The sequence below is a fragment of the Lethenteron reissneri genome, chromosome 68, assembly GCF_015708825.2.
Source record: "Lethenteron reissneri isolate LAM-NWPU_2019-01 chromosome 68, ASM1570882v1, whole genome shotgun sequence".
Taxonomy (NCBI): Eukaryota; Metazoa; Chordata; class Hyperoartia; order Petromyzontiformes; family Petromyzontidae; genus Lethenteron; species Lethenteron reissneri.
This window is the reverse complement of record NC_083846.1, coordinates 7,563,667-7,707,845: the sequence shown is the minus strand read 5'-3', so window position 1 is coordinate 7,707,845 and position 144,179 is coordinate 7,563,667. Positions and strand designations below refer to the sequence as shown.

At 50.0% G+C, this 144,179-nt stretch overlaps 2 protein-coding genes and 1 long non-coding RNA gene across 3 annotated transcripts; all 3 read left to right on the top strand.

The window, feature by feature from the left end:
* Positions 1-25,753: 25,753 nt before the first annotated feature.
* Positions 25,754-32,695, top strand: LOC133360407 (dual specificity tyrosine-phosphorylation-regulated kinase 2-like). The gene is made up of 7 exons (XM_061579111.1): positions 25,754-26,818; positions 27,164-27,299; positions 28,771-28,891; positions 29,744-29,882; positions 30,595-30,676; positions 31,723-31,840; positions 32,191-32,695. Exons 4-7 carry the CDS (start codon positions 29,793-29,795, stop codon positions 32,333-32,335), a joined length of 435 nt encoding a protein of 144 aa, XP_061435095.1. The 5' UTR covers positions 25,754-26,818; positions 27,164-27,299; positions 28,771-28,891; positions 29,744-29,792; the 3' UTR covers positions 32,336-32,695.
* A 54,153-nt stretch (positions 32,696-86,848) lies between these two features.
* LOC133360408 (gastrula zinc finger protein XlCGF7.1-like) lies at positions 86,849-96,287 on the top strand. The gene is made up of 2 exons (XM_061579112.1): positions 86,849-86,922; positions 92,899-96,287. Exon 2 carries the CDS (start codon positions 92,909-92,911, stop codon positions 93,602-93,604), a length of 696 nt encoding a protein of 231 aa, XP_061435096.1. The 5' UTR covers positions 86,849-86,922; positions 92,899-92,908; the 3' UTR covers positions 93,605-96,287.
* Positions 96,288-99,934: 3,647 nt separating this feature from the next.
* LOC133360409 (uncharacterized) lies at positions 99,935-143,383 on the top strand. The gene is made up of 3 exons (XR_009757253.1): positions 99,935-100,485; positions 127,778-127,903; positions 142,430-143,383. It is a non-coding gene; the product is annotated as an uncharacterized LOC133360409 (long non-coding RNA).
* Positions 143,384-144,179: the final 796 nt, after the last annotated feature.

Below are 144,179 nucleotides of genomic sequence, written 5' to 3'. Positions count from 1 at the left end.
GTATGTCGGTTTTGCCGCCGTGGTGGATCCAAGTCCCGGGCGAAGCCGGGTCATGTGTATGTGTGTATGTGTTTATGTGTATGTCTGTGTGTCTGTATGCATGTGTGTATGTATGTGTGTGCATGTGTTTGTGTGTATGTATGTGTGTGTGTATGTATGTGGGTTTTTTTGTATGTGTTTATGTGTATGTCTGCGTGCCTGTATGTATGTGTGTATGTACGTCTGTGGATGTGTTTGTGTGTATGTATGTGTGTGTCTATGTATGTGTGTGTATGTGTTTCTGTGTTTGTATGTGTGTGTATGTATGTGTGTTATGTGTCTGTCTGTGTGTCTGCATGTATGTGTGTGTGTATTGTGTATATGTTTGTGTGTGTTTGTGTGTTTACGCTCGCATTACACAAATGTATAATGCGGGTCTAAGGCGTTCCTTACACAGCATTGCCGCTTTATTATTTCAGTCGTTTACTGCCGTATGCACCCTGAAAGTCGTGTGTGTCTGCAGCAAGCGCGTGTATGTGTACCTATGGACGCGCGCGCGTGTGTTGTGTAGGGGGAACGGTAGTGTAGTGCTTAGCGTGCTGCCTGTGTCTGTGTGTGTGTGTCTGTGTGTGTGTGTCTGTGTGTGTGTCTGTGTGTGTGTCTGTGTGTGTACGTGTGTGGTGTGTGGGGAGCGGTAGTGTAGTGGTTAGCGTGCTGTCTGTGTGTGTGTTTCTGTCTGTGTGTGTCTGCGTGTGTCTGTGTGTGTGTCTGTGTGTGTGTCTGTGCGTGTGTGGTGTGTGAGGAGCGGTGGGTGTAGTGCTTAACGCTACGCTGCGCTACCAACCCGGCAAACCCAGTTCGATTCCCGCTCACGGCCACCACCGGTGACGATTATTTGAACCTCCCCTAGGTCGACTCTGCCTCAAACGAGTAACTTAACTACTGTAGCGTATTAACATCGCCACTGGGGAGACAAAGGCGGCCGGCCGTGGTAGATACAAGTCCCGGGCGAAGCCGGGTAGTACAGCTAGTAAATGTATATAATTGTGAATTGGAAAAAACGAAAATCTTATGCTGCTGGTTTTGTTTGTAACTTTATTTATATACATTTTAGCAACACCAAATATCTCTCACTGACACTTATACATGTACCTAAACACTTGAGACAGGTTTTGGTGCATTATATACTCAAGTGTGAATGTAGACCATGAAATATGGCACATTTGCAGAAAATATGCTTCAACTTCACGGATTGGCACTAAGCAAAATTAAACATAAACATTTTAAATTTAGCAAAACTGTGATGTTTTGTACATCAAAATTTTCAGTAGGTATTGTGTAATCACAGAAATATACAAATATAAGCACACTTTGGCCCAAGTTGGCTGAAATGACTCGAAATGCTACACCAGGGGTCCTCAAACTTTTTAAACAGGGGGCCAGTTCACTGTCCTTCAGACCGTTGGAGGGCCGGACTATAGTTAAAAAAAACTATGAACAAATTCCTATGCACACTGCATATATCTTATTTTGAAGTGAAGAAACAAAACGGGAACAAATACAATATTTAAAATGAAGAACAAGTAAAGTTAAATCAACAAACTTGCCAGTATTTCAATGGGAACTATGGGCCTGCTTTTGGCTAATGAGATGGTCAATGTCCGGTTCTATATGTGTCACTGCTAGTCCTGACAAGTGATGCAAGTGTGCATCTGTTAGTCTAGATCTAGTTGGAGATTTCAAATGTTTCATTCTGGAAAAAGTCTGTTCACAGACATAAGTGCTGCCAAAGATGGTTGCCATTTTGAGTGCATGGTTCTTGAGATGAGGATATGTCTCAGAGGGGAGAAATGCATAGAAATTATGAAGGCTGCTTGACTTGAATGCGTCTTTCAGAGAGTCACAATTCTGCAGTTCAGCCAGTTCCATTTGGTAAATTGTATCCACATTCTCAATGTCAATAGAAAATGGGTTACGGAAAAGCTGTATGTCCTGTTCATGGAGATGAAGCTCTTTAAATCTAAATTGGAACTCCTTTTGCAATTTTTCCAGTGAATCCACACATGTTTTGTTTGGGAATGCAACCAATGGTTTTTCCGCTAACAGATTTTGAGTTGTGGGGAGATGGCAGAAGTTTTCCTCCTTCACTTGTTTGATGAGGAGGCCTAATTTTACTTCAAATGCTTTGACATGTGATTGCATATCACAGATGAGCTTCCCCTTTCCTTGAAGTTGCACATTGAAACTGTTGAGTAGCTCTGTTACATCTGTCAGAAAGGCAAGGTGCCATTTCCATTCTGCATCATTGAGCTCTGGTACTTATTTGTTTTTTGAAAACAGAAAAGCTGTAATCTGTGGAAGTAAGTCATAGAAACGTTTCAAAACTCTCCCTCGACTCAGCCAACGGACTTCTATGTGGTACAGAACATCTTCATAGTCAACATTTAGCTCAGACAGAAATTCCTGAAATTGTCTGTGGTTTAGTGCATGAGCTCTAATGAAGTTAACAGAGTCCCACTTCAGTGATTTACTACACAGCGCTTGTTGGTGGATGAGGCGGTGTATGGCTATTGGATGAGAATGGTTATGTTTGTCCATCTCTTGGTTAATGCGAGCAATTACTCCTTTCTTAGACCCCACCATGCTAGGAGCACCATCAGTTGTCACACTGGCTAGTTTAGCCCAGTTCAGCTCCAAACCATTCACAGTTTGGCAAACCTTTTCATAGATATCCTCTCCTGTAGTTGTTCCTTTGATGCTTTGCAGTGCAGCAAGCTCTTCTGTGACTTCGAAATAGTCATTCGTCCCACGAATAAAAATTAGAAGTTGTGCAGAATCACGAACATCATTGCCTTCGTCGAGTGCCAAGGAAAAATAGGAAAGTTTTTTTGTGGAGTTTTGCAAATGCTAATGGAAATTGTCTCCCATTTCTTCAATCCTCTGTGTAATTGTAGGTCCTGAAAGACTCCAAAGTTTACACCGTCGCCAACATGTCAAAAGCGGGCGCACGGCGTAAGAACCCACCGGCACATGACTTGGAGGGTGCCGAAGGCGGAGAGGAGGCTCCAGCAGTGATCCCGGAGCCCGGGACCCCGGTGAGCAGGCCGGAGTGAGAGGAGTCGGCTGCGGGGAGTGCCAGCTCACCGCCACCGCCAGAGACGGAGAGCGTCCCCGCAGCTCTGCTGCAGCAGCTCCTGCAGGCGGTGGGGCAGCTGACTGTCAGGTTGGCCGAGGTGGAGGCGCGGACACGGCCAACCGGCCCGCACTCTGGACGGGAGCAACTGTCAACCACCAACGTTGAAACCGCCGCCGTTTTCCCAGCGACCGCTCCACCGGAAATGGCCGCCATGTTGGCTGCGACGCAATCCGCGGCAGCCATGTTGGCTCGGGAGCCGTATGCGGCCGCTGCTACGGCGACGCTGCCATGGCGACCGCGACGCCGCGTCTCTCCGACACTGTTGGCTCGGGAGCCGTATGCGGCCGCTGCTACGGCGACGCCGCAAGTCGGCGCCATGGCTGCCATGGCGACCGTGACGCCGCGTCTCTCCACCGACGCGACCGGGGTTTCTCGGCACGCCGCTCCTGCGGGACCAGCCGCCGGCGACGACGCGGCTTCACGTCAAGCTGCGCCCGCCGGGGGTCCCCGGGTAAGTACGCGCGTGCCGTCCTCGCCGGGCCGTCGGGGTGGGCAGCGGGTGCTGCCGCGGCTCCACCTGTCGCCGCGCTCACGGGGCCGGCCACCGGCGATGCCGCGGCTCTGCACCTCGCCGTGCCTGCGTCCCTGGTCATGGATGACGCCGCGGCTTCCGTGTTATGCCGCCGCGTCTTCGGCGTGGCCCATGGAGGCTGCAACGCCGTGGTGCCTCGCCGCGTCGCGAGAAGTTGCCGCGGCTGCGGCCGCTGTCCCGCACCTCGCTGCGCCGGCGGGGTGGGCCGCGGGGGCCGCCGCGGCTCCGTGTTATACCGCCGCGTCTTCGGCATGGCCCGGGGAAGCCGCAACGCCGTGGTGCCTCGCCGCGTCGCGAGAGGTTGCCGCGGCTACGGCCGCTGTCCCGCACCTCGCTGCGCCGGCGGGGTGGGCCGCGGGGGCCGCTGCAGGCCCGAATTATACCGCCGCGTCTTCGGCGTGGCCTGTTGAGGCTGCAACGCCGTGGTCCCTTGCCGCGTCGCGGGACGACGCCGTGGCTTCGTACGCCGCCGCTGACAGGTGGGTCGCGAAAGCGCAGGCGCCTTCACACCTCGCTGCATCTACGGCGTGGCCCATGGGGGCCGCAACTCAGCCGCACTTCACTGCGCCTACGGCGTGGCCCATGGGGGCCGCAACTCAGCCACACTTCGCTGCGCCTACGGCGTGGCCCATGGGGGCTGCAACTCAGCCACACTTCGCTGCGCCTACGGCGTGGCCCATGGGGGCCGCAGCACCACCGCACCTTTACACGTCTTCGGCGTGGCCCGCGGGAGCCGCAATGCTGCCACCGCCGCACCACGTCGCGTCCGCCGGGTGGCCCGCAGGTGCCGCTTGGCTTCCACACCTCGCGGCGCCGCTCGGCCATTGGCAGCGCCGGTTACCCGACGTTGCGCCGTTTGTCGCGCAAGGGGGCGACTGGTCGGCCTTCCAGGACCGGTTCGACGCGGCATACATGTCGGTCGGCTGGTCCATGGAGGAGGCCTTGCCGGCGCTTCCGACCTGCTTGGACGAAAGGGCTCTGCAGGCCTTCAAGTCCATCCATCCGGCCAATCGGGCTACACTCCCGGCGGCCTATATCCAAATGGCCAACGTTTTTGAGCCGCCATCCACCGCGCAGCTAAAGTTTTCATTGCGGCGGCGGGAGGAGGGGGAACTGCCGCTGGCCTTCCGCTGCTCGCTCCTGGCCCTGGCGCAGGCTGCATACCCTGACCTGTACGGCAGGGCACTTGATTCTATGGCCTTGGGGAAGCTGCTTGACCTGGCAAGGGAGCTAGGAATTGCTCTGTCGATCAACAATGATCGGCAGATCACATCCTTGGCGGTCGCAGAAAACATTCAGGCGCACCTCTCCCTCCGCCAACGGCCTCAGATGGCGACGTGTGTGGGGGTCCCGGCGCCGGACGGGGGGACCACCTCTCAGGGGGCGGACACCCTCGCGGCCCTGGCGATGCCCGATCGTCGAGGAAGGGGGGCGGGTGGTTGCCGTCCGGAGCAGCGGGGGCGGCCAGGACCTTCCCGTCCACAGGAGGCGGACACGGTGGCCTGCTTCCGCTGTGGTCAGCGGGGCCACATTGAGCGGGGCTGCCGGAATGCCCCGGGGGCCTTTGGAAAAGGGACTCCACCTTCTCCCAGACCCTCCTTGGCATCGGGTCCGGGGCCCCAGGCGAGTCGCGACGCATCATCTGCGCGGCCGCTCCCTTCACCTCATGCATCTAGCGGGGCTAGGGCCCATCGTCATGGGGTTGTCCTCGAAGGGTCGGGTGCACCATCGTCATCACCCCCTCAATGGCCCAGACAGACCCGCCACTGGGATGCGCTTGCGCATAGGATGGTGGCGGCAGCTGCCGGCTCCTCAGCGGTGGCAGGATATGTGCAAGGGGTGCACGTTCGCCTCCTGGTGGATACGGGGGCGTCGGCCACCATTATTTCTGAGGCCATTTTTGGGCTGCTACCCCGCAGCGTGGGTCCGTTAAGGCCGGTTCGCGGGGCTTGTGTCGCCGCGAACGGCGGCAGTTTGGGCATCTTGGGCCACGTTGTAGCGTCGGTTCGGGTTGACGAGATTGAGTTGGCCGGGCCGATTTTGGTCTCCAGGACCTTGACTCTTGGGGACCGACTTTTTGTCTCGGATGCCCATCCGAATTCTCGTTGACCAGGGCTGTGTGGAAATGCCGTCAGGGAGGCGGCTGCAATTCCTACAATCGCCTACCGTCCTGTCTCCCTTGGTCGCCGGTGTACGGGCCTTGAATAAAGTGCCGGTGACCGTACCACCGGCGTCACAAATCCTGATACCCCTTAGGTTGCGCAAACCGCTCGAAATGGGCTCCATGGAGACGGGTATCCTCCTGTCCCCGTCAAGCTACTTTTCAAGGACGAAGGGGTTGGTGGGCGCCTTGACAGCCATGTCGGGGGGCCAGGACCTTTTTTTGCAGGTCCTCAATTCGGGACCCTTGCCGGTCGTAGTCCCGGCCGGCGCCGTCCTGGCACACGCGACCCCGGCTCCTCCACCCGAGAGCGCTGCCCCGGATGGAGGGGTCGTGGCGGGCGTGATGCGCACGGGGGACCCCGACGCATCATGGATCGCCACATTGTGCGACGAGAATGCCTCGTTGTCCTCCGGGGAACGTCGGCAACTCCGCGACCTCATCGAGCGGTTCACCGATGTGTTCAGCCAAAGTAAGTTTGATCTGGGTCGCACTACTCTTTTGGACCACCACATAGACACGGGCGACGCGGCCCCTATTCGACTTAATTCCCACTGCTTTAGCCCAGCGGAAAAAGATCATGTCCGCTCGGCTGTCGAGGAAATGTTGGCGGCGGACATCATCTCCCCATCTACTAGCCCTTGGGGTGCCCCCATTGTGCTAGTTAAGAAACGGGACGGGAGTCTCCGGTTCTGCGTCGATTTTCGTAGATTGAACAAGATCTCGGTGGCTGATGCATATCCATTGCCTCGCATGGATGATTCCCTGGACGCCCTCTCGGGCGCGCGGTTCTTTTCGACTTTAGATTTGCTCTCCGGCTTCTGGCAATTGCCACTGGATGAGGCCTCTAGACCCAAAACAGAGTTCAATCGGCTTCCTATGGGTCTCCATTCGGCCCCGGCCACCTTCCAGCGTCTCATGGAGATGGTTTTGGCGGGGCTGCAGTGGGAGTCTTGTCTAATCTTCTTGGATGACGTTATTGTTTTTGGCCGTACGTTTGGCGAGCACTTGCAACGCCTTGAGGTGGTGTTCGTCAAAGTGCGTGCTGCTGGCTTGAAATTCAAACCCCAGAAATGCCACTTGCTACAACCATCGGTGAGGTATTTGGGACACATTGTTAGCACGTCAGGTGTCGCCACGGACCCGGATAAAACGGCTTGTGTCCGGACGTGGCTGATTCCCACATCTGTCGCGGAGGTGCGTAGCTTCGTTGGCTTCGCATCGTACTATCGCTGGTTTGTCCGCAATTTTGCGACAATTGCGAAGCCACTGCACGCCCTTTCCGCCAAAGGCCAAAGGTTTCACTGGGGAGCGGAGGAGGAGGCAACTTTTGCGGCGCTTCACACGGCCTTGGCGGATGCGCCGCCCTTGGAGTACCCGGATTTGACAAAAACCTTCCTGCTCGATACCGATGCCAGCGACACGGGAATTGGGGCTGTCCTGGCCCAGGTGGTCGACGGGGTTGAGAGGGTGGTAGCCTATGGCAGTCGTGTTCTGTCCTCGACGGAACAGCGATATTGTGTGACCCGGAGGGAGCTTTTGGCCATAGTTTATTTTGTTCAGTTGTATAGACCATATTTGTACGGTAGGCTGTTTACGGTCCGAACCGACCACGCGGCCCTGCAATATTCGCTGAAGATTAGTCAGCCCTCGGGTCAGCTGTCTCGCTGGCTCGAAGTGCTCCAGGATTACCCCTTTGATGTAATCCACAGGAAGGGGACACAGCATGGAAATGCGGACGGTTTATCCCGATTGCCGGCAGGCGGCGGGTGTGCTTGCGCCCTGGGCTCTAGCCGTTGCAAGGCCCCAGGGGACGCCGCGGCCCAGTTGGTCGCGTCGGACCGAGGCGGACACCCCTCCAGGTGCGGCGGCGCCCGCGGATTTCGGCCTTGGACTTCCCCGGAGGTATGGTCCGGCTTGCAGATGGAGGATTCCTCTCTGCTGAAGCTACGGCGCCGTGTCGGACATAAGGCCCGGAGCTCAGCTTCGTCGGCTGCCCCGGCGATCGCCGTGCATGACGGACTACTCATGCGTTGGGATGCCCAATTGGAACGCTATTGTGTGGTTGTGCCCACTAGCCTGCGTGGTAAATTAACCCGAGCCATTCACGAGAAGCTTATGCACCTTGGCTACCACAAGACCTTATTGACCCTTAAGCGCGACTATTACTGGCCGGGTGTTGAGAATGACGTGGCACTGATTTTGAAGGGTTGCCACGACTGCGCGCGGAGGAAGGCCCCAGTTGTCCGGGACCGGGCCCCGCTGCAGTCCATCCGGGTTTCTCGCGTTAATGAGCTCGTGGCGCTCGACATTTTGGGGCCATTCCCTGCATCCCAACGGGGCCACAAATACCTCTTGGTGGGCGTTGAGTACCTCACACGTTGGCCCATGGCATGGCCTTTGGTCGATCAGTCGGCCTCTTCTATCACCGAGGCCTTCGTCCAGGGGTATGTGTTTGACAAGGGCGCGCCGGAACAATTGTTGACTGACCAGGGGTGGAACTTCTTGTCTAGGTTGCTCAAGGAAGTGTGTGACCTCCTTGGCACCAAGAAAATCCGCACCTCGCCCTACCACCCCCAGTCAGACGGGATGGTAGAGCGCTTGAACCGCACCCTTACGTCCATGCTGTGCCACCAGGTGAACACGTCCCAGTCAGACTGGGACCTGTTCGTCCCGGGGGTCTTGGCGGCGTATCGGTTGGCCCCTCATGCCTCCACGGGATTTTCGCCTTTTTATTTGATCTACGGTAGGGAACCGGAGCCCCCGGTGCACGTCCAGATGGACGTTGGCTCCTCCAAGAAGGGGTCGGCGGTGCCGACCCCTTTGAAGGTCGCGCTTGACCGGCTGCGCGAGGCGCGACAGGCCGCTGCCGAGAATTCCGCAAGCCGGCAGGCGGCTAATGAGCGGCTGCCCAAACACCAGGCAGCTGGCCTCCCGTGGGTAGCGGGTCAAAAAGCGTGGCTGCATTGTCCCCAGGTCCCCGTTGGCACATCGGCCAAATTGCATCGCCCTTGGCAGGGACCCGTGGAGGTTGTGGAGGTCCGCCGGCCGCAATGCGTCCGGATTCGGTTCGGTCGCCGGCAGTGGATAGTGCACCCGTCCTGGCTCAAACGTTATGTTCCATCTACCCTGGAGGATCCACCCCCAATTCCGGAGCGGCCGGCTGATGATGTATCCGGCGTGCCTAACCGGCTGGGTCTCGTTGACGGAGGTGACGTCCGACCTGTGTGTGTGCCCCCAGGCCCCTCCCGAGTGAGGCCGACAGAGACCCCCCGGTCACCGGAGGCCACGGCGGTGGGCCTGTTGCCCGCTGACGGGCCACCTGCACGGGTGGCGGACACCGTACGGGGGAGCGGGCCAGCACCGCATACCCGCTCGAGGGGGATGCGGCTCCGGTGACGGCCCTGATGGCCGTTCAGCGGGCCCAGTCCCTGGCGCCTGTTCGGCGCTATCCGGCGGATGAGGCCTTCGGGCTCTATTTGTTTTGTTTTTTGTTGTTGTGGTTGTTGTTGCTGTTCTGCTTGAGGGGCCGTGCTGCCCTAAGGTTTAGTTTTCTAGCAGCCGGTTATACCTTCAGGCACACGAACTCGTGATTATTCGGTCCGGTGTGGGGCCCCGCTTGCGGGGTGATTGCAGCCGGGTCGGCTGTTTTTTTTCACGGGGGGGGGGGGTGATGTAGAGGAGTAGAGGAGAGTGGTGGCGTCGTGTGCGCTGTCCGGTGCGGTGACCTCACGGGACGTGGGGTCGCATGCGCTGGACAGCACACGTGACGTCACCCCTCCTAGGGTATTTAAGGGAGACCCCGTAACGTAAGCGTGGTCACTGGAGGAACGGGGATAGTGGAAAGGGTAAAGAGGGAACCAGGGTTAGTGATAAGTGTTAATAAACCCTGGCGGAAGCCCCTAACTCAACCTCCGTCTCCGAGTACCTCCGTCAACAACTCAACAAATGTACTAAATAAATCGTCCTTCTCTGGACACATCTCTTTGGCAACAGAAAGAAGGCATTCTTTAACAAATTCTCTCTCAACGAATGGTCTGCCAGTGCACACTATTAGCTTGGCAACTTGAAAACTTGCTCGCAGTGATGAAATATTTAGTTGCTTCTGCTTCACAAAAGTTTTTTGCTGAGTTAATGTATTTTTCAGTTTTAATATTTGATCTTTTCTTACTTCTCCGACCAAACAATCATATTTATCTTTATGTTGAGTTTCATAGTGTCGACGTAAATTGTATTCTTTGAACACAGACACTATATTCTGGCATATCAGACACACAGCTCTTTCCTTGTACTGCATGAAAAAGTAATCATAAGTCCACTGTTTTTTGAATATCCTACACTCCGAGTCAATTTTTCTCTTTCTTGACATCATTGTTTCCGAGGGAGTCAAAATTGCTATTAGTAAAATACCAATATATATAGCGCTACAAAAACAATATACCAGCAATAACTTTGCCCACACAGAGACATACAGACTGCACTGCCCATCAATGCAGTCTGATTGGGGGAACTCCGCTTTTACCCAGGCTCACACTGGTGCGGGTGCCATTAAAAAGTGAATTACACCTGCAGTTTTGTTCACAGATCACAGTGCGATCTGCGAACTCGCATAGGAATCTGATCGCATGGGGGAGAAGACCCATGCGATCCGATTCCACTGCAGGAAAAAAGAAGGCACATGTGCCTTTTTTCTAACACAGCACATATTTACTCATCGGTATCATCCCTATCACTATCAGAGCCATCATCCCATGTAGGTCTTTCTTCTGTTTCCTGTGAAACATTTGCACAATTTTGGCACCAACATAAATCAGTACAAGACAGTCTTGCAGACATACAGGAACATCTTCCAGTCTCACATTTGCTATGCTTGAAACTGCAGTGGACTGCCTGCAACACACTTTCAGGGGCAAGATTTCTAGTCATCCAGGTCACTGTTAACTCACCATCCTCGAGGTGCCATCCATTGCCGACGGGTGTAGGGGCACACATTATACCTTTCAGAGAATGTCTCATTATGGCTGCTTGGTAGTTTGCCCCTTTTGCAGTGTTGGTACAGGGCGTCACTTGTCGGGGGCATGGATAGTTCTGGAAAAGCCGACTGGCCATACAGGTGGCACACATATGTGCAAAGTAGCTCAAATGTAGACTGGTCTAGGTTAAAACTGCTACCCAGATTTGTAAAAGCAGTTAGATATTCCTCTTTCTCACAAGCAACAGAAAATGCCTTTCTTTTGCCTTTGCCATAAAAGGCACTTGTAGAGTCACAACCTGAGAAGGTATGGATCCCAATAAGTGCCAAACAGACACTTGTGCCAAGAGCTGACGACACCTTAGCTAAGTCAATGAGCCTTGTTTTGTTGCCAACCCCCGTGAAAAAATACAACCTACATGGTAAATCTGGCTGCAGACTTAAAGCAATCACTGCCACATCAGTATCAGGGCTTTTGATGACTACAGTTTGATGTTCCTGTGCAGAATGTTGTGCATGTAAAAACACCCTGGTGTCACATTCCTCATGATCACATGTCAGATCTTCAACAGCACTGAGAGTATGTAAACCCTCCATTACAGTCACGCAGTGACACAGGTCTCCATGTGCTATGTACAAGCTTAAGTCCTTTCCCCAGTGGTAAGATCAGCCTCTCGCCACACAACATAGAGGAATTCTTCCAGTGCTTCTTTGTTTGTTCCATCTGATAGAAACTTTTTCCATTGTGTTGGTGTCTTCTGATCCCGTCCATAAATTTTCATCAGTTGTGTACCACCACCAGCTCTACGTGACCGTTCTAGGTTTTTAATACTCATTTTTGGATACTGGTCAATCACAAAGTTTATCCGTGTACAGTTGTGTTTCAGAGCAAGTTTGACTGTGTGTAGTAAGTATTCAGGAGGCTTTGACGACAGGGACGGAGGCACACTTATTTATTAACACCAACTTGTGCACAGTAACGGGTACACACAGTACTTAAAGGGGTATCGTCCCCTTCACTCGTCTAACAGGGAGACACAACATCTAACCCCGCTAACCTACGCCCGAGTCCTCCACTACGGAGCTAGGGGAGGCTACCTATCCCAGCCCTGGTCAAGCTGGGATCCCGGCACCCTGAGTCTCCAGACCGGCTCTTATAAGAACGTCAGTCTGGGCTCTCGGGGACATGCCACTGGCTTGCCCTGGTCGGCCCTGACAAGGACAGCGAGCCAGGGGAGCTCCGGGGCCTATTCTAGCTGGTCTTCAGTCTTCGCTGGTTTAAGCTAATACTCGACCTTGAGCCCTCCGGCTCACCACCTTTTATAGTACTCGGCCCCCGGGAGGGGCCCGTGGGGGATGCAGGTGCGGACGTCGGTGTGAGCACCTCCTCTGTGTACGGCCCTAACCACGCCCCTTGTGTTTGTTAGCCATCCGCGCCCATACACAATTACACCTCTACATCACCCCCCCCTGTACAGCTCGCAGCCGTCCCTGGCTGCAACAAAATCAGAATAAAGGTGCATCCCTCCACAAAACCGTGTGTGCCTCACGTAATTTTAACAAGAACAATGACAACCATAACAACAACAACAGGAAACAGGAAGAAAAAAATAACCCGACGCACCCCCCCGAATAAATACCCCATTCCACAAAACCAACATATATACACGCGCTCCGGACGCCTCCCCCCACCGTCCGCAAGGGCCCCCCAACGGCCGACCTCACAAAAGTCTGTGCATTTTGGCACGCGTTCTCGCGGCGGGCCCGTCACAAGGGCCCGTCCCGGCACGCTCAGTGGCGGTTGTTGATGGTCCGGGTGCGAGAGAGTCTGGCTTCGCTGCCGAGTGACCCCCGACCCCCCCGGGAGGGGTTGGCGGTCGTGGACCCGTCACTCCTGTTGCACCTGGAGATGGAACAGTCGATGTCAGGTTAGGCGAAAGCAGCGAAGTCGGGGAGTCGGCGGACCCCTCACACGTTTGGCCATGCGTGTGTGTGTGCGAACCACGGGGCGGCGCAATGAACAGTTTCAACCTTGAGGGGTGCACGTACCACCGACGCCTCCCCCATTTGACGCGTACACATTGCGGCCGCAAGACCTGTACGACCTCCACGGGCCCCCGCCACGGCCGTACCAACTTTGACGAGGTCGCCAGCGGCACCTGGGGACAGTGCAACCATGCCCTGTCCCCCGGTTTCCATTTGAACACGTACCCGCCCCAGCCTAAGCCTCTCGTTCGCCTTCTGGCGGAGTTCAGAATTTTGCACGGCCGCTTCCCGCGCCTCAGATAATTTGCCGATGTTAATTTAACGTGTTCGGACAATGTAGACTTTGCCTGAGGCGCCGAGAGCTTCAGCTGGGTCGTCACAGGGGGGTTAGCCTCGCGGCCATACATTAAAAAGAAAGGGGAAAATCCGGTGGCCGCATGGGGAGCCATCCTGTAGGCTTGTAACACACCGGCAATGCGAAGGTCCCAATCTGTCTGGGATTCCGATACCTGCTGGGACAGCATGGACGTGATAGTCCGATGCAGCCGTTCCACCATCCCGTCAGTTTGTGGGTGATACGGGGAGGTCCGAATTTTCTCCGTACCCAAGAGGTCGCACACCTCGCGGAGGAGTTTCCCCGAAAAATTCTTACCCTGGTCAGTCAGCAGCCGTTCCGGAGCACCCTTGTCGAGGACATAGGCTTGGACAAAGGCCTCCGCGATGGCTGCTGCCGACTGGTTGGCCAGGGGCCAGACCATGGGCCATCTCGTGAAGTATTCGACCCCTGTCAATAAATACCTATTTCCCCTGGGTGTAGCGGGAAATGGCCCGAGAATATCCAGAGCAACGAGCTCGTTAACCCGGGAAACCTTTATGGACTGCAGCGGAGGGTTGGACCCCCTCGCTGGTGGCTTCCGCTGCGCGCATTGCGTGCACGACCCCAGGAGATCCCCCACGTCCTTTGCCATGCCCGGCCAGAAGAAATCGAGCTGGAGCATGGCAAAGGTCTTGTGAACCCCCAAGTGCAGGAGCCGCTCATGCGCAGCCCATACCACCTTACCCCTCAATGCTGCAGGCACCACGAGCCGTTGGCGGCGGGATTTTCCGTCCCAGTGCATTAAAAGCCCCTGGAACAACCCCCACGAGTCAACGTTCGCCACCCCCTGACCAACCCCCCCGGTGCGACGGCGCAGAGCGAGGAGGGAGGTGTCCTCCATTTGGAGGCGTCCCCACTCCGCAACCGACAACCCCAGCAACGAATCCCTCCCTTCATGCTCGATAGGACCCGAAGCCGAAGGCGCATCGGCGGCGGCCACGAGGATCGAATCGGTGGTCACGTTCGGGGGCCTACAATGCCCCGAACCCAAGAGGCAAGCGCACTCCGAAGTGGGTGGCAACCGCGACAGGGCGTCAGCGTTCGTGTGGCGGACGCCCTTACGATATGTGGTGACAAAGTCGTAGTCTTGGAGAATCTCCAACCATCGAGACAACTGCCCCGATGGTTGTTGAACCCGCAGGGCGTACTGCAGAGCCGCATGATCTGTACGGACAATGAAACGTCGACCGTACAGATACGGGCGGTACTGCTGAACGAAATAAACAATTGCCAATAATTCCCGACGGGTAGCGCAGTACCGTTGTTCCGCCGGAGACAGTACCCGACTACCGTAAGCCACCACATGCTCTACGCCACCAATGAGCTGGGACAGCACGCCCCCAATGCCCGTGTTACTTGCGTCTGTATCGAGCAAGAAGGGTTGTGAGAAATCGGGGTAATTCAACGGCGGAGCCCCCACCAGGGCATTCCGGAGGGCGCGAAAAGCAGCCTCCTCCTCCGGCCCCCAATGAAACCTGACTCCCTTGGACGTCAAGGCATGCAATGGTTTCGTGATCGTAGCGAAGTCAGCCACAAACCGTCGGTAGTACGACGCGAACCCAATGAAACTCCTGACCTCTCCCACCGAGGTGGGAGTCGGCCAGGAGCTGACGCATTCCGTTTTGGCGGGATCAGTGGATATCCCCGAGCGTCCAACAATATGACCCAAATACCGCACCGATTCGCGGAGCAAATGGCACTTCTGCGGTTTAAATTTCAAATTGGCAGCCCGCATTTTGAGAAAAACAGCACGCAACCTCTGGAGGTGTTCATCGAATGATTTGCTAAAGACGATGACATCGTCCAAGTAAATTAAACACGAATCCCATTGCAAGCCCGCCAAGACCAGTTCCATTAACCACTGAAAAGTTGCTGGCGCAGAATGTAAGCCCATCGGCAAGTGGTTAAATTGGAAGAGGCCTTGCGGTGTACGGAAAGCAGTCTTAGGTTTGGATTCGTCATCCAGCGGAAGCTGCCAGAATCCAGAAAGTAAATCCAGGGTGGAAAAGAATCGCGCCCCCGCCAAGGCATCGAGCGACTCATCCATTCGAGGAAGCGGGTACGCATCTGCCACAGAAATTTTGTTCAATCGCCGAAAATCGACACAAAACCGCAGTGAGCCGTCGTGTTTTTTCACCAAAACGATCGGCGCGCCCCACGGGCTGTTGGAAGGGGAAATAATATCGGCGGCTAGCATGTCATCAAAGGCCGATTTGACATGATCCTTTTCGGCGGGACTCAGCCGAAAGGGATTTTGGCGGATTGGCGCGCTGTCACCCGTGTCAATATGGTGTCGCAGCAATTTAGTACAACCAATATCAAATTTGTGTTGACTAAAAACGTCGGCAAATTTTTTCAGGAGAACTCGCAGCTGCGCACGCTGCGAGTCGGACAGGTCCACTGATCCCGCGCAAAGCGCATCCAGCCATCCGTCATCACAGTCCGAGTGCGGTCGCGACGGAGGATCGGTGGTTACCTGACCCACGAGTGGTTCCTCATAGGGTGCCGGCGTTGCGTGTGCAAGCACGGTCCCTTGAGGAACCACGGCCGTTCGCGATCCTACATTAAGGACTGCAATGAAGGGGTCCCCATCCCCTTTCACCATGGTCTGAGCCGCTAGCAAATCGGGTCCATTGACCCCGGCCCGAGATGGTCCCAACAAGACTTCCCGATCCGCAACCCCCTCAGCAAACGGCCGACGCAACCTAAGAGGGACGAGCATCTTAGCCCCCGGGGGTACACGCACAGTTTTTGCCACGAGCGCCTGCATGGTCGCAAACGCCCGACGCTCCGTGGCGGGGGAAGACAAAAACGTTACACGTCGGCCCGACGGGAGCTCGATGCACCCCTGGTCGATCAAGATACGAATGGGCATTTTGGCCAAGAAATCCGTCCCTAACAGGCACGGAACCGCCAGTGAGTAGGAAACCAAAACAGGGCCGGATAATTTAATGTCTCCAATGCAAATTTTGGCGCGGATTTGCCCAATGATGCCTAGCGAGCCCCCGTTAGCAGCATAGCATGGCACGTAAACGGGGAGCAAGGGACGACTTTGAACGGGAAGGATGTTATAAATCAAATCAGATATAATGGTCGCCGACGCTCCTGTGTCAATTAAAATTCGCACCTCTACCCCATCAATATGACCGACCACGACCGACGATCCCGCCGACGCTGCAACGACACGATGGGCGAGCTCCGACCACTGACCCGGTTGGAGCGCTCGCCGCATTTCAGAACAATCGGACGCAACAGCCGTCGATTTGCGAGCCCTGTTTGGTTCAGCGCGTGAGTGTGTGTCGGATGTGTGCATGGGCCAAACGTGTGAGGTGCCACGACTCGCCGTATTTCTCTGCTGGAGCTTGGGTGGAGACAGCGCGGTGTCCTGACGAGGTGTCGCCCCGCGCTGACGGGGAGCCCGGCATCCTGAAGCAACGTGGCCTTGAAGGCCACAGTTGTAGCAGCGTGTGAGCGCCCCAGATGGCCTGGGCTGCTCCTGGCGGCTCGGTCCGTTCCGAGCCTGTGGTGCCGCCGATCTCCATTCCCCCCGCCACTCCACCCCGCAGACCTCCTCCGATGGGAGGGTGGTGGCCACCATGGCATGGCCGGCCACCCTCTTGGCGGCCTTGCGACGCAGGGACCGCAAGCCCCCGTGGATGTGGCGCGCGACCAGCAAGGAAGACATCTCTGGATCGTCTTGAGCCAAGACGGCGACGTCCAGCTCGTCCGCGAGTAGCAGCAGCTTTTCAGCCACCATAGCGTCCACTCCCTCCTCGTCCATCCGCGGGAAAGCTGCCTTCGCCAGGGCCAGGAGTGCCGTCCGGAAGGCCAGAGGCGATTCGTTGGCGCCCCGATGACGATCGTGGAACAGCTGCCTGCAGTCCGAAGGCGGGCCGTAGACAGCTGACAGCAGCTGCAGCGCCAAGTGCAGCGTGGCGCGCTTTTCCTTAGGCGCCGAGGTGAGAGTAGCCAGGGCGTCGTTGTCCAGCATCGCCGGCAGTGCGCGTAGTGCTTCGGCGTCCGTCCAGTTCGCCATCTCCTGATGAGCGATGAGCCGCCCCAGTCCCCGTCCGCGCCCACGAATTCTTTGAGAGGCGGCAGTCGCTGCTGTAACGGGACGTCCGTGGCTGCGGATCGCGCTCCGTCGTTCCCAGCAGACGTTACAGTGTGGGCGGGCTGCAAGCATGGCATCGCCGGTCGCTCCGTTGTTGACGCGCTGGCCGGTGTTGATGATGTCATGGCTTGTGCTTGGCCCTCAGCAGTCACCTGACGCGGGCCGGCCCCGCCCTCTGCTCCCACTGTAGTGATGGTGGGAAATTTAACCGCGAGCCGCGTCGGGGTGGCGGGAATTGTCGCCGCGCGTCGGCTGCCGTCGTCGTCCCGTGCAGCCCCTCCAGCCCCCAGCCGCGTGATCTCCTCCAACGTGGCGGCCGCAGCGTAGAGCAGCTCCGCCAGGCGGGAGTGAGCCAGCCGAAGTCCCTCGGCCGACGCATCCCCCCCTTCCTGTCGTAGCAGCGCGGGTGTACTCGGCCCCGGCTGCTCCGATCCGACCTCGGCCATCTCTGGTGCCGATTCGGCCGAGGTGTCCTCCATCTCCGACTCCCTACGTGTCGTCCCTCGTGTGTCCATCGTTGAACGTTCACTTCTGACCCCAGATGTAGTAAGTATTCAGGAGGCTTTGACGACGGGGACGGAGGCACACTTATTTATTAACACCAACTTGTGCACAGTAACGGGTACACACAGTACTTAAAGGGGTATCGTCCCCTTCACTCGTCTAACAGGGAGACACAACATCTAACCCCGCTAACCTACGCCCGAGTCCTCCACTACGGAGCTAGGGGAGGCTACCTATCCCAGCCCTGGTCAAGCTGGGATCCCGGCACCCTGAGTCTCCAGACCGGCTCTTATAAGAACGTCAGTCTGGGCTCTCGGGGACATGCCACCGGCTTGCCCTGGTCGGCCCTGACAAGGACAGCGAGCCAGGGGAGCTCCGGGGCCTATTCTAGCTGGTCTTCAGTCTTCGCTGGTTTAAGCTAATACTCGACCTTGAGCCCTCCGGCTCACCACCTTTTATAGTACTCGGCCCCCGGGAGGGGCCCGTGGGGGATGCAGGTGCGGACGTCGGTGTGAGCACCTCCTCTGTGTACGGCCCTAACCACGCCCCTTGTGTTTGTTAGCCATCCGCGCCCATACACAATTACACCTCTACATCTGTACTGCAGTATGGTCTCTGCAAGCTTTCCAAAGGTACTTAGTATTGACCGAATGGCTTGAATGACTGCCATGCCATCAAAGAGAATAGCTCCATCTGTCTGAACTTTGTCAACTAAACAGTCTCCACCTTTGGTTTCTAATAAATCCATGATTTGTTTGTTTTAGCAAGTGAACCATCAGCACTGGCTAAAGGATATGACACAGTTCCCAAGGAGTAAGACAGAATTTCCCGCAGGTCAATTTTTCTACTTTGACTTATGACGAGTAATCTGGAGAATAGTTTCTTGTCGGCACGTAGAATCACTTCCTTGCCTGCTGCAGATTTCTTCTTTGTCTTTGCTTGGTCACTAAAGGTCTTCAGTTTTTGTATTTTGATGGGAGCAAATATGTCAACTGATGGTGATAACAGTCTTTGGTCCATAAACTCTTTGACAGCATTTTCTCCCTTTTCCGGAGCTGCGAGCAAATCCCACATGATTTATTCAGCTGCTACTGTCCCAGAGCTAAGACACACAATACCATCTTGGTGTGTGTCAAAAGGATTCAGCATGAAATCCAGGGTGGAAATTATTCTGGTCACAGCCCTTTCATCAGCATGAATTCGTGTGCTGTCAAGGTCTTTTCGTTTCCTTATATCGGGAGATTTACCTGCCATTGCCTAACGTTGTCTTGCTATGGCAGCCCGTTCATGTTGCGACAATATCCAGCGATATACTGCAGCCCGATTCTGTGTTAACCCTGTCCAACCACCCTTTGTCTTGGAATCTCTGTTGCATGTTTGCTCAATGGCCTGGTCACAAGCAATCGAGGCAAATCCATGGACACTTTGACGTTGGACAGTCCACTGGCCTTTAACACTGAGCTCACTGTGGCAAGAAGGATGTGTGAGGGGCAAATTGATCATTTCCAGCCAGTAAGAAGATAAATACCTAGCATAATTTACACGATCGTACGCAAAAAACCATGCCATCATCAAGCGCACTGTTGACAGGTGAAGCTGCCAATCCGATTCTCGTGTTGCTCTCACAAATAGAAGGAGTATCTGTACCATGTCGATGTATGAACTCCAGAAGGCAAACGGGTTTTCTGCACTTCTTCTTTTAACAAAGTCTTCATATTTCGAACACATTTTGTCAAATATCTCATTTGCACACAAAACAACCATTGTTCTGTCCGGGAATGCCCATTTGATCTCATTGATGACATCCAGACACTCATATCTCTCCTCTTGTGGCAGAGAATCTAATAATGTGAGAAGTCTCATGCGTTGCAGACTCTCATACAGAAGTTTGTGTTCCCTCATGCTGCGGTTGTAATGATGACCACTGATCACTCCATTGATGGATCCTGGGGCAACAACGTTGGACTCAATGAGTATGTCTTGCAGTCCTGCATCTCCAAACCTTTTTCCTAGAATGCTCAGGTAGGACATGCATGTGTGAAATTCACTGAGTCTAATCACTTTACGCTGAGTAAAGTCATCATCTTTCCAACGGATTTGCTGAGCTTTGGTATATATAGCTTTGTCAAAAACTAACACTATATGGTCCAGTTCTAGCTGATTATAAATGTGGACACTTCGCTTCAGAATTGTGTTTACTGTTGACATCTCTGTCGGTGAAGCCTCAATGACTGTAAGATAATACAGTGCTGACTTTTGCAGAGTGCCATCGCCTTGAAGTAATGTATGTAAACCTGTCCAGCTTGGTATTGTGCATCTTTCAGCATCTATGGACTTTACAAAAACATATGCCAGTTCAGTTTGTATAGCAGACACCGTGTTCAATTTGTATGTGTCCGCCTGTAATGGAACACTTTCCTGATGAAACAAGTTCTGTGGTCCTTGTCTATTAGACTGATGGTACTGTTCGACAGGGATGCTATGGGGTAGTTTCAATGAGGTTTTTCCCTTCTGTAGTGGTTGTCTGTTTGTTGTTGACACAGGTTCAACTACAGAACTTTGCAGCATAATCCCATTTGTGTGGTGGGTAGTTCCACGACCTGACAGTGTCTCCTTCCCAAAGTCAATATTGTCCCACACAAGTACTGTAGGAACCTTCTTTGAGCATCCCTTTGGTATTTTGTCTCTGCCCTCTACTAATTGAAGTTGGGCAAGGCTAGTGTCTAGACTGACAACTGTGTCCCATGCTGCACAATGTCCTGGTCTATTTAGAAGTGACACAATTTGTGATGAACCTGTTAAATGGCGAACAGTTAGACCAAGACACAATGATTTAGGGGTCTGCCTCCGACCCTTAGATGCAAGATACACTATCTTGACAGATAGATATCACTTTTAGGTTCAAATCATCTGGAATATCAACATAATGGGCCAGTGTTGGGTCCTCAGTTGCACCAATAATCCAGGAAATCATATTGTACAGTTCAACTGGAACGACAGATTTTGCCTCGCTCACATTTAGGTAATCTGATGTGGGTGGCCACGGGCATTTCATACCGGGAGAGTCACACAGATGCATCTTTAATATTAATGCCGCACTGTAAAGTGTCCTCGTGTCCTCTGCAGTATTGATGGAGGCCATTAAACTTGGTCTTTGTGGACCAGCTTTTGCACTAGCCCTGTTATCACAGTCACTTTCGCTAGTTACCTCAGTTGACTGTTGTTTCTGTACCTGATGGATGAGGTAGCCTGTCTATCAGCTTATCTGCAGACAATGTCTCAACGAAAACCATCTCACTTATGTTGCGCTTCTTGGGGGAGTGAAACACCAGCTGGGGGGAAATCACGGGCCAACCTCCTACTTTTGAAATGTGAAAATGTGAGGGAATTATTAATTAATATTTATTAATATAAAATATTGCTAACTCACTGTTCTTCTGAGGTCACAGTAACTGATGTACTAGACTTTGTCAAGAACCTGGTGTACTGTCTATAACAGGACTTGTGGTATCGCACCTCCAGAGACAAACAGTCTTTGTCTCGAATATGCACAAGAATGCTAGTGTCTTCCTTCATCTCAGCAGCTTTCAGCAAATTGCCTGTAAATAAAAAAAAAATTCAACTAATAAAAAACTGTGTTAAGAGTTAAACAATATTGAGTGTTCTGGCTGTAGCTGTTTGCAAAACAATGCAAATCTGTCTCTGACTGTAAAATAAACATTACATAAATTATGTAATTGTAATTGAAAGTTAGTCATGGTACCCAGCATAAGGGAATAAAAGTTCAAACGTGTGTTTGTGTGTGTGCTTTGTTTTTACCTACCTGCTGACAACGTTTCTGCCTGTGAAAGATGGTCCTTCTGGCATTTGCCTCCCACAGTAATGTACTTGTCCGTTTTCTTACAAATTATGCACAAGGCAGAAAGCACAGGACCAGCACAAGCTACAGGCAGGCCGGTCCTGGACCTAAGTTTTTTTGCGGGACAATCAACTGCAGCGATACTAACGTTACTACCCGATGGCACAGACTGGCCTTGATCTTGAGCTTCAGGACGCTGTGTGGCCCGTTTCTCGGCCGCATCCAAGAGCTTTTGTCAATGAAACGCCTGTAGCAAGTGGAGTGAAACCCAGCGTCTTCGGGAACATTGTCAAACTCGATTTCTAGACAATGTTTGTATGTTTCTGCTATTCTCCGATTCTCACCTTGCAAAAAAGCCACCGTTTGACGCAGTTTCTGAATGTATCCCACCGTGTGCGTGTAAAATCCTTTGTTTCTTCTTTCTTTATGGACGTGAGATGCATGTAGCATTGTTTAAAATACTTTTTACGGACTTTTGAAGGAGGTCTGGCCGTAATTTCCTCCTCTTCACTACTCGATATTGACAACAAGGGCGCAGACATCTTGGACTAATGTTTACCTCTCGTCCCAAAAAAGTGGCCACCTTATTGGTCTAGCGGGAAGCACGTGACGATTGTTCCGCGAAGCCTCATCACTGATGATCAAAATATGATTAGGCGAGGAAAGAAATATTGCCGACTTTAAACAGTAAAAAATTAACCCGTAAAAACAAAGTTTTTCACTCTAAATCCTTTATATGCGTGGCGGCTAGAGTCCTCTCGTCCTCTGGCTTGAGATGGCTGCCACCTATGGGTCAGATGATTGTCTGCAGTATTAAACAATTGGTAATTAAATATTTAATTTGTTTTCCCTAAACAGTGTAAAATTTTGGAAAAAAATGTTCACGAGCATTAATTGTCTCGCACAACGAGTCTGCGTGCAAAATGTCAGCTCGATTGGATCACGGGAAGTGGGTTAAAAAACGATCGAAAGGTTTGCACGGTCGTAAGCAAGCAAGCAAGCACGCAAGCAAGCAAGCGAACTTAATATAAAGGATTTAATAAAAAATAAACTGCAGGATTAGACATGGAGAACTTTTATTTTCACGCCCAAAACAATAGATCTTTTTATTAGAATGAAAATAATTTAGTACCCCATATATGGGAACGGGATTAAACGTAAAATGTCTTCACCTTACAGCCTATAGTGGGTTATTGGGTGGGTGAGTGGGTGAGTGTGAGTGGGTGAGTGTTACATGTTATGTTTCGGCTTGGGTCTATAATTGTCCACGCTCAACTGACGTTGGCTGTAAATTACCACGGCCCCTTACGTTATGGTAAGCATCGGGGCCACTTCCTGGAGTCGTGGTACATTTCATTTAATTAAAGCGTGTTTAAAAAAATAGTACTTTTAAATATTACTTATTCAGAAGCGACTTGCCACCAATAATAGCTCAACGAAGTGGCTCATCATCACGTGTAAATTATAGCAGCCAAATACTTTAAACGAATATTCATATTCTTGGTTCTTTCGATAAAGTCACGTAAATAGAAAACCAAAAAATTAAAAAATGAGTAATGAAAATAAATCGAACAAATTGTTTTTATTATTTTCAATTTATCTTATTTTTTTTACTTAAAAAAATAGATTTTTTTTCTATTTACGTAACTTTACCGAAAGAACCAAGGATATTAATTCCTACAGTCACGAAAGTTTTAAGTCAAAACTTTAAACGAATGTTTCTTAATGTGGAGAGAAAAACCGGAGGACCCGAAGAAAAATCCACGCGACCACGGGGAGAGACAGAGACACGCAAACTCCAAATATACAGCAGGCATCAGGGTCGGGATCGAACCTACAAACTCCTGTATACCAGGCGAGGTAGTTAGGGGGGAAAGCAGAGACAGCGAAAGGGAGAGGGAAGATAAGTAGTCAAATTCACACTCAGTATTACTCACCAACCATGATACACTCACCATCACACTCACCATGATACTCACCATCATACTCACGCATTCACCATCATACTCAGACACAAGCACACACATCAACAGTCGCCATTCACTACACGTGGCGGTAACGTCACCACAATAACCCAGGTGCCATGGATTGACGGCTGTGCCAGGCTAAGTGCAGGAGGAGGTCACGGGCCAGACTCAGGTGCCATGGGCCGACTGCTCTGCCTGGCTCGGTACAAGAGGAGGGCTAGACCCTGGTGCTATGGGTTAACTCGTGTGCCACCACCTGCACAACCACCACAGTAACAACCACACAATTATAATCACAACAATAACCACGACCAACAACTGTAACCACAACTATAATGTAACCACAACTATAATTCCCACCAGCCACGCGGCCGTCTGGGAGTGCCTCTCAGCAGCAGCAGCAGGGCCGAGCTCTGCTTGAAGCTGCGCCGTGATCTCAGCAGAACGTGACGGCTGTGGGCCAGGCGCCTCCTCTGTCTCCTCCCACCGCCGCCGCCACTGCTGATGTGGACACACCGCGCGAGGTTCTCACCTTCAGGCTGAGTCGACGTAGAGGAGGCCCAGCGAGCCGCCGCTTCAGAAGCTTTCGCTCGCCACTGACGGTGGCTATGAGCGGGAATCCCAATCAGCCGCTCGCCACCCACAATCCACAGCGCGCGCCGCCTCCACTCGGCCCCAGCGGAAGAAGCAGCGGGGGGAGGGGGGTGGGGCGGGGGGAGGGGGGTGGGGCATGGGGGGTGAGGGGCATGTGGGGAGGGGGGTGAGGCATGGGGGGTGAGGGGGAGGGTCGCTAGGGGGAGGGTCGCGAGGGCGAGGGTCGCGAGGGGGAGGGGGTTGCCAGGAAGGGGGGGAAAGGGGGGGGTGCGCGATGGTGGGTCAGGGGGTGGCCAAAGGGGGGGTCACGATGGTGGGGAGGGCGGGGGAGGCATGGGGGTTCACGAGGGAGGTCAGGGGGGTTGCAAGACGGGGGGTTGCGAGGGGTTAACGAGGGGGGGAGGGGACATGGAAGGTAGTCGCAAGGGGAGGCGGGGGGGAGGAGCTCATGGCTGTGACATCACGACATAGAATTGTAATCTATTACTTACTGTTAGTAGCTCAGCTTATTGGAGAGTATATTTAGTATACTGATGATACTATGTAGTTTATATTTTAGTTGTTTACGTGGTTGTTTAGTTACTGCAGCTACATACTATTAACATTCCTTCCCTTTATTAATACTACCCCTATCCCCTCCCTTTAATGCTGCTAATCCTGCATAATGCACAGGCATAATATGACTTTAAACCCCCCGCCCACCTCCTACGCATTTCACAAATAGTACTAATCACATACCTGCATTTTCCATAAATATGCTAAGTTCCTCTTGATATGCAAATTATTTTGTCAAGGCGCCCTTCCCCCCTTCCAACCCAGCTTAAATATACGCTCCAAGCGTGGTGGTATTTCATTCAGACGCTGTCTCCCCGACAGACCTGGTCTTCACCTGAGGACGGCTGCTTGCGTTGTGGCTGAAACGTCGTGAGAATAATTTTATTATGCTTTATTTTATTATTTTATTATTTCCCTTCTCCATGACTTTACCGAAAGAACCAAGAAGATGAATCCCTGCACTTACGAAAGCTTTAAATCGAGATGTAGAGGTGTTACGTACCGGGGTGTAGCAAGCCATTACGTTGCGGTGTCTACATCACGGTCTGTGCGTGGGGTGTCTACATTAACGTCCGCATACAGCCCCGCCCCTCGGGGGGCAGTTGGCTATATAAGGCGGTGCGTGTGAGAGCTCGAGGCAGTCGTTGGAGCAGAAGAGCCGTTGAAGACTGAAAACCAGCTAGCTAGCCCTGGGACTAACCTGAGTCGGTCTCCTGCAGGAGTGGAACCGAGCTGTGGGTGAGTGGTGGCTGTGTGAGTCTCTGTATGCGAGTCTCTCCGTGTGAGTCTGTTTGTGTGGAACGGTCATGGTGGGGGTATTGAGGGGGGGCATGGGGGGTCTCGGGTGGGGGGCAGAGGAGGCATGGGGGGAGGAGCTCATGGCTGTGACATCACGGGGGGGGGGGGCGCGTGGTTAACTTGTACCGCCCCCGCATCTCGTGCCACGTGCTTCCCACTGGCAGTTTGGCCGTTAGAGAGGCGCCGACAGACCCCAGAGCAGGTGAGGAGTTGAACCGAGCTGTGGGTGAGTGGTGGTGGTGGTGGTGTTAGTCTCTCTGTGTGAGTCTGTGTGTTAGTCTCTCTGTGTGAGTCTGTGTGTGAGTCTGTGTGTGTGTGAGTCTCTCTGTGTGAGTCTGTGTGTGAGACTATCTGTGTGAGTCTGTGTGTGTGTGAGACTATCTGTGTGAGTCTGTGTGTGTGGAACGGTCGTGTAGCTGACAGCGCGCCGTGCTATTAACTGCGAGACCCCGAGGTGGATTCTCAAGGCCAACAACAGTGACAATTATCTGAACCGGTGCTGGGCCTCCCCTAGGTCGACTCAACCTCGAATGAGTACCTGGTGCAGTGTGTAAAGATCACCACTAGGGAGACAAAGGCGGCCGGGCGTGGTGCTGGCAATCCAACCCCCTCGTGTGTAGTGCCAGCCTTCATACGTACTGCTGGCTAACAGCACTTTCCCCTACAGACTGTTAAGTCTCTATGGGGATCTTTGTTTTTATTTCGATTTAAAGCTTTCGTGACTGCAGGGATTCATCTTCAGTCATCTGGAATGCTCTTCCGACATTAGGAAGTCACTGGAGCGATGCTCTTTTAAATCTATAATTTTTGCGAACTTTTTAGTTTATTGTCCTTCCCCCTCACTTCTGATTAGCAGGGTTGCCGAAGCACGGTGCAAACTAAGTTCAACATACAGACATAACTGGTATTGGCCAAAATATCCAAGTCCCCTGCAAATTCCTCAAATTGGGATCACACAGCAGACGTAATGGCAGCAGCGTCACCCCCATTCTCTGTAAATCATCTGCAGGAACCTCCTGAAAAGGAATCAAAAAAATGATCACCGACAGCTGTTGTTGTTATTCTCTTGCCTGCAGCAATCCTGGCTTTCTTTGGCCCTCAAATGACTCAACGGGAGAAGCTGGAGCTTGCCGCCATACAGGAAGTATGGTACTTTGCGCTCCGCAACAGATCCCGGGGACTAAAGAACGATGGATACGACGATCACGAACATCATTACATTCCGGTGAGACTCGCCACAAAGTCCCCGCCGTGGGGGCGGTCACAGGTGCGGCGGTCGCGAGGTTCGTGGCTTCTTGTCATTGCACCTGAAGTACCAACCAACCAGAGACAGCACACATGCACTCTCCCACACACTTCACAATCAAGTTTATTTCACAAGTTAAGCCCATTGAGCTAATGAGCTTTTTTAAGGGTGTCTCAGCCAGCAGACATCAGAGCATTCCACAATTACAGATTTAAGAAAACCAAACACTTAATAAAACAATTATTTCGTAAAATAATGCTCACACTTCTTACATGTTGTGATTTTCAAAATATAGTCAGTCTAAATGATTGTAATTTGGTGCAGGTCCAGCATGAGCACCTCCACTACCGCTATGAGGTGCTGAAGAAGATTGGGGAAGGAGGTCAAGGCCAGGTGATCCGGTGCTTGACCACATGAGGAACACCCTGGTGGCCGTGAAGATCTTGGTATCACCATTGAGGTAAGAATTCAGAGCGGTGTTGTCACAAGGACGACGTTGTTGTTCAGTCCTTTGCTGTGGGCGGCGGTGTGATGAGGTGGTGACAACTCGTGCCTCACAGAGGGTCCCCGGTTCGACTCCTGACTCGGGTGCCCTCCTGTGTGGAGTTTGTATGTTCTCCCCCTGTTCTGGATCAGTTCACTCTTACATTACATTAATTCTTCATTTCACCTGGTAGATGCATTCCTGAAAAGTGCCGCGTTAAGGGAAAGCGCATTAAGCAAACATAATATCCCCATATATAATGTAACGATAAAGTTTTTCAAGCTATAATACACGCATACAGTGATATGAAGAGACCAATAATGGAGGGTATGCTGTCATGTCACGTTATCATTCCGCCTACTGTATCATACCGCTCAGCCGTGCAGTTTCATAGCGGGCACATTCCACGTTATAATGTGCGCTTTCCTGCATTACAACAGATGCATTCCGGATTATAATGGGTGCGGTCCGCGTTATAACGGGAGCCTTCCACGTTATAATGGGCACGTTCCACGCTATAAAAGGCACGTTCCACGCAATAAAAGGCACGTTCCACGCAATAAAAGGCACGTTCCACGCTTTAATGAGGTTGTCCCATGTCATAACGGGCACGTTCATGGGACCTCCTTTGCCAGTACCAAAGATATACTGGCAAAGGAGGTCCCATGATGTAGCTGCTCACCCCGAGCTCTCATTCCTCCGATAGTGCTCGTCTTTGTGCTGTACGCCTTTTGGCGTCCTCTGGTTTAACACCGTTTTGAGACTAGACTCAACAGAAAGCTGTCTGGTGTGGACCAATCAGTTTAAAAGACAATGCATATATTATCAGAGTATGTTTTTTGTTTGCATACTGACCACAAGTATTGTGGTTAATTCAGACATGATTCCTTGTAAAGGTTAAAGTTTTTTTTTTACATCTTAACACCTATTTTGTTGCCAGGAAAAAGGGGAAAATCTATTCTCATATTTTGGTATTGGCAAAGGAGGTCCCATGATGTTCCACGTTATAATGCCTTGCTCTGAGAGCCACATTCAGTCACGAATCAGCTATGGCTCAGTCTCTAAAACTCAGGCTCAGCTCCAGCTCAGCCGTGGTTTGGCTCAGGCTTGAGCCACTCAGCTGCTGATAAAGATACACGAGTGGCTCAGCCGTGGCTTGGCTCAGCTCCTGGAAATCCTGAGTGTGGCTGGGGCCATGCTCGGAGTCGGCTCAATTCACACATTAGGGAATCACTACGTTAAGGCAGCACCCCAAACCCCCTCTATCCCTTGCTTATTTTATCCTCTTCCCTATCCTTTCTGGAACCTTCCATGAGCGCGCTACTGGAACTTACAATGACATTACACTTGGGGAAGGTATAATTATTTAATTCTGAATATAATTTGTTTCTGGTCATTCCTTAAGCAAGTCTAAGTCATGATTCATTTGTGGATTTTCTCTGCACAGCTCCAAGCGTGATAAATTTCAGAGAATGGAGATCAAGATGGCTCTGGAACTTCAGGGCGAGGGCAGTGATGAGGACTACAACGTCGTCAAATTCCTGAACCATTGTCTTGGAGCTGTTGAAGTACGTACCATGTGTTCCCACCGCCCCCACCCCCCCCCCCCCCCTGGCGTGGTTAACTTCATTAGCTAAACAAAAACTATTTTATGTAGCAGGTAAAGCCCACTGTCCGATTAGTTATTTTTCACAAGCGGCCTGGCTACAAATGATAGCTCAAAAAAGTGGCTGATGTGGAAATTTGGCTGCCATACATTTCCACATCAGCCACTTTTTTGAGCTATCATTTGTAGCCACATGTTTCTAAATGTAGAGGGAAAAACCAGAGGACCCGGATAAAAATCCACGTGACCAGGAGGAGAACATGCAAACTCAGAATATACATGCGTCAGGGTCATGATCAAAGCCCCGATCTCTTCCACACCAGGGGGGGTGATAACATCACACCACCGGGGCTAGATGTTACTTCTGGGATTCCCGTGCCAACCTCGCATTGCGATACTGTGGAGCTGTCATGTGCCCCAGGTGCACTAGAGGCCACTCCTCTTTTCTCAATCAGCGCCGCCACTCGATCAGCAGGTTGGCTGCAGCACAGTGGTGACACTTGTGCCCCTCGGTGAAAATCCCTGAGTTTGATTCTCACACGGACGCCTTTCTGCGTGGAGTTTGTATCTCCTAATAGATAACTCCACCACCCGGAAACAGCAAATGAAAGCAAGTGGTCAGATGTGCTAGCTGCTTCGGTTTATCAGCAAACCAATGACCTAAACCCACACGGAGCTATGACTCATATTAGTCGTGAATGTGCAAATAGAATATTAATGTTGTCGTTATCATAATCCACGCAGTATTGCAGGGTATGGCACTGACACTGCGTCATTGTTGTAATTGTTGTTGTTGCTTCTGCCTCTTTCACAGGGAGAGCCTCCATGATGTTATTAAGGAAGCGGGGCTCCGGCAATTGCACATGGGGATGGTGAAAACTTACACCAGGGGCATCCTCAAGTTCCTTTGCCACACCAAGGCCAGGAGCATCATCCATGCGGACATCAAGCCAGTGAGTGGACACAGCATTCAGCGCGACTTTGTTCCGGAGTTGTGTCATTATTGGGGACTCGGACCATAGAGAAAACCGCCCACGTTGGTCACAGGGTCGATGTGTTAGCTCTGTCCGTCTATCTGGAAGGAGACAGGGTCATGTTACCTCTGGTGATGATCCGGTATGAATTAAACTGTCGTGTAGAGTCGTGTCGCTATTGGGGGACTCACCACAGAGAAAACCAGCAATGTAGATCACAGCGTTGCCACAAACTTTGGGAAACACAAACGGGAGCTGAAAAGAATGATTTTCAAAACGTGCCAAACACGCGTTTGAACTGACAGGTGCACATTGTCGGCTTCCATGTTGTGAATAGAAAAGTTCCCAAATCGTCACTAAATCCGTGCGCCCTCGAGTGTGGTTTTTGGTTCGTAACTCGTTAACGGGCAGCTGTGAGCAACTAGGATAAGTTGTCTATAGAGCCGCACCCTTTTACTTAGATGGTGCTTCAGAGAGCTTTACATGTGATGAGCCTCGACGAACATCGCTCGTCTTGACGCATTTGAAAGGGGCACCCCCAGTGGCAGCTGTCAGAAAACAGGGAATGTTGCACTTGATTAAAGGTTGACGACCGTTTAGTATGTACTGTGGTACGTGATTGATCCACTGATGGCTGAATGCTATTGGCGTAACCTTCGAGTGTGAATTTCTTCTGCCTCTCTTCCTTTAGGAAAATGTTCTAATCAAGGACACCGTGACCGGCACCATCAGGGTCACAGACTTTGGCACCAGCTTTTTTGTGAAAAGTCAACGTGAGTAACCTCACCTGGGTGTGAGTTTCTGCGTGTGGGTGTGTCTGTGTACCAGTGTGTGTGCAAGTCTCTTAGTGTCTGTACATGTGACAGTGTGTGACAAGGATGCTGTTCATGACATAGTGAGAACACACATACATATATATTTGTTGTTGTGGTTGTTGTGCAGCTCTTTATGTTGGTGGGACTCGGCCATTCCAATCTCCGGAGGTATTAGGGTTTCAGTCAGACAGCTGCGACGACCACCTCCCGTGCTGCATGGAGGTATTTCCAACTGGGCGTTCACCCACTCGTGATTCCCCCCTCCTTCCTTGAAGTTGTAGGCTCTGGGGGGGGGGGCGGTAGGAGAGGGGGGGGGGGTCGATTGGGTACTTGGTGACCTGGCGAATGGCAGCCATCGTATGTTGTATGTGTGTACACGTGTGTGTCTTGTACGTGTGGGGAAGCAGTGGTGCAGGGGTTAGCGTGCTCAGCTACAAACCCGGTAATGCGAGTTTGATTCCAAATCACGGCCAACATCAGTGAGGATTATCTGAACCGGTACTGGGCATCCCCGAGTTCGACTCAGCCTCAAATGAATACCTGGTGTGGTGTGTACCTGCTTCAATATGGCCAACCATCCCCTCTCTGTGTGTGCCACAGTCCTGGCCCTCAACAGGTGCCGCTGCTGTTGCTGCTGTTTCTACTCACTACTAAAAGCACTTGCCCCTACAGTTTGCTGCACCTACACGGGTGACCTTTGCCTTTATCTCCACCATGTGCAGATCCTCGGGTTGCCTCCAAGATGTATGATGGATGCAGCTCCTGATGGAATGCACTACTTTAGTGAGTTGAAGGGTGGGGCGAGCAACCGACCGGATTCAGTGTTAGGGTGTGGCCTGGAGCTGTTGGGGTGGCCACGGGGGGGGGCCTCTTTGTACTTTCAATTCCTTGGGTGTGGGTGGGTAAATGGGTGTGTGGGAGAGTGGGTTGGTGGGTAAGTGGGTAAGTAGGCAAAGTGGTGGTTGGTGACTGTGTGTCTCTCCTGCTGTGCATGTCTCCTGCAGATCGTGTGGGCATGATGTTCTGCCCAGTCAAGAGAAGGGTGCCAGGGAGCTTGTCACTTCACGGGGCACTCAATAGCCACGACCCGGAGTTTGTTGAATTCGTCAGCTCCTGCCTGCGGTAAGAATCATCCCCCACCCCCTCCCCATAAGGATTTCCTCCACCAAGGTGATCAACGATCGCTCTCCTCCGATCACCAGGAAGATGTGGAGCTGAGTGAACCTGCCGATGACCAGTACCACTGGTGTTAAGATCGCCCTCTTTGGAGGTTCATTAAAGATTCTACTCGGCAGTGCGAGGCTCAGGGCATTTTTAGAGTACTGCGTATTGAAGGATTTCCGCTGCTACCACGACTACCGCTGCTGCCGTGCGTTCCTGGACCTCGTGGGAGAAGAGAAGGAACGTCAATGCTCTCACCACGCCTCTCTCACCATGTGCGCCGCGTGTGACCCCCGTGTGTCTCTCAACAGATGGGATCCGGATTGTCGCATGACGCCAGCACAGGCGCTGGGTCACAGCTGGCTCCGGACCGCGGCCACCAGCACCACCAGAAATGCCACCACCACTGCTACTCCTGGCAGTGTACAGTGTTTTGGAGCTGCTGAGCGACGGTAAGCCACAACCCAAATACACCGAAATCCCTAACCCTCTAAACCCCTCAACCTCTAACACCCTCAACCCCGAAACATCATAACCCTTGAAACACCCAAAACCTCTAAACCACTTATCCCCTAAAAACCCCAAACCTCTAAACCCCTAAGCCCATAACCTTATAAACTCCTAACCCTCTAAACCACTAATCCTTTAACAATCAAACCCCATAAATCCTCTAAACACCTAATTATCTGAACCGAGAACCCTTTAAACCCATATCCTTCTAAACTGTAACCCTCTAAAACCCAACCCTCAAAACCCCTTTACCCTTAAAACCATAACGGTCTAAACCCATCACCCTCTAAAATCCTAACCCATAAACCCCCAAACCTCTAACCCACTGAACCTTTAACCTAAACCCTTACAGTGAGGGAAAAAAGTATTTTATCACCTGCTGATTTTGTACGTTTGCCCACTGACAAAGAAATGATCAGTCTATACTTTTAATGGTAGGTTTATTTGAACAGTGAAAGACAGAATAACAACAACAAAATCCAGAAAAACGCATGTAAAAAATGTTATAACTTGATTTGCATTTTAATGAGGGAAATAAGTATTTGACCCCTCTGCAAAACATGACAGTACTTGGTGGCAAAATCCTTGTTGGCAATCACAGAGGTCAGACGTTTCTTGTAGTTGGCCACCAGGTTTGCACACATCTCAGGAGGGATTTTGTCCCACTCCTCTTTGCAGATATTCTCCAAGTCTTCTTGGTTCTTTCGGTAAAGTCACGTAGAAGGGAAGTAATAAAATAATAAAAATAAAACATAATAAAACAATTCTCACGACGTTTCGGCTACAACGCAAGCAGCCGTCATCAGGTGAAAACCAGGTCTGGCGAGGCGACAGTGTCTGAATGAAACAGCACAGTGCTTGGAGCATATATATATAAGCTAGGTTGGAAGGGGGGAAAAGGGAGCCTTGACAAAAGAATACGCATATCAAGAGGAATTTAGCATATTTATGGGAAATGCAGGTATGTGATTAGTACTACTTATGCCCGTGCATTATGCAGGATTAGCAGCATCAAAGGGAATGGATATGGGAAATGCAGGTATGTGATTAGTACTACTTATGCCCGTGCATTATGCAGGATTAGCAGCATCAAAGGGAGGGGATATGGGAAATGCAGGTATGTGAATAGTACTACTTATGTCCGTGCATTATGCAGGATTAGCAGCATCAAAGGGAGAGGATTGGGGTAGCATTAATAAAGGGAAGGAGTGTTAATAGTATGTAGCTGCAGTAACTAAAACCACCACGTAAACAACTAAAGTATAGACTACATAGTATCATCAGTATAGTAAATATACTCTACAATAAGCTGAGTTACTAACAGTAAGTAATACATTACAATTCTACGTCGTAAAAAATATAATATGCTTCCATCTAAATGAAGTACCGGTGAGGACGCTTGACGCCGAGGTTGAGGCACACGTATGTTTATTCACAATATGACAGTGGGCATATACACACTCGAGGGGGTATCGGCCCCCTCACCCGTATAACTCGGGATACACCCCTAGCTAACTCTGTCCTAGCCCCGAATCCTCCACTAATGGGCTAGGGGAGGCTAACTGGCCCGACACTGGTAAGTCGGGCCCGGTACCCGGAGTTCCAGACCAGCTCTTACAAGAGCACCGGCTCTGGCTTTCGGGACCACGCCGCTGGCTCAATCCTGTCCGGCCCTGAAAAGGACATCGAACCAGGGGAGTCCAGGGCTCTATCTAAGACGTCTTCAATCTTCTTCCCTTAGCTTAAACATAACTGCCGAGCCCTTTGAAACATCCCCTTTTATACCCAACCCCTCCCTGAGGGGTGGGGCCCCGGGGGATCATAACGTTCGAACCAGCCCCCCCCAGGGTGTCTGGCTCGGACGTCGTAGAGGGCACTTGCTCGTGCACTTACGTAGCCCCGCCCACTGTGTTTGTTTTCCATAGGCTGCCATGCATAACGGGCCCTCTCTTTAACACCCCTACATCACCCCCCCCCCCCCCGCATAGCTTGCAGCCGTCCCGGCTGCCAACATACAAAAATGACAATAAAAGTGCATTTACACCTTGACCGCGCGTGTGCCTCACTATTTTTCAACAATAACAAGAACAGCAACAAGAACACAACAAAATGCAACAGCAAGAAGAGAAAACAACCCGACGCACCCCCCCTTGAATAAATACGAATTCCGTAAAAAAACAACCTATATACAATTTGCAGGGAACCCACCATACACACAACACCAGGTGAACCCAACGTATGTACATTTCAATGGGCAGGGAACACACCACCCACACAACACACAATGAACACAACGTATGTACATTTCAATGGGCAGGGAACACACCACCCACACAACACACGATGAACACAACCTATGTACACATCTTCCGGCCTCATAACAGTCTGCGCATTTTTGCGCGCGTCCTTGCAGCGGGCCCCTCACACGGGGTAACCCCGGGTGGCGGACCGTCAGGTGGCAATTGTCCGTCCCGGAGTGAGACCTCATCCGATGCCGCGCGACCGTCGGTATCCCCAGGAGGGGTGGTCGGGCGTGAGCCCGTCAGTCCTGATGCACCTGGAGGTGGCACGGCCGGCAAGGCATTAGGTGAGAACGACGGAGACGGACCCAGTGAGTCGGTCGACCCCCCACACGTTTGGCCATGCATGTGTGAAGTGGGTTTGTGTACCGCAACGAAGGGTTTTAACCTAGAGGGGTGCACGAACCATCGCCGCTTCCCCCATTTAATGCGCACGCACTGTGGTCGCAAAACTTCGACCACCTCCACAGGGCCCCGCCACGGCCGCGCCAGCTTAGGGGAGGTAGCCAGGGGCACTTGGGGACAGTGCAACCATGCCTTGTCCCCCGGCTTCCACTGTATTACGTGCGCCCGACCCAGCCTGAGGCGCTCATTCGCCTTTTGACGGAGGTCCGAGTTTAGCATAGCAGCATCCCGCGCCTCTGTTAATTTGGCCAGATTAAATTTGACGTGGTCAGCCAATTTAGTTTTCCCTTGCGGGTCGGGGATCTGCAGCTGGGCGCGAACAGGCGGGTCGGGTTCGCGACCGTACATGAGGTAAAAGGGGGAAAATCCCGTAGCTGCATGGGGTGCCATCCGGTATGCCGCCAAGACCCCTTGAATATGCAGGTCCCAGTCAGTCTGCGAGTCCGAGACCTGCTGTGACATCATTGACGTAATGGTGCGATGCAGGCGCTCGACCATTCCGTCAGTTTGCGGGTGATACGGGGAGGTACGAATTTTCTTCGTGCCTAAGAGGTCACAGACTTGTTTGAGTAATTTACCGGAAAAATTTCTGCCCTGGTCGGTCAGCAGCCGCTCCGGAGCACCTTTGTCCAGGACGTATCCCTGAACAAAGGCCTCCACGATGGCTGCTGCCGACTGGTTGGCAAGGGGCCAGGCCATAGGCCAGCGCGTAAAATACTCGACACCTGTCAACAAATACCTATTGCCCCTGGGGGTGGCGGGAAATGGGCCCAAAATGTCCAGCGCGACAAGCTCATTTATTCTGGATACTTTGATCGATTGCAAGGGCGGGTTAGACTCCTGCGCCGGCGGTTTCCGTTGCGCACACCGAGGGCATGATCCCAATAGATCTCCAACATCCCTCGTCATACCAGGCCAAAAAAAATCTAGTTGTAGCAGTGCAAGAGTCTTTTGGGTCCCCAGGTGTAATAGGCGCTCATGCGCGGCCCACACCACCTTGCCTCGCAACTCAGAAGGGACCACCAGCCGATGTCGCTGGGATTTGCCGTCCCAATGCATCAGCAGACCTTGCACCATTTCCCATGCATCCGAATCCCCCTTCACCCGCCCAGCACCCCCGACGCGACGACGCCACCTGAGGAGGGAGGTATCCTCCATTTGGAGGCGCCCCCATTCAGTGACGGGCAACCCCAACAGGGAATCTCTTCCCTGTTGTTCGATCGAATTAGTAACCAATGGTTCGTCGTCGTCGGTGGCTGCCAAGATCGGAACCGATGCGTCCCCTGAAGTCCTGCAACGTCCCGACCCCAGGAGGCATGCACATTCGGAGGTGGTTGGCATGCGCGACAGAGCGTCCGCATTCGTATGGCGAACGCCCTTACGGTAGGTGGTTTCAAAATCAAAGTCCTGGAGAACCTCCAACCATCGAGACAACTGTCCCGATGGTTGTTGAACTCGCAGGGCATACTGTAGTGCCGCATGATCTGTGCGGACGGTGAAATGCCGACCGTACAGATATGGGCGATACTGTTGGATGAAATAGACAATTGCCAACAGTTCCCTACGGGTGACACAATATCTTTGCTCCGCAGGAGACAACACCCGACTACCGTACGCGACCACCCGTTCCACGCCATCAACCACCTGGGAAAGCACACCCCCAATACCCGTGTTGCTCGCATCGGTGTCGAGCAAAAAGGGCTTAGAAAAATCTGGGTAAATCAAGGGAGGGGCTTTTACCAGGGCGTCCCGAAGGGAGCAGAAAGCAGCCTCCTCCTCTTGACCCCAGTGGAACCGAACCCCTTTAGATGTTAAAGCGTGCAGGGGTTTTGCAATTGTCGCAAAATCAGCGACGAACCGTCGGTAATACGACGCGAACCCAATGAAACTCCTGACCTCTCCCACCAAGGTGGGAGTCGGCCAGGAGCTGACACACTGCGTTTTGGCGGGATCGGTAGCAATACCTGAGCGTCCCACGATGTGCCCCAAATAACGCACCGAATCGCGCAACAAATGGCATTTTTGGGGCTTGAATTTCAAATTAGCAGCCCGCATCTTTAGGAAAACCGCCCGCAACCTCTGGAGATGTTCGTCAAAAGTTTTACTAAAGACGATAACGTCATCCAAATAAATGAGGCACGACTCCCATTGCAATCCAGCAAAAAACCAATTCCATCAAACGCTGGAAAGTTGCCGGCGCTGAGTGTAAGCCCATCGGCAACCGGTTGAATTGGAACAGGCCGTGCGGTGTACGGAAAGCAGTTTTAGGCTTTGAATCATCGTCCAGGGGAAGCTGCCAGAATCCCGAAAGTAAATCCAGTGTGGAAAAGAATCGCGCTCCCGCCAAGGCGTCCAGCGATTCATCCATCCGAGGGAGCGGGTATGCGTCGGCAACCGAAATTTTGTTAAGACGCCGGAAATCAATGCAAAACCGCAACGAACCGTCCTGCTTTTTAACCAGGACGATCGGCGCTCCCCAAGGGCTGGTGGAAGGAGAAATGATGTCGGCGGCCAACATGTCATCAACAGCCGATTTGACATGGTCCTTTTCGGCGGGACTCAACCGAAACGGATTTTGGCGAATTGGCGCGCTGTCACCCGTGTCAATATGGTGACGCAGCAGGTGAGTACAACCCAAATCGTATTTATTCCGACTAAAAACGTCGGAAAATTCCCGCAGTAGTGTTTTAAGTTGTTGACGCTCTGAATCTGACAGGTCCGTCGATCCCGCACAAAGCGCCTCGAGCCACCCTTCATCGCTGTCCGAATGCGGTCGCGGCACAGGGACAACGCTGACGTGATTTGCGACGGGTTCCTCACATGGCACCGGCGTTGCGTGAGCAAGCACAGTCCCCTGTGGGACCACCACCGTCTGCGAGCCCACATTGAGGACCGCGATGAAGGGTTCACCGTCCCCTCTTACTATGGTCTGGGCCGGAAGTAAATGAGGTCCACTAACCCCGGCCCTAGACGGCCCCAGCAGAACCCCTTGGGCCCCAACACCCTTAGCGAAGGGCCGCCGAAGTTTCAAGGGAATCAACATTTGCGCCCCCGGAGGGACGCGCACCGTTCTCTCTACGAATGCCGGCACCGTCGCGAACGCCGTCCGAGTCGTAACAGGCGATGGCAGAAACGCCATGCGTCTGCCCGACGGGAGCTCAATACATCCCTGGTCGATCAATATCCTAATCGGCATTTTGGCCAGGAAGTCCGTCCCCAGCAGGCACGGAACCGCCAGCGAGGAGGAAACAAAAATCGGCCCAGACAATTTAATTTCCCCAATACAAATTTGGGCACGAATTTGTCCGATGATGCCAAGTGAGCCCCCGTTAGCCGCATAGAATGGTACGTTAACAGGAATCAAAGGACGACTCCGGACAGGGAGAATATTGTAAATCAACTCCGAAATAATGGTCGCCGATGCTCCCGTATCGACCAGGATGCGCACTTCAACCCCGTCGATGTGCCCCACAACGGCCGACGACCCCGACGATGCGGCTACCACACGATCGGCCAGCACGGACCACTGGCCGGGTTCGATATGAGTACCCGGGGTGGTGCGTGATGGTGCGATGGTGCGCGATATCGGCCCCCCTCTCGTTGCGGTGTTTGAGTGCGTGACGGGTGTGTGCGTGGGCCAAACATGTGGGGTGCCGCGACTCGCCGGGTTATGATGGTGGAGCTTGTGATGAGGCCCGTCGTCCCGTTGAGGTGTCGTCCCGCGCTGTCGAGGAGCGCGGCACCCCGAGGCGACGTGGCCCCGGACGCCGCAGTTGAAACACCGCGGGAGCGCCGTCGGAGGAGACGGACGGTTGAAACGGCCCGGCCCGTCCCGGCCCGACCATGCTCCTGTCGCCTGTTGCGGTCGGCGGTCGACGGCGTAGAGCTCCTCCGTCGGAATGGTGGCTGCAGCCACCGCACGCCCCGCCGATGCCCTGCTGGCTTTCCGCCGCAGTGACAGGAGGTTGGCGTGGAGGAGCCGCGCCGCCTGAAGCGATGTCATCTCCTCGTCCTCCCGGGCGACGACCGCGATGTCAAGGTCGTCTGCCAGGAGGAGGATCTTCTCCGTGACCATCGCGTCCACGCCGTCGTCGTCCATACGAGGGAAGGCCGACTTAGCCATCGCCAGGAGGCTCGTCCGATATGCTAGGGGCGACTCCTTCTCACCCCGCTTGCGGTCGTAAAATTGCTGTCGGCATTCAGCCGATGGTCCATAGACCCCGCCCAGCAGCTGTAGTGCCATGGGTAACGTAGACCGCTTCTCTCTCGGCGCCGATGTGAGGGCGGCGAGCGCGTCGCCGTCGAGGAGCGCCGGCAGCGCGCAGAGAGCCTCCTCATCGGACCATTTCGCCATCTCCTGATGGGCGAGGAAACGTCGGCGAAAACCGGCCCAGTCCCCCTCCGCGCCGATGAACTCCTTCAGCGGGGGCAGTCTCTGATGAAGCGCAGCGGTCGTTGTGGACTCCCGCAGGCTGATGTCACCACCACTCGGCTGTGCGTCGGTGCGAACGGCCGATGGGATCGCCTGTCGCGCTTGTGATGACGTTGCAGCTTCAGCGACGGCGATGTTGGAGCGGATGTCTAGGCTGGCCACGCCCCGAACAGCTGTAGCGTCGATGGCGGGAATTTCAAATTCGGACTGCTCCGAAATGGCGGGAAGGCGCCCTGGTCGTTGGCTCGCCTCGCCCCGTGTTGGATCACCGGCCCCTAGTCGCGTGATGGTCTCCAGCGTGGCGGCAGCGGCATACAGCAGCTCCGCCAGCCTCCCGTGAGCCAGCCGTAACGCGTCTGGCTGCGGCCCCTCTTCATTTCGATGCCCCGGTAAGGAGGCGTCAGGCCCCGGCTGCACCTTGTCTTGTGGAGCCGTTTCGGGCTCGACGATCTCGGCAGTGTCTTCCTCCTGCGGTACTTTGGCCCGCGCTGTTTTCCGCGTGTCCATGTTCGAATTACTTCTGACACCAGTTGAAGTACCGGTGAGGACGCTTGACGCCGAGGTTGAGGCACACGTATGTTTATTCACAATATGACAGTGGGCATATACACACTCGAGGGGGTATCGGCCCCCTCACCCGTATAACTCGGGATACACCCCTAGCTAACTCTGTCCTAGCCCCGAATCCTCCACTAATGGGCTAGGGGAGGCTAACTGGCCCGACACTGGTAAGTCGGGCCCGGTACCCGGAGTTCCAGACCAGCTCTTACAAGAGCACCGGCTCTGGCTTTCGGGACCACGCCGCTGGCTCAATCCTGTCCGGCCCTGAAAAGGACATCGAACCAGGGGAGTCCAGGGCTCTATCTAAGACGTCTTCAATCTTCTTCCCTTAGCTTAAACATAACTGCCGAGCCCTTTGAAACATCCCCTTTTATACCCAACCCCTCCCTGAGGGGTGGGGCCCCGGGGGATCATAACGTTCGAACCAGCCCCCCCCAGGGTGTCTGGCTCGGACGTCGTAGAGGGCAATTGCTCGTGCACTTACGTAGCCCCGCCCACTGTGTTTGTTTTCCATAGGCTGCCATGCATAACGGGCCCTCTCTTTAACACCCCTACATAAACTGTATTCTCTTACATCACACGAGTCTACACCGTACTATATACTGCCATAGACAAACCCAACATTAAATTATATACTGTATTGCTATAAACCACCTTATACATTGTAATATTATACTATGTATTATTCTACCCACCCTAATGTGTATCACACTGCTGTATATTGACTATACAATTACGATACTATATATTACTTTGTACATTGTATTAAGCATATAAATGTTATACTATTTGTTATTATATACTGTACCATTGAACGTCGTGTGAAAGATACTAAGAGGAAGCAACGAAATATGTCAATGGGTGAGTAGTGAGAGGAAACTTGCAGCGGAGCAAAGAATCCATTCCCTGCGGAGAATACAATGCCAGTGAGTGGAACGCGGTCTGAAAGTCACCGTAAACGTGAACACAATCAGTTAAGATCCGAAATGGTTTATTACGTCCTTCCAATGATTGCTAAGCCAGAATCCATCTTCTCGGTTGAAATTGTCTCTGTTTGTATATGTGGATCGCCTCATGAACGAATCTCTCATGGTAGCCAGATGGCTTGCAGAGAACCTCTGTATTGGAGAAGTCAATATCATGTGAGCCCACTGAATTGTAACAGTGATCTGCCACAGCTGAGGTGTTTGTCCTACCGTGTTTCAAGTCTGCTTCATGTTCACGGATGCGGTCCGAGACATGTCGTTTGGTTTCTCCAATGTAACTGCTACCACAGAGGCAACTTAGTTTTAGATTTGAAGCTTTCGTGACTGCAAGGATTCATATTCTTAGGTGTTTTCGGTAAAGTCACGTAGGTAAAACATTAAAATTAATAAAAATAAAATAAAAATAAAAATCACGACGTTTCGGAGGCAACACAAGTCTCCGTCATCAGGAGGAACCGTCACAGCCAGATTTGCTGCATCAAGTGAGGCAGTGATTCAAGATGTAATCCCTTAAAAGCAAATTGAGGGGGGAGGAGAGGGGGGGGGGAGCTCATCAGAATGTGGTAGCCAATGAATGGAACGTTCCATTTTAAGGGATTACATCTTGAATCATTGCCTCACTTGATGCAGCAAATCTGGCTGTGACGGTTCCACCTGATGACGGAGACTTGTGTTGCCTCCGAAACGTCGTGATTTTTATTTTATTTTACTTTTATTAATTTTAATGTTTTACCTACGTGACTTTACTGAAAACACCTAAGAATATGCAACTTAGTTTGTAGACGCCAGGGTACTGTATGTCTGGAACCACATCTTTTACAGACGGGACCAGATCACGGATTTTATGTACTGTGTTGAATCGGACCTGGATCTTGTGTTTTATCAGGATTTTGGAGATCTTTTTTGTGACCCCAGCAATGTAGGGTAAGGTGATGGTCTTGAAAGGCTCCTCAACAGGATCCTTCTTGATGGTTTGAGTGATGGCTTTGCGGATTGTGTAGTCGGAGTAACCATTAGCCTTAAGAGCTTGGCGTACGTGTTGGAGTTCACTGGAAATATGTTCCTGGTCGGATATGCATTGGGCTCTATGGTATAGAGTCTTGATGAGGGAATTTTTCTGGGATGGATGGTGGTGGGAATCCGGTTTTAGGTAAGCATCCGTATGGGTGACTTTCCTGTAGACATAGTGGCTCATTGAACCATCAGGTCTCCTTTTAATTAGGACATCCAAAAAGGGTAGCTTGCCATCTTTTTCGACTTCCATGGTGAATCTGATGGCTGGGTGTATGGAATTGATGTGGTGGAGAAATTGGTCTAGAGCAGGCCGGCCATGTGGCCAGATGACAAGTGTCATCTACGTATCTCTTCCATAAGGTCGGGCGTAGAGTGGCAGTCTGGATGGCGTCAGTCTCAAATTTCTCCATGAACACGTTGGCTACAACCGGAGATAGGGGGGAGCCCATTGGGGTGCCCTCAGTTTGCTTGTAGAAAGTTCCATTCCAGGTGAAGTATGTATTGGTTAAGCAGTGTCTCACCAGGGGGGGTACCCCAGCGTTCAGTCCTTGATGAACCAAGTCTTAAATGATTGCGATGGTGTCAGGTACAGGAACTTTGGTGAATAAGGAAACCACATCAAAACTGACAAGCAGGTCGTCTGGGGACAGGGAAATCCCCTTGATTGTCGATACCAGGTCAGTAGAGTTTAGTACCGCAGAGGTGGTTTTTCCAGTGAAAGGCCGTAGGATTTCAGACAAAAAACGAGCCAGTTTGTAGGTGGGGGAGTTGATAGTAGAGACAATGGGACGAAGAGGTGTATCTTCTTTATGTATCTTTGGCAAGCCGTATAATCTTGGTGGCCTGGATGCAGAAGGTTTCAACGAGAACTGTTTGGTCTGATCAATTAATGCGGTTGAAGCAGAAATTATTTTGTTGGTTTTAGAAACGAGGCTGTTGGTGGGGTCTCTTTTTATTTTTGTATAGCTGCCATCATTGAGTAGTTCTTGAATTTTGTTGTTGTATTCTATTTTGTCCATGATGACAGTGGCATTGCCTTTGTCGGCTGAGAGGATGACAATGTCATCCCTCTTTTTTAATTGAGCTAATTAAAAACGCTCATCTTTGCTGATGTTGCTAGCTGGCATCTTAGCGTTTTTGAGGGTTGCAGAGATTTCAGATCTTGCTACGTCTGCAGCGATGTGATTCAGGCCCTTGAGAGCTACATCTACTCTAGCAATTATAATGCTAAACGAATTCTGTCTAGAACTAGCTTAGCTCTTATCTCAGAGAAAATCAGACTTACGCGCACCGATCTAGATCAGTTAGACAAGACACTCTACAAATCACACTTATCTTTGAGTGCAACAATGCCCATATCAGATTGGGAACATGTAGACAAAATGACTACCTCTTCAGCTGCCGCTATGTCGACCAAATGTAAGGACAACTTGATTTCCAAATTCAACCGCCTCAAACAAGAGATCGGACCCACACATTGAAAAGCTAGACGTTAACAAAGTCGTAATTAAGGTCTGAAATCCGTTTTAGCTAAAGGACTAAACTTTGCAGTCACACCTAGACACATACCAGTTGATGCTGCTAATCCTGCATAATGCACGGACATAAGTAGTACTATTCACATACCTGTGTAATAAAAGGACTCGGACACTTCCTTCTGTCTTCGTGTCTTTTATTGGGTTCTCGTCCTCACCCACACGGCACTCTGTTATAACTCTGTATTTGTAGCCCCCGGCTATTCACTGCTATTATAGCTCCTTCTTCCCTCTGACTCTCTGCTTCATCTACTGTAACCTCCTCCCTGCAGACTCGCTGCTACCTCTATGCAGACTCCCGCTGCTACCCCTATGTGCAGACCCTCTGGCTGCTACCGTATGCAGACCCGCTGCTGACTCTCTGTGCAGCCCCGCTGCTGACTGCAGCCTCCTCGCTGCTTCGGGTCGGTCACCGCTGGCCAACGGTGCCGATCCTCGCTCCCCCGTGTTCGTGGCGATCTCGCCACCCTCCGCTTCGCCCTTCGTGGCCTCTCTCTGTTCCTGGTTCCCCGTCACTCCCTATCCTCTTCCGGTTCCCCTCCTTCTATACTCAACCCCTCTCCCCCTCACGTGACCTAACTCCTCCCCTCATGACGGCACCTCCGGAGGGCCGTTTACACCCGCATTACATCACCCTCCCCCATAAAGAAAATCCAGCCGACCTCGGCTGAATTGCAACCTGAAAAGCAATGCGGGTGTAAAGGGCCAACACGTAAAAAGACACGAAGCATGCAAGAACAATATAACAATGAACACAACACAACACAATCTAACGAAACGTGAGGGATTTCGAGCGAGTACGGGTAGCCGGGCCGTCCCGGACGGTCGGCAGCCCACCCGCCGAGCGGGAACGTGGAAGGGTTTTAGGGGCGACGGGCGCAAGTTCTTCCGTCGCCATTGGAGGCCCGCCACTGTCCCGCTCGCGTCCAGAGACATCCCGTACTCGCGTCCGCGGAGGGATAGGAAGAGCTGCAGGTCCCGTGGGTTCCGCGGCACCGGTCGGCATCCCACGAGCGGAACGTCCTCCTCCCTGCGCTGTCACGGCCGGCTTGTCTGTGAAGGGTACGACAGGCGCTTTCACAAGGTCAGCAGACACAGGCAAGGGCGAGTCGGCAGCAACAGACCCCGGCAAGGCAACTTCGGGAGATGACGCATCCGGCCGCGGGGCAATGTATGGCTTCAACCGGGATGTATGCACGAACCAGCGCCGTGAACCAACCTGAACACGCGCCGACTGTGGGTTGGGAACCTCAATGAGGCGGACCGGACCTTGCCACGGTTTGTGTAATTTAGGAGAGGTACCTGGCCGCACCTGTGGGCAATGAAGCCAGGCCAGATCCCCCTTCTTCCAGGGGCACTCCCCCTTCGAACGTCGGGCACACCGCTCATTCCTGGCCTGAGCTTTGGCTGTAGCCATGCGGGCTCTTTCCCTCGCCTCAGTGACACGGCGAACGTTGTCCTGAATATACTCAGGAAGAGGCTTAACAGGCCCCCTCGCACCGGTTCCCAACTGCTCATTAATCGGCGGCACATTCTCACGGCCGTACATAAGGAAGAACGGCGAGTATCCAGTAGCCGCGTGCGGCGTCATGCGATACGCCGAAAGCACCCCAGGGATATGCAAATCCCAATCAGATTGATTTTCCCCGACTGTATGGCACAGCATGGCGGACAGAGTCCGATTCAACCGTTCCACCATCCCATCCGTTTGTGGGTGGTAGGGGGACGTCCGTATCTTTTTAGTTCCCAAAGCCGCACACACCTCCCCCAACAATTTGGACGAAAAGTTACGCCCCTGATTTGTAAGGAGCCTCTCCGGCGCCCCCTTGTCCATTACATACCCAAATAGAAAGGCGTCAGTGATAGACGCCGCTGACTGGTCAGGCAAAGGCCAGGCCATCGGCCAGCGAGAGAGGTACTCCACCCCCACCAGTAAATACTTATTTCCCTTAGCGGATGGCGGAAAGGGTCCCAAAATATCTAACGCCACCAGCTCATTAACCCGAGATACTTGAATCGATTGTATCGGCGGAACATATGGATGTTTAGGTGGTTTACGGCGGGCACAATCGGGACACGCGCGAACGTGACCGACGACATCCGTCGTCATGCCGTGCCAATAATAGTCTCGTTGCAGCGTCAATAGGGTTTTCTGCACCCCCAGGTGTAAAAGTGTGTCACAGTGCAAAGATCTAATCAACTCGTACCGCAATGACGCAGGCACAACGAGACGCCAGTGTTCCTGTATCCCTTCCCTCCACATCAGTAACCCATCTCGGAGAGCAGTTTCCGAAATACCACCCGCACCGAGTTCCTTACCCGCCTTCTCCGTTCGTTTTCGTAACGACACCAAAGAATCGTCCAACATTTGCTCCCGAATCCACACAGACCTCGGAAGACGCAAAATCCCGTCAGCCGGTCCCCCATCAACCGGTCCCGGTGTAAGCGGAGTTTCGAGAACATCCACCACCAGCGCGACAGGCTGAGGGGGGGGCTGAGTCGGTCCACACCTATGCGTCCCCGACGCACACGCACAAGGGGATCGTTGCGGCAACCTGGACAGTGCGTCCGCGTTAGCGTGACGCACACCCTTCCGATGGTGAATTTGGAAGGAGAATTCTTGCAACGTGTCCAGCCATCTCGCCAATTGTCCGGATGGCTGGTCCATCTTAAGAGCGTACTGTAAGGCCGCATGGTCCGTGCGGACAATAAACGACCGACCGTACAGATACGGTCGAAATTGGCGGAGAAAAAACACAATAGCCAAAAGTTCCCTGCGAGTGACGCAGTAACGGGTTTCCGCGGGAGACAAAACTCGACTCCCATACGCCACCACACGCTCAACACCACCTTTTGACTGGGACAACACCGCCCCAATACCAGTGTCACTCGCATCAGTATCCAGAATGAAGGGATGTTCAAAATCCGGATAATCCAACGTCGGCGCAGTAGCCAGTAAATCGCGCAGGCTCCGAAACGCCGCCTCCTCCGGCGGTCCCCACACAAATTTATGCCCCTTCCCAGTAAGGAGATGCAAAGGCCTGGCGATAGTAGCGAAATTCGGAACAAACCTCCGATAATATGAGGCGAACCCCAAAAACCGACGCACATCACCCACCGTGGCCGGGGTTGCCCAATCCCGGACACAAGCAGTTTTCTCTGGATCCGTGGCCACCCCGTCCGCACTAACAATATGTCCCAAGTATCGAACGGAGCGTTGCAGTAAATGACATTTCTTAGGCTTGAATTTCAATTTAGCAGAACGCATTCTGGCGAATACAGCCTCCAACCGCAGTAAATGCTCATCAAATGTGCGGCTGAAGACTATAATATCATCTAAATAAATGAGACATGTCTCCCACTGCAACCCCGTCAACACCAACTCCATCAACCTCTGAAAAGTGGCAGGGGCAGCATTCAACCCCATCGGAAGACAGTTAAATTGGAATAACCCCTGCGGCGTACGGAAAGCTGTCTTTTCTCGCGAGGGCTCGTCAAGGGGGAGCTGCCAGAAGCCCGAAGAGAGATCTAGCGTTGAAAAAAACTTAGCCCCTGACAAGGCGTCGAGAGAATCGTCCATACGCGGCAGGGGATACGCATCTGCCACCGACACTTTATTCAGCTTCCGAAAATCCACACAAAATCGCAATTTACCATCCTTCTTTTTAACCAACACAACAGGCGCGCCCCATGGGCTATTAGACGGAGATATAATATCCGCTTTCAACATGTCTTCCACTGCCCCTCGAACATGCTCACGCTCAGCCGGACTCATCCGACGCGAGTTCAACCGGATAGGGGCAGCGTCCCCCGTGTCGATATGATGAGAGAGAAGCGAGGTGCGTCCCAAGTCCAAATCGTCCGAGCTAAACACATCGGAATAGCTCGATAATAATTTATGAATCGCACAACGCTGCTCGGTGGAAAGGGCCGAATTTTCCCCACATAATTCGGCGATCCAACGATCATCAACCCCTCCATCGTGTGAAACACCACCCACAAGCCCCCCGTCCGGCAGGTCACTCTGGGCCGTAAACGCCGTAGTGGCATGTGCCACAACGGTACCAGCTGGCACACACACGCTTTCAGCACTCGCATTTAACACCTGTAAAAACGGGCGCTGATCTGGACGGACAATAGTTTGCGCCCCTACCAGCGCTAAGCCGCCCGTAACCGCGGCGGACGGCGACAGCAAAATCCCAAAAGCACCCTGCCGACCCGGAACCGGCTTCCGGTATCGTAAGGGAATGAGCATCTGAGAGCCAGGTGGAATATCAACCGAAACTTCCGATAGCGCCTGCACCTGGGCGACAGGAGCCGGTCGCCCCCAGGCGGACTGTAAAAATTCCAATTTCCGGCCCCCCGGTAGTTCTATGCAATTTTCATTGATTCTAATTAGAATGGGCATCTTAGCCAAAAAATCCGTACCCAACAGGCAAGGAACCGCCAGGGACCTCGAAATCAAAACAACGCCCGAGGCCGAGACACCCCCGATAGAAATGTTAGCGTCCACCTGTCCCACGATGCCCATACTACCCCCGTTCGCAGCGATGCAGGAAGCGTAAGCCGGCCTCACGGCCCCCGGTGGGATGTTCAAAAGATGGAATATCACATCCGAAATAATGGTCGCGGACGCACCGGAATCCACCAAAATACGTACGTCCACCCCTTGGATGGACCCAGGTACAGTGGACGAACCGGTAGCGGCCGCGACAACCCGCCGAGCCAGCTTACGCCACTGCGTTATCGAGCGACAAGGCTCAGATACTGGCCTCCCGTATTTTACAACATCCGCGTCGCATAACAACGGCGATGAGTGAGGTGTCAGGCCTTGCCGGGTGTCTGGTGCGCACCGACTTGCCTGTGCCGGAGGGTCTTTCTTTGGGGCGTCCGCTGTCGAGGCCTCCTGCTGGGGCGGCCCCGGAACCCGGGCCCAGCAGTCCCTGGCATAGTGGCCCCGACGGCCGCAGCGGAAGCAGTCGACGTCGGGGCGGCGTGCAGCGGGCACCCCGTCTCGACGCGGCCGCGCCGGCGGCGGAGCCCGCGGCCCTGGCCCGCTTCGAGCCGGCCACGGAGTGGAGGCGGCCGACAACTCCTTTGGGCCGGTCGCATCCGGCACGTACACGGCCTTCGTAGGGTCCCACCCTACGGCCCCCCCATCGACGACAGGACCGCCCGTCCACGCCGTCACCTGTTTCCAGCGGCGGAGATTGAACTGGGCGTCCAAACACTTGGCCGCGGTCCGGGACGTGAGTTTTTCGTGACCGCACGCCTGCATGGGAATGCCGAGATCTCGGGACAACTCCAACATCTTCTCCAAGATGAGTGGTTCCAGCAGGTCAGGCTCCGTCTCCGGGTAAGCGGCCATAGCGAGTTCCAACACGGCGCCCCTGTACGCTACAGGTGACTCCTCAGGTGCGCGTTGCCGCTGCACGAATCGGCGATGGGCGTCATCCGGTGGCTCGTACGCGTCCGCCATTTCCTCGAACACCCCTCGCAGAGTTTTCTTCTTCGCAGCTTTTATAGAGCGAAAAAAACGAACGGACTCATCATCAAGAAGAGTCGGGAGCACCTCCAGTGCCTCAGCGTCCGTCCACCTTGCCGTACGTACCGCCGCCAAAAATCTGCAGGCGAACGCACTCCAATCGCCCCCGATGGAGAACTCTTTGACGGTTGTAAGGTGACGACTGCGACTCCTTGGCTTGCTTCCGTCCGTCGCTGACTCTTCCGGCGGTAAGTTCAGCAAGGCGTCGCAACGCTGTGTCGCCAAAATGGCGGACGATCCTCGCGGCGGCCCCAAAATGGCGGCTTCCCGCCTTCCGTGGTGCGCCACGCCCAAGATGGCGTCTTCACGCCGCGTGGCCGATGGCGGCGCCATCGAAGACGACCCGGGCTCCTGCCGATCACCACCATCACCTTCCAACGCCGCCCTTGGCGTGACAAGGTCACACAACTCTGTGATGACGGTTTTTAGGGTTGCCAGTTGCTCCGCCATCCGGATCCATCTTAAATCTTCGTCCTTCAACGCAGATGGGTCGGACGAAGGGGCCACCTCCTCGACGCCCGGGCCCTCACGGATCTCTCCCTCCGCCGAAGTGAAGCCGACCTCAGGAGGAAGATCGTCGTCGTCCGAAGATGAAGCCGACGCCGGGGATGGAATATTCTTTTTCCTCAGTTGTTTCGCCATGCCGTTTCACTTCTGACTCCAGTGTAATAAAAGGACTCGGACACTTCCTTCTGTCTTCGTGTCTTTTATTGGGTTCTCGTCCTCACCCACACGGCACTCTGTTATAACTCTGTATTTGTAGCCCCCGGCTATTCACTGCTATTATAGCTCCTTCTTCCCTCTGACTCTCTGCTTCATCTACTGTAACCTCCTCCCTGCAGACTCGCTGCTACCTCTATGCAGACTCCTGCTGCTACCCCTATGTGCAGACCCTCTGGCTGCTACCGTATGCAGACCCGCTGCTGACTCTCTGTGCAGCCCCGCTGCTGACTGCAGCCTCCTCGCTGCTTCGGGTCGGTCACCGCTGGCCAACGGTGCCGATCCTCGCTCCCCCGTGTTCGTGGCGATCTCGCCACCCTCCGCTTCGCCCTTCGTGGCCTCTCTCTGTTCCTGGTTCCCCGTCACTCCCTATCCTCTTCCGGTTCCCCTCCTTCTATACTCAACCCCTCTCCCCCTCACGTGACCTAACTCCTCCCCTCATGACGGCACCTCCGGAGGGCCGTTTACACCCGCATTACACCTGCATTTCCCATATCCCCTCCCTTTGATGCTGCTAATCCTGCATAATGCACGGGCATAAGTAGTACTAATCACATACTTGCATTTCCCATATCCCTTCCCTTTGATGCTGCTAATCCTGCATAATGCACGGGCATAACTAGTACTAATCACATACTTGCATTTCCCATATCCCTTCCCTTTGATGCTGCTAATCCTGCATAATGCACGGTCATAAGTAGTACTAATCACATACCTGCATTTCCCATAAATATGCTAAATTCCTATTGATATGCATATTATTTTGTCAAGGTGCCCTTTTCCCCCCTTCCAACCCAGCTTATATATATGCTCCAAGCACGTGTGCTGTTTCATTCAGACGCTATCGCCTCGACAGACCTGGTTTTCACCTGAGGACGGCTGCTTGCGTTGTGGCGGAAACGTCGTGAGAATTGTTTTATTATGTTTTATTTTTATTATTTTATTACTTCCCTTCTACGTGACTTTACCGAAAGAACCAATAAGATGAATCCCTTCAGTCACGAAAGCTTTAAATCGAAAAATTCTACAAGTCATTAAGGTTTCGAGGCTGACGTTTGGCAACTCAAACCTTCAGCTCCCTCCACAGATTTTCTATGGGTTTAAGGTCTGGAGACTGGCTAGGCCAGTCCAGGACCTTAATGTGCTTCTTCTTGAGCCACTCCTTTGTTGCCTTGGCCGTGTGTTTTGGGTCATTGTCATGCTGGAATACCCATCCACGACCCATTTTCAATTCCCTGGCTGAGGGAAGGAGGTTCTCACCCAAGATTTGATGGTACATGGCCCCGTCTATCGTCCCTTTGATGCGGTGAAGTTGTCCTGTCCCCTTAGCAGAAAAACGCTCCCAAAGAATAATGTTTCCACCTCCATGTTTGACGGTGGGGATGGTGTTCTTGGGGTCATAGGCAGCATTCCTCCTCCTCCAAACACGGTGCATTGAGTTGATGCCGAAGAGCTCCGTTTTGGTCTCATCTGACCACAACACTTTCACCCAGTTGTCCTCTGAATCATTCAGATGTTCATTGGCAAACTTCAGACGGGCATGTATATGTGCTTTCTTGAGCAGGGGGACCTTGCGGGCGCTGCAGGATTTCAGTCCTTCACGGCATAGTGTGTTACCAACTGTTTTCTTGATGACTATGGTCCCAGCTGCCTTGAGATCATTGACAAGATCCTCCTGTGTAGTTCTGGGCTGATTCGTCACCGTTCTCATGATCATTGCAACTCCACGAGGTGAGATCTTGCATGGAGCCCCAGGCCGAGGGAGATTGACAGTTATTTTGTGTTTCTTCCATTTGTGAATAATCGCACCAACTGTTGTCACCTTATCGCCAAGCTGCTTGGCGATGGTCTTGTAGCCCATTCAAGCCTTGTGTAGATCTACAATCTTGTCCCTGACATCCTTGGAGAGCTGTTTAATCTTGGCCTTGGTGGAGAGTTTGGAATCTGATTGATTGCTTTTCTGAACAGGTGTCTTTTATACAGGTAACAAGCTGAGATTAGGAGCACACTTAAAGGGAGTGCTCCTAATCTCAGCTCGTTACCTGTATTAAAGACACATGGGAGCCAGAAATCTTTCTGATTGAGAGGGGGTCAAATACTTATTTCCCTCATTAAATGCAAATCAAATTATAACATTTTTGACATGCCTTTTTCTGGATTTTGTTGTTGTTATTCACTGTTCAAATAAACCTACCATTAAAATTATAGACTGATCATTTTTTTGTCAGTGGGCAAACGTACAAAATCAGCAGGGGATCAAATATTTTTTCCCTCACTAAGGGTTTAGGTTAAGGGTTCAGTGGGTTAGAGGTTTGGGGGTTTATGGGTTAGGCTTTTAGAGGGTGATGGGTTTAGACCGTTATGGTTATAAGGGTAAAGGGGTTTTGAGGGTTGGGTTTTAGAGGGTTACAGTTTAGAAGGATATGGGTTTAAAGGGTTCTCGGTTTAGAGAATTAGGTGTTGAGGATTTATGGGGTTTGATTGTTAAAGGGTTAGTGGTTTAGAGGGTTAGGAGTTTATAAGGTTACTAGCTGTACTACCCGGCTTCGCCCGGGACTTGTATCTACCACGGCCGGCCGCCTTTGTCTCCCCAGTGGCGATGTTAATACGCTACAGTAGTTAAGTTACTCGTTTGAGGCAGAGTCGACCTAGGGGAGGTTCAAATAATCGTCACCGGTGGTGGCCGTGAGCGGGAATCGAACTGGGTTTGCCGGGTTGGTAGCGCAGCGTAGCGTTAAGCACTACACCCACCGCTCCTCACACACCACACACGCACAGACACACACACAGACACACACACAGACAGACGCAGACACACACAGACAGAAACACACACACAGACAGCACGCTAACCACTACACTACCGCTCCCCACACACCACACACGCACACACACAGACACACACACAGACACACACACAGACACACACACACAGACACACACACACAGACACAGGCAGCACGCTAAGCACTACACTACCGTTCCCCCTACACAACACACGCGCGCGCGTCCATAGGTACACATACACGCGCTTGCTGCAGACACACACGACTTTCAGGGTGCATACGGCAGTAAACGACTGAAATAATAAAGCGGCAATGCTGTGTAAGGAACGCCTTAGACCCGCATTATACATTTGTGTAATGCGAGCGTAAACACACAAACACACACAAACACATACACAATACACACACACATACATGCAGACACACAGACAGACACATAACACACATACATACACACACATACAAACACAGAAACACATACACACACATACATAGACACACACATACATACACACAAACACATCCACAGACGTACATACACACATACATACAGGCACGCAGACATACACATAAACACATACAAAAAAACCCACATACACACACACATACATACACACAAACACATGCACACACATACATACACACATGCATACAGACACACAGACATACACATAAACACATACACACATACACATGACCCGGCTTCGCCCAGGACTTGGATCCACCACGGCGGCAAAACCGACATACATACACACACAGACACACACAAACACATACACACACATACATACACACATGCATACAGACACACAGACATACACATAAACACATACACATGACCCGGCTTCGCCCGGGACTTGGATCCACCACGGCGGCAAAACCGACATACATACACACACAGACATACACACAAACACATACACACACATACATACACACATGCATACAGACACACAGACATACACATAAACACATACACATGACCCGGCTTCGCCCGGGACTTGGATCTACCACGCCCAGCCGCCTTTGTCTCCCAAGTGGCGATGTTAATACGCCACACCAGTTACTCGTTTGAGGCTGAGTGGACCTAGGGGAGGTTCAAATAATCGTCACCGGTGGTGGCCGTGAGCGGGAATGGAACTGGGTTCGCCGGGTTGGTAGCGCAGCGTAGCGTTAAGCACTACACCCACCGCTCCTCACACACCACACACGCACAGACACACACACAGACACACGCAGACACACACAGACAGACACAGACAGACACACACACACACAGACACACAGACAGCACGCTAAGCACTACACTACCGCTCCCCACACACCACACACGCACACACACAGACACACACACAGACACACGCAGACACACACAGACAGACACAGACAGACACACACAGACACAGACAGCACGCTAAGCACTACACTACCGTTCCCCCTATACAACACACGCGCGCGCGTCCATAGGTACACATACACGCACTTGCTGCAGACACACACGACTTTCAGGGTGCGTAAGGCAGTAAACGACTGAAATAATAAAGCGGCAATGCTGTGCGAGGAACGCCTTAGACCAGCAACACATTTGTGTAATGCGAGCGTAAACACACAAACACATACAAACACATACACACACATACATACACACACATACACACAAACACATACACACAGACATACACATACACACAAACACACACATACATGCACACAAACACATACACAATACACACACACATACATGCAGACACAGACAGACACATAACACACATACATACACACACATACACACATACATAGACACACACATACATAGACACACACATACACACAAACACATGCACACACGTACATACACACATACATAGAGACACGCAGACATACACATAAAGACATAAAAAAAAACCCACATACATACACACACACATACGCACAAACACATACATACACATACATACACACATACATAGAGACACACAGACATACACATAAACACAAACACACATACACATGACCCGGCTTCGCCCGGGACTTGGATCCACGATGCCCCGCCGCCTTTGTCTCCCCAGTGACGATGTTCACACACGACAGCAGTTACGCTTTTGAGGCTGAGTGGACCTAGGGGAGGGCCAGGTCCGTTTCAAATAATCGTCAGCGGTGGTGGGCGTGAGTTGGAATCGAACTGGGGTCGCTCAAGCAGCTTAATGACTGTTTGTACAAAGAACATATAAAGAATCGATTATAATAACCAGGCAAGAGTCCACATTATAGACTGCCAGTACACGCACTCAGCTTCATAAGCAGGCTAGAGTGTACATGATAGAGTGGCAGTACGCTCACCGAGCTTAATAAGCAGGCTACAGTGTACATGATAGACTGGCAGTACGCTCACCCAGCTTAATGAGTATTTGTACAGTGAACATTAAAGTAATCGATTGTTGGCGCGTTGGGTTTAAAAGTAATATTAATAGCACACATTGTGGTGGGGGTGTAGTGAAGAGTAGGAAAAACTTTGATGAATTTACCTCAGAGTGGCGTGGTGGGTGTCGAGGCCTAGTAGCGTGCAAAGCCTGCGGCCTCGCCTAAAATTGTCGGCTTGGAAGAGGCAGGGTACGGGTGGCGTTCCTTCCCCCCCCCCCTAGCGCTCCAACAATACTGTGTAATGGCTATTATTTAATTAAATACGGAGCTTATGAAAGTGGCGAAGGCGTGGCTAGCCGTTGGCAGGGGCAACCGCCGTCCAATGAAACTGCAGCCCTTGGCGAAGGCGTGGCTAGCCGTTGCCAGGTCCAATGAAAGCGGCGAAGGCGTGGCTAGCCGTTGCCAGGGGCAACCGCCGTCCAATGAAAGTGCGTATGGGCCAAAGTCCACACACACACACACACAGACAGACAGACATGAACGATTTTATATATATAGATGGGCTTAGGGGTTTAGAGGTTTTGGGTGTTTGAAGGGTTATGATGTTTCGGGGTTGAGTGTGTTAGAGGTTGAGGGGTTTAGAGGATTAGGGATTTCGGTGTATTTGGGTTAGGATTTAAAAGGGTGAGTTTAGACGGATAGGGTTTTAAGGGTAAAGGGGTTGAGTTGAGAAGGTTATGGGTTTAGAGGGTTCGGGGTTTAGAGAGTTGGGTGTTTAGAGGTTTAGAGGGTTCATGGGTTTTGATTGCTCGGTGCATTGGTTTACAAGGTTAGGAGTTTTAGAAGGTTATGGGTTTAGAGGTTTTGATGTTTAGGGAATTAGGGATTTATAAGGTGAGGGGTTTAGTGGGTTACGGTTTTACAGGTTTAGGGGTTTCGACGGTTTGGGGTTTATAAGGTTAAGGGTTTAGGCAGTTAAGAGTGTTGGGGGTTTATGGGTTGCGATTTTATAGGGTGAGGTGTTTAGACGGTTGGGGTCTTAAGGGGAAAGTCCTTCAGAGGATTTGGTGTTTAGAGGGTTAGAGTTTAGAACGTTTTGAGTTTAGAGGGTTTAGAGAGTTACATGTTTAGAGGTTTATGGGTTTTAGAGGGTTAGGGGTTTAGAGAGTTATGTGTTTAGAGGCAGTGGCGGCTCCTGCAAAATCTCTCAGGGGGGGCAAATGTCTGGATGATTGATAAGGATAAGGTCCACCCATGCAATGGATAAATTAACAGCTTAAGCATGTAAAGGCAACTTCACTACTTTAATATTAATGAAAAATAAGTGACTCTTACAATACATCTCCTTGTTTGTTTCTATACTCACTATTATTACAATCCACTCAGTTTTTTTTAATTAAAGATTCCACTAGGTGGCGACAAATATTGTTGACTGAAACGTGCTTACGTATGATGACGTAAGCACGTTAGTGCGAGCCCTCTCGGAAGCCATAGAGAATGCATTGCAGCGCCTGCCGTTCGAAAAAAACATCTTTGAATGTAAGTCTATGGGAACACTCTGGGTGATTCTCAGCCAGAGTGAAATCGCCCAAAAAGAGGCGGTACTCCACAGAACGTGACATGACGCTGATTGGACTATATCCAGAGGCACAGTAACGGCTAGCGTAACTCTGGTTGAATGAGATTTTGAATGTGATTGAAAAAGTCCCTTTCACACTTTGGTGGTGCGTTGCCCAATCGCCCTAATGAAGAAACCGCCTCTGTTTAGAGGTTTATGGGTTTCAATTTTTGGATGGTTTATGGTTTAGATGGTTAGAAGTTGAGAAGGTTATAAGGGTATGTGTTTAGGGGTTTAGAGGTATCGAGGTTTCAAGGGTTAGGGATTTACAGTGATACCTCGGTTCACGAACTTAATTCGTGAACTGACTCTGGTCGCGAACCGAATTGGTCATGAACCGAGGCACATTTTCCCATAGGGTTCAATGTAAATCCGGTTAATCCGTTGTGACCTTTTTTTTTGGTTTTTGAAGCACAAAAATATGAAACAAATTATAATACACATTAGTACTGTACAGTATAGTAATGTATAAAGAGAGAACACTAACCTTGCTTGAGATGACTTCAGTAAGCACTCAAACGGGTGAACTGTACAATACAGTAAGTACAGTATTGTACAGTACAGTAGTACAGTACAGTACTGTATGTGCTAAAAAGCACACCAAAAAGCAAAAAGTCACTGAAAGTGTCTTCACAGTACTCACAGTACTTCTTTCTGCGTCTCTTCTTCTCTCCACGATCTTCCTACAGGAAGTCACGACCATGTGACAGCCTGGAAATAGCATTAAAATGGCCGCGGCTCCTGTTCGTGAACCGAAGCGGAGTTCGTGAACCGGAGCATATTTTTATGAACTTTTCTGTTCGTGAACCGAGTTGTTCGTGAACAGAAGCGTTCGTGAACCGAGGTATCACTGTACAGTGTTAGGGGTTTAGTGGTTTGAGAGTTGAGGGTTTAACACCTAGACTTTCACAACAAATATTGTCCATAATAAAGTGTTTTTTTTTCGTTAGTCTCCAACACTTAATGGCACTTTTTGTTGATGTGACAAATTTTACTAATTGGCTGTTTCAGGTGGTGGTTGGTTTAATGACACCTTTATATTTACATAATCTAACAAAAAAATCTTTATGGGTTTAGAGGGTTACAGGTTTAGTGGATTATGTGTTTAGAGGGTTAGCATTTTAGGGGCATAGGTGTTTTAAGGGTTATGCGTATAGAGGGTTTGTTCTTTAGAGGGTTGGGGTTTAAATGTGCTGGGATTAGGTTACGGATTTAGGGTTTTAGAACGTTTGGGTTTTGAGGGTTAGGTTTTTAGAGGTTGAGGATTTAAGAGGTTATGAGTTCAGAGGGTTAGGGGTCTAGAGGGTTAGTTCTTTAGAGGGTTGTGGTTTAGATTGGTTGGTATTTAGAATGTTAGGGATTTAGGGTTTTAGAAGGTTAGGGTTTCAAGGTTTAGAGGGTTAGGGATTCAGAGGGTTTGGTTTTTAATGGCTTAGACGGTTAGGGTTAAAAGAATAAGGGGTTTAGAGAGTGAGGGTTTTGGTGGGTTAGGGTTTTAAGGGTAAAGGGGTTGAGGGTTAGGGGTATAGGAATTTAGAGGGTGAGGGGTTGAGATGGTTAGGGTTTTGGGGGTTTAGAAGTTAAGCTTTTAGAGGGCGAGGAGTTTAAAGATTAGGGTTGTAAGAGTAAAGGGGTTGAGAGGGTTAGTGGTTTAGATGGTTATGGATTTAGATAGTTAGGGGTTTAGAGGGTTTTAATTGTTCGAGGTTTAGTGGTTAAGGTCTCTGTGCGAGTCCAACATGTTTGTATGAGTCTATGGTAAGATAAAAAGAGTTCAGTTTAATTTGTATATTTCGAAACAATTTGTTTACCTTTCTTGTGATGTTTTTGTCTTGTATTTTTGTTGTTATTTTCTGACCCACCCGATTGGACGTCTGTGAAAACAGATCGTTATAGCTTATCAGATTCATCCAGTATAAATAAATATTCAAATTCAAATTCTATTGACCTTTGTGCGAATCTAGGGATTTCTGTGTGAGTTTTTGGGCCTGAATGTATGGATCTCTGTGTGAGGCTATGGGTCTCTGTGCATGTCTATCGGTCTCTGTGAGTATGGGGTCGCTGTGTGAGTCTGAGTGTCTGTAGGAATGTATGGGTCTCTGTTGGAGTCTATGGGTTTCTGGGTATGGTTGTTTGTGCGAGTCTTACATGCACAAATTTAACTTAAAATGGCCATTGAGGGTTGTGGAATCCAAGTTGAATATTAAGTTCCCTGCAGTGCAAGCCAGCTCTCTCGTCGTGTCATCAAACAGCCCCTTTATTCTTTATAATAATAAAATAGACTTAGTCCAGGAAATCCACAATGAGTCACAGTCGGGTCCTGAATTGTTTTTTTTACATTTTCGACGAATGAATGATGAGTTCTTACACAAGTGGGGGAAACCGGAGCACCTGGAGAAACCCCACGCATACGAGGGGCAGCACTTTAAACCGTACAGGCAAAGATGGCGATTATCCCACTTTCTGTACTGCCTTCTCCTGGCCAGCCAGCCAGGAGAAGGCACCTCAATGCCCACGGGAAGGGGGTTTCACAACATTCACTGTGTGATCCACTCACCCTTGCTGCCTTCCACTGCTGGATTACAGGCTTGCAACACCACCGCCTGGCGAATAATAGTAATAATTAAAAGTTTTATAGCGCGCACAAGAACGACTCAGAGGCATGAGGAACCACAGCCGTGCAGGAAGGAAGCCACGTGGTGAGCCAGTACCAACAATTGTCCAAGCTCTGCGGTCCTCTATGGAGGCATTATGCGCTAATTAATGACGAGTGTTTATACCAGTGGGGGAAACTGGAGTACCCGGAGAAAACCCATGCGTGCGAGGGTGAAACACTCTATCCCTGTACAGGTGAAGATGGCGATTAGTCCACTTGCTCTACTGCCTTTTCCTGGCGAGTCAGGTTATGGCACCTCGACGCCCACAGGAAGGTGATTTGCCAACATCATTGTGCGGTGATTCACCAACCCTCGCTACCTTCCAGAGTGCTGGATTAGAGACGTGCACTACCAACACCAGGCGAATGAAAACAATAATACTTTCTACTTCTAACTTGATAACAATAGGCGAAAAATAACAACAGGCAAATGATAACGACAGGCGAATGAGAACAGTAATTATTATTTCCACTTAAAACTTGATAACAATAATTATTTCTACTTTTAACGAAACAACAATTATTTCTACTTATAACGTGATTACAACAATAATAACTATTTCTACTTTTAACTTGATAACAGGCGAATGATAACAGGCAAATGATAAAAACAGGCACCACATCTACGCCTCTACATAAGAAACGAAACAGGTGAATGTCTCCACAAATCTGGCTGTTGCCTGATGAAGCTAGTTGTAATTACTGGCGAAACGTCGTACTCAGATTGTAAATGTTGTGGCTTGACTCTCCAACACACCGTGCGCTGTACTAGTTACAAATTGGCATGTTCTGCATACGTGACAACCCTTACTAGTTGGCTGTGTCGGATGGTGGTGGGTTTTAACGACACATTTATATATTTACGCGATCTAATCCAAAAACGAAACCTCTATTATGGATGATATTGGTCGCGAAAGTCTACGTGTTAAACAAACCCGAAGGAATCAGAGGAAAATCGACGTGACCACGAGAGAAGATGCAAACTCCAAATATACAGGCATCAGGGTTGGGGTCAAACCTACGAATTCCAATATACCAGTTTAACACGTCGGCTTTCGCGAGGGGGTTTGCATCTCGCCACTGTGGTGCCTCATTATCCGACTCACCCACCCACTAAACTACTAAAGCCACCCACACACTCACTCACCCACTCACTCTGCCACCCACTCACCTTGCCACCCACTCAACCGCTAACTCACTCGTTCAAGCACACACTCAGCCACTCAAGAACTTACCTGTGCACCCACCTACACACCCACTCATTAACTCAACGACCCACCCACCAAGCAACTCAGTCACTTACTGACTCACTCACTCTAGACTCCACTCACCCACCCGCTCACCCAGTCACTTACCGACTCACCCACCCACCCAACCACCCACGCACTCAATCATCCACCTACCCACTCAATAAACGAAAACGTAACTATTTCTCATTGTACCAGCTCAGTCTCACAGACCTATATAGATATTTTTCAAAAGCGACCTTGTTACAAATGACAGGTAAACAAAGTGGCTTATCACATATACATTTATTGCAGCCAAATCCTCTGAATGCAAGTTTATTCTCAATGCAGAGGTAAAACCCCGAGGACCCCGAGAAAAATCCACGTGACCATGGGGAGAACAAGCACACTCCAAATATACAGATGACAGGGTCGGGATCTAATCACAACCACCTGTATACTAGGCGAGGTAGTTAACATCCCACCACCGTGGCGACCTACTCTGACTCCCCTACCCACTCATTACCTACTAACTTACCCACTCAACCTCTCACATTAACTCACTCACTCACCCACTCAACCAACCACCCACTCACTCAATCAACCACCCACCCATTCATCGATTCACTCACAGAACTTACCCAAATACCCACTCAATCTCTAACTCATCCCACTCACTCACCGACTCACCCACCCGTTAATTTGCACCCCCATCTTCTCAACCACTCACGCAGCCACCCAGTCAAGCACCCACCCAGTAACACTCACCCACTCACCCACCCAATAACCCACTAACCCATCCAGCACTCACTCACCGAGCTAATCAACCTCTAACCCATCAACTCACTCTGCCACTGACTTTTTCAACCACAACTCACTCACGCACCCGCCCACTCACTCACGCAATCACTAACCCACTCACTCAATTTCTAACCCACCCACTACCCACCTAACCTCCTACCCACACACTCACTCACCCACCCACTCACACACACTCACTCACTCATCCATCCACTTGCATACTCACCTAGCCACTCACCTACTCACCCAGTCACATACACATCCACTTACCATGCCACCTACTCCATTTTTAACCCACACACACACCCAACCACTCCCTCACTCAACCATCCAATAATTCAACCACCCAATAATTCAAGCACCCAATAATTCAAGCACCCATTAACTCAACCATCCACTACTACCCACGAGCCTCTCACAAGTACCCACCCACACACTCACCAACACACTACACTGAATCTAAATTATGTTTATTTTACCAGGTAAGGCTGACAGAGCTATATAAAATATTTTTCAGAAGTGACCTGGTTACAAATGATCGGTCAACGAAGTGGCTTATCACGTAATCATTTATTGCACTCACTAATCTACCCACCTACACACTCACCCACTCATCCACACACTAAACTAATATAAAACAATTTTTTTTTATTTTACCAGGTAAGGCCCTCAGCTATATAGATCTTTTTCGGAAGCCACCTCAGCACAAATGACAGCTAAATGAAGTAACTGTTCACAAATAAAGTTACAGCAACCAGATTCTATAAATGCATTTTCAAATGTGGAGGGACAACCCGGAGAACCCGGAGAAAATTCCACGCGACCACGGGGAGAATATGCAAACTCCATATATACAGACGGAAGGGCTGGGATAAAATACACAACGTCCTGTATACTAGGCGAGGTCGTGAACATCTCACCACCTTGGCGCCTTACTCTTTGACTCACCCATTCACTCACCCACTCGCTTACCCCACCCAGTCAACAACTCACCCACTTAATTAACCACTTGGTCACTCACCCTACGACCCCTCACCAAGCTACACACTCACCCACCAACACTCCCATTCACTGACTAACTCACCCACCCACAAATTCACAAACAAAAAAAACATACCCACTCAACCCATCGCTCACCCAACCCCTCACTCACCCACTTTTTTAATCACCCACCACCCACGCACTCACCGACCCAACTCACTTCACCCACCCAACACTCACTTACTGAGCCACTCAATCTCTAACCCACCCACTCACCCAACCACCCACTCAATCTCTAAACCACACACCAATCCTGCTACCGACTCAATCTCTTAACCAAAACTCACAAACCCACCCACTCACTCACCTAGTGACTAACCGACTCACTCCATGTATAACCCACCCACTCACTCACTACCCACCTAAGCTCCTACCCACACACACTCACCCACCCACACATCCATGCATCCACACACTCACCCACCCACTCACTCATCCATCCATCTACTCACTAACTCACCCAGACGTGCACCTCCTACTCACCCACTTTAAGATCCACTCACCCTGCCACCTACTCGATTTATAACCCACCTACTCACCCACCCAACCACCCGCCGACTCCCTCAGCCACTTAGCCACTCACCCACTACCCACGTAATTATTGACCCACCCACTAATTTAATCACCTACTAACATAACCACCCACTAACTCAACCACTGAGTCACTCGAACTTACCCACTCACCAAGCCACCAACTAAATCTCACTCACCTACCCGCCCACTTACTCACCAACACCCTTATCTAAATCTAAATTATGTTTTTTTCCCCAGGTAAGGCACACTGACCTATATAGATTGTTTTGAGAAGCAGGGATTGGATCGAACCTACGAACTTAAAAATACCAGGCAAGGTAGTTAACAATTTGCCAACATGGCACTCCACTCTCTGACTCTCCCACCCACGATAGCACACACTCAAACACCCACCCACTAACTCAACCATCCATTCATTCAACCACCGAGCCAAGCACACACTCACCCACTCACCAAGCCACCCACTCAATCTCTAGCCCACACTCACTCACCCAGCCACTGACCTACTACCCATCAAACGTCGCACTCACTCATCCACTCTCCCACTCGGCCACTCATCTGCACACTAAATGAAAATTACGCTTTTTTATTTTACCAGGTAAGGCCCTCAGCTATATAGATATTTTTCAGAAACCACCTGACCACAAATAACAGCTCAATTAAGTAGCTTTTCACGTATAAAGTTATAGCAGCCAAATTCTATAATTGCATGTTTTAAAATGTGGAGGGAGAACCCGGAGCACCTGGAGAAAATTCCACGTGAACATGGGGAGAACATGCAAATATACAGGTGTCAGGGTCGGGATCGACCTCACGACCTCCTGTATAAAAGGCGAGGTAGTTAACAGCTCGCCACCACGGCACTCCACCCACTCACCCATTCAAACACCCACCAACCCACTCACAAACCCACTCACCCTGCCACTCACTCAATCTTTAATCCACTCACTCAACAATTTACTCACCTACTCAACTATTCACACCCCCACTCACACACCCACCCATTCACCCACTCAACCTCTAACCTACCCACCAATGCACTCCACAACCCACCTACCCACTCACCCACCCAATAAACTAAACAATCTTTTTTATTTTACCAGAAAAGGCTCAGAACTATATTAATATTTTTCAGAAGTGACCTGGTTACCTGATTATCACGGAGACATTTATTGCAGCCAAATCCTCTAAATGCATGTTGATCTTAAATCTGGACAGAAAACCTGGAGGACCCGGAGAAAAATCCACACAACCACGGGGAGAACATGCCAACTCCAAATATACAGGTGGAAAGGATGGGATCGAATTCACAAACTCCTGTATACTAGGTGAGGTAGTTAACATCTCGCCACCGTGGTGCCCCATTCTTTGACTCACCCACCCACCCAATCACACACTAACAACTCACCTGCTCAACCTTCGATATTCACTCACCCACCCACTAACTGACCCACCCAACAATCTACTCACCCACCCACTAACCTATTCACTCAACTCCTCACTCACCACTCCCCCACACAATCACGCACTGACCTACCCACTAACTCACTCAGTCACTCACTAATTCACCCCTCACTCAACCATCCACCCACTCATGCTACCATCCACTCACTTACTTATCCAGGCACTCACCTACTCACCCATTAAGCCACTCACCCACACAATCACCTAGTTACCCACCCACTCAATCTCTAACCCACCAATTTACTCATCCACTCACCAACCCACCTCTCAGCCACTCCCTCACCCACTCACTCACTTCAAACTATTCACTCACCCACCCACCCACTAATTCACACAATCACCCACCACCCACTCAATCTCTAACACACTCATTCACCTACTCCCTCAACCACTGACCGACCCACTCACCCACTGACTCACCCATTGACTCACCCACCAACTCACTCACAGACCCACCCAGTTAATCACCCACTCTATGTGTAGTCCTCACCTCTTCCAGTATTGAGATATTCTTCCTCCCAGCGGTATCTTCACGACAACGCCCTGGGGGGTGGGCAAGCCTCTCAACGAGTCCGGCGAGCGGGGCATCAGCCTGGTCATGTTGGGTTCATAGCGCAGTGCGGCATACGCATACACACAAGCAGACCCCACAAATATGAACACAATAACAACAGTGGGAGCCACTCACGCGATAGGGATGGACTGCATGGTCCACTCCAGCTCGATGTACGGCTTGCCCGGATACAATGTTAACTACCTCGTCTGGTATACAGGAGGTTGTCGGTTAGATCCCAACCCTGACACCTGTATATTTGGAGTTTGCATGTTCTCTCCGTGGTCAAGTGGATTTTTATTCTGGTCCACTGGATTTTCCCTATACATTAGAAACAGGCGTTTAGAGGAGTTGGCTGCTATAAATTTCCACATAAAGCACGTTGTTGACTTATCATTTATGGCCAGGTCACTTCTAAAAAAAGAGTTATGTTACTTCAGTGAGATGGTTTAGACACAGGTGATGAGCCTGTGTGTAAGGGGTTGAGTGAGTGAGTGGTTGAATTAATGATTGAGTAACTGATTGGTTGAGTGAGTGGCTGAATGAGTGAGTGAATGGTTGAGTGAGTGGCTGAATGAGTGGTTGGTGGAGCGATTGGTTCAGTGAGCGAGCGGGTAGTTGAGTGAGCGAGTGAGTGGTTCAGTGAGTGAGTGGTTGAGTGAATTAGTGAGTGGTTGAATGAGTATTTGAATGAGTGAGTGTTTGAACCAATGAGTGAGTGTTTGAGCGCATGAGTGTGTGGTTGAGTGAGTGGTTGAGTTAATGACTGAGTGAGTGATTGATTGAATGAGTAGTTGAGTGAGTGGTTTAAGTTAGTGGTTGAGTGAGTGGCTGTATGAGTGGCTGAGTGAGTGAGCGAGTGGGATGAGTGAGTGAGTGGCTGGCGCGCACCTTTGCTGCGTTGTCCAGAGTGTCCCGCTGGTGCCGCCCCACTGTGTTGCTGCACTCCGCCAGGGTGAGAGCGGCGGTGCCGCGCCCGCAGCTGCTCCAGCGACTATGCCATCTTGCCCAGCCCCTCCTGGCGAGCACGCAGCATACCCTGGAGCTCCCATCACATGGTGCTGGCAATCTGAGACACCCGCCTGTAGCACACACACAGAAGAAGAGATACGGGAATGGATTAGGGTGACCCGGGTGACGAGAAGTTCACTACTTCGCCCGGTATACAGGAGGTTGTAGGTTTGATCCAAACCCTGATGCTTACATATTCAATTCTGCTCGTCCAGGCGGGGAGAATCCAATCACATTTATTCGATGCGATGTTTCTCTTGGGATATAATAAGCGACAACATTTGGACCCCAAACCGAGAGGATTCTGGGATGTTTGTGGTTTTTTTGGCAATAACTCTGGAAGGAAATGTCGCAGACCCATCAAGGTGGGACTCGTCCAGCGACATAATGGTTGAGTGACTGGTTGAATGAATTCGGGAATGGTTGAATGAGTGAGTGGTTGAGTGAGTGGTTCAGTCAGTTAGTGGTTGAGGGAGTGAGTGGCTGAGTGAGCGAGTGGTTGAGTGATTGAGTTAGTGTGACTGAGCGGCTGAGCGGTTAAGTTAATGAGTCGTTGAGTGAGTGTGGCTGATTGAGTGAATGGTTAAGTAAGTGAAAGAGTGATGGTTGAGTGGTTGAGTAAGTGATTAAGTGAGTGAGTGGTTGAGTGAGTGGTTGAGTGAGTAAGTAGCTTCGTGAGTGCGCGGCTGAGTTGTTGAGTATGTGGCTGAGTGAGTGGCTAAATGAGTGAGTGGCTGAGTGAAAGGGTGAGTGGTTGAGTGAGTGGCTGAGTGAGTGAGAAAGTAATTGGTTGAGTGGTAGAGTAAATCATTAAGTGAGTGAGTGGTTAAGCTAGTGAGTGGTTAAGTGAATGGTTAAGTGAGTGGTTAAGTGAGTGGTTAAGTGAGTCGTTAAGTGAGTCGTTGAGTGAGTGGTTGGGTGAGGGGTTGAGTGAAAGGTTGAGTGAGTAAGTACTTGAGTGAGTGCTTGAATGAGTGGTTAAATGAGTCTTTGAGTGAGTGGTTGAGTGAGTGGTTGAATGAGCGAGCGAGTGGTTGAGTGAGTGAATGGTTGAGTGAGCGAGCGGTTGAATGAGCGAGTGGTTTAGTGAGCGAGTGGTTGAGCGATTGAGTGAGCGGCTGAGTGAGTGAATGGCTGAGTGGGTGAGTGGCTGAGTGAGTGGCTGAGTGAGTGAATGGTTGAGTGAGTGAGAGGGTGATGGTTGAGTGACTGAGTGAGTGGGTGGTTGAATGATTGGTTGAGTGAGTGGTTGAGTTAATTATTGAGTGAGTGAGTGAGTGGTTGAGTGAGTGAGTGAATATTTGAGTGAGTGAGCGGCTGAGTAGTTGAGTGAGTCGTTGAGTGAGTGTGTGGCTGAGTTTGTCGCTGAGTGAGTGAATGGTTGAATGAATCACAGCTATGATAAAAATGGACATCAGCATATAAGTGGTCTTGTTTTCACTCAGTAAATGAAGTTTAATATAAAATTGTACACTCACAGGATCGAGATAAAGATGACATTGCACATCGGAGTAAACCGAGTCGCGGCTATGATGAAATTTTGCATTAGCATAACATTGCTTTATTAGCATACAAAATGACTTTTGCAGAGCGATTTAACACAAAAGTGTGATAGACTACATTAATTTTTTTTGCTAAAAAGTACATACAAATCAGGCATCAATACCGTTGCTTTGTATGATCTGTGAAATGCAGAAAATGTCAGATAAAATCGGACATGTTGAGCTTGCTGCTGTATCGAATGAGTGGAATCAATACAATTAATATCGATTCACAATCAACAAAGACCATATATGGGAAAATCTCTGATCGGTGATTTTGATTGCATCGTATTGCAGCGCCCCTTTGATGATGTTATAAAGCACTTGCCCCAACAGTCTGTTAAAGGCTACACGGGGATCTTTGTGTGCGAGTAGCTCACAGATCCTTGAGAGATCTGAACACTGTCCGATCATCAGCGAGCTCCTCCGGCAGGCGAGGCTGCGTTGGCGGTTGTCTGTGCATTGAGAGGTGTTAACTATCCCACGCAGAGAAGTCTGCTTACAGAACATAAGAGATTCTTCACGTACCGTGCCCTGTGTCACCTGAATGTTAAATGGGGCTCCGGTAATTCAGTGTCCACCGCCGAATCATCTTTCACCATCACCACGCGTCCATTAAGGCCAATGTGACGAGGCCATAGATATGTAATGTAGTAACTCGGCAGGAGACGACTTCACGGGTAGCACACTCTTTATTTTCACCAACTTGTAGTTACACGGATGACTAACACCATACTCCGTTACACGGGTGACCAACACCCACTTAGCTACACGGGTGACGAACACCCACTCAGCTACACGGGTGACTAACACCCACTCAGCTACACGGGTGACTAACACCCACTCAGCTACACGGGTGACCAACACCCACTCAGCTATACGGTGACCAACACCCACTCAGCTACGCGGGTGACCAACACCCTCCTTAGCTACTCGGGTGACTAACACCCACTCAGCTATACTGACACGGGCTCTTACGCCCCGTAGCCTTCCGGGACACACCCAGCCGGAGTGCCCGTCTCGGCTCTGGGTACCACCATCCCGACCCACACGGGCGTCGGACTACGGTCCCCCAGTCTCGGCTCCGAGCCACACAGGGCCCCGGTCCTCACAAGGACGGCGGGACTAGGGGTCTCGGGCCACTACCTCCTCCACCCCGTCTTCGGTCTTCAACTGGTTAACACTGACCACGAGTGCTCTCGCGCGTCTCCCTTTATACCCCTCCTGCGGACGTCGCTGAGAGCACCCACTTATCTGACCAATCACTGCGCACTCGCTACGATCCTCTTTTCCCAGCTTGTGTGAGCGCGCCTTACCACCGGCGCGCGCGTCCATGCCACGCCCACATCGCGTGCCCAACCCCGCGCCCCGTGATCCATCACTGTCGGCGCACGTCAATACCACCACTACATCACCCCCTACCACATAGCTCGCAGCCGACCCGGCTGCTAATAAAATATACAACACCCCTTCACCCCTATGTGTGCCCCGTAACATAACAACAAAACCCTAACAACACAACATGAACACCGCAATCCGCAAAACCCAGCAACCGCCCCACCCACAACAAGAACAATATGCACAATCCGGCGAGTGGCAACGATACTGTGTATGCGGAAAGAATAACAATAAAAAAAATTTCTTTATTCATTTTCTCTTCTTTTCTCTCCGACTCATGCAGCGTCCCAATGTGTCCGAGCGTCCTTTGAACGGGACATTACCCCGGCAGAGGGGAAAGCCGGCAACGAGGTCGGGCTTTAACAAAAAAAGAATTTTTTTTTTTTTTTTCATGAAAAGTGTTGCGTCCTTGCCCGAGTCCGCCTTGCCGGACCGTCGTACGGCACAGGACGCAGTTGGCCATCCGGCGGCGCCGGCAGTTCAGGAAGGCATGGGCCAGGCATCGGGGCTCCGCGTGAGCCGCGGGGTTCCGGTTCCCGACGGTCAACAGCCGTCAGGTCCGAGACACCTGGGGGTGGGTCAGGTGGAGACACGTGAGGATCAGCCTGCGACACATCCCTCCCCGAGTCGACAATCACATCACACGCTCGGTCGTCACGGCACAACCCGGGGTCACGCGGCGCCGCGTAGGGTTTCAGTCGGGAGGGGTGCACGTACCAACGGCGTTTTCCCCATTTAATCTGTATACTCTGGGGTCGTGCAACCCGCACAATTTCCACCGGTCCCCTCCATGGTCTCAACAGTTTGGGGGACGTAGCCAACGGTGCGTGTGGACAATGCAGCCAGGCCTTATCGCCCGGTTCCCAATTGTGCGTATGCACCTTCCGTTCATGCAATCGCTCGTTCGCGATCTGCCGAGAGCGTGAATTCAATCTCGCAGCCTCACGCGCCTCAGCCAATTTGGCGATGTTAAACTTAATATGGTCTGCCAATTTAGATTTTGCACGTGGCTGTGAAATCCCCAGTTGGACGTCCATGGCCGGATCAGCCTCCCGCCCATACATCAGAAAAAATGGAGAAAACCCCGTCGCCGCATGGGGTGCCATCCAATAGGCCGCTAGTACCCCCGGTACCTGTAAGTCCCAATCCACCTGGTCGTCGCATACCTGTTGGCACAGCATAGACGTAATCGTCCTGTTCAGACGTTCAACCATACCGTCAGTCTGTGGGTGGTACCGGGAGGTACGTACTTTCTTTGTACCCAACAGGTCGCACACCTCGCGCAACAAAACACTCGAAAAGTTTTTCCCCTGATCCGTCAGCAAGCGTTCGGGGGCGCCTTTGTCCAAAACGTAACCTTGGACAAAGGCGTCCGCCACTACCGCAGCCGACTGGTTGGCGAGTGGCCACGCCATGGGCCAGCGGGTGAAGTACTCTACGCCAACCAGCAGGAACTTATTTCCCCGAGGTGTAGTGGGAAAGGGCCCCAAGATGTCTAGCGCGACCAATTCGTTCGTGCGCGAAACTTGAATGGATTTCAGCGGTGGATTAGCCGCTATTGGTGGCGGTTTTCTTTTAGCGCACCCTACACACCCCTTAAGAATGTTCGCCACGTCGTTGCCCATCCCCGGCCAATAGTAGTCTCGCTGAATGAGGGCGAGCGTTTTGTGAAACCCCAGATGCATGAGTCGTTCATGGGCAGCCAGGACGACCTTACCCCGTACAGCAACCGGCACCACAAGCATGTGACGCCGGGACATGGAGTCCCACTTCATCAAGAGGCCCTGTCTGCACACCCAGGAACCGACCCGTGTTTCCCCGCCCTCGGGAACGTCAACCTTCCGACGTAGCGCGAGTAGGGAACTGTCGGCCATTTGCAGACGGCCCCACTCGATGAGAGGCAATGCTAACAGCGAGTCCCTCCCCGTGGGGGCGTCGACCCCCGTAGTATCCGTGGCGGCTAGCACCACTTCCGCGGGGACAGCGACAGAGGGTTTACATCGCGCCGATCCTAACTGACATGCGCATTCCGTACGCGTCGGCAACCGTGACAATGCATCCGCGTTCGAGTGGCGCAACCCCTTGCGGTAAATCGTCGTGAATTGGTAGTCCTGAAGGACCTCCAACCATCGGGACAATTGGCCGGATGGCTGCGCCACCCGCATAGCGTATTGGAGAGCCGCATGGTCCGTGCGAACCGTAAAGTGACGGCCATACAGATACGGCCTGAATTGCTGTATAAAAAACACAATCGCCAGCAATTCACGCCGTGTCACGCAGTAGCGTTGTTCCGCGGGGGACAGAACCCTGCTACCGTAGGCGACCACCCGTTCGACCCCCCCGACCACCTGTGAGAGCACTCCCCCGATACCCGTGTTACTGGCATCCGTGTCGAGCACAAACGGTTGCGTGAAATCGGGGTAACACAAGGGGGGAGCCTGCACCAAGGCGTCACGAAGGGAGCAGAACGCAGCCTCCTCCTCCGGCCCCCAGTGAAACCGCACCCCTTTAGCCGTCAAAGCGTGCAGGGGCCTGGCTATGGTGGCAAACTGCTTGACAAAACGACGGTAATAGGAGGCAAATCCTATGAAGCTGCGGACTTCAGTAACAGAGGTCGGTGTTGGCCATGAGCCGACGCATTGCGTCTTAGCAGGGTCCGTCGAGATCCCCGAACGGCTAACGATATGGCCCAAATACCTGACCGATTCCCGAAGCAGAAAACATTTAGCCGGTTTAAACTTTAGCTTCGCGGAACGCATCCTGAGAAACACTGCTCTCAGTCGCTGGAGGTGCTCCTCAAAAGTTCGGCTGAAAACGATGATATCATCGAGGTAAATCAAACAGGTGTCCCATTGGAGGCCTGACAAAACCAATTCCATGAGCCTCTGGAACGTGGCAGGAGCGGAATGTAAACCCATGGGCAATCGGTTGAACTCAAATAGGCCTCCCGGTGTCCGGAAAGCGGTTTTTGGTTTTGATTCGTCATCGAGGGGCAATTGCCAAAATCCCGAAAGCAAATCGAGCGTCGAAAAAAACTGTGCTCCTGCCAAGGCATCCAGCGACTCATCCATCCTGGGGAGCGGATACGCATCGGCCATTGATATTTTGTTTAGGCGGCGGAAATCGACACAGAACCGCAGGGATCCATCCTGTTTTTTAACCAAGACGATAGGAGCACCCCACGGACTGGAAGAGGGCGCAATGATGTCGGCCGCCAACATGTCATTTACTGCCGACTGCACATGCTCCTTCTCGGCTGGACTGAGCCGGAAGGGATTCTGTCGAATAGGGGCCGCGTCCCCAGTCTCTATGTGGTGGCGCAACAGGTCTGTGCAGCCAATGTCGTACTTGTGCCTGCTAAACACGTCAGCGAACTCGAGCAGCAAGCCCCTCAATGCACCCAACTGCACACTGGACAAGGTACTGGACGCGGCACACAACGAGTCCAACCACTCCGTCCCCTCCTCACTTTGGGGATGCGTATCGACATTTGAATCGGCGTGAGCAACGAGCTGTTCCTCGACGGGTAACGGCGCGGCGTGAGCCAGCACCGTTCCCTGCGTAATCACGGCCGGCCGCGACCCCGTATTCAGGACCACAACGAACGGCTCACTGTCCCCCCTCACCATGGTCTGGGCCACCGCTAAGTCGAGGTCCCCTTTAGCCCTGTTAGACGGCCCCAATAGAACTCCCTGTGCCCCCGCATCCGCCCCAAGGGGTTTTCTCAACCGAAGGGGTACCAACATTTGCGATCCCGGGGGCACCCGTACAGTCCGGGTTGCCAGCGCCTGCACCGTCGCACAAGCCGTGCGTATCTTATTTGGACTCTTCAAAAACTCAACCCGCCGACCCGACGGAAGCTCAATGCAGGCCTGGTCTATGAGAATTTTGATGGGCATTTTAGACAGAAAGTCCGTGCCTAGTAAACAAGGAACGGCCAACGATGATGATACAAAAATAGGACCCGCCAATTTAATGTCGCCAATACAAATATTCGCCCGAATCTGGCCGATGATTCCCAAAGATCCCCCGTTCGCCGCGTAAAATGGTACGTCCACCGGCAGAAGGGGTCGACATTGGACGGGAAGAATATTATAAATAAGGTCCGAAATAATAGTGGCCGACGCACCCGTGTCCACGAGCACCCGGACCTCAACCCCGTCAATGTACCCCGTTACCACGGACGACCCGGCCGACGCAGCCACAATCCTGTGGGCCAATTCGGACCACTCGACTGCCTTCGGGCCGTACGCGGACCCCTCTCGCCGAACCGAACCCCCGGTGCCCATACACGGTCCCCCCACCGCTAAGCGGCGACCCGAACGTGCCATGCGTGTGGACCGAACGTGTGAGGTGCCGCGACTTGCCGGGTTCAGCTGGGATGTCTTGAGGCCTTGGTCGTCGTCCGGACGTGGTCCCGCGGTGCGTTGACGCGGGGCCCGGCACCCGGACGCGACGTGGCCCCGAAGGCCGCAGTTGTAGCAGACGACGAGGGACGTCGTAGGTTTCGGTTGCTCCAGCTTGCGGGAGGAGCGTGTGGGCGAACGACCTCCCGTTCTCCACTCCCCCAGCCTTGAACCAGCGAAGGCCTCCTCCCGAGGCCCAGCAGGCTGAGGTCCGATGATCGTGGCGGCCGGTGCCCCGTTCTCCACCGATGCGCAGACGACCGTCGGCTTCCGCTTTAGGACCTCGTAAGCGTGGATACTCGTGGCAATCCCCAGGGAGCAGATGTCCATTTCGTCCGCCGTATTAATGGGAACTCCCAATCCGTGAGCCAGCGCCAGCAGCTGCTCCGTCACCATGGCGTCCTTCCCCTCCTTGTCCATGCGGGGAAAAGCTGAGTCCGCCAGGGCGAGCAGCGCCGTGCGATAGGCGAGCGTTGTTTCCCCAACCACCTTCCGCCGATCGTAGAACTGGTGGCGACAGGTCGAGGGCGGCCCGAACACCTTGGCCATCAGGTGTAGCGCGGCCTGGAGCGTTGAGCGGGACGACCTCGGGGCAGACGTGAAGGCCGCAAGCGCGTCGTCGTCGAGCATCGCTGGCAGCGCGCGCAGGGCAGTGGTGTCGGACCACCCCGACATTTCTTGATGCGCGATGAACCGTCGCTGGAAGGCTCCCCAGTCGCCCCCGTCCGCCTTGAACACCGACAGCGCGGGCAATCGTTGCTGGAGAACTCGATCGTCGTCGTCGTCGTTGGAACGATTTTCCCGCGCGCCGCTGTGGTTGTAGAAAATGTCGGCTCCGTCTGCAGGCGCAAAATGGAGAGCTCCGGCGCTCGCCGATGACGCGGGCTGCGCTGTGTGGAGATCTCTGGCCACGTGGTGTCCCCCTTTCCCGCCAACCGGAGGCGGACCCTCAAAAATGGCGCCAACTCCAAAACTTTTGGCGCGAAACGCCTTATGGCGGGAACCCTCCAGCCGCGCCGCCTCCTCCAACCCCGCAGGCGTTCCACCGGCCGCTGGAACGGAGATCTCCGCCAAGATCGCAGCGGCGGCGAGCAGCAACTCCGCCAGGCGGGAGTGTGCGTCCTGCAGGCTGGTGTCGGAGGCGAGCGGAGCATCGGCCATTTCTGCGAAGTGCTGCATCGGCGGCAACTCCTCGTCCTCTCCTCCCGAGGGTGGTGTCACCGGTACGCCGTCGTCTCCCCGGTCTTGCACGTGGGAACGAGAAGTCTTCCTTGTGTCCATTCTCCTTGAAGACAGGTTTACTTCTGACGCCAGTTGTAATGTAGTAACTCGGCAGGAGACGACTTCACGGGTAGCACACTCTTTATTTTCACCAACTTGTAGTTACACGGATGACTAACACCATACTCCGTTACACGGGTGACCAACACCCACTTAGCTACACGGGTGACTAACACCCACTCAGCTACACGGGTGACTAACACCCACTCAGCTACACGGGTGACCAACACCCACTCAGCTATACGGTGACCAACACCCACTCAGCTACGCGGGTGACCAACACCCTCCTTAGCTACTCGGGTGACTAACACCCACTCAGCTATACTGACACGGGCTCTTACGCCCCGTAGCCTTCCGGGACACACCCAGCCGGGGTGCCCGTCTCGGCTCTGGGTACCACCGTCCCGACCCACACGGGCGTCGGACTACGGTCCCCCAGTCTCGGCTCCGAGCCACACAGGGCCCCGGTCCTCACAAGGACGGCGGGACTAGGGGTCTCGGGCCACTACCTCCTCCACCCCGTCTTCGGTCTTCAACTGGTTAACACTGACCACGAGTGCTCTCGCGCGTCTCCCTTTATACCCCTCCTGCGGACGTCGCTGAGAGCACCCACTTATCTGACCAATCACTGCGCACTCGCTACGATCCTCTTTTCCCAGCTTGTGTGAGCGCGCCTTACCACCGGCGCGCGCGTCCATGCCACGCCCACATCGCGTGCCCAACCCCGCGCCCCGTGATCCATCACTGTCGGCGCACGTCAATACCACCACTACATCGACGCCGCGTTATAACGGGGGGGGGGGGGGGGGGCAAGAAAAACGTCGTACTACGTGACATCACAACACCCTGCACACAGCCATAGTGGCTGATTAGGGTGCGCATCATTTACGAATATGTGGTTTAAGTGGTTGAGAGTAGATTTTGGTGTAAATTGATCACGATGCTTTGCGTAGCCTGCATTTAAAATTTCATGCGTGGGTGCGTGAGCAGATATGAGTGGGTGAGTGCGTGAGTAAGCCGGTAAGTGAGTATGTGGGTGGATGGAGGGAGCTGGGCAGGCATGGCATGGGCTGGAGTGGAGGTGGACTGATGCGGTACGGGAGGATGTGGAGCTGAGTGGGCTTTGCCGACGACTGGTACCAGTGGTGTCGAGATCGGCCTCTGCAGGGAGGCTCGTGAAGGATGCTTCTACTTGGCAGTTGGTGACACTCGCCCTCCAACAACAACGGAGGAGTGACGCTCACAACAACGAGCGGAACACCGGATGATAAATATGCAGCAATTTGGCACAGTATGGGGTACAGGTGGTGCTGCCAGTCATCTCAGTCAGCCAACCCATGGCACCTGGGTCTGTTCCAGGACCTCCGGTCAGCGAGCCTTCGACACTTCACGTGGCTTCAAAGTGCACCTGGCCTGGCACAGGCGCTGTGGTGACGTCACTGTCACTTATTGGCGAATGGTGACGGTTGATAATGCAGCGGTGGTTGTGAGAGATGCCATTTTGGGGGGGGGGGGCACCAACCCTGACCAGCTGTGAACCTCACGTCGCCCGCAGCCACCAGTGGCCACAAGGAGTTCTGGATGGGTGCGAGGGGCTGGTAACCCCCCTCCACCTTCAACTAAATTAACACACATTCACGTGCGAGCCCTTGGGTCTCTCTGTGAGTCGATGGATCTCTGTGTGGTGAGTCGATGGGTCTCTGTTTTGTGAGTCTATAGGGCTCTGTGCGAGTCTGTTTAAGTCGGTGGTTCTCTGTGTGATGTCTATGCGTTTTTGTATAACTCTATGGGTCTCTGTGGGGTGAGTCTATGGGTCTCTGTGGGGTGAGTCTATGCGTCTCTGTCTGATGAGTCTATGGGTCTCTGTGGTGAGTCCATGTGTTTGTGTGGTGAGTCTATGTTTCTCTGTGCAAGTGTGAGGGTCTGTGCGTAGTGAGTGTATAGGTCTACTAGCTGTACTACCCGGCTTCGCCCGGGACTTGTATCTACCACGGCCGGCCGCCTTTGTCTCCCCAGTGGCGATGTTAATACGCTACAGTAGTTAAGTTACTCGTTTGAGGCAGAGTCGACCTAGGGGAGGTTCAAATAATCGTCACCGGTGGTGGCCGTGAGCGGGAATCGAACTGGGTTTGCCGGGTTGGTAGCGCAGCGTAGCGTTAAGCACTACACCCACCGCTCCTCACACACCACACACGCACAGACACACACACAGACACACACACAGACACACGCAGACACACACAGACAGAAACACACACACAGACAGCACGCTAACCACTACACTACCGCTCCCCACACACCACACACGCACACACACAGACACACACACAGACACACACACAGACACACACACACAGACACACACACACAGACACAGGCAGCACGCTAAGCACTACACTACCGTTCCCCCTACACAACACACGCGCGCGCGTCCATAGGTACACATACACGCGCTTGCTGCAGACACACACGACTTTCAGGGTGCATACGGCAGTAAACGACTGAAATAATAAAGCGGCAATGCTGTGTAAGGAACGCCTTAGACCCGCATTATACATTTGTGTAATGCGAGCGTAAACACACAAACACACACAAACATATACACAATACACACACACATACATGCAGACACACAGACAGACACATAACACACATACATACACACACATACAAACACAGAAACACATACACACACATACATAGACACACACATACATACACACAAACACATCCACAGACGTACATACACACATACATACAGGCACGCAGACATACACATAAACACATACAAAAAAACCCACATACATACACACACACATACATACACACAAACACATGCACACACATACATACACACATGCATACAGACACACAGACATACACATAAACACATACACACATACACATGACCCGGCTTCGCCCGGGACTTGGATCCACCACGGCGGCAAAACCGACATACATACACACACAGACATACACACAAACACATACACACACATACATACACACATGCATACAGACACACAGACATACACATAAACACATACACATGACCCGGCTTCGCCCGGGACTTGGATCCACCACGGCGGCAAAACCGACATACATACACACACAGACATACACACAAACACATACACACACATACATACACACATGCATACAGACACACAGACATACACATAAACACATACACATGACCCGGCTTCGCCCGGGACTTGGATCTACCACGCCCAGCCGCCTTTGTCTCCCAAGTGGCGATGTTAATACGCCACACCAGTTACTCGTTTGAGGCTGAGTGGACCTAGGGGAGGTTCAAATAATCGTCACCGGTGGTGGCCGTGAGCGGGAATGGAACTGGGTTCGCCGGGTTGGTAGCGCAGCGTAGCGTTAAGCACTACACCCACCGCTCCTCACACACCACACACGCACAGACACACACACAGACACACGCAGACACACACAGACAGACACAGACAGACACACACACACACAGACACACAGACAGCACGCTAAGCACTACACTACCGCTCCCCACACACCACACACGCACACACACAGACACACACACAGACACACGCAGACACACACAGACAGACACAGACAGACACACACAGACACAGACAGCACGCTAAGCACTACACTACCGTTCCCCCTACACAACACACGCGCGCGCGTCCATAGGTACACATACACGCGCTTGCTGCAGACACACACGACTTTCAGGGTGCGTAAGGCAGTAAACGACTGAAATAATAAAGCGGCAATGCTGTGCGAGGAACGCCTTAGACCAGCAACACATTTGTGTAATGCGAGCGTAAACACACAAACACATACAAACACATACACACACATACACACACATACACACAAACACATACACACAGACATACACATACACACAAACACACACATACATGCACACAAACACATACACAATACACACACACATACATGCAGACACAGACAGACACATAACACACATACATACACACACATACACACACATACATAGACACACACATACATAGACACACACATACATACACACAAACACATGCACACACGTACATACACACATACATAGAGACACGCAGACATACACATAAAGACATAAAAAAAACCCACATACATACACACACACATACGCACAAACACATACATACACATACATACACACATACATAGAGACACACAGACATACACATAAACACAAACACACATACACATGACCCGGCTTCGCCCGGGACTTGGATCCACGATGCCCCGCCGCCTTTGTCTCCCCAGTGACGATGTTCACACACGACAGCAGTTACGCTTTTGAGGCTGAGTGGACCTAGGGGAGGGCCAGGTCCGTTTCAAATAATCGTCAGCGGTGGTGGGCGTGAGTTGGAATCGAACTGGGGTCGCTCAAGCAGCTTAATGACTGTTTGTACAAAGAACATATAAAGAATCGATTATAATAACCAGGCAAGAGTCCACATTATAGACTGCCAGTACACGCACTCAGCTTCATAAGCAGGCTAGAGTGTACATGATAGAGTGGCAGTACGCTCACCGAGCTTAATAAGCAGGCTACAGTGTACATGATAGACTGGCAGTACGCTCACCCAGCTTAATGAGTATTTGTACAGTGAACATTAAAGTAATCGATTGTTGGCGCGTTGGGTTTAAAAGTAATATTAATAGCACACATTGTGGTGGGGGTGTAGTGAAGAGTAGGAAAAACTTTGATGAATTTACCTCAGAGTGGCGTGGTGGGTGTCGAGGCCTAGTAGCGTGCAAAGCCTGCGGCCTCGCCTAAAATTGTCGGCTTGGAAGAGGCAGGGTACGGGTGGCGTTCCTTCCCCCCCCCCTAGCGCTCCAACAATACTGTGTAATGGCTATTATTTAATTAAATACGGAGCTTATGAAAGTGGCGAAGGCGTGGCTAGCCGTTGGCAGGGGCAACCGCCGTCCAATGAAACTGCAGCCCTTGGCGAAGGCGTGGCTAGCCGTTGCCAGGTCCAATGAAAGCGGCGAAGGCGTGGCTAGCCGTTGCCAGGGGCAACCGCCATCCAATGAAAGTGCGTATGGGCCAAAGTCCACACACACACACACAGACAGACAGACATGAACGATTTTATATATATAGATGTGTGATGACTCTATGGGTCTCTATGTGATGGATATCTGTGGTGTACATATCCTGGCACAAGCGCCGTGGTGTCGTCACCACTACTTAGTGGCAAATGGCGGTTGTTGTTGTTGAAGGTGTCCGCAGTAACCCGATTTTTGGTGAGTGTAGTGCGTCTGTGGTATGCTTCGACCGGTCCAGCTTGAAACAGGCGGGATATAAATACCATTGCCAGTGTCCCAATTTGACATGTACACATTGAGGCCTGCGAATCTCCACCACCTAAAATACAGGTATTTTGAGTTAGATCACTCTATAAATGTGTCGTTAAACCCGCCGCCACCCGACACAGCCAATTAGTAAGTTGTCATGTAAACAGAATGTGCCAATTCGTTACTATTGTAGTGACATAGAACGGTCACTACTGTGTCGGCCCGTACGAGGGCTGGGGGCCCCAAGGGGATGCCTGGCGGGTCACGTGGTGGAGGGATCCGGACCTTCCCAGAGGTGGGGGAAGGGAGGCGTGGCCTGGGAAGGGAGGCGTGGCCTGGACAGAGCCAGCCACGCCTGGGCGGAGCCGGCCACGCCAAAGGAGATATAAGCGTGGTGTGAACGCAGAGCAACGCTGTTGTACTGTACTCCGAAGTGAAGACATCATCGGTCGTCAAGTCCCGAGTCGTCCTGGGCCAGGCAGGCCGTTGCCTGCCTGGTCCAGTCTGTGTCGTGTTCCAGAGTGTTAGTGAGTTGAGGAAGGTGGTCACCACCTCATGTACAGTGTTATATTACTTACCGTTTAATAAATAGTGTTGCCTCCAAGCTGCGTGTGTGTGCACCTAATTCGAACTCACTACATTTGGCGTCAGAAGTTGTGGAAAAATAAATATTGCTAGGTGTTATCCTAGGGAAGTAAAATGGGCACACGAAAAACAAATATAAAACTCATCTGGAAGCCTTCGTACGACGGGGATGGTGTGATGACCATCCTTCGGACAGCCCCGGGGATGGCAGCCCCGGTGACAGAGAGAGAGAGATGGCGCTGCACGTGGAGCGGCGGGACTGGCATCGCACCGCTGCTTCGCCGCCATCGGGAACGGAGCGATGGAGCCGCGGGGAGAGGACACCGTCGTCTCTGCGGGGGCTGGCGGGGGAGGCCCGGGCATGCGGGCCACGCGGTGGGGCCGCCAACTCGGCGGCTGATCGTGGCGCTGTTCCAGCCAACTCGGCGGCTGGTCGGGGCGCGGTTCCCGCCAAAACGCCGCTCCCGCCAACTTGGCGGCTGGTCGGGTCGCGGTTCCCGCCAAAACGCCGCTCCTGCTGCCGAAATGCCGCTCCCGCCGACATCAACGCCTGCAGAGGGGGAGTTCCAGCCTTCTGCTCGAGCGCGAGAGGTGGATGGGTTCGCAAGAGCAGGCCGTGTTCACCATGAAAGATTCTTCGGGCCGTCTCAGTGCTCCACCTTGCCGCCCTCCGCAATTCACAGTTTGCCAGGCGAGTTGTGACATGACAAGCACCCGGCCCCAAGAAAAATAATAATATCTTCACCCATCTTACGTGCGCTGGGTTGCGATCGCGGGTGTTTTTTTTTAACTTGCTGGTTTGCGGAGCGTGTTCGTCCGGTTGTGTGCGTGATAAATTGACGCGGCTTCACAGCGGGTGTCTGCTTGTAACAGTGTTGTTGTTAATTACGGCGTCGAGATCGGTATCTTCTGGGTGAAGTTAATGATTAATTCGTTGTTTGGTGTCCCGAGCTCCGTTGATATCCTGTAGGTTGCCGTGTTAATGACTCGTGTTGTTACGTCGTTTTGTTGCGAAATCGCCATTGTTATTGTGTATACTGTATAGAGTTTCGCTCGTGATTGTCACGTGTAACTGTCAGAAACTTTGATCGTCATTGTTGCCAATGTATAGACCGTATGGAGCTTTGCTTGAAATTGTTAACAGTGTATGGACTGTTGGGTACTTGCTTGTGATTATTTACTATGTACGGATTGTCTGGAGTATTGATTGTGTGTTGCCATGTGGGGACTGGATGGAGCATTGCGCCAAATGATTGACTGTACGAACTTCGTATACTGCATATACTGTATTAATCAATTCGGTGATTCTTGGGGTTTGTGTCTAGTTTTTTTGCTCTCAAAATTCGAATGCCCTGAGTCCCATGGTTAATGTTGAAGGGGATTTTGAAATGACAGGTTCGGTTTGTTTCAAACTCACTGGTTGGTTCCTGTCCATTGTTGCACAGATGATGTCTTTTGTGCGGGAATGCCCCTTGTGTTCTACATGGATCGGGGGTGCGTTTCCGTTAATTGCCGTCAAATTGGGTTGCTCTCTCCACTCGGTCGGTACAGCTGCATGCTGCAATGCGAGTCTCGGAGATGATGTGTACGGATACGGGATGTGAGGTGTATTGTTGTGACCATTGAATATTCGGGATCGTCACAAATTGTGCGTGCCTGTTCGGCATTGGATCAGTTTTGTGGGGGATCATAATTCAAATTGTATGTGTTGTGATGGTGTTAAATTGCGATGGTGACATGCTGCCAGGGATTTGGAATTGTGGTGCTGGCTGTCACCTATCTTGGGGCGCAGATCCTGACCAGGATGGCCCAGTGAGTGTTGCGTGTCTAACACGAACATTGTGGTCCCGTCATGCTATGGCTGACGGTTTGACCTGACAGCCCGGAGATCGAGACACTCCGTGGCTTGTCTAGCCTAGTGGGCTGTGCGCTCACATGGCTCAGAGAGTGTGGTCCCATCATGCTGTGTCTGATGGCTTGACCTGACGGCCAGGAGAATGAGACACTCCGAGGCGCGTTGAAAAAGTGGGCTGGAGATTCGTAGTGTTCAGGTGGAGTTGTCCCGTTACGTTGGGACTGTATCCCTCAGTTGTTAGGGTGCATGTTGTGCAGTGAGTGAACGATGGGTCGTCTCAGCTCGGTCGGTACAGCTATATGCTGCGATGCGAGTCTTGGAGAGACACTGGGTCGTCTCAGCTTGGTCGGTACAGCTATATGCTACGATGCGAGTCTTGGAGAGACACTGGGTCATCTTAGCTCGGTCGGTACAGCTATATGCTGCGATGCGAGTCTTGGAGAGACACTGGGTCTCAGCTCAGTCGGTACAGCTATATTCTTGCGATGGGAGTCTTGGAGAGAGACTGGGTTAAAATTCCCCCGATACGGCTGACGCGTGCTACTGGTTGTGACGCGCGTCGGAAAGGCGGTGGGGTGGTTACATAGAATTCCCCCCCGATATGGCCGATGTGCACGGTTTTAAGGATGGAGACGCCACGTCGGAAAGGCGGGGGGGGGGGGGTGCTAACAGGTGACATGTAATGTCTGTGGTGCTCCTCAGTGAAGGCTGCTGGGCCACCATTTTGTACGCTTGTGGGAAACCGCGGCGATGTTCGCGCGTTGGCCCGCCATTTTGGGCGCGCGCGGGAAGCCGTGCAGACACGGGTCGCGCATGCGGCCGCTATTTTTTTACGTACACGGGTGGCCTCGGAGATGTGGGGGTTGCACGTGTGAACTATTTCTGGGCATGAGCAGGCATTTTTTTTGTCAGTGCCACGTTGATTAACATATTTTCATTAAAAAAAATGTAGATACTGGGGCAACCCTGAAGGTGAGACTTCTTTGCTCAGTACATGGGTCAACCTGGAAGCATGACTTCTTTGACCCGGGATGTTGTACAACATCCAACGTTGTACCTTGGGTGCAGCATACTGGATCAACCCTGAAGCGTGGCTTCCTTGAGCCAGTACATGGGTCGACCCTGAAGTGCGACTTCTCAACCTGGGACGTAGGGAGACGTCCGGAATGTTAAGTGCTGTGAGACCCTGCCATCTATGGGGTGGTTGGGTGATTTTGGTTTGATTACCGGTGTTGGTTGTGCATCCAACGCGTCGGAATCTATATATTTTCGTTTTTCTTTCTTCCGCCGGGGGGGAATACGATCATCTCCACTTCCCTGAGCCGGGTGGCTGTTGTGTCCGACAAGCTGAGGCGGGGGCTCGTGATGCTGTGCCTCAGGAGGTGGTTTCTTCTCGTCACAGGATTCCTGCACCTGCCGCCTTGGAGTCGCCGGTTGTGCTGACTGGATGTGGACTTGAAGGGGGGAGTGGAGTGCCCATACATCACTCTTGCTCATCCTGTTGCCCAACTCCTGGGGAGGGGCCCTGCCCTTTTTGGGGCCTTTTTCAAAGTTCCCCCAGGACCTCCAGGAAGAGCGTGCTTGCCTCCCCTGGGGGCTCGGCCACGTGAACTTGTTCGAAGATTGGCCGCTGTGCATAACTCTCACACCTTGTTGTTTGCCTACTCGGTGTACATGTGTTGTTGTTGGTTCCCCTCGTCCCATACGTTCTTCCCTCCCCCCCCCCTCTCGGTGTGTGTACATATGTTCTCGCGGTAATTATTATCGTCGCCAGTTATTTATTGATGTTGTTGTTGGAGGCACACTTTTTCTGTATTGTCAAAGCCAGGACGGCTGTTTTTTTACGTGGGGGAGGGTGATGTAGTGATTGTAGCATCACTACTGTGTGCACACGGGTGACGTCACCATGTGGGTGAGCGTTACTACCACGTGGGCCTACACACACATGACGTCATCCCGGCTGGAGGTCAGAATGACGTCAGGGCCGGTTCTGGACTCGGGAGGCGTGGCCGGGGTGGGGCCCATATAAGCGGCCTCCTCAGGAGGTTCGGGGCTGTTCCTGCGAAGAATGAAGACGCCTCGTAAAGATGGCAAGAATAGAAGGCCTACAGTGAGCGGACTGCCAGCAGCCACCTGGCAGGGTCACGCGGGAGTAGCTAAGAGACAAGTGTGTGTTAGCTAGGGTAGGTCGGTGGTCACCACCCTATGTGTAGAGTAAGAACAACTGTTGAGTAACTGTTGTGTTCATCAATAAATGAGTGTTGCCTCCCAAGAAGTGTGTGCGCCTAAATTGAACCCATTACACGAGGATGTGCCATCACTTGTAGAAACGTAACACACCCCATCAGAGAGATAAGAAGAGAACCAAGTTAGAAAGGCATAATAGCAGCCGACATGGCTATGAAGACCCTCGATGAGAATAGAATGATGCTGGGGATAAATCCAGGATAACCAAATAAGAAAGATATCCAATCAGTAGATAATAGATTATATGATACAAGAAGTAAGGCGGTTTAAGTTGAGTTTTTTTTCTTCCAAAAACCGAATTGCATCTGATCAGAGGTCATGTTGAATAATTATTAATTAGATTGTATATGACATTCCCTGATCTTCGATAAGAATGGGAGATTTAAAATAGGGTGGTAGTTTGCAGGTGTTTCAGAATTAAGCAACAGATTTTTGAGAACTGGGGTGACAGCAGCTACTTCAAGTGCATATTGAAATACCAGGGAGCAAAGTGGGTCATTAATAAATTTAGTAATACATCGAATTAAAACAGTAGAACATGGAATGCTTCAAAATTAAAACCTTGATTTAGACAAGAAGAATCCAATGAGCCATGAAGGTATTTTTTTTACACAAATGCCCACTATGGGCGAGTCAGCAAGTTACAACAGCAAACAATACAAACACGACAGGAGTGCAAAAAGAGAAAATGGAAAGCAAGTCGCTAAATATGTGTAGAGGAGTAATTTGGAGACGTGACGTCATACGCGCTGTGCGGTACGATGCGGTACGATGACCTCATGTCACCTCGGGGTACTTAAGGGGGGCCCCGTGACGAAAGCGGGGTTGTTGTGGGAGCCTGGGATGGAGAGCGGTTGAAGAGACAGTCAGGGGTAGAGCTGAGGAAGTCTGGAGAAAAGCCGGCGGTAGTTGTGGAAGGTGCTGCTCTCCTCGGTCGGTCGGTGTTGGCTGAACCCCCGATCCGACTCGAGAGAGAGAGCCCAAGAGATAGCCGAGCTAGGGACAGACAGGGCCGAGGGTCCACGTGGAGGACCAAGTGTAGGGCACCTACCTCTGGTGATAGATGTCACCAACCCTTGTTAATAAACCGGCGCAAGCCCTTACATGAAGACCTGCCTCAGCGTCGTCATTTAGCACACGACATATGAATACGTAATTATTTAAGTCTGACTTATACAGATTGGACAAGACAGCAAAAACAACAAAGCAGTCACAGAGCACACAAAGATAACACACAGCAGTAGTAGGCCCTCAATAAAATGGCACATTAACATTGAACTATCGATGAACAGGATATACTTAATGAATAAGGCAAAGCGCCAAGACTCACGATGTTTGTTTTAGTTCAATGTGAAAAGAGAGACTCGTCACCCCAATCTACCTGCTCCCTCTCCTCCCTGGGATACCTGCGGTACGGGGGAGGGCGCAGAGCCAGGCAGAGCTCAGCTCTCGGCGCCCAAACTGCTGGGGAACGGCGCCCACAGAATCAGAATATTTTTTGATATACTGTAAGAATCCGAAAAAATTTGAAGCTCTTTTTCACAGATGTCCAGTAGGAGGCACACAATCAGGACATTAGAACAACAAGCAATACAAGGATATGATCGGAATGCAAAGTATAGGAAAGGTAAACACATAACTTAAAAAAATACAAATGAAACTAAACTATTTATTTTATCTTACTAGGTAAAACCCACTGAGGTATTAGTTTATTTTTCAGAAACGACCTGGCCACAAATTATAGCTCAACGAAGTGGCTTATCGTGTGTAAATGTATCGTAACCAAACACAGTAATCTAAATACTTTGAACTTAAAACTTTCGTCACTGCAGGAATTCATATTCTTGGTTCTTTCGGTAGTCAGATAGAAAACAAATAAAAATAATTAAATTAAGAATAAACATAATAAATTGAAAATAATAAAAGCAAAAAACCCACAAGAATAGTTAAATAAATTTTAAAATAAATTCAATTTATTTATCATTTCATTTTATTTAACTATTTTTATTGTGGGTTTTTTTGCTATTATTACAGTATTTTCAATGTATTATTTTTACTAAAATAAATAAATAAAGTTTATTATTATTATTTTCACTTTTTATTGTGGGTTTTTTGCTTTTATTAATTTCATTTCATTATTTATATTTTAGTTTTCTATCTACGTGACTTTACCCAAAAAACCAAGAATATAATCTAAATACTGATCACGCGTGGTGATTCGAAACGATTGAGTGGGTGGAGTTCCCTGGTGACGTCACCGTGGGGGGAACTCCTTTGACCCGACTCCGAGCGCGTCTCGCGCTGATGACGTCACGCGAAGTCGCGAGCGCAGAAACCGCGAGCGGGGTGAGTACAGTCCAGTTGCTGTGTGTACTGTACTGTGTGAGTACTGTACTGTGTGTACTGTGTGAGTACTGTGTGTACTGTGCTGTGTGAGTACTGTGTGTACTGTGTGAGTATTGTGTGTACTGTACTGTGTGTACTGTGCTGTGTGTACTGTACTGTGTGTACTGTGTGAGTACTGTGTGTACTGTGCTGTGTGTACTGTACTGTGTGTACTGTGTGAGTACTGTGTGTACTGTGTGAGTACTGTGTGTACTGTGTGAGTACTGTGTGTACTGTACTGTGTGTACTGTGCTGTGTGTACTGTACTGTGTGTACTGTGTGAGTACTGTGTGTACTGTGTGAGTACTGTGTGTACTGTACTGTGTGTACTGTGCTGTGTGTACTGTACTGTGTGTACTGTGTGAGTACTGTGTGTACTGTGCTGTGTGTACTGTGTGAGTATTGTGTGTACTGTGCTGTGTGAGTACTGTGTGTGGGTGTTGTGTGTACTGTGTGAGTATTGTGTGCACTGTGTGAGTACTGTGTGTACTGTACTGTGTGAGTACTGTGTGTACTGTACTGTGTGAGTACTGTGTGTACTGTACTGTGTGAGTACTGTGTGTACTGTACTGTGTGAGTACTGTGTGTACTGTGCTGTGTGAGTATTGTGTGTACTGTGCTGTGTGAGTATTGTGTGTACTGTGCTGTGTGAGTACTGTGTGTGGGTGTTGTGTGTACTGTGTGAGTATTGTGTGTACTGTGCTGTGTGAGTACTGTGTGTGGGTGTTGTGTGTACTGTGTGAGTATTGTGTGTACTGTGCGAGTACTGTGTGTGGGTGTTGTGTGTGTGTACTGTGTGAGTATTGTGTGTGGGTGTTGTGTGTGTGTACTGTGTGAGTATTGTGTGAGTATTGTGTGTGTGTGTACTGTGTGAGTATTGTGTATTGTGTGAGTATTGTGTGTGGGTGTTGTGTGTGTGTACTGTGTGAGTATTGTGTGAGTATTGTGTTTGTGTGTACTGTGTGAGTATTGTGTGTGAGTACTGTGTGTGAGTGTTGTGTGTGTGTTGTGTGTGTACTGTGTGAGCATTGTGTTTGTGTGTATTGTGTGTGTACTGTACTATGTGGGTATTGTGTGTGGGTGTTGTGTGAGTATTGTGTGTTGTCTGTGTATACTGTGTGTGAGTATTGTGTTTGTGTATATTGTGTGTGTACTGCGTGAGTATTGTGTTTGTGTGTATTGTGTGTGTACTGTGTGAGTATTGTGTGTGAGTACTGTGTGAGTATTGTGTGTGAGTACTGTGTGTGTACTGTGTGGGTATATTGTGTGTGTGTACTGTGTGCGTATTGTGTTTACTGTGTGTGTGCTGTGTGAGTATTCCGTGTGTTTACTGTGTGATTCTTTGTGTATATTGTGTATGTACTGTGTGCATATTGTGTTTACAGTGTGTGTACTGTGTGGGTATATTGTGTGTGTGTATTGTGTGAGTACTGTGTGAGTATTGTGTGTGAGTACTGTGTATGAGTACTGTGTGTGTACTGTACTGTGTGAGTATTGTGTGTGTGTACTGTGGAGGTATTGTGTATATTGTGTGTACTGTGAGTATTGTGTGTGTACTGTGTGAGTACTGTTGTGTGTATATTGTGTATGTACTGTGTGAGTATTGTGTGTGTGTATTGTGCGTGTGTATTGTGCGTGTGTGCTGTGTGAGTATCGTGTATATTGTGTGTACTGTGAGTATTGTGTGTGTACTGTGCGAGTATTGTGTGTGTATTATGTATGTACTGTGTGAGTATTGTGTGTGTATTGTTTGGGTATATTGTGTGTGGGTGTTGTGTGAGTACTGTGTGGGTGTATTGTGTATTTACTGTGTGAGTATTGTGTGTGTGTACTGTGGAGGTATTGTATGAGCACTGTTTTTTGTGTCCTGTATTATGTGTTAACATTGTCGTTGTGTATATTGTGCGTTTGTATTGTGTGCATGCTGTGTGCGAGTAATGTAAGTATTGTGTGTGAGTGTTATGTACTGTATCTATTTAGTTGTTTTACTAGTGTGCGTTAATGATTGACGTATTTTTCGGCGGTTTGGTGCTTGTTTTTTTTCTATCCGCGTGCGTGTGAACCGACACGTTCGTCAGTACAGTATTTGTATTGTGTCTGTGTTATTTCTGTCTGTGTGATTGTGTATCTAGGTGCGTGTGTTCGTGTCTGTGTATGTTTGTGTGCATTGTTATGTTTTAATGTATTGTAATTATACAGTAGTGTGCAGTTCAGCATAGTGTGGCTTACTGTATAGTGTTTAGTAACGTGGAGCACTACAGTGTGTACAGTATGGTCCAGGCAGTGTGTGTATGGTACGGGTTGTGTGTGTGTGTAGGCTTTGATACTTGGCGGTACAGACTGTGTGTGTAAATGGTGCAGGCTGTGTGTGTGTGGACCGTGGTGATGTGAGTGTGGAGAGCAGTAGTGAAGTGGTGAGCGTGCTGCGTCAGGAACCCGGCGACCCCAGTTCGATTCCTGCTCACGGCCAACATCAGCGACAATTATCTGAACTGGTCGTGGGTCCTACCCTAGGTCGACTCGGCCTCAAATAAGTACCGAGTGCGGATGCCACTCTGTTAGGAGACGAACCAGTACCGCTTGGACCTCTGTGGAATACAGAAGGTTTGGTGGAGCGGTTCTGGTTCCAGTCATAATGAGGGGTGGACAGTTCTCTACTCGGGGCAGAAAACTGCCAAACAACACGAATTAAGGGGGTGTGAGAGCGTGGTGGTGAGGTTTGGGTAGCTGTAAGTCCCAGGCTGCTGTGGGCTCGCCTCCCCATCAACAAGAGGCGAGGAATGGTGGTGGTTGCTTACAGCATCACTGAAGATGAACATAATTGGAGGGATGCAGAAAAGGCTGATGTGTCAGGCGCCTTCTATAACCTCTTTTTCCAGCTGCAAGCTAAAGTGGCCCCTCGGGATAGAGTCATCCTGTTTGGTGACTTTAATTCCCGAGTGGGTCATGACGCAGACACCTTGGTTGGTCATGGGCCAGATTAACTCAATAATAATCTGTGCAGTTTGTAATTGCCAACACGCTGTTCCGGCAGCGGTGCATCAACAGGACATCAAGCAAGAACATCTGCTGGAATATATATTGTGACAGATGAGCAGATGTAGGCCCATGTCATTGACACCAGGACGTACCGTGGAGCTAATCTGACCATCGGCTTGTCATCTGTAAGCCGCACCTGTCATTTTTCCACTCCAGTGGTGGACGGCCATCTCGGACCCTATTCAAACCCACAGTAGCCTTGTCTCAGCTAACTGAGAATAGTTACAAGCAGGTATTTCAACTAGGGTTGGCATCGTATCCCCTCCGCCTGATGGTGAGGTTCAGGAATGTGGCTCAAGCAGCTACAATGGCTGCATTTGGTATGCAGAGACCCTGGCTGAAGGAGGAGGTGTACTGGCTGGTTGAGAGAAAATGACGGGCCTACTGTCATCTACAACAACTATCATCGGAGAAAGATGAGGCTTACTGCAGTCTTCGCTCAGAGGTTCGAAGAGCTGTACGGTGTTGCAACGATGAGTGGTGGGTGTGAGTTGCTGAGGAGGTAGAATCTGCCTTAGTTGCCCGCACAAATCACTCTTTAATTCCATCAAAAAAGTTACTTGCAGTGCCTCCACCTATCACCATCCTTAAGGGAAAGAATCGTTATCCGATCTCCAGCCCACAGGAACTACTGGTCTGTAGGTTTACAGAGAATTTCTATGAGGTCTTGGGGGAGGGGAATTACCTCAGCCCAGACAACATCATGGAGCAAGGTGTGGATGAACTTGCTGGGGCTGCTGTGCCTCAAATATTGCCAGAAGGTGCTACCCCCTTCTGAGCGGTTGACTGAGGTGCCATCTGTAGATGAAGTACAAGGGGCAATCCAGGGTCTGAGACCAGAAAAAGCGCCAGGCAGAGATAATTTTAAAAGCAAAATGCTAAGGGAGGGTGGATTCTGTGTAGATTTCCCTACGTGATATCACAAATAGCTGGACCACAGGACGGGTTCTGCAGGATTCGAAGAATGCCCTGGTGGTCTCCATTCTTTAAGAGGGACTGCACAGATTGAACAATTGTGGGGGCATCTCTCGCCTGAACATTGCCTTTCCAGGCAACCTGAGGAGAGGCTTGCGAAGCCCCTGTGTATATTTAGACCAGGGCAGTCGTTCACGGATGCCATTCTCTGTCTGTTACAGTAGAGGTGTAGGGAATTCTAACAACACCTACATTTCTGCTTTATTGACCTGGTCAAGTTCTATGATACCATCAACATGACAGGGCTCTGGGCTGTTTGTGCTTCCCGAGTCCCTTACTCTCTGCACACAATAATTAAGGGCCTTCCTGATGGTGGGCAGGCCCGGGTAAAGCTACTTTATCAGGAGTCACAGCCATTCCCTGTCCACCTGGGGGTGCGACAGGGAAGTTTTCTGGCTCCCACATTATTTAACATCATCTTTGACCACGTAGTTCTAGATGACTTCCATGGCTGTACCAGAGGCATCTCCATCTGGTACAGATACAATGGGTGGCTTCTTGATGCCCAGATGCAGTCAAGGGATGGCTCTCGATTGGTCAACAATGTTACGTATGCTGAAGATCTGATGATGGCTGTTCCCTCAGAAGAAGCGTTGGAGACACTGCTGCTGAACCTGAAGTATGCCACAAAGAGGTGGGATCAGCGCCATCAAACGCTCCACCCCCTCAACTCCCCATTGGTGATAGAGCAGTTGTGGAGAGAGTGGAGATTTTTCTACTCCTGGGCAGTGTGCTTATGACCAGCTCCGGTTTGACAGCAGAGGTCTCACTCCAAATCAGCCGAGCAGCATATCTTTTAATCGGCTGCATAATGCTGTGTGCAAGTTACCTGGTCTGCCGCTGTGAAACGTGGACCCTTCTAATGGGACATCTGCACTGCTTTGAAACATTCAGGCGAGCCTGCCTATGATCCATCCTAGGTTTGACCAGGTTGGATTGTGTGAGGAGCTTGCAAATCTTTGAAAGATCTGGACACATTCCCATCAGTGAACTCCTCTGGCAGCCAAGGCTACGTTGGCACAGTCACGTAGCCCGCATGCCCATTCACTGCATGCCCAAGTAGCTTCTGTTTAGCCGCACAAAGGGGGCTAAACAGGCATGGCACGGTACATCGGGACGTGGAGCTGAGTGGACTTGCCGATGACTGGTACCAGTGGTATCAAGATCAGCCTCTGTGGAGGAGGCTCATGAAGGATGCTACTGGGCAGTTGGAGGCAGTTGCCCTCCAACAACGAAGGGCGGAGGAGCGACGCTCACCACAATGAGCGGAGCGCCGGGTGGCTAAATCATAGCAAGTTGGCACAGTAAGGGCACACAGATGGTGCATCGGCCAGTCAACCCATAGCACCTGGGTCTGGCCCATGACTTCCTGTCAGCAACCCTTCGACACTTCTCGTGGCCTCAAAGTGCACCTGGCCTGGAACAGTTACCGTGGTGACATTTATTGCCACTTAGTGTCATATGACGGTTGTTGTTAGTGTCTGTGAGTAGTGTGTGTAAGTATTGTGTGTGTGAGTATTGTCTGTGTATTGTGTGAGTGAATATTGTGTGAGAGTACTGTGTGTTTGTGGGTATTGTGTGTGTGTGTGTCAGTAGTGTGTGTGAGTAGCGTTGTATGTGTGTAGTATCTAGTTAATTAGGCTACATTAACTCATTGACTGTATTTTGTGAGTATTGTCTGTGTGTGAGGATTGTGTGTAAATGGGAGTGGTAGTGTGCTATGAACCCGGGCGACCAGAGTTCGATTCCCGCTCATGGCCAACACAAGTGACGATTATCTGAACCAGTCATGGGCCTACCCTAGGTCGACTCAGCCTCAAATGAGTACCTGTAGAAACCAAGGCGGCCTGGCATGGCGCTGGCCACCCATCTTCTCATGAGCCATGCCAGCCTTCATAGGTGTTTTTGTACGTTTATCTGCAGAATCATTCACATGGAGAAGAAACCCTCGACACAGCCTGGTGCTAAAAGACACCAATGCGACCAGTGTTCGTACCGTACGGATCGCACTGGACACTTGAAGAAGCACCAGAGAACACACACGGGTGAGAAGCCCTTCAAGTGCTTTGTGTGTGGGAAGGCGTTTACTCAGTCAGGAACTCTTCAGATTCATCAGAGAACACACACAGGTGAGAAGCCCTTCAAGTGCACTGTGTGTGGAAAGGGGTTTACACAATCAGAATCCCTTCACAGACACCGGAAAACACACACAGGTGAAAAGCCCTTCAAGTGCACTGTGTGTGGGGAGGCATTTACACAATCAGCAACTCTTCACGTTCATCAAAGAACACACACTGGTGAAAAGCCATTCAAGTGCACTGTGTGTGGGAAGGGGTTTACAGTGTCAGGAAACCGAAAGAAGCATGAGAAGATCCACAAAGAGAAGAAGGTGAAATCGACTTCTGAATGTCCAAATGCTGCACTGAGCCCTTCTCTTATAAAACAAGAGCCAGAAGACAACCCCAGCTTTGAAACGTGGCCAGGAGTGAAGGTGGAATGTGAAGAAGTGAAGGTGAAATTTGAAGATGAAGATTCGAATGCAGGACACGACCTCCAGGTGGATGGAGGCAGCGTGAAGCAGGAGGAAAATTCAGAGTCTGTGGGAGAGCGGGTCGGGGAAGGTCTGTAACTCTCTATGTGAGCTGTACCCAATCTCAAAGATGTCGGAGTTCATGGCTCTCTATTTAGCTCTGTCTATGATTTCTATGGGATGGCCCTTTGTGTTTGACCAGAGAACAATGACAAGAGGCGACCAGTACAAGGAAAATGCAAATATCAAAGCATTAATAGCCCGGGTCGAGCAGTTATATATCTGGGTTGCTTTGTTGCTGGCATCACGATGATGAAAAAATTAACCCGTAAAAACAAAGTTTTTCACTATAAATCCTTTATATGCGTGGCATCGGTTTTATTTTATTATTCATTTCTGTTTTTCTTGAGTAAGAGTTTCATTTTTATCACATTGGTATTTTAAATTAAATATGAAATTTGTTTTTCCTAAAAAGTGGAAATTTTTTGAAAAAAATTTTCACGAAAATAAATTGTTACGCACAACGAGTATGTGTGCAAAATGTCAGCTCGATTGGATCACGGGAAGTGGGTAAATAAACGACCAAAAGATTTGCACGGTCGTAAGCGCGCAAGCAAGCAAGCGAACTTAATATAAAGGATAAAAAAAAAATAACCCGTAAAAACAAAGTTTTTCACTATAAATCCTTTATATGCGTGGCGGCTAGAGTCCTCTCGTCCTCTGGCTTGAGATGGCTGCCACCTATGGGTCAGATGATTGCCTGCCACCATTAAGCAATTGGTAATTACATATAAAAAAAATTCCTAAAAAGTGTAACATTTTGGAAAAAAAATTTCACGAAAATTAATTGTCACGCACAACGAGTCTGTGTGCAAAATGTCAGCTCGATTGGATCACGGGAAGTGGGTAAATAAACGACCAAAAGATTTGCACGGTCGTAAGCGCGCAAGCAAGCAAGTGAACTTAATATAAAGGATTTAAAAAAAATCGCGACGAAGGTGGGATTCGAACCCACGCGTGCAGAGCACAATGGATTAGCAGTTCATCGCCTTAACCACTCGGCCACCTCATCTCACGCACTCACACACGCAAGAACATACAACCAGAACCAGGATGAAGACTTGCACGCACATACATACAAACAGACCCCCCCCCCCCCCACACACACAGTCATACCATTATTTTTTCCTAAAAAGTGTAAAATTTTGGAAAAATGTTTTCACGAAAATAAATTGTCACGCACAACGAGTCTGTGTGGAAAATGTCAGCTCGATTGGATCACGGGAAGTGGGTTAAAAAACGACCGAAAGATTTGCACGGTCGTAAGCGCGCAAGCAAGCAAACTTAATATAAAGGATTTAAAAAAGAAAATATGCTTTACCTTTTCTGGCAATAACACTGGGTTTTAAGATGTTCAAACACCAAATCCCCCCATTATTGCGAGGCATCATCAAGACTGCAATAACCACACTTCATGCTTGTGGTAAAACATGCAAACAAGCATGCTTTGATAATAATGTATGCATTGTCCTTGAAACTAATTGGCCTACACAAGAGAGACAAACTCTTTTATGACATTGTCTCATCAGTGTTAGACTAACTGTAGAAGGTGAACAGTACAAGGACAATGCACATATTAAAGCATCAATAGGTCTGGTTGAGCAGTTATTTCTAGATAGAATGTTAATGGAAATCAGTCTGAACATTTGCTAAACTAAATTAAATAACCCTATGAACATGATTTGTAAAAATAAATATTATAACCTTATGTGTCTTGACTTTTCAACCAACCAGTATATTCTCCTTTTAAGGTCACAGTGTTATTTACAAATGTGTTTCAGTTACGGGAAGCCCTCAACTTATGAACGGGTTCTGTTCCTGGGCTCCATTCGTAAGTCGAACAGTTCGTCAGTCAGAACAATGAAAGCATACATATTATGGTTCAACAAAAAAGGGAAGCATTGTTAAACTTATAAATGAGATATTGTACAATTGCATGGAATACATATTTGATAGTAAATCAAACTTAAAATAAAGTAACAAATTGACGTATTCGTGGTACACTGGTGCAGCATGACGCACCGGTCCTCATAACATAGATCTAAAATTGAATCCACAAATTAGTTTATCAGTCTTTAATTGACCCTGTCATCAAGTTTGACGCAATTCAAAGGTTTATTCAGGCTACTAAGACTTGCTAAAATGGTCAATATTGACCGTTGATTTTTGTCCGTGGAATCGAGGAACCATCCGACCAAGTCTAGGGTATGAGTCAAATCTGCCTTTGGAACACGGAGCCAATCGTCATCAGGCTGGCCGCTATATGGCAACAGACTGAAGCTTCGTGTTCAGCTGCTAATAACATTCATCTTATGATTGCTTCAACATTATGAGAACTGATTTTGACGCATATCACAACATTGACTGGGATTGCGAATCGCAGGAAAATAAATAATTGTGAAAAATGTGCTATTTTATACCGTGCACCAGTGTACAGCCAATACATTGCTTGTCGGAAGGGATGCAATGAGACCCCACAATTGCACACACACACGGGGATACGTGCGCACACGCACAAAGACACACACCAACGACAGCGATCCCCATACAACCTTGACAGACTGTTGGGGCAAGTACAGTTAGTGAGCAGCGCCTATGAACGCTGGCACGGCACACGAGGGGGTGGGTGGCTGGCTAGAACCACGCCTTTGACTTCCCAGTCGGGATGTTTACACACAGCACCAGGTACTCATTTGAGGCTGATTTGACCTAATAGAGGCCCAGGACAATTCAGATAATAGTCACTGTTGTTGGTTGTGAGCAGGAATCTAACTCGGGTTGGGTTGGTAGAGCAGCGCGCTAATTGTTACAGTACCTAGATTTGAAGCTTTCGTGACTGCAAGGATTCATATTCTTAGGTTTTTTCGGTAAAGTCACGTAGGTAAAAACATCAAAATTCATGAAAATAAAATAAAATAAAACAAAAAATCACGACGTTTCGGAGGCAACACAAGTCTCCGTCATCAGGTGGGACCGTCACAGCCGAATTAGCTGTATCAAGTGAGGCAATGATTCAAGATGTAATCCCTTATAAGCAAGATTGAAGGGGGGGAGGAGAGGGGGGGGGAAGCTCATCAGAATGTGGTAGCCAATGAATGGAAACGTATCGGGAGGGAGGGGGGCGGGGCTCAAAGACAGCACGGAGTGCTCAACACATGGGGCAGAGAGGGGGAGGGGAGGCCTGATACACATGATAGACAAAATAACGAAAATGCCCCTGTTTATACCAATGCTGGCTGAACAATGAAGAGAGTACTGTTAAAAAATAACTGGGGATGTTAACACTCGGTAAAGTAAAGTAAAATAGTGCCTCCTGTCAGATAAGATGGTCCAAAAAAGTGTAATTAAGTCTTTTTTGCGTGGTTGATAACATCTTTCCAATGATTACTAAGTTTGTACCCATCATCACGGTTGAAATTATGTCTGTGTTTGTATATTTGTATGGCTTCGTGTACAAACCTTTGATGGTAGCCGGGAGGTTTGCAGAGAACCTTGGTCTCGGAAAAGACAATTTCATGAGAGCCCACAGAGTTGTAGCAATGATCGGCAACGGCAGAAGAATCAGTTCTGCCGTGTTTCAGATCTGACTTGTGCTCGCGGACACGATCAGAAACATGACGTTTCGTTTCTCCAATGTAGCAATCACCACAAATGCAACTCAATTTGTAGACTCCAGGATACTGTAAGTCAGGAACGACATCCTTCACAGATGGAATCAGATCACGGATTTTATGCACTGTACTGAATCGGACTTGGATCTTATGTTTGTTTAGAATTTTGGAGATCTTTTTGGTCACGCCTGCTATGTATGGTAACGTGATGGTTTTGGGCGGAGTTTCATGTGGCTGTTTCTGTGTGGTGGGAGAGACAGCTTGGCGGATAGTACGGTCAGAGTATCCGTTCATCCTGAGGGCCCGATGTACATGTCTTAATTCACCGGTCAGGTGGTGTTTGTCAGAAATGCTATGGGCTCTGTGGTATAGCGTTTTGATGAGATAATTATTTTGAGAAGGGTGGTGGTGGGAATCCGGTTTCAAGTAGGAATCTGTGTGGGTGGCTTTCCTGTATACAGAATGTCCCAAGGATCCGTCAGGCCTCCTCTCAAACAGAATATCCAAGAATGGTAGTTTACCGTCTTTCTCCACTTCCATGGTGAATCTGATGGATCAATTATAGACACCCATCCATCCGGAGCCAGTCATGAGCACACTGCCCAGGTATGGGAAACTCTCCACTGTCTCCACAACTACCCCATCACCAATTGGGAGTTGTGGGGGTGGAGTGTCCGATGGTGCTTAGTTTTGGTGGGGCTGATTGTAAGGCCCCACCTCTTAGTGGCACGCTCCAGGTTCAGCAGCAGCACCTCCAACTCCTCTTCTGAGTGAGCGGCAATTACCAGATCATCGGCATATATAACATGGTTGAGCAATAGGGAGCTATCCCTTGACCGTACTTTTTAATGTTTTTACCTACGTGACTTTACCGAAAAAACCTAAGGATATGAATCATTGCAGTCACGAAAGCTTCAAATCTAGAACCGCAGAGACCTATAAAGGTGTAGTGTCCTCCTTCACGGCGAGTGTGTGCGTGTGGTGTACGGCGCACACACTCATTCGGAGACGAAGTAGTTGCAGGAGGCACTGTCTCTAATGTCTCGTTCACACCACAAAGTGAGTGTGTGGGGAGCGATAGTGTCCGCGGTTTGTGCCCTCTGCAAGGACTTCGATTCCCGCTCAGCCAATACCAGTGACGATTATCTGAACCCGTCCCGGGCCTCCTCTAGGTAGACTCAGCCTTAAATGAGTACCTGGTGTGGTGTGTAAACATCAGCACTGGGGAGCCAAAGGCGGCTGGCCGTGGTCTTGGCCACCGACCCCCCCCGTGTGCCGTGTCGGCCTTCATAGGTGCTCATTAACAGCACTTGCTCCTAGTCTGTTAAAGCTGTATGCGGGATCTTTGTCATTGTTGGGTGTGTAAAAGTGAGAATGTATGCTTTTGTTCGGCAGGATAGAGGGGCTAAACGGGCGTGGCACGGGCTAGAGAAGAGATGGAGTGTTGTGGTACAGAAGGATGTGGAACTGAGTGGACTTGCTGATGACTGGTACCAGCGGTGTCAAGATCGGCCTCTGTGGAGAAGGCTCGTGAAGGACGCTATTGGACAGTTGGAGGTAGTCGCCCTCCAACATCAACGGAGGGCAGAGGAGCGACGCTCGCAACAACGAGCGGAGCGCCGGGTGGGAAAAGCACGACAAGTTGGCACAGTAGGGGGCACAGGTGGTGCATTGGCCATTCATCTCAGTCGACCCGTGGCTCCTGCTAGCGGGCGTTCGACACTTCACGTGGCCTCAACGTGCACATAGCCTGGCACAAGCGTCGTGGTGACGTCACCGCCACTTAGTGATAAATATCTGAATGCATCTTGGGCCTCCCCTAGGTTGCCTTGGCTTCAAATTATTACTTTATGCAGTGTGTAAACATCGCCACTGGGGAGACAAAGGCAGCAGTGCGTAGTGCTAGCCACTCACCTCCTAATGTGCCGTTTCGGCCTTCATCGGTGCTGCTCGCTAACAACACTTTTCGCAAAGACAGACACATACAAGCGTGCCCCATGATTGTGTCTGTCTTTGTGTGTGTGTGCAATTGTTGTTACTCATTGGGCCCTTTTCGACAAGCAAGCCAGCATCAGGACTCAAGGTAAATGAACGTAAAACAGATTATTATTTATTAATGCTACTTTATTTAACGTTTTATTCGCAATAGAGTATTGTTTTCCAATGTTACATGCAAATGTACAATTTCTTCTTATTTGTGAGTTAAAACGATGCTTCCATTTTTCTTGAAACGTAACACATTTCATAACACCGTATTGGCATTTAAATACAGTACATTGTTTTGTTTCAACTTACAAACAGTTCGACTTACAAACGGGTGTCAGGAACTAAGTGTTCATAAGTCGATGACTATATAATGCTTTTTGTCTCAACTGTAATTCTTAAATATGGTTATGTTAGTTTTAATCTTATGTTAGTCATATAATAAAAATCTGTATTCATACTGGAGGAAGCCGATGAGCAATGAAGCTCTTTTTCACAGATGTCCGGTAGGGGCACGGGTTTATAACGTTACAACAATACAAAAATACGATAGGAGTGCAAAGTATAGGAAAGGTAAAAACATAACAAGATTTTTACTAGGTAAAGCCCACTGATCTATCTTAACTTATTTTTCAGAAGCGACCTGATCACGAATGATAACGAAGTGGCTTATGTGGAAATGTATACCTTAAAAAAGTTAATAGCATTTTTGTTCTTTGGGAGATTAAAAAAAAGACAGTTCTGTCGGGAGAACTTTCAAGTTCCGTGCTATCCGGGTGCCTCGTTTTGAGTGTTGTGTTGAGTTTTATTCAAAAACAAAAACAGGTTTTTCTAGATTTAGTTTGTGTAATGAGGTGCTGAATACAGCCCAACCCTGCCTGGGAATGTACACTCCAGCTAAACACAGAGACACGGGGAGAGACATACACGGGGAGACAGGGAGATTAAGAGAGATGCAGACAAGAAGATATTAAGATTTGACACATATACACAACGAGACAGACTAAAACACACTCAGACTCACACTCACGTAAACATACACTGACGTAGACTCGCTCATTCAGACTCAAACACACAAACACACTCGCTCACACAAGTAAACATAGTCACACACACTCTCACATACTCACGCACGGTCACATAACACACTCACAAAAATATAGTCACACGCACTCACTCAGACTTACACACTCACTTAAACATACATTCTTAGTCTCACACACTCAGACTTACATACTCATTCAGACTCATACACACGAGCCCAGCTGATAGAGTGGGATGCTGGCGATCACCGCTGGTTGAAAACTGCAGCCTTCCAAGCTTCAGGTGAGACCGTTCCAATAATTTATGCCACAATGAAAGGCCATTGCCCGAAACGTTTATTATAGACAGTAATACTCCAATTTACGTCTCCTTTAACGTTTTGTAAATCCGTCGTCACTTGACTGACTAACGTCGCCTAAACCCACACCCACTCACATCATTGACTGCATCGTCCATCCTTTCTCATTCGTCACCTCGGCCTTCACCTACCTACCCACCCACCTACCAAACTACCTACCCACCTACATACACAACCACCTACATACAACACCCGCCACTAAGTGGCAGTGACGTCACCACGGCGCTTGTGCCAGGCAATGTGCACTATAAGGCCACATGAAGTGTTGAACGCCCACTGGCAGGTCACGGTACAGATCCAGGTCCCATGGGTCGACTGACTGAGATAACTGGCCTATGTGTTGCACACTCGAAATGAAGGACGTGGGCAAGTGCTCCAAATCGAGGGCAAGCACATTTATTGTGGTTAATAGCACCGTCACTCTGTAAAATGCAACAGCACGTGTTACAACAGCATTTCTTCCGAGTCGCCATTAACCATGTGGCTGTTTACACGTGCGGTTATTCATTAACAGTTTTCTCTTAAACCCAATTCTACTACTGATAAACCATCTTTGTCTTTGACAATCACATTTGCACAGCACTATTCGAATATTCCTTTAATCCTAAGCTGTATGTCTATCTATACCATCCACTTATATCAGTATCTTACACCCATTATATGTACTGTATGTGTACAGTATATGTACTGTATATCACCATTGTACAGCTTACTACTTTACATGTGTTCTATTCTCAATAGCATTGCAAGTAGTCATACTCTGGATACATGGGCATGGTTATAGAATAACAGTACTAGAGTTAGAGAATTACAATGACAGTAGGTAATTACAGTGCGTCATCCCTTTACAATGCACAGTGCTAAAACGCCTCTAATTGCATATCTCACAAACGAACAATTCAAAGCCAAGCTTAAAGTCTAGAACAAATCTAGAACATTTATATAACTATCAAAAACAACCTTTGGGTCCTTTACCTGTAAAATGCAACAGCATGTGTCACACAGCAATTCTTCCGAGTCGCCATTAACCAAGTGGCTGGTTTACACGTGCGGTTATTCATTAACCCTGCCAGCCACCTACAGGCCCAACTCAGTCATCACATGCTGCTGTCCACACATGCATTGATGCACTGCACAGCACATCAGGACTTTCACAGAACCACACTTTACTCCCTTGCTGCACAAGGATATAATTAAAAGAGTGATCCATTCCTAATGTGCCACATATGCGCCAGCTGTGTCCTCTTACAGTGCCAACTTGCTGTGTTTTAGCTGCCCGACGCTCCGCTCTTTGTTGTGAGCATCGCTTCTCTGCCCTCCATTGTTGCTGCCTCCAACTGCCCAGTAGCATCCTTCATGAGCCTCCTCCACAGAGTCTGATCTTGATACCACTGGTATCAGTCATCAGGAAGTACATTCAGCTCCACGTTTCGTTGTACCACATAACTCCATCTCTTCTCTAGCCCATTCTGCGACTATGTATCCGCTATATCCAGCCGAACAAGAGCTGTTTATGCATGCGGTGGCTGGGCATGCGGGCTACATGATCCAGCCAACGCAGCCTTGCCTGACGGAGGATTTGTGAGCTCACAATCCAGCCTAGTTAAACACAGAATGGATCGTCAGAATAGCGTTAATATTTCTAACCGGCGAAGACATTCCATTTGGTCCACACAACAACAACAACCGCCATTCGCCACTAAGTGGCGGTGACGTCACCACGACGCTTGTGCCAGGCCATGTGCACCTTGAGGCCACGTGAAGTGTCGAACGCCCGCTGGCAGGAGGTCACGGGGCAGACCCAGGTGCCACGGGTCGACTGACTGAGATGACCGAGATGACTGGCTGATGCACCACCTGTGCCCCCTACTGTGCCAACTTGCTGTGCTTTAGCCACCCGGCGCTCTTCTCGTTGTTGTGAGCATCGTTCCTCCGCCCTCCGTTGTTGTTGGAGGGCGACTGCCTCCAACTGCCCAGTAGCGTCCTTTACGAGCCTCCTCCACAGAGGCCGATCTTGACACTGCTGGTACCAGTCATCGGTAAGTCCACTCAGCTCCACGTCCTCCTGTACCACATCACTCCATCTCTTCTCTAGCCCGTGCCGCGCCCGTTTAGCCCCCTCGATCCGGCCGAACAAAAGTTGTTTAGGCATGCGGTGGCTGTGCATGCGGGCTACATGACCCAGCCAATGCAGACTTGCCTGCCGGAGGAGCTCACCGATGGGACTTTGCCCAGATCTTTCAAGGATTTGTGAGCTCCTCACACAATCCAGCCTGGTTAAACCCAGGATGGATCGTAGGCAGGCCAGCCTAAATGTTTCCAACCGGCGAAAATACTCCATTAGGAGGGTCCACGTTTTGCAAACGTAGAGAAGGGAGGGAATGACTGGCCGAGAAGACCTGAAGCTTCGTGCGGAGCGCAGACCAGGTAGCTTCCACACAGCGTTACGCAACCGATGAAAAGATATTGCCGCTCGACTGATTCGGAGTGAGACCTCTGCTGTTAAACTGGAGCTGGTCATAAGTACACTGCCCAGGTATGGGAAACTCTCCACTCTCTCCACCACTGCCCCATCACCGACTGGGAGCCGTGGGGGTGGAGTGTCCGATGGCACAAAATACCCAGGCAGGTGCTTAGCCTTGGTGGGGCTGATGGTAAGGCCCCACCCCTCAGTGGCACGCTCCAGTCTCAGCAGCAGCACCTCCAACTCCTCTTCTGAGTGAGCCACCACCAAATCATTGGCACACACAACGTGGCCGACTAACAGGGAGCCATCCCCCGATCGCACCCGGGCATCGATCAGCCTCCCACCACGTTTGCACCAAATGAAGACTCCCCCGGTACAACCATTGAAGGCTTCACGAACTACGTGGTCAAAATAGATGTTAAATAATGTTGGAGCCAGAGGACATCCCTGTCGCACCCCAAGGTGTACAGGGAAAGACTCTGACTCCCAGCCACGTAGTTTTACCCGGGCCCACTCACCATCATGAAGGTCCTTAATGATCGTGAGCAGAGGGTCAGGGACTCCGAAAGCACGAAGAACAACCCAGAGCCCAGGCCTACTGACCAGGTCAATAAAGCAGAGATGTAGGTCATGTTGGAATTCCCTACACCTCTGCTGTAGCAGACGAACAGAAAATATGGCATCTATGCAGGATCGCCATTGCCTGAAACCGCATTGGTGCTCCGCAAGCCTCTCCTCAGTGTGCCTGGCAAGGCGATGTTGAATAATCCTTGGCAGGACCTTTTCCGGCACACTGATGGGCAGCTGCAAAAATCCTGACAACAAGTCGAGGGTTGAGAAAACACGTGCACCCGACAAGGTACAGTGAGGGAAAAAATATTTGATCCCCTGCTGATTTTGTATATTTGCCCACTGACAAAGAAATTATCAGTCTATAATTTTAATGGTAGGTTTATTTGAACAGTGAGAGACAGAATAACAACAACAAAAATCCAGAAAAACGCATTTCAAAAATGAGGGAATTAAGTATTTGGCCGCTCTGCAAAACATGACTTAGTACTTGGTGGCAAAACCCTTGTTGGCAATCACAGAGGTCAGACCTTTCTTATAGTTGGCCACCAGGTTTGCACACATCTCAGGACGGATTTTGTCCCACTCCTCTTTGCAGATCTTCTCCAACTCATGAAAGTTTCGAGGCTGACGTTTGGCAACTCGAACCTTCAGCTCCCTCAAAATATTTTCTATGGGATTACGGTCTGGAGACTGGCTAGGCCACTCCAGGACCTTAATGTGCTTATTCTTGAGCCACTCCTTTGTTGCCTTGGCCGTGTGTTTTGGGTCATTGTCATGCTGGAATACCCATCCACGACCCATTTTCAATACCCTGGCTGAGGGAAGGAGGTTTTTACCCAAGATTTGACGGTACATGGCCCCGTACATTGTCCCTTTGATGCGGTGAAGTTGTCCTGTCCCCTTAGCAGAAAAACACCCCCTAAGCATAATGTTTCCACCTCCATGTTTGACGGTGGGGATGGTGTTCTTGGGGTCATAGGCAGCATTCCTCCTCCTCCAAACACGGCGAGTTGAGTTGATGCCAAAGAGCTCCATTTTGGTCTCATCTGACCACAACACTTTCACCCAGTTGTCCTCTGAATCATTCAGATGTTCATTGGCAAACTTCAGACGGGCATGTATATGTAATAAAAGCCTCCGTCAGGCACTGCTGGTCTCCGTTGGTATTTATTCAAGTTCTTTCTTCGCACCCCGCTGGTCTCCTTCGCGGACCAGCGTCGTCTCTCGCGTGCCCCCGCACGCGCTTCCTCCTCAGCTCCTCCAGTCGTCCTCACACCCCGCTGGTCCTGACAAGAGACCAGCGTCTCCTCTCGCGTGCCACGCACATTCCTCTCGCGTGCACCGCACGCTCCTTTCACCACATGGCTGATGGCGCGGCGCGGCGGCCACCCAACGTGGTCCTGCTTCTTCACTCCATCAACTGACCTCGATCTCTTCCGGGCTCCCCTCTATATCTTCTTTCCCTACGTGACCCTGACTCCTCCCCTTCCGGATCGTCAGATCCGGCCTTCCCATACTGCCCTGCTGGCTCCACGTCCATTCACCTTGCTTCCCATTGGAGCCGAGGTGAACGGCGGCCCCTCCCACACGCCCCCCATACTGGGCTCCGCCCCCAATACCCCGGGCCGTGTGATTGGGCCAGAGCCCAGCAGCAACCCCATTTATGCTCGCATTACATATATGTGCTTTCTTGAGCAGGGGGACCTTGCGGGCGCTGCAGGATTTCAGTCCATCACTGCGTAGTGTGTTACCAACTGTTTTCTTGGTGACTATGGTCCCAGCTGCCTTCAGATCATTGACAAGATCCTCCCGTGTAGTTCTGGGCTGATTCCTCACCGTTCTCATGATCATTGCAACTCCACGAGGTGAGATCTTGCATGGAGCCCCAGGCCGAGGGAGATTGATAGTTCTTTTGTGTTTCTTCCATATAGATAGATAGATCGTTTATTGTCATTGTCACCAGTACAACGAAATTTAAAATGCTCACCAGTCAGGGCATCATTCATAAATTTAAATTAAATAAAACAAGAAAATAAAAATAAAATTAAATGAAAGATAATCAATTTATACTATATATAAAAACAGCCCAAGTATACCCACATACCCACATAAGGTTACATTTTGTCATTGCACATCTCTATTTCACAATCAATTGTAAACACTATTACTTAATAATTAACTAGCATTATTGAGTGTGGTGATCGCTGTAGGATAAAAGCTCTGTTTGAATCTGTTTGTCCTTGTTTTGACTGATCTGAATCGTCTGCCCGATGGCAACAGCTCAAACAGTGAGTGTCCAGGGTGAGAAGAGTCCTTTATAATGTTCTGTGCTTTTTTGATGCAACGTGAATTGTGTAGTTCTTCCAGTGTGGGGAGATGGCAGCCGGCGATCTTTTGGGCTGTGTTGATGACCCTCTGGAGCGCTTTCCTCTGAGCCACTGTACAGCTGGTGTACCATACACAGATGCAGTATGTAAGAATGCTCTCGATGGAGGCTCGGTAGAAGGACACCAGCAGTTTCTGTGTGATGTTATTATTCCTGAGAATTCTCAGGAAGTAAAGTCTCTGCTGGGCCTTTTTCAGAAGCTCAGTTCTGTTGGCGCTCCAGGTCAGGCCCTCGCCAATGTGGACTCCCAGGAAGCAGAAGTCTGCCACCCTCTCCACACAGTCCCCGCTGATGATTAGTGGTGGAGTGTCCGTTTTCTTTCTCCTGTAGTCTATTATGAGCTCCTTGGTCTTTGCGGTGTTAAGGAGCAGGTTGTTGCCCCTGCAGTATGCTGTCAGCCGCTCCACCTCGTCCCTGTAGGCAGACTCATCCCCCCCAGAGATGAGCCCCACCACCGTGGTGTCATCAGCAAACTTCACAATGGTGTTGCTATGGTGGACGGCGGCACAGTCATGTGTGTAGAGGGAGTAGAGCAGGGGGCTCAGTACACAGCCCTGGGGGGAGCCGGTACTGAGGCTCAGGGCTGTGGATGTATGACGGCCCACTCTGACCCTCTGTCTGCGGCCCGAGAGGAAACTATATATCCACATGCAGGTGGAATGTGGAATCCCCAGGTCGCCCAGTTTTTCCACCAGTTTGTGTGGGAGGATGGTGTTGAACGCAGAACTGTAATCCACGAAGAGCATCCGCACATAGCTCCCCTGCTACTCCAGGTGTGACAGTGCAGCATGTAGTGCTGTGGCCACGGCGTCCTCCGTGGATCGGTTCGCTCTGTAGGCAAACTGGTGGGGGTCAAGGTTTCGGGGCAAGCTTCCTATGATGTGACTCCGGACCAGTTTTTCAAAGCACTTCATCACCACTGGCGTGAGTGCTACTGGCCGGTAGTCGTTGTAGCTGGAAATGTGGGTTTTTGTGGGCAGCGGGACTATGGTGGAGGACTTTAGGCAGGTTGGTACGGTGGACTGTTCCAGAGACAGGTTGAAAATCCTTGTGAAGACTCCAGCCAGCTCGTCAGCACAGTCCCTCAGCACACGTCCCGGGACGCCATCAGGTCCCGCAGCCTTCCTCGGGTTGACGGCCCGCAGCGTGCGCCTCACCTCATGCTCCTCTACTGTGAGGTTTAAGCTGCTGTGGACCGTGAGGTTTGGTGATGCTGTCCCTTGTGGTGTCACCTCAAAGCGGGCAAAGAAGAGGTTCAACTCCTCTGCCAAAGCGTTGTCACCATCAGCAGCTCCGCGGTTGGCCCTGTAGTTGGTGAGGTGCTGGACTCCCTGCCACACCTGCCTGCTGTTGTGACTGTCCAGGCGTTCCTCAATCCTCCTCCTGTAGTCTGCTGCGAATAATCACACCAACTGTTGTCACCTTCTCACCAAGGTGCTTGGCGATGGTCTTGTAGCCCATCCCAGCCTTGTGTAGGTCTACAATCTTGTCCCTGACATCCTTGGAGATCTTTGGTCTTGACCATGGTGGAGAGTTTGGAATCTGATTGATTGATTGCTTTTGTGAACAGGTGTCTTTTATATGGGTAACAAGCTGAGATTAGGAGCACTCCCTTTAAGAGTGTGCTCCTAATCTCGGCTCGTTACCTGTATAAAATACACCTGGGAGCCAGAAATCTTTCTGATTGAGAGGGGGTCAAATACTTATTTCCCTCATTAAAATGCAAATCAATTTATAACATTTTTGACATGCGTTTATCTCGACTTTTTTGTTGTTATTCTGTCTCTCACTGTTCAAATAAACCTACCATTAAAATTATAGACTGATAATTTCTTTGTCGGTGGGCAAACGTACAAAATCAGCAGGGGATCAAATACTTTTTTCCCTCACTGTATCTAGGAGTCGTTCATCCGGGGGAGCGAGTATGCGTAATCCACAGAAACTTTATTTAATTTCAGTCGGCACAAACATGCAGACTCCCATCCCGTTTTTTTAAACAAAACAATGGGAGCCCCCACAGACTGGTGGAAGGGGAGATAATGTCCGTGGCCAACATTTCATCAACTGCCTGGCGAACGTGATCCTTCTCCTTGGGACTGAGCCTGTACGAATTTTGTCAGAAAGGAGCATCTATACCCGTGTTGATACGATGTTGAAATAGTGATGCGCGGCCAATATCAAATTTCACCTGGCTAAAATTATGCTCAAATTCTCAGAGCAAGGCACGCAACTCGCCCCGCTGTTCCCCGGACAATTCAGAATACTCCCTGCATAAGGCATCCATCCAAGCCCCATCCGACTTGCCTACTTGCTCCACCACGGCAATGACCTCTGCAGCCTCCTTGCAGGCCTCCTTACAGCATGCAGCCATTGCGTGGGCCAAAACTGTACCTGCTTGAACTACAGCAGCCCCCAGCGCAACGTTCAGCACTTGCAAAAAGGGCTCCTGGTCCCCTCGTACATAGTTTGGGCCCCCACCAACGCGAGACCCCGAATTGCCTTGTTCAAAGGGGTGAAAAGGACCCCTTCAACGGTATCCGTCAAATCGAGTTGCTTTCGCAACCGCAAGGGCACCAACATCTGAGCGCCTGGAGGAACTGTAACAGTTTCCTTTACCATGGCCTGAACCGTGGCGTTGGCCCTTTCTAATTGGGTCGAAGACCTCAGAAAGGTCAGCCGCCATCCCGACAGCAATTCAATACAACAATGATCAACCAAAATTTTAAGGGGCATCCTCCCGAGAAAATCGGTGCCCAAAAGACAGGGCAAAGCCAAAGTCCTGGAAACCAGCATTGGCTCCGTCAACTCAATGTCCCGAATGCATACTTTCGCAAATATCTGGCCTATAATGCCCAAACTCCCGTCATTCGCGGTGACACATGCACTAGCGACCAGGCTAAGACAACAGACCTCGGCGGGAATAACTTAAAAATAAGCTCCGAAATCATAGTAGCCGATGCTCCTGTGTTGATCAGCACCCTCAACTCTATCCCCTGAACATATCAAACTACCGCGTATGACCCCACCGCCGCCTCCACAACATGGTGCGCCAACGCGTTCCACTGTCCTGTGCCCCACGGCTACCTGCTCCATGCCGAAGTCCGTTGCTCGCACGCCGTAACATGATGAGGGATGACGATGTGTGAACCCGACGCGCTCAACAAGGGGGATGCATGAAGTGACATTTGCTCTACTATAGTCAGTATATACAAATGTAGTGATAGTAAATACTACTACAGTCAGTATATACTACTGTTGTGCTAGTCGATACTCCTATAGATTATGTACAGTGAGGGAAAAAAGTATTTGAAACCCTGCTGATTTTGTACGTTTGCCCACTGACAAAGAAATGATGAGTATATAATTTTAATGGCAGGTTTATTTAAACACTGAGAGACAGAATAACAACAACAAAATCCAGCAAAACGCATGTCAAAAATGTTATAAATTGATTTGCATTTTATTGAGGGAAATAAGTATTTGACCCCCTCTCAGTCAGAAAGATTTCTGGCTCCCAGGTGTCTTTAATACAGGTAAGGAGCTGAGATTAGGAGCACACTCTTAAAGGGAGTGCTCCTAATCTCAGCTTGTTACCTATATAAAAGAACCTGTTCACAGAAGCAATCAATCAGATTCCAAACTCTCCACCATGGCCAAGACCAAAGAGCTCTCCAATGATGTCAGTGACAAGATTGTAGACCTACACAAGGCTGGGATGGGCTACAAGACCATCGCCAAACAGCTTGGTGAGAAGGTGACAACAGTTGGTGTGATTATTCGCAAATGGAAGAAACACAAAAGAACTGTCAATCTCCCTCGGCCTGGGGCTCCATGCAAGATCTCACCTCATGGAGTTGCAATGATCATGAGAACGGTGAGGAATCAGCCCAGAACTACACGGGAGGATCTTGTCAATGATCTCAAGGCAGCTGGGACCATAGTCACCAAGCAAACAGTTGGTAACACACTACGCCATGAAGGACTGAAATCCTGCAGCGCCCGCAAGGTCCCCCTGATCAAGAAAGCATATATACATGCCCGTCTGAAGTTTGCCAATGAACATCTGAATGATTCAGAGGACAACTGGGTGAAAGTGTTGTGGTCAAATGAGACCAAAATGGAGCTCTTTGACATCAACTCACCTCGCCGTGTTTCGAGGAGGAGGAATCCTGCCTATGACCCCAAGAACACCATCCCCACCGTCAAACATGGAGGTGGAAGCATTATGCTTTGGGGGTGTTTTTCTGCCAAGGGGACAGGACAACTTCACTGCATCAAAGGGACGATGGACGGGGCAATGTACCGTTAAATCTTGGGTGAGAACCTCCTTCTCTCAGCCAGGGCATTTAAAAGGGGTGTGGATGGGTATTCCAGCATGACAATGACCCAAGACACACGGCCAAGGCAACAAAGGAGTGGCTCAAGAAGAAGCACATTAAGGTCCTGGAGTGGCCTAGCGAGTCTCCAGACCTTAATCCCATAGAAAATCTGTGGAGGGAGCTGAAGATTCGAGTTGCAAACGTCAACCTCTAAACCTTTATGACTTGGAGAAGATCTGCAAAGAGGAGTGGGACAAAATCCATCCTGAGATGCGTGCAAATCTGGTGGCCAACTACAAGAAACGTCGGACCTCTGTGATTGCCAACAAGGGTTTTGCCACCAAGTACTAAGTCATGTTTTGCAGAGGGGTCAAATACTTATTTCCCTCATTAAAATGTAAATCAATTTATAACATTTTTGACATGCGTTTTTCTGGATTTTGTTGTTGTTATTCTGCCTCTCACTGTTCAAATAAACATACCATTACAATTATAGACTGATCATTTCTTTGTCAGTGGGTAAACGTACAAAATCAGCAGGGGATCAAATACCTTTTTCACTCACTGTAGATACTACTATTATCAGTATATACTAATGTAGTGATAGTAGGTACTACTACAGTCAGTTTATACTACTATAGTGATACTACTGTAGTGGTGTTAACTACTCGCTGTTCGCAAACTGTGTGTGCAGATCGTGAACAAGGGTTTCCCGCTCAACCAAACGGTCAGGGTCAAATAGGGTGACGTAGGATCCAAATGCCAGATTGGGAAGGACCAATCGCAGGGTTCCACAAGGTGGCCGGGGATTGGACAACCCGGCCACGAACAGGTATAAAGCCAGAGCGCTGAGAGCTCTGGAGGAGTTCTGCTACACGAAGACCCAAGACGGCCGAAGACGTCTAGGACCCTGGACCAAGCCCTCCAGCCCTTATTAGGGCTAGGGCTCAGAGTAACCAGTGATAGGGGAGAGATCCCCTAGGTCCAGCCAGAGGACGCTGAGAGAGCAGGGAGATTAGATAGCCTGCAAGGTCCGGAGGCTTGTACCTTCCGAGGGAACGGGTGAGGGGACCATATACCCCTTAGTGTGATAGGGACTGTGTTATTTAGATAATAAATGGTGTAAATTTCGATTTAAAGCTTTCGTGACTGCAGGGATTCATCTTCTTGTTTCTTTCGGTAAAGTCACGTAGAAGGGAAGTAATAAAATAATAAAAATAAAACATAATAAAACAATTCTCACGACGTTTCGGCTACAACGCAAGCAGCCGTCTTCAGGTGAAGAATGAGACACTACCAAACTAGCAGCTTATATATAAGCTCCTAGTTTGGTAGTGTCTCATTCTTCACCTGAAGACGGCTGCTTGCGTTGTAGCCGAAACGTCGTGAGAATTGTTTTATTATGTTTTATTTTTATTATTTTATTACTTCCCTTCTACGTGACTTTACCGAAAGAAACAAGAAGAAAAAAAAATAAATGGTGTGTGCCATAAACGACGTTTAGAAGTCCGTCCTTACAACACTACACTACTATAGAGTTAGTAGATACTACTGTAGTGACATTGCAGCATGTCACTGTGTATGCCGGCCCAAGAGAGGCACGGCGTGCGGTGTCTTGACATCGCGGATACCACTATGATGTGTGTGCAGTACCATCCCTAGAGAGGCTCGGTCAATGCTGATTGACAGCGCTGGATGCCATCATGCTTGGCGTGCAATGCCAGCCCTAGAAGATCGGGTGTGCGAGTGCTGACCATAGGGAAGAGATTACTGGAGGCCGTGCACTCTGGTTGACCCAAGAGGACACGTGACCAGTTAAGTCTACAAAGGGGCCCCAAGTGGGGACTGTGGGTGGTCACGTGGTTCGGGTTGAGATCCTGCTAAAGGGTTCTGGAAGGTGGTCGTGGCCAGGGGCGAAGCCGGCCTCACCACAAAGGATATAAGCTGGGTCCCCCATAGGGACTGGCGCTGTTGTTCATCCTGAAAAAACCTTCATCTACGTTCTACGTCCTATAGAGTCTCCAACACGTGGACCTGGACCCAAGCTGGGGTCCAGTCCATTGTAGATAGTTACTAGCTGTACTACCCGGCTTCGCCCGGGACTTGTATCTACCACGGCCGGCCGCCTTTGTCTCCCCAGTGGCGATGTTAATACGCTACAGTAGTTAAGTTACTCGTTTGAGGCAGAGTCGACCTAGGGGAGGTTCAAATAATCGTCACCGGTGGTGGCCGTGAGCGGGAATCGAACTGGGTTTGCCGGGTTGGTAGCGCAGCGTAGCGTTAAGCACTACACCCACCGCTCCTCACACACCACACACGCACAGACACACACACAGACACACACACAGACACACGCAGACACACACAGACAGAAACACACACACAGACAGCACGCTAACCACTACACTACCGCTCCCCACACACCACACACGCACACACACAGACACACACACAGACACACACACAGACACACACACACAGACACACACACACAGGCAGCACGCTAAGCACTACACTACCGTTCCCCCTACACAACACACGCGCGCGCGTCCATAGGTACACATACACGCGCTTGCTGCAGACACACACGACTTCAGGGTGCATACGGCAGTAAACGACTGAAATAATAAAGCGGCAATGCTGTGTAAGGAACGCCTTAGACCCGCATTATACATTTGTGTAATGCGAGCGTAAACACACAAACACACACAAACACATACACAATACACACACACATACATGCAGACACACAGACAGACACATAACACACATACATACACACACATACAAACACAGAAACACATACACACACATACATAGACACACACATACATACACACAAACACATGCACACACATACATACACACATGCATACAGACACACAGACATACACATAAACACATACACACATACACATGACCCGGCTTCGCCCGGGACTTGGATCCACCACGGCGGCAAAACCGACATACATACACACACAGACATACACACAAACACATACACACACATACATACACACATGCATACAGACACACAGACATACACATAAACACATACACATGACCCGGCTTCGCCCGGGACTTGGATCCACCACGGCGGCAAAACCGACATACATACACACACAGACATACACACAAACACATACACACACATACAAACACACATGCATACAGACACACAGACATACACATAAACACATACACATGACCCGGCTTCGCCTGGGACTTGGATCTACCACGCCCAGCCGCCTTTGTCTCCCAAGTGCCGATGTTAATACGCCACACCAGTTACTCGTTTGAGGCTGAGTGGACCTAGGGGAGGTTCAAATAATCGTCACCGGTGGTGGCCGTGAGCGGGAATGGAACTGGGTTCGCCGGGTTGGTAGCGCAGCGTAGCGTTAAGCACTACACCCACCGCTCCTCACACACCACACACGCACAGACACACACACAGACACACGCAGACACACACAGACAGACACAGACAGACACACACACACACAGACAGCACGCTAAGCACTACACTACTGCTCCCCACACACCACACACGCACACACACAGACACACACACAGACACACGCAGACACACACAGACAGACACAGACAGACACACACACACATACAGACACAGACAGCACGCTAAGCACTACACTACCGTTCCCCCTACACAACACACGCGCGCGCGTCCATAGGTACACATACACGCGCTTGCTGCAGACACACACGACTTTCAGGGTGCGTAAGGCAGTAAACGACTGAAATAATAAAGCGGCAATGCTGTGCGAGGAACGCCTTAGACCAGCAACACATTTGTGTAATGCGAGCGTAAACACACAAACACATACAAACACATACACACACATACACACACATACACACAAACACATACACACAGACATACACATACACACAAACACACACATACATGCACACAAACACATACACAATACACACACACATACATGCAGACACAGACAGACACATAACACACATACATACACACACATACATACACAAAAACACATACACACACATACATAGACACACACATACATACACACAAACACATGCACACACGTACATACACACATACATAGAGACACGCAGACATACACATAAAGACATAAAAAAAACCCACATACATACACACACACATACACACAAACACATACATACACATACATACACACATACATAGAGACACACAGACATACACATAAACACAAACACACATACACATGACCCGGCTTCGCCCGGGACTTGGATCCACGATGCCCCGCCGCCTTTGTCTCCCCAGTGACGATGTTCACACACGACAGCAGTTACGCGTTTGAGGCTGAGTGGACCTAGGGGAGGGCCAGGTCCGTTTCAAATAATCGTCAGCGGTGGTGGGCGTGAGTTGGAATCGAACTGGGGTCGCTCAAGCAGCTTAATGACTGTTTGTACAAAGAACATATAAAGAATCGATTATAATAACCAGGCTACAGTCCACATTATAGACTGCCAGTACACGCAGTCAGCTTCATAAGCAGGCTAGAGTGTACATGATAGAGTGCCAGTACGCTCACCGAGCTTAATAAGCAGGCTACAGTGTACATGATAGACTGGCAGTACGCTCACCCAGCTTAATGAGTATTTGTACAGTGAACATTAAAGTAATCGATTGTTGGCGCGTTGGGTTTAAAAGTAATATTAATAGCACACATTGTGGTGGGGGTGTAGTGAAGAGTAGGAAAAACTTTGATGAATTTACCTCAGAGTGGCGTGGTGGGTGTCGAGGCCTAGTAGCGTGCAAAGCCTGCGGCCTCGCCTAAAATTGTCGGCTTGGAAGAGGCAGGGTACGGGTGGCGTTCCTTCCCCCCCCCTCAGCGCTCCAACAATACTGTGTAATGGCTATTATTTAATTAAATACGGAGCTTATGAAAGTGGCGAAGGCGTGGCTAGCCGTTGGCAGGGGCAACCGCCGTCCAATGAAACTGCAGCCCTTGGCGAAGGCGTCGCTAGCCGTTGCCAGGTCCAATGAAAGCGGCGAAGGCGTGGCTAGCCGTTGCCAGGGGCAACCGCCGTCCAATGAAAGTGCGTATGGGCCGAAATACACACACACACAGACAGACAGACATGAACGATTTTATATATATAGATGTTGTAATTAGTGTAGTTAGCCTGGTGGTCCACCACCCTAGGTTGTTACTCTGTTAACCCAAGTGTTGGTGTTAATAAATGTGTTGCCTCCAAAGAGTAAGTCTGCGACTCAGTTGAATCCACTACACTACTATCGTCAGTATAAACTGCTATCAAGTCGGTAGATACTACTATAGAGTTAGTAGATACACCTATATAGTTAGTATATACTACTATAGAGCCGATAAATACTATTATAGAGTGGGTAGATACTACTACAGTCCGTAGATACTACTATAGTCAGTATATACTGACTATAGTAGTATACTACTGACGGCAGTAGTTTCGGTAGTTTCGGTAGAAACTACTGCTGTCAGTAGAAACTACTGTAGATTCACTAGATACGATTATAGAGTGAGTAGTTATGACTATAGAGGTGGTACATACTAATGTATAGTCGATAGATACGACTATAGAGTCGGTAGACACGAATGTAGAGTCGGTAGATGCTACTGTAGAGTCAGTAAATACTACTATAGAGTCTGCAATTACTGCTATAGAGTCAGCAGATACTACTATATAGTAAATAGATACTATAGAATCAGTAGTTACTCCTGTAGAGTCGGTAGTCAGCACTATAGTCAGTAGATACCACTATAGTCAGTATATACTGCTGCAGAGTCAGTAGATACACCTTTCGAGTCAGTAGATACTGCTATAGTCAGCAGTTAATGCTATAGAGTCTGCAGATAGTACTATTGAGTCTGCAGATACTACTATCGAGTCAGCAAATACTACTATAGAGTCAGTAGATACTACTACAGTCAGTATATACTGCTGTAGAGTCAATAAATACGACTATAGATTCAGTATATACTACTATAGTTATTAGCCACTACTGTAGCACCAGTATTTACTACTATAGAGTTGGTTGATACTACTATAGAGTCGGCAGATACTACTATTGACTCAGTATATACTACTACCACTATGGTCAGTAAATATTGCTACAGTCAGTAGATACTACTACGGTCAGTAGATGCTACTACAGTCAGTAGATACTACCGCAGTCAGTATATACTACTGTAGCGTGAGTAGTTACTACTATAGTCAGTGGATACTATTACAGAGTCGATTGATACTAATGTAATAACTCGCTGGAGACGGCTTGTAGAATCGGTCCTTTTATTTCACTTCTTGCAGTTCACAAACACTCCCCGTTGCTGGCAGGCAACGGGAAGCGGGCAGACAGCCACCAGAGACACACCACCACGTGGCACCCGGAGCCCCACTTGCGCGTGGCCCCTCTCTCTCTCTTCGTTCCGTGTCTGACTCCGTGTCTCTCCTCTCTCCCCTTATTTAATGCCTGGGTCACGTGGTACACTCCAGCCAATCCTCCATAGCCTGCGTCGAATGTTCCAGATCCCCCATCAACTCCTGGGACCACGCCCCTGACTTGTCTTCCCATTGGCTGAGGAAAGGACCAGCGAAACCAATCACCTAGCTGACATGCCGTGATCACGCCGAGGCCATGCTCCCAGGCTCTCCCCCCATTGGCTGTAAAGCGGGACCGGCAAAGCTGATCACCACGTGAATCCGACATAGGCTCTTATTACACTAACGTACAGTCGGTAGATACTACCATAGAGTCAGTAGATGATACTAGAGTCAGTAGATACTACTATAGAGTCAATAGATACGACTATAGATTTAGTAAAAACTACTATAGTCATTCGATACTACTGTAGAGTCAGTATTTCCTACTATAGAGTTGGTTAATACTACTGTAGTGAGTCCAACTGAGGCACAGACGGTATCTTGGGAGCAACACTTTTATTCACGTAACAATACATAACATAACACAACCTACGCTCGGATCTCGAATGCCCATCTAATCACTATTGAAGAACCCCGAGCTCCTCACAGAGCTCTTATTATATGCCCCTGGGCTGGGGCTGGCACCGCCCTTAGCCCCGTCCAACCTTCCAGGCTTCTCGAGCTCCCTCTCGAATATTCCCGAGAGCTCTTCAGGACCACGTGACCGCCCCTCGGCCCCCGTCCACCGGTGCCCCCCCTCCTCCAGCATCGTCCAGTCACGTGACAACAGGTCAGTCAGAGTATCATGCCCCAGAGTAACCATGGCTGGCTGACGCTCGCTCTCTCACTGGGAGCTGGCACCGCACACTGCCCGCGGTGCCTCTGCGCTAACCAGAGCTCACCCAACCACCGCTACTGTTGGTACTGCAGCTTGCAACCCGGGCTGCCCGCAATGACAACATTACCGGCCGTGACTTCGCAAGTCCCGGCACCACACAATGACAAGTACAGTCACTACATCACCCCCCCTCCCCCCCCCCCCCATGTAGCTTCCAGCCGTCCCGGCTGCTAACTCCCCTCAAAGCAAGCAACCGGCGTAAACTAACATAACAACCACCTACGCTCGGGTCTCGAATGCCCATCTAACCACGCTACGGCAGAACTAGACACGGTTTGCTTTCCCGGTCCGGACCACAAGCTGGGTCCCGGACTGCGTGGCTAGGCTTCTTATCCCCGACGTGGATCTTGGAACACCAACACTTGAAGAACCCTGAGCTCCTCATGGAGCTCCCATTATATGCCCCCGAACTGGGGCTGGCTCCGCCCTTAGCCCCGCCCAACCTTTCAGGCTTCTCGAGCTCTTTCTTGAATGTTCCCGAGAGCTCTTCAGGACCACGTGACCGCCCTAGGGCCCCTGTCCACCAGTGACCCCCCTCCGGTATTGTCCGGTCACGTGACAACAGGTCAGCCAGAGTATCATGCCCCAGAGTAACTATGGCTGGCTGACGCTCACTCTCGCTCCCTCACTGGGAGCCGGCACCGCACACTCCTCGTGGTGCCTCCACGCTAAACAGCGCTCACCAAACCACTGCTAGTGTTGCTACTACAGCCCGCAACCTGGGCTGCCCGCAATGACAACATTACCGGCCGTGACTTCACAAGTCCCCGCACCACATAGTGACAGGTACAGTTATTACACTACGAAAGAGTCGGCATATTTTACTATAGAGCCAGTAGATACTACTACAGTTAGTTGATACCAATTTTTTCAGTAAATACTGCTACAGTCAGTGGACACTACTATACAGTCAGTAGATACTACTATAACGTCAGTAGATACTACTGTAGAGTTAGTATATACTACTACGGTCAGTAAATACTACTACAGTCAGTAGATACTACTATAGAGTCAGTAGATACTACTACTACGGTTTATATGTACTACTATAGAGTGGTAGGTACTACTGTAGAGTTAGTATATACTACTACAGTCAGTAAATACTATGACAGTCAGTAGATACTACCATGGTCAGTAAATACTGCTACAGTCAGTAGATACTACTAGACAGTCAGTAGATACTACTACGGTCAGTATATACTACTGCAGTAAGTACATACTACTGTGGCGTTCGTAGTCACTACTATAGTCAGTGGATGCTACTATGAACTTAGTAGTTACTGCTATAGAGTCGTTTGATACTAATGTAGTGACATCGCGGATGTCACTGTGTAATGCCGGTCCTAGAGAGGCACAGCGTGTGGTGTATTGACATCGCAGGCACCACTCAAATGTGTGTGCAGTACCGGCCCTGGAGGGGCTCGGTGAGCGCTGACTGACAGCGCTGGATGGCACCATGCTCTGCGTGCAGTGCGGACCCCTACAGGATAGGGTGTGAGAGTGCTGGCCATGAGAATGGGGTTACTAAGGGCCATGGCACTCTGGTTGACCCCGAAGGACATGTGACCGGCAAAGTCTACACAGGGCCCCCAGTTGGGGGCTAGGGGTGGTCACGTGTCAAGTCCGAGATCCTGCTCGAGGATTCTTGAAGGTGGTCGTGGCCAAGGGTGGAGCCAGCCACGCCACAGAGGATATAAGCCGGGTCCCCGAGAGGGACCGGCTGCTGTTGTTCATCCTGAAGAGTCTAGGTTCTGCGTTTTACGTCCTTCAGAGTCTCCAACATGTGGACGAGGACCCAAGCTGTGATCCGGTCCGTTGTAGCTCGTTACTGTGTAATGAGTGCAGTTAGCCTGGTGGTCCACCACCATAGGTTGTTATTGTGTTAAGGGGTAGTTTCCCCGTGTGTTGGTATTAATAAATGTGTTGCTTCCAAAGAGTACATCTGCGACTCAGTTGAATCCACTACACTAATATATAGAGTCGATAAATACTACCGTAGAGTAGGTAGATACTCCTATAGAGTCAGTAGATATTACTACAGAGTTAGTAGTTACTACTATAGTCAGTGGGTACGACTAGAGATTCAGTAGATAATAATATAGTCATCAGATACTACTGTAGAGGCAGTATTTTCTACTATAGAGTTGGTTAATACTACTATATCGTCAGTACATATTACTGTAGCATTAGTAGTTACTACTATAGTCAGTGGATACTTCTATAGAGTTAGTAGTCACTGCTATATAGTCAGTAGATACTACCACAGTTAGTAGATACCACTACGGTCAGTAAATACTGCTACAGTCAGTTGATACTACTATATAGTAAGTAAATACTATTATAGAGTCAGTAGGTACTACTGTAGTGTTAGTAGATAGTACCATGGGTTGTTAATACTACTACAGTCAGTAGATACTACTATAGTGTCAGTAGATACTACTGTAGCGTTCGTAGGTACTACTAACGTTAGCAGATACTACTATATAATCTGTAGATACTATGATATAGTCAGTCGGCACTACTATAGAGTTAGTAGTTACTACTATAGTCAATAGATATTACTGTAGAGTCAGTATTTACTAATATAGTCAGTGGATACTACTATAGTCAGTAGTTACTATCATAGAGTCGGTAGATACTACTACAATCATTAGATACCACTATAGTCAGTATATACTGCTGCAGAGTCGGTGGATGCGAACATAGAGTCAGTAGATACTGCTATAGTCAGCAGATACTGCTATAGAGTTAGTAGTTACTACTATAATCAGTAGATACTACTGTAATAAAGGTCGTGGAAGCGACTTCTGGAATCCGGTCTTTATTTGTCTTTCGTTCACAACACTCCTATCTTACTCCTTCACGCTGCTGACAGACAGTGTGAGAGGGATAGAGAGAGAGAGACGCGTGGCCACATGGCAGCCTGGACCCCGCTCCAGCGTGGCTTCACCCTCCGTTCATTCCAGATCTGACCACGTGTTGTCCGTCTCCACCCCTTTTAATACCCGGGTCACGTGGTACCTTTCCACCAATCCTGGTTAACCTGTATGGAATCTTCTACACTCCATCGTACGTTCCCAGGACCACGCCTCTGACTCATCCCCCCCATTGGCTGTGGCTAAAGCCAGCAGATCCAATCCTCTACTTACAGATGTCACCTTCCCATTACGTCAGGGCTACGCCCCAAGACTTCCCCCCATTGGCTATGGGCCAGGACCGGTAGAGCCAATCATCGTAACGAGGTGTGATCCATCAGCAACGTGGATATATCCTCACATTATATCACCCCCCCCCCCCCCCCCCCGGTGTAAAAAGTCAGCCTTCTCGGCTGGGAAAAAAGTGGCAGCCCGAATCCCTTTGAATAACATCTTAGGGTGTCCATGACGCATTAACAAGGTAAGGGGAGTAGGCGCCAACGCGCAGAGGAATTAAAACATTAAAACAACCGACATACATTAGGGCGCCCCTGTAGCACAGTAACACCAGGGCGACAGACCGCAAGGACAACAGTATTAGCGAAATGGGAGAGACTTCGACCGCGTATGCGACGCCGGACCCTCTCCTCCCCTCGCGCGTGGTTGTCTCGCCGACTGTTCAGCAGGAGGTGGTTGCAGTGGAGAAGAAGAAGAATTTTCGGTTTCCGTTGTGTCTGGGACAGGCCCCGTTGGAGGTGGAACGTCCGGGGTCTCGTCGTCCTTCAAAACCTGTGCGTCTGCGGGGGGTAGAACACAGCCCCGCTGGGGATCAATCGGCGAGGAAAGTGGCACATTCGGCACGCCAGACCCCGGCAGGTCAACAAGTGGGGATGAAGGGCCAGCACGCGGGTCAACATAGGGCTTGAGCCGCGACGAGTGAACATACCAACGACGTTGGCCGTACTGGATGCGAACACTCTGGGGATTCCGAATGTCCACCAGCCTCACAGGACCCCCCCAAGGCCTGTGTAGTTTAGGGGACATACCCACTGGCACCTGAGGGCAATGGAGCCATGCCATATTGCCCACCGACCAAGGCATGTCAGTTGGCGATTGACGCGCACACCTCTCGTTCCTTGCCTGCGTAGGGGTCGTCGCACATCTGGCGGCCTCTCGCGCCTCCGTAACCCGTTTAAGTGAGTCCCGCACATGGTCAGGCAAGGAAGGGGACAGTTGTTTCCCCGCTGCACCAAGTTGCACATCAATCGGGGGTACATTCTCACGGCCATACATCAGGAAAAATGTCGAATATCCTGTGGACGCGTGCGGAACCATGTGGTATGCCGCCAGGACGCCCGGTATGTGCAAGTCCCAATCGGTTTGTTTTTCACTCACCGCGTGGCAAAGCATGGCCGAAAGGGTGTGGTTAAATCGTTCCACCATGCCATCCGTTTGCGAATGGTAAGGGGAAGTGCGGATTTTCTTTGTACCCAAGGCAGAGCACACGTCTTTGAGCAATTTAGAGAAGTTACGTCCTTGATCCATGAGCAGCCCTTCAGGTGCTCCCTTATCCATGACGTACCCATTCAAGAAAGCCTTGGTGATGGATGAGGCCGTTTGGTCAGGTAGAGGCCAGGCCACAGGCCAGCGAGAAAAGTATTCGACCCCGACCAAAAGGTATTTATTTCCCCTAGCTGATGGAGGGAACGGGCCCAGGATATCCAGAGCAACCAGCTCATTAATACGGGACACCTCGATCGATCGTAGGGGCGGGACATAATTTTGACGTGGCGGTTTCCGCTTTGCACAATCATTTAATGACCGGATAAAGTTAGTGACATCCGCTGTCATGCCTGGCCAAAATAAATCCTGCTGCATCGTGGCCAATGTTTTCTGCACGCCAAGGTGCATCAGCTTGTCGGCGTGCAGCGCGCGGATCAGATCGTGGCGAAGGGATGTCGGCACAACCAGGCGTGAACGGTCCGACAACCCATCCGTACACATCAATAATCCTGCCTGGCCCCGAAACAACTGCCATTTCTATCCTGCCAAATGAGGTCTCGGTTTCCCGATCAATTCCTGCAGTGGAGACAAAGAGGCATCAGCCTCTTGCTCGCGTAGCTACACCGAGTGCGGCAAATGCAGCGTATTGTCGGCACCAACGGGTACATCCTGGCCTTCATCCTTTGACGTTGCCCCCATCACCGGACAGGGCGGGGTAGGCAGCGCCGCACAGCGGTGCGTACCCATCAGACAGGCGCAGGGAGGAGTCGCGGGCAACCTAGAGAGAGCGTACCTTGCGGTACATGATATTGAAGGAAAACTCCTGCAGCGATTCTAACCACCGAGCCAATTGACAATTTCAAAGAATATTGCAAGGCAGCATGGTAAGTGCGCACAAGGAATTTCCTTCCATACAAGTACGGCCGGTGCTGGCGAACAAAATGTACGATTGCCAGCAATTCCCGTCGCGTCACTCAATAGCGCGTCTCGGCAGGAGACAGAACCCTGCTGCCGTATGCCACCACTCGCTCGACCCCATCTTTCCGTTGTGACAAAACGGCCCCTATGCCGATGTCGCTAGCATCCGTGTCAAGGATGAACGGCTGGGGAAAGTCTGGGCAGTCGAGTGTCGGAGCGGTGGCCAGGCGATCCCGGAGAGATTGAAAAGAGCGCTCCTCTTCCGGGCCCCATTTAAATCTCTGATTCTTCCCCGTCAGAACATGCAGCGGCTTAGCCAGCATCGCGAAATTCTTAACAAATCGGCGATAGTAGGATGCGAACCCTATAAACTGCCGTACGTTGCCCACTGAAGTGGGCGTGGACACTCTCGGACACACGACGTTTTCTGAGGGTCCGTGGACACACCGTCAGAGCTGACGATGTGTCCCAGGTAGCAGACAGATCGTTGCAAAAGGTGGCACTTCTTTGGTTTAAATTTTAGGTCAGCCGACCGCATTCTCTGAAAGACAGTCTCCAGTCGTTGGAGGTTTTCTTCGAAGGTGCGACTGAATACGATGATATCGTCCAAATATATGAGGCACGTTTCCCACTGCAGCCCCGCTAGCACCAGTTCCATCAGGCGTTGGAATGTCGCCGGTGCTGCATTCAAGCCCATAGGTAGGCAGTTAAACTCATAGAGGCCCTGCGGCGTGTGGAACGCCGTTTTCGGTCTGGATGCGTCATCGAGGGGAAGCTGCCAAAACCCAGATGACAGGTCGAGGGTTGAGAAGAAATTTGCCCCCGACAAAGCGTCCAACGAGTCGTCCATCTGTGGCAAGAGGTATGCATCCGCCACGGATATCTTATTCAATCGGCGGAAGTCTACACAAAACCTCGTTCCGCCATCCTTCTTTTTAACCAACACCACCGGCGTGCCCCAAGGACTGTTGGACGGCGAAATTATATCGGCCGCCAACATATCGTCTACCGCGCCACACACATGTTCCCTTTCTGCAGGGCTCATGCGATGCGGGTGCATACAAATCGGTCCCGCCATACCGGTGTCGATATTGTGCGACAAGAGCGAGGTATGGCCCAAATCCAAATCGTTTTTACCGAAAACGTCAGCGTACTCCGACAATAGTGAATGCAAGGCGCTCCACTGCGTGGCCGACAAGGACGTATTTTCCCCGCACAATTCTGCGATCCATCGATCGTCTGAACGATCGGATCGTGGCGTGCCAGCGGCCATTTTTGTGGGTTGGTCGCTCTCAAAGCTGGTGAAATCGGTAGTGGCGTGAGCCAACACCGAGCCAGCTGGGACGACGACCCGGTCCGGGCCCCTATTTAACACTTGTATAAATGGGGCCTGACCAGGCCGAACGATAGTTTGAGCCGCCACTAGGGAAAAGGATTTTGCCACAGAGTTCGACGGGGACAACAAAACACCCATCGCATCGTCCGCGGCTTCCAACCGCTTTCGGTAATGCAGCAAAATAAGCATTTGTGAGCCTGATGGTACTTCTACCATGACAGCAACAATCGCATTAACAGTGTTTCCTGGGGGCGAACGGCCCAGCAGGGACGGCAGGAAAGACATTCTATGGCCCCCTGGCATTTCCAAGCAACCTTGATCAACGAGTATTTTAACGGGCATCCGACGAAGGAAATCGGTGCCCAATAAGCATGGGACGGCCAATGAACGCGAGATCAAAACTGGTCCCACCGCGGTGATATTCCCTATAGCAATGCGGACATTTACTCGCCCCAAATACCCATGCTACCCCCATTCGCAGCAACGCATGCAGCGTTAGCCGGTCGGATCCGCGATGTAGGAATGGACAGGAGATGAAAAATAACATCGGAAATGATGGTTGCAGACGCGCCGGTGTCCACCAAAATACGGACATCGATCCCATCGAAAGTACCCTGTACCGTCGAGGACCCCGACGCGGCTGCCACCACCCTTCGAGCCAAATTTTTTCCATTGTATAACCGAGTGTGGCATCGACCCAGGTGACCCACAATTCCCTTCAGGAGTGCAAACATGGGTGCAAGTGGATGCATGATGTGTCAAGACCTGCCGGGTGTCCGATATGTGCCGACTTTCCCGAGGGTGCCGTGGATCCGTGTCTGGTGGAGGAGATGGAAGTCGGCCCGACGAAACCTGAGGAGGTTGAAGTCGGCAGCGGCAATCCCAGGCGAAATGGCCTCGTCGGCCACACTTGAAACATGTGGCTGCCGCCCGGCGGTCGGTCGCCCCGGTCCCTGCCCGTGGACGCCTGGCCCCATCACGCTGCTCGCGTGGCCGGCGTTTCGGGACCCAGCGAGGAATGGCTGCCATCACCTCGTCGTCGCTGGAGTCGTTGGAGCCGTGGACGACACGACGTGGAGCCCATCCCAACGGTGGCCCATCTATCTCAGGATCTCCCGTCCATGCAGCCATCTGGTCCCAGCGTTTGAGGTTGAACTTGGAGTCCAAACAACGCGCTGCCCATCGAGACGTTAGCGGTTCGTGGCCGCACACCGGCAATGATATGTTAAGTTCCTGGGACAACTCAATCATTCTAGAAAGGATGAGAGGATCCAGGAGATCGGCTGACGAATCGGGGTAGGCGGCCATGGCAATCACCAACAGCGCCCCTCGGTAGGCCAAGGGCGATTCATCCGCTCCTCGACGCCGCTGCATGAATTTCCTGGTAGCCACCGTCGGCGGCTCATAGAACTCCGCCATTTCCGTGAAAGCGTCACGCAGCGTTTTTTCTTACTCGCCGGGATGGAGCGGAAGACTACCAAGGAGACGTCATCCAGTAGCGTGGGCAGAGCCTCCAGCGCTTCTGCCTCCGTCCATCGCACCGACCGAAAGGCTGACTCGAACCGCCACGTGAACGCGCTCCAGTCGCCCCCGGTGACAAATTCTTTAATTTGAGAAAGGCAATGGCCGCGGTGAATATCCGAGGCCTTGGGCGTGTCAGATCCCGCTCCCCGCGCAGCACGTGGCTCCGTCAAGATGGCGTCCGGCGGCCGCGTGGCAGCAGCCCCGCCCAAGATGGCATCCGGTGGCCCCGTGGCAGCAGCCCCGCCCAAGATGGAGGCCTCCCCCTCCGTGGCAGGAGTAATGGCGGACGGCGTTTCCCGCTGAAGATCTTGGTCATTGGCCCTTGGGTGAGTTCCACGCGGCCGACCGAGGGCCGCTGATGACGCGACCGCCGTTGCAAGATTTAGCAGGATCGCACGGAGCGATTCTATCTGATCCGCCACCCGACACCACCCCTCGTCCGCAGCCGGAGATGTCGCCTCGCCAGCCTGTCGTCGATGCGCGGCGTCGGGGAGAGCAGCAGACGGCGGTAGAGGACCCGTGGCTCCCAGCAGCTCTTCCTCGTCTGCCTCGACATCTTCATCCGACGGAGGATCCGGTGGGTTTCTTTTCTTGAGGTGCTTGGACATTTTCTAATAATTGTCCAAACGGTCTCAAGAAGCATTTATGTCACCAATGTAATAAAGGTCATGGAAGCGACTTCTGGAATCCGGTCTTTATTTGTCTTTCGTTCACAACACGTGAGAGGGATAGAGAGAGAGATGCGCGGCCACGTGGCAGCCTGGACCCCGCTCCAGCGTGGCCTCACCCTCCGTTCGTTCCAGATTTGACCACGTGTTGTCAGTCTCCACCCCTTTTAATACCCGGGTCACGTGGTACTTTTCCACCAATCCTGGTTAACCTCCATGGAATCTTCTAGACTCCATCGTACGTTCCCAGGACCACGCCCCTGACTCGTCCCCCCATTGGCTGTAGCTAAAGCCAGCAGATCCAATCCTCTATTTACAGATGTCACCTTCCCATTACGTCAGGGCCACGCCCCTAGACTTCCCCCCATTGGCAATGGGCCAGGACCGGTAGAGCCAATCATCGTAACGAGGTGTGATGCATCAGCAACCCGGATATATCCTCACATTATACTACTATAGAGACAATAGATATTACTATAAATCCAGTAGGTACTATTATAATCATTAGACACTACTGCAGAGTTAGTGGATACTTCTATAGAGTCAGCAAATCCTGCTATAGAGTTAGTAGTTGCTACGATAGAGTCGGTAGATACTACTGTAGGGTCAGTAGGTACTACTACGGTCAGTAGCTACTACTAGTGAGTAGATACTACTATACAGTCAGTTGCTACTTCTGGGCTCAGTAGATGCTACTGTATAGTCACTAGATACAACATCAGAGTCAGTAGATACTACTATAGTGTTAATAGATGCTACTATAGAGTCAGTATATACTACTGTAGATCCAGATACTACTGTAGAGTCAGATACTACTATAGAGTCACTAGATACCCTATTGTATGTAGGGTGTGTAGGTATACAGTATATGCTTACGTGGGGGGGGGGCGGTCGACAATTTTCGGAAACCTTTTACATCAACTATTCACCCCCCACTTTATATAACTTTTTTGACTTATGTAAGCCTCGTATAATTTTGTTTACGGACAAATGGACAAACGGCACGCCGGACATTCACAATAGCTTAGTATTTGTGTAAGTATATGTTACGTTTTAAGATAAGTTTTAAAATATATTTTCCCACAGGCAACGCCGGGTACTTCCCGCTTGTAAACTTATATAGAGACCCATAGACTCACACAGAAATCCATAGACTAACACAGAAACGCATAGAGTCACACAGACATGCACAGACTCACACAGAAACGAAAAGACTCACACAGACCCATAGGGATGCCTAGGCTGACCACTTTTCTATGAGCTGGCTGCAGGGATGCCGGTCACGGGAGAGCACGACCCTCCCCACTACTGCAGTGATGACAGTTGCCATGGGGCCGTGGCAAGGCATCCCAGAGCCAATTGCTGCACGAGGCTTCAGTACGTCTGCTCACCGCGTGGTGAGTGCCTTTTGGTAACCATTCCAGAATCATCTTTTTCCTACTCCTTCCTCCACTTTAATCTTCGTCCCTACTCCCTCTTTTTCTTTCGCTGACCCACTACCGCAGTCATCCACCACCCACTCACTCACTCACACATTCACCACCCACCCACTGACTCATCCACTCATCAACTCACTCACTCATCCATTCACTGACGCCAACATGAATACAAGTTAGAAACTGCCTTCTTGACCGTGACTATTTTATAAGAACATCGCAAGTACTGTGCACAGACCTGGTTGACTAGTTGGGCTGCTGCAGTGGTTAGAAGATGTTATTCGCCTCGTCTGGTATACAGGAGGTCGTGGGTTCGATCCAGACCCTGACACCTGCTATATATTTGGAGTTTGCATGTCTCTCTCCCCATGGTGAGGAGATGTTAACTGCCTCGCCTGGTATACAGGAGTTCGTGGGTTCGATCCCAACCCTGATGCCTGCTGTATATTTGGATTTTGCGTGTCCTTCTCTCCCCGCGGTTGCGTGGATTTTCTACAGCTACTCCAGTTTTTACCACTACATGTAGAATTAACATGAGTTTAGAGCAGGGGTCTTCAAACTTTTTAAACAGGGGGCCAGTTCACTGTCCCTCAGACCGTTGGAGGGCCGGACTATAGTTAAAAAAAACTATGAACAAATTCCTATGCACACTGCATATATCTTATTTTGAAGTGAAGAAACAAAACGGGAACAAATACAATATTTAAAATGAAGAACAAGTAAAGTTAAATCAACAAACTTGCCAGTATTTCAATGGGAACTATGGGCCTGCTTTTGGCTAATGAGATGGTCAATGTCCGGTTCCATATTTGTCACTGCTAGTCGTAACAAGTGATGCAAGTGTGCATCCGTTAGTCTAGATCTGGTTGGAGATTTCAAATGTTTCATTCTGGAAAAAGTCTGTTCACAGACATAAGTGCTGCCAAAGATGGTTGCCATTTTGAGCGCATGGTTCCTGAGATGAGGATATGTCTCAGAGGGGAGAGATGCATAGAAATTATGAAGGCTGCTTGACTTGAATGCGTCTTTCAGAGAGTCACAATAATGCAGTTCAGCCAGTTCCATTTGGTAAATTGTATCCACATTTTCAATGTCAATAGAAAATGGGTTACGGAAAAGCTGTATGTCCTGTTCATGGAGATGAAGCTCTTTAAATCTAAATTGGAACTCCTTTTGCAATTTTTCCAGTGAATCCACACATGTTTTGTTTGGGAATGCAACCAATGGTTTTTCCGCTAACAGATTTTGAGTTGTGGGGAGATGGCAGAAGTTTTCCTCCTTCATTTGTTTGATGAGGAGGCCTAATTTTACTTCAAATGCTTTGACATGTGATTGCATATCACAGATGAGCTTCCCCTTTCCTTGAAGTTGCACATTGAAACTGTTGAGTAGCTCTGTTACATCTGTCAGAAAGGCAAGGTGCCATTTCCATTCTGCATCATTGAGCTCTGGTACTTCTTTGTTTTTAGAAAACAGAAAAGCTGTAATCTGTGGAAGTAAGTCATAAAAACGTTTCAAAACTCTTCCTCGACTCAGCCAACGGACTTCTGTGTGGTACAGAACATCTTCATAGTCAACATTTAGCTCAGACAAAAATTCCTGAAATTGTCTGTGGTTTAGTGCATGAGCTCTAATGAAGTTAACAGAGTCCCACTTCAGTAATTTACTACACAGCGCTTGATGGTGGATGAGGCAGTGTATGGCTATTGGATGAGAATGGTTATGTTTGTCCATCTCTTGGTTAAAGCGAGCAATTACTCCTTTCTTAGACCCCACCATGCTAGGAGCACCATAAGTTGTCACACTGGCTAGTTTAGCCCAGTTCAGCTCCAAACCATTCACAGTTTGGCAAACCTTTTCATAGATATCCTCTCCTGTAGTCGTTCCTTTGATGCTTTGCAGTGCAGCAAGCTCTTCTGTGACTTCGACATAGTCATTCGTCCCACGAATAAAAATTAGAAGTTGTGCAGAATCACGAACATCATTGCTTTCGTCGAGTGCCAAGGAAAAATAGGAAAGTTTTTTTGTGGAGTTTTGCAAATGCTGATGCAAATTGTCTCCCATTTCTTCAATCCTCCGTGTAATTGTAGGTCCTGAAAGACTCACTGTACTAAATAAATCGGCCTTCTCTGGACACATCTCTTTGGCAACAGAAAGAAGGCATTCTTTAACAAATTCTCCCTCCACGAATGGTCTGCCAGTGCACGCTATTAGCTTGGCAACTTGAAAACTTGCTCGCAGTGATGACATATTTAGCTGCTTCTGCTTCACAAAAGTATTTTGCTGAGTTGTTAATGTATTTTTCAGTTTTAATATTTTATCTTTTCTCACTTCTCCGACCAAACAATCATATTTATCTTAATGTTGAGTTTCATAGTGTCGACGTAAATTGTATTCTTTGAACACAGACACTATATTCTGGCATATCAGACACACAGCTCTTTCCTAGTACTGCATGAAAAAAGTAATCATAAGTCCACTGTTTTTTGAATATCCTACACTCCGAGTCAATTTTTCTCTTTCTTGACATCATTGTTTACTAGGGAGTCAAAATTTATATTAGTAAAATACCAATATATATACAGCGCTACAAAAACAATATACCAGCAATAACTTTGCCCACACAGAGACATACAGACTGCACTGCCCATCAATGCAGTCTGATTGGGGGAACTCCGCTTTTACCCCAGGCTCACACTGGTGCGGGTGCCATTACAAAGTTAATTACACCTGCAGTTTTGTTCACAGATCGCTGTGCGATCTGCGAACTCGCATAGGAATCTGATCGCATGGGGGAGAAGACCCATGCGATCCGATTCCACTGCAGGAAAAAAGAAGGCACATGTGCCTTTTTTCTTCCGAATCTAATGCAAGTTCAGCCATACAAGCATATGGCTGAACTCGCACTGCTCAGAGATCGCAACAGTATGAACCGGGGCTTACACAACATACAACATATAACCTCATATAATTGAATAGCAATCAGAATATAAATGCACTTACTGTCATTTAAATTGGGTTTCCTACTCCTCGGCTGTCTGTCACTGACCAGCACGGGAAAACAGCAGGCAGCTCCTCCAGAGATCAGAGATCACTCTGTTATTACCCCTCTATCATTTACTCAGCACACGGGAATATCACTGGGAGTGGAGCCGAGGGGCAAGTGAGGGAGCTGAGGGAGGGAGAGCCAGTCAAGCGCAGCCAGGGGAGAGCTGGCAGCCTTAGGCCTGGGGGGCAAGTCCAGTCAATTGGCCTTTTGAACCATTCACCAGCGCAGCCCAATAAGTCCCCACCGCCGCAGCTCAATCATTGCCCACTGCCGCAGCTCAATCAGTGCTCACCAGCGCAGCCAAATCAGTGCTCGTCACCGCAGCCCAATCAGTGCCCACCACCGCAGCCCAATGAGTGCTCACCAGCGCAGCCCAATTAGTGCTCACCAGCGCAGCCCAATTAGTGCTCACAAGAGCAGCCCAATTAGTGACCATGGGCCGGATAAATGCCCTCGGTGGGCCGCATGTGGCCCGCGGGCCGTAGTTTGAGGACCCCTGGTTTAGAGTATTTGGCTTCTCTGAATTTCTACATGATAAGCCACTTTGTTGAGCTATCGTTTGTGGCTAGGTCACTTAGAAAAAAGAGCTATACAGCTCAGTGGGCCTTACATGGTGAAATAAAATAGTTTAGTTTAGTTTATTTCTTATGATGGGAAAATATTATGATGGTGGTGCGAAGCAGCTCCACCACATCGTGTGCTTTTAGATGCGCTTCTGCGGTCATCTGGAATGCTCTTCCTTCTGATATTAGGAAGCCACTGGAGCTATGCACTTTTAAATCCAGATTGAAAACTGATTTTTTTAGAACTTCTCCGAGTAACACGGTTGTATACGTACGATGTGAAATAAGTATAACATAATACACTCACAAAGAGAGCCCTAGGAATTACACAAAGACCCATAGACTCACATAAAGACACAGAGACTCACACAGAGACCCATATACTCTCATAGAGACACAGACTCATATGGAGAGACACAGAGTCTCACACATAGACCAATTGACTCACAGAGAGACACAGATACTCGCATAGATTCACAGAGACACAGGGACTTGTACATAGACCCATAGACCCATACAGAGACACATAGACTCGCACAGAGACCCAGCTACCCTCATAGAGATACAGACTCGTATAGAGACACAGATAACCATTTACTCGAACAGATACCCAGAGACTCACACAGAGACACTGCATCAAATAGACTCACACATAGATACATAGACTCACATAGAGACACAGAAAATCCCATAGAGACACGTCATCCCATAGACTCACAACAGAGATCCATAGATTCAAATTGAGACTCACAGAATCGCACAGAGACCCATAGAATCGCAAAGAGACCCATAGAAGCACACATTACCATCTTGGATTATCATACCCCACCTCCAATAAGCAAAAGAAGTTCAACATATATCAACATACATCCCTGATGACTGGAGCATAAAACGATTTAAAATATGTTTCTATTTTTATTTTACTAGGTAAAGCTTTCTAGCTATTTTTCAGAAGCAACCTGGCCACAAATTAAAGTTCAACGAAGTGTCTTATCATGTGGAAATTAGGAGCAGCCAAATACTCTAAACTCATGTTGATTCTAAATGTATAGGGAAGAAACGGAGGACCCGGAAAAAATCCACGAGACCACGGGGAGCGAGAGAGAGAGAGACATTCAAACATTCATACAGGTGTCAGGGTCGGGATCGAACCCACGGCCTGATAAATACCAGGCGTGGGAGATAATATCTTGCCACAAACTCCACGTAGCTTTGTGCTTACGTCGGACATCAAATCCAGGCGTCTTCTTGCTGTGAGTGTTGGCTGCTGGACAGGGATAGCTTCCGTTGGGGGTATGTACAAAGTATGTATATTGAACACTATGAGATCTAGTAGTAGGTTTTTTACCCTTTTAAACTGGTACAAAACTGACATCTTTATTCAAGGCATCATGTTTGCAATAACCACAACACAATTAGTCAAAAAAGCAAACAAAAAAGAAGCAACTCTGATAATGATAATAATATGCACTGTCCTTGAAGTTGATTGGTCCACACCCAAGACGGCTTTCTTTAGAGCCTAGTCCCCATTGGTGTTGGACCAGATGGTGTCATCAGTTTTGTACCAGTTTAAAAGGGTAAAAAACCTACTACTATATTTTGCCACTGGTAAAAGAGATCTCATAGTGTAAATGCTTACTATGAGATCTCTTTTACCAGTGGCAAAATGTAATAGTAGGTTTTTACCCTTTTAAACTGGTGTAGTAGAGTTCACGACTCTTGGACGCCGGAGTTGGAGGCACACGGGTTTATTACACACAGCACGGTTGTGACATACAACACTAGAGGGGGTGTCGGCCCCCTCACCCGGCTAGCTGGGGATACACGCGCTAGCTACTTCTAGCCTGCCTCCTAGTCCTCCTCTAACGGGCTAGGGGAGGCTGTCTGGCCCGACACTGGTAAGTCGGGCCCGGTACCCTGAGTTCCAGACCAGCTCTGACAAGAGCACCGGCTCTGGACCTCGGGACCACGCCGCTGGCTCGGTCCTGTTCGGCCCTGATAAGGACGGCGAACCAGGGGAGTCCAGGGCTCTAGCTAAGACGTCTTCAGTCTTCACTGGTTAGCTTAACATGACTCCCGAGCCCTTTGATACATCCCCTTTTATACCCAACCCCTCGCTGAGGGGTGGGGCCCCGGGGGATCACAACGTCCGAATCAGCCCCCCCAGGGTGCCTGGCGCGGACGTCGTAGAGAGCACCTCCCCTTGCACTCACGTAGCCCCGCCCACTGTGTTTGTTTGCCATAAGCTGCCATGCATAACGGGCTCTCTCTCTAACACCCCTACACTGGTACAAATAAAGGTGTCAGTTTTGTACCAGTTTAAAAGGGTAAAAACCTACTATTATATGTATATTGAACTTATTTTGCAACAATACATAGCCAACCATGCAAATAGGAGGTGCGAGAAAGGACAGTGAACTAAACACAAGTATTTATGAAGAAATGGGCTTTCTATTTAGTATAGTGGTGTAGTGCATAGTGTAGTATAAAGTAGCGTGTAGTGGTGTAGTGTACAGTGTACGTATATGTAGCATAATGGATTGTGATAAGTCCTCCCGCCCCTTTTTTTATTTGGAGTAGACAGTCCAGTGAAACCTGTAGGTCTGAGCAGGGGAGTTCATTCTGCTCCAGAGCCCTCACATGCAGAGATTCAGGTTTTGAGACCGGTCCAGGCCAAGACAAAGGCAGGGGGGTTGGGCACCCCCTGTAAAGTCAGTTCAGTTGAACACCACAGGGCGCGGTAGGAGCAGAAGCAACACTGGTACGAGCAGAAATTGCGGAACAAGGCAGCGGCCGCAGCAGCAGTACCAGCACTGCCAGCGCCAGCCCCGACAGCACCGGCACCGGTACCAACAGCAGGAGCGAACTGGCAGTGGTCCTGGCAGCATCAGTAACAACACTAGAAGAAGCGTGTGCACGTGTATGTGCAGAGTCTGTAATTGGTTGCGCTAATAAACCCAGTTGAAGTCACCATAATGTGCTCCCTCTGTGCCATGCAAGAGTCCGTTTGAACAAATAAATGTGTAGCCATCAGTCAGAAACCGAACTCAACATATTACTTCTTTCACACCTCTGCTGTAGCAAACGGACAGAAAATATGGCATCCGTGCAGGACTGCCCTTTCCTGAAAACACATTGGGGCTCCGCAAGCCTTTCCTCGGTGTGCCTGGCAAGGCAATGTTGAATAATCCTTGTCAGGACCTTTCCCGGCACTCAAGTCTGTGGGGGGTCCCCCTTCTTTAAGAGGTGGACAAACAGGGCATCCTTGTAAATCTGCAGAACTTGTCGAGTAGTCCAGATTGTTATTACGTTGTAATAAAGGGCAGTATGCACACCAGTTTGCTTGGGAGATCATGCCTGCCCGGCACTTTTCCTGGTCTCAGACTCTGGATCGCCTCCCATCCTGCCTCAACAGATGGCACTTCAGCCAGCCACTTACAGGGGGTGACTGTTTCTTCGAATATTTGAGGCACCATAGCCTCAGCAGGGTCATCCCCACTTTTAGCCATGATGTTTTCTGGGCTGAGGGATTTCCCCTCCCCAAGATCTCGCATAAATGCTCAGCAAACCTGCAAACCTGTTCCTGGGGGTCGGAGATCGGACCACCATTCTTTCTCTCTCCTTAGGATGGTGATAGGTGTGATACTGCAAGTTCCTTTTTTTAAATCCTTTATATTAAGTTCGCTTGCTTGCTTGCTTGCATGCTTGCTTGCTTGCTTGCGTGCTTGCTTGCTTGCTTACGACCGTGCAAATCTTTCGGTCGTTTTTTAACCCCCTTCCCGTGATCCAATCGAGCTGACATTTTCCACACAGACTCGTGCGAGACAATTAATGTTTGTGAAAAAAAATTCCCAAAATTTGACACTTTTTAGGCAAAAATTTTTTATTTTACATATATTCAAATAGAACTCATTCATGGCTTTGGCTGAACGTCACAGTGTAAGAGCCCAGAGCGTAACCCCTTCACAGGCCATGGCGAAGTAGCGCAGTTGGTAGCGCCCTCGCTTCCCATGCCAAAGGTCGCGGGATCGATCCCCGCGTCCTCCACAGGCGAATATATTTTTAAATCCTTTATATTAAGTTCGCTTGCTTGCTGAGGACCGTGCAAATCTTTCGCTCGTTTTTTAACCCACTTCCCGTGATCCAATCGAGCTGACATTTTCCACACAGACTCGTTGTGTGTGACAATTAAGTTCGTGAAAAAAATTAATAAATTTTACACTGTTTAGGGAAAACAAATTAAATATTTAATTACCAATTGCTTAATGGTGGCAGACAATCATCTGACCCATAGGTGGCAGCCATCTCAAGCCAGAGGACGAGAGGACTCTAGCCGCCACGCATATAAAGGATTTATAGTGAAAAACTTTGTTTTTACGGGTTTACTTGTTATGGAATTAAAAAGTAATTTGTGAGCGCGGGCTATTGAGGCAGATTCCATCTCTTCAACCCGCGACCACCACTCATACTTGCAGCACCACGCAGCTCTCCGAACATCCGAGCGAAGGCTGCAGTAAGCCTCCTCATTCACCGATGTGGGATGCTGTAGATGGTGGGGGTGCGCCTGTCGCTTTTTCTCAGGCAACCTGGAATACCTCCTGTCAGCCATGGACTCTATGGTGGTTTGGACCACGTACCCATAGCAGCCAATGCAACTGCATGAGCCACATTCCTTAACCTCTCCCATTTTTCCTCTGCATCAGGAGGCGGGGGGGGGGGGGATGCCAACCCCAGCTGCTAGCGATGATGAAAATCTTGCTTGCAAATTTAATCAGACTGACAGGCGCATTTTACAGATGACTAACCAATACATTACATTTCGATATTTTACTAGGTTATTTAATTTTAGTGTGTCTCCTGATTTTCAAGCTTGCGTGCCGTGCCGCGTCGTTATCTTACTTGCAGCATCACGTTGTCGTCCACTCATTGATATGCTAATTTTTTCTCTGCCCCCTCCCTCTCTCCGCCCCTGCCCCCGCCCCCCGCTCTATATTTAAGGCCCCGTCACAGAAACGACCTCTCTCTTTGTGCCGATATGTGTTCTCTCTCTGTGTGTCCTTGTGATGTCTGTCTGCTTGTATGTCTGTCTATAGTTTTCTAGTTAGATTTTTGTTGCTATTTCTTTTATGCCTGATGATGATTGCTTGTGTTGCAATCGAAACGTCGTAATATGCTATTATTTAATTTATTATTTTATCTTTAGACGTGACTTAACCGAAAGAACCGAAGAATAATTCCTGCAGTCACGAAAGCTCCAAAATTAAGAGTCAGTAAGCAGAACAGCTCCATGGTAGGTCCTGGTGTCAAGGACATGGACTCTGCATTCGTATCACTATATAGTCCAGCAGATGTTCTTGCTTGGACCCGGCGTGTGTCCATGATGTTGTGTGGATGCGCCAATGCATGGGACAGTGTGTTGGTAATTACAAGTTCATGGGCTGCACATAACTCTAACAGCCTCCTAACGTTCTTATTGAGCTGATCTGGCCCATGCCTTCAAATCACTTAAGCCCAGGTGCCAGTGTCATGACCCAATCGGGCATTAAAGTCACCCAACAGGATGACTATCCCAAGGGGTCACTTTAGTTATCACCTGTAGTAGAAGGTTATATAAAGTGTCTGGCTCATCGGCCTTTCCTGCATCCCTCCACCGATGTTCATCTTCGGTGGGGGCATAAGCAACCACCACTATCATCATTTCTCGCCTCCGGTTGAAGGGGCGATGAGCACACAGCAACCTGAGGCTTACAGCTTCCCACAGCTCTCCCCCATGCTCCCACATCCCCTTTAATATTTTGCTGTCTGTTGTTTGGCAGTCCCCCGCCCCGAGTAGATGACTCTCCACCCCTCATGGTGACTGGAGCCAGAGTTCATCCCCCAGACCTCCTGAATGCCACAGATCCAGGCAGTACCAGTCCAACTCCCAATAGAGGCAGCCTCCCCTCTGCAGTGAGTGTTCGAGCATTCCACAAGCCGACTCACAGTGGATTTTTTTACTTTTCTGGAGGAATCCCGAGTGTACGGATTCAGTCTCGTGGATCCGCCAAATGGGGTTTGGACAAAAGGCTTCATAGATGCCTGTCCCCCTTGGGTCACCGGCACGCACCTACTCACTCACCCACCCACCTACCCACCCACCTAGCCACCAACTCGCCTCCTTATCCGCCCACTCACTCACTCACCCACTCACCCACCCATACATTCTCCAACTCACCGACTTACTGAACCATTTACTCACCCACAAACTTACCTACTCACTCGCCCACTCACTTACTCGCTTGCTCACTCACTCAGCCTTCCAATCACTCACCCACCTATTATTGCTGGACATCTGTGAAAAAGTTTCATAACTGATCGGGTTTCTCCAAGATGAATAAAGATTCTGATTCTCACCTTCCTACTCACCCACACATTCAAAATAAGGGTAAATGACCAGAACTAGGCAGGGAGACTAAAGTGCCATTTAAAGGAGTGAGTTTTCAGGACTTAAATATTGCTTAATTAGCAAACGCAAAGCGTTGTTCCAAAGCCTAAGCGCTGCACTGGCAACAGCCCAATAACTCCAGGACCAAAGCCTTGACTTATTATTTAACTATTTTTATTTTACAAGATAAGATCCAATGAGCTATGTGGCTATTTTTCAAAAGCGACCTGGCTATCACATATGATAGCAGCTGAAGGAAGTGGCTTATCCCGTGGAAATTTATAGCAGTAACCAAATACTCTCAACACGTGAAATAGATTCTACATGTGGAGGGAAAAACCGAAGGACCCGAAGAAAAATCCACAGGACCACGGGGAGAGAGTGAGACGTTGACTACAAAAGGTGTGGGGTCGGCATCAAGCCCATGGCCTCCTGCATACCAAGCCAGGGGGTAACGTCTCCGAGCCCACCGTGGCGCCTGGTGGCGATTCTTTAGAAGAAGGCGATCCGAAGATCTCAAGGACCTCGTTGGAGAGTAAACACGGATCAGTTCCAGCAAATATTGGGTGGCTAGCCCATTGAGAGCCTTGTAGGTCAGCAGCAGGGTCTTATAGTCCACTTGATACTTCTTCTTCTTGGTTCTTTTGGTAAAGTCACGTAGAATGGAAATAATAAAATAATAAAAATAAAACATAATAAAATAATTTAATATAATAATATTATTAAATAATATAATAATATAATAATGATACTTGACTGGTAGCCAATATAGAAACAAGAGAGCAGGTTTGTGATGATGTTCTCACGAAATGGTGGCCCTCCTTTAAAGCAGATACATTTCTACGTAGGATTATTGCCTAAAACGTCATCTATTATAAATGTATATGACATACTTACATTATATGTGTTATATATACGGTATATCTTCGATTATCTGGCAGCTTTAGGGGGGGGAAGGACGCACCGGATATAAAAAAAAACGCCGGATATTATTTTTGCACATTCTTGCATGACAGAATGTTTTAAGTGTTGTATACGTTATTTTAGTGTCTTAAATTAGTTTACTATATGAAATTGGCATAAATAAACATACAAATAGACTAAAAATAAATATCATACTCCAAAAAGTTACTGTATTTACTTACTGTACTTACCACTCCAATCTCGAAGACTCTGCATGGGGTGCTGTAAGTAGTACAGCTCTTGTTTCAACAACATGGGTTTGATGATTGCCGGACTGATGCGAATGCCTAATTATATACACTTTTCATTGGATCGCAATGTAGATTTTCATTTTTTTCTTACAATTATTATTAGTCATTAACTATTTATATACGTGCAGTATTTTCATTGTTTAAGTTGTATGTAGTGTATAATTTGCTGTAAATTATTTGACACTGAAATCAAGCGTAGCTACTTTTTTTGGCACACACATGGTACCGATCGCCGGACTGGAACAGCCTGCAGAGCGGTTTTGCCGGATCGGCCCGGGACCGCCGGATAATGTTGGAAGCCAGAAAATCACGCGCCAGATAATCGATGATCAACTGTAATGTATATATAATGGTTTATTGTAGCATTTTATGTGCTTTGAAGAGAGTAGACATTGATAATTTCCTATAGATATTACGGGGCTGTCCTATTGGGTGCCTATAGATGCATACATGGATGTTGAACTTATTTTGCAGCGGACATAGCCAACCATTTTGAAGGGTACTGAGAGATGGAGGCCAACTAATGCTGCGGTGCCCTGATCATCCATGATCTTAAATTTCGATTTAAAGCTTTCGTGACTGCAGGATTCATCTTCTTGGTGTTTTCGGTAAAGTCACGTAGAAGGGAAGTAATAAAATAATAAAAATATTAATAAAAATAAAACATAAAACATGTTTTCTTTTTATTATTGTATTACTTCCCTTCTACGTGACTTTACCGAAAAAACCAAGAAGATGAATCCATGATCTTGTAGAGGTCATCGGTAATTATCTTTAGTATAGCCATCTCAGTGCTGAAGAACTGCAACGGGTTGAATCGACCCATCACATCGACGTGGGGAAGTAACCACTTCAGACACAGGCACTCCACGACCTTTGAAATCATCATACTCGGATTTGCGATTAGTATAACGAGAGAGCTCTCAACACCTGCGTTTTGTCAGATCTGCTGTATATTGCGGAGGCCTGGACATTGCTTCAGGCTGATTTGGATCAGCTGCAGTCCTTCCACATGTGAATGCAAAAAATGCCTTCTTGGCATCGGATGATTCGACTTAGAAATGTTACCATTGGGACATTTTCCACCAGTCTCTTCGTGATGGAGAGCTCAGTTCAAAGGAGACGGCTCTGTCACGTTGTGGACACGTCGCCCGTCTTGATGCACAAACTTCAACAAATTGCGCAACTTGAGTTGGCGGTCAAAGTTTGAAGTGGATTGCGACCATCAAAGGAATGGCGCTGCCTCTGTGATCTGTGGATCATCTATATATATAAAATCGTTCATGTCTGTCTGTGTGTGTGTGTGTGGACTTTGGCCCATACGCACTTTCATTGGACGGCGGTTGCCCCTGGCAACGGCTAGCCACGCCTTCGCCGCTTTCATTGGACCTGGCAACGGCTAGCCACGCCTTCGCCAAGGGCTGCAGTTTCATTGGACGGCGGTTGCCCCTGCCAACGGCTAGCCACGCCTTCGCCACTTTCATAAGCTCCGTATTTAATTAAATAATAGCCATTACACAGTATTGTTGGAGCGCTAGGGGGGGGGAAAGGAACGCCACCCGTACCCTGCCTCTTCCAAGCCGACAATTTTAGGCGAGGCCGCAGGCTTTGCACGCTACTAGGCCTCGACACCCACCACGCCACTCTGAGGTAAATTCATCAAAGTTTTTCCTACTCTTCACTACACCCCCACCACAATGTGTGCTATTAATATTACTTTTAAACCCAACGCGCCAACAATCGATTACTTTAATGTTCACTGTACAAATACTCATTAAGCTGGGTGAGCGTACTGCCAGTCTATCATGTACACTGTAGCCTGCTTATTAAGCTCGGTGAGCGTACTGCCACTCTATCATGTACACTCTAGCCTGCTTATGAAGCTGAGTGCGTGTACTGGCAGTCTATAATGTGGACTCTTGCCTGGTTATTATAATCGATTCTTTATATGTTCTTTGTACAAACAGTCATTAAGCTGCTTGAGCGACCCCAGTTCGATTCCAACTCACGCCCACCACCGCTGACGATTATTTGAAACGGACCTGGCCCTCCCCTAGGTCCACTCAGCCTCAAAAGCGTAACTGCTGTCGTGTGTGAACATCGTCACTGGGGAGACAAAGGCGGCGGGGCATCGTGGATCCAAGTCCCGGGCGAAGCCGGGTCATGTGTATGTGTGTTTGTGTTTATGTGTATGTCTGTGTGTCTCTATGTATGTGTGTATGTATGTGTATGTATGTGTTTGTGCGTATGTGTGTGTATGTATGTGGGTTTTTTTATGTCTTTATGTGTATGTCTGCGTGTCTCTATGTATGTGTGTATGTACGTGTGTGCATGTGTTTGTGTGTATGTATGTGTGTGTCTATGTATGTGTGTGTCTATGTATGTGTGTGTATGTGTGTGTATGTATGTGTGTTATGTGTCTGTCTGTGTCTGCATGTATGTGTGTGTGTATTGTGTATGTGTTTGTGTGCATGTATGTGTGTGTTTGTGTGTATGTGTATGTCTGTGTGTATGTGTTTGTGTGTATGTGTGTGTGTATGTGTTTGTATGTGTTTGTGTGTTTACGCTCGCATTACACAAATGTGTTGCTGGTCTAAGGCGTTCCTCGCACAGCATTGCCGCTTTATTATTTCAGTCGTTTACTGCCTTACGCACCCTGAAAGTCGTGTGTGTCTGCAGCAAGCGCGTGTATGTGTACCTATGGACGCCGCGCGCGTGTGTTGTGTAGGGGGAACGGTAGTGTAGTGCTTAGCGTGCTGCCTGTGTCTGTGTGTGTGTGTCTGTGTGTGTGTGTCTGTGTGTGTGTCTGTGTGTGTGTCTGTGTGTGTGCGTGTGTGTGTGTGTGGGGAGCGGTAGTGTAGTGGTTAGCGTGCTGTCTGTGTGTGTGTTTCTGTCTGTGTGTGTCTGCGTCTGTCTGTGTGTGTGTCTGTGTGTGTGGTCTGTGCGTGTGTGGTGTGTGAGGAGCGGTGGGTGTAGTGCTTAACGCTACGCTGCGCTACCAACCCGGCAAACCCAGTTCGATTCCCGCTCACCGGCCACCACCGGTGACGATTATTTGAACCTCCCCTAGGTCGACTCTGCCTCAAACGAGTAACTTAACTACTGTAGCGTATTAACATCGCCACTGGGGAGACAAAGGCGGCCGGCCGTGGTAGATACAAGTCCCGGGCGAAGCCGGGGTAGTACAGCTAGTACAAATATATGAGTGATAAATTAATGAATCTCAACACCCTCTAGGTCTCCTGCAGTTGGCCGAGGCGCTGCTCGCCCTGCTGGTGCTGGCCTGCGTGGCTTCATCGCAGGCCGTGTTGGCCGGCTACAGCGGCACTGGGACCGGGCCTCGGCTATGCGAGCTCTGAGCTATCGGGCGGCTACTCCGGGTTCGAGGGAGCTGAGCTGCAGCCGAGCGCACGACCTGGACGCTGCCTTCACCCTTCTCAGGGCGCCGGCACTCTATGGGGGGGTGGCGTTCTCCCTCGTGGCCGCTGTAGTCCCGATCGGGGTCATGCTGGCCGTGGCGCGGTATGCAACAGTCGGTCGGGTTCAGTCGAGTTTATAGGTAGTTGTATGTGTGTGTGTATGTTGAACTTATTTGGCACTATATGTAGCCAACTGTGCCAATCAGAGGTGCGGGGGGAAGGACAATAAACTAAAACAACAGGGCATTTCTAAAGAAATTAGTTTGTCAATATAGGTGATTTAAAAGTGAATCACTCCAGTGGCTTCCAAATATCTGAAGAAAGAGAGATCCAGACGGCCGCAGAAGTGCATGTTAGAGTGTGTGATACAGCGACATTATTTTTTTCGATAGTTAGTCAAAAGTTTTGTATACAATGTTTAGTATAGTGTATAGTGTATTATAGTGCAGTGTCTATAGCATTTGAAGTCGCACGATGAACAGACTGTCTTTATTTGTGGGCTATCCAAAAGTGTAATGTATAGTTTCGTGTATATCAGTGTATACTATAGTGTATAGTCCTGCATAATGTAATATATAGTTCAGTGTATAGTGTAGTGTATATATATATAAAATCTAAAAGCGTGTGATGCGGTGACCATCTTTGTTCGATGGCTAGCCAAAAGTGGCTGCGAGGATGAAGGGAGTTTGTGTGATTGCTCATGCTCCTTGACGAGATCAGCAAGGTACAGTATTGTGGTTCATTTGTGGCAAGAACGTTGTGTGTAACGAGTGCAGCCTTATTTTGTGTTAGTTTCGGCAAATGGAAGCCAATGCAGCTCAGTGAGCAAAGTATGTTCACCCTTGCGCACCAGATTCAACGCTCACCACAGTCGTATCGCACGTACGTACCGACCAGGTCGGGCAGATGGGAGCAGATTGTACGAGTGTTGAACTTCTTTCGCACCAGATGTAGCCAACCGTGCTAATCGTGGTTCCCTTTCACACCTCAGGTCGTTTTTTTCTACGAGAATGAGTGAATACCGTGTGGGGTATTAAAGTGACGGATAATAATCAATGTGCCTCCCTATGCTTCTGTACCTGCCTCTGCATAGCCCCTACCCCTCATGAACTACCTCGTCCATAGCGCTCAGCAGGACAGAAAAGAGGCCGGACAGAAGCGCCTTCCGTTCGCCTCCTGTGGGTAGAGCTGTTCATGGACGCGATGGGTAGTGCGGCATCATAGCCGGGCGTAGCGCTCTACTACCTGTACCAGGTGTTGGAGGTGAACAAGGAGCGACACCTGCAAGCAGCGGGAGCAGCTGTACATAAGCCGCGGTTACACTTGGATGACGTGTACACTCGCAGGTGAGAGTTGGGGGGTACGGATGAAGGCGGTTGCCGTATCTTATCTTTGCACGTTTCTTGATGTATATAGCAGCAACGTCTGAAAGGGGCACCGTGTTGGCGAAATGTTAACGCCCTCTCCTAGTATGCCTGTATATTTGGAGTTTGCATGTTCTCCCTGTTGTTGCATGCATTTGTCTGTGGTTCCTCCAATTTCTCTCTCCACATTTAGAATCAAAATGG

Bases quoted from the DNA above. Each gene is read 5' to 3' on its own strand.
- LOC133360408 (XM_061579112.1), top strand. From the start codon at position 92,909: ATGGAGAAGAAACCCTCGACACAGCCTGGTGCTAAAAGACACCAATGC.
- LOC133360407 (XM_061579111.1), top strand. From the start codon at position 29,793: ATGGGGATGGTGAAAACTTACACCAGGGGCATCCTCAAGTTCCTTTGC. The intron at 29,883-30,594 runs GTGAGTGGACAC...CTCTTCCTTTAG, and splicing joins TCCATGCGGACATCAAGCCA to GAAAATGTTCTAATCAAGGA. The intron at 30,677-31,722 runs GTGAGTAACCTC...TGTCTCCTGCAG, and splicing joins CTTTTTTGTGAAAAGTCAAC to ATCGTGTGGGCATGATGTTC.